The 137,136-nt window shown below is 46.2% G+C and overlaps 7 protein-coding genes and 3 long non-coding RNA genes across 23 annotated transcripts; 7 read left to right on the top strand and 3 right to left on the bottom strand.

Annotated features, from left to right (window-relative positions):
• Positions 1–2,937: 2,937 nt before the first annotated feature.
• Positions 2,938–7,659, bottom strand: CXCR5 (C-X-C motif chemokine receptor 5). Its single transcript, XM_058041396.1, has 2 exons — positions 7,621–7,659; positions 2,938–4,014 (listed from the first exon to the last, which is right to left on the bottom strand). Exons 1-2 carry the CDS (start codon positions 7,657–7,659, stop codon positions 2,938–2,940), a joined length of 1,116 nt encoding a protein of 371 aa, XP_057897379.1.
• A 1,855-nt stretch (positions 7,660–9,514) lies between these two features.
• On the top strand, positions 9,515–25,511 carry DDX6 (DEAD-box helicase 6). The gene is made up of 14 exons (XM_058041278.1): positions 9,515–9,629; positions 11,565–12,028; positions 13,478–13,541; positions 14,004–14,108; positions 15,351–15,480; positions 15,963–16,109; positions 16,410–16,508; positions 17,035–17,153; positions 17,637–17,765; positions 18,087–18,203; positions 19,700–19,763; positions 20,633–20,734; positions 21,462–21,645; positions 23,118–25,511. Exons 2-13 carry the CDS (start codon positions 11,829–11,831, stop codon positions 21,635–21,637), a joined length of 1,452 nt encoding a protein of 483 aa, XP_057897261.1. The 5' UTR covers positions 9,515–9,629; positions 11,565–11,828; the 3' UTR covers positions 21,638–21,645; positions 23,118–25,511.
• A 3,404-nt stretch (positions 25,512–28,915) lies between these two features.
• VPS11 (VPS11 core subunit of CORVET and HOPS complexes) lies at positions 28,916–39,136 on the top strand. The gene is made up of 16 exons (XM_058041314.1): positions 28,916–29,086; positions 29,430–29,578; positions 29,770–29,905; positions 30,950–31,113; positions 31,214–31,461; positions 31,862–32,063; positions 32,338–32,489; positions 33,442–33,628; positions 34,029–34,172; positions 34,653–34,841; positions 35,755–35,916; positions 36,390–36,529; positions 36,840–37,042; positions 37,635–37,806; positions 37,921–38,143; positions 38,862–39,136. Exons 1-16 carry the CDS (start codon positions 28,933–28,935, stop codon positions 39,024–39,026), a joined length of 2,790 nt encoding a protein of 929 aa, XP_057897297.1. The 5' UTR covers positions 28,916–28,932; the 3' UTR covers positions 39,027–39,136.
• Positions 39,137–39,337: 201 nt separating this feature from the next.
• HMBS (hydroxymethylbilane synthase) lies at positions 39,338–49,103 on the top strand. Of its 2 annotated transcripts, XM_058041270.1 has the most exons (13): positions 39,338–39,489; positions 41,055–41,127; positions 41,791–41,840; positions 41,934–41,989; positions 43,106–43,183; positions 43,488–43,565; positions 45,029–45,104; positions 45,793–45,906; positions 46,433–46,471; positions 47,340–47,459; positions 47,689–47,742; positions 48,347–48,433; positions 48,646–49,103. In XM_058041270.1, exons 1-13 carry the CDS (start codon positions 39,343–39,345, stop codon positions 48,817–48,819), a joined length of 1,146 nt encoding a protein of 381 aa, XP_057897253.1. In that variant the 5' UTR covers positions 39,338–39,342; the 3' UTR covers positions 48,820–49,103. The 2 variants fall into 2 exon arrangements, with proteins under 2 accessions (XP_057897253.1, XP_057897254.1); XM_058041271.1 differs by lacking the exon at positions 43,488–43,565.
• Positions 49,104–49,798: 695 nt separating this feature from the next.
• On the bottom strand, positions 49,799–50,428 carry LOC131093950 (histone H2A). The gene has a single exon (XM_058041383.1). The coding sequence runs from the start codon at positions 50,315–50,317 to the stop codon at positions 49,916–49,918; it is 402 nt and encodes a 133-aa protein (XP_057897366.1). The 5' UTR covers positions 50,318–50,428; the 3' UTR covers positions 49,799–49,915.
• A 1,877-nt stretch (positions 50,429–52,305) lies between these two features.
• Positions 52,306–57,831, bottom strand: DPAGT1 (dolichyl-phosphate N-acetylglucosaminephosphotransferase 1). 3 transcript variants are annotated; one of them, XM_058041382.1, is made up of 9 exons: positions 57,253–57,473; positions 57,055–57,175; positions 56,756–56,969; positions 56,095–56,241; positions 55,878–55,962; positions 55,239–55,427; positions 54,541–54,628; positions 54,049–54,204; positions 52,306–52,870 (listed from the first exon to the last, which is right to left on the bottom strand). In XM_058041382.1, the coding sequence occupies exons 1-9, from the start codon at positions 57,405–57,407 to the stop codon at positions 52,805–52,807; spliced, it is 1,221 nt and encodes a 406-aa protein (XP_057897365.1). In that variant the 5' UTR covers positions 57,408–57,473; the 3' UTR covers positions 52,306–52,804. The 3 variants fall into 3 exon arrangements, with proteins under 3 accessions (XP_057897365.1, XP_057897363.1, XP_057897364.1); XM_058041380.1 differs by having other exon boundaries at positions 57,055–57,831; XM_058041381.1 differs by lacking the exon at positions 54,049–54,204 and having other exon boundaries at positions 57,055–57,831.
• Positions 54,113–77,068, top strand: C2CD2L (C2CD2 like). Of its 7 annotated transcripts, none has more exons than XM_058041379.1 (14): positions 54,113–54,238; positions 60,584–60,679; positions 61,053–61,172; positions 63,095–63,205; positions 64,052–64,168; positions 64,794–64,911; positions 65,075–65,198; positions 65,703–65,767; positions 66,356–66,483; positions 66,788–66,959; positions 68,308–68,406; positions 69,053–69,186; positions 69,709–69,991; positions 71,416–77,068. In XM_058041379.1, the coding sequence occupies exons 2-14, from the start codon at positions 60,677–60,679 to the stop codon at positions 71,634–71,636; spliced, it is 1,695 nt and encodes a 564-aa protein (XP_057897362.1). In that variant the 5' UTR covers positions 54,113–54,238; positions 60,584–60,676; the 3' UTR covers positions 71,637–77,068. The 7 variants fall into 7 exon arrangements, with proteins under 7 accessions (XP_057897362.1, XP_057897361.1, XP_057897360.1 ...); XM_058041378.1 differs by lacking the exon at positions 54,113–54,238 and adding an exon at positions 57,868–58,042; XM_058041377.1 differs by lacking the exon at positions 54,113–54,238 and adding an exon at positions 57,868–57,936.
• A 15,433-nt stretch (positions 77,069–92,501) lies between these two features.
• On the top strand, positions 92,502–106,531 carry LOC131093858 (uncharacterized). Of its 3 annotated transcripts, XR_009115623.1 has the most exons (7): positions 92,502–92,555; positions 101,814–101,878; positions 102,469–102,532; positions 103,223–103,277; positions 103,420–103,729; positions 104,070–104,187; positions 105,333–106,531. It is a non-coding gene; the product is annotated as an uncharacterized LOC131093858 (long non-coding RNA). The 3 variants fall into 3 exon arrangements; XR_009115622.1 differs by lacking the exon at positions 92,502–92,555 and having other exon boundaries at positions 101,636–101,878; XR_009115624.1 differs by lacking the exons at positions 92,502–92,555; positions 101,814–101,878 and adding an exon at positions 102,287–102,380.
• A 3,232-nt stretch (positions 106,532–109,763) lies between these two features.
• On the top strand, positions 109,764–112,322 carry LOC131093922 (uncharacterized). Of its 2 annotated transcripts, none has more exons than XR_009115633.1 (4): positions 109,764–110,028; positions 110,817–110,881; positions 111,492–111,555; positions 112,247–112,322. It is a non-coding gene; the product is annotated as an uncharacterized LOC131093922 (long non-coding RNA). The 2 variants fall into 2 exon arrangements; XR_009115634.1 differs by lacking the exon at positions 112,247–112,322 and adding an exon at positions 111,848–111,907.
• Positions 112,323–112,418: 96 nt separating this feature from the next.
• On the top strand, positions 112,419–114,236 carry LOC131093897 (uncharacterized). Of its 2 annotated transcripts, none has more exons than XR_009115626.1 (3): positions 112,419–112,755; positions 113,096–113,213; positions 113,808–114,236. It is a non-coding gene; the product is annotated as an uncharacterized LOC131093897 (long non-coding RNA). The 2 variants fall into 2 exon arrangements; XR_009115627.1 differs by having other exon boundaries at positions 112,423–112,755; positions 113,874–114,236.
• The last annotated feature ends 22,900 nt before the right edge of the window (positions 114,237–137,136 follow it).

The following is a 137,136-nucleotide window of genomic DNA, read 5'->3' on the forward strand; positions in this document are numbered from 1 at the left end:
AGAGCACAGTCCGGGACTGGAGGTGCAGCAGCTGTGCTGTGGATGGTGGTGACATCGCCTTCCCACGCATCATCTCCCTGCTTTCTGCAGAAGCCACCTTGAAGCTCCCCTTGGCTCAATCCCCCTTCCTGGTAGCCTGGGTGGGCAGGGTGCATCTGCCTCACTTGGCTGCCATGGCATAGGGGCTGAGCAGAGCTCCACTGGGGAAGATGAAGGTCTGTCCGAGGGCTGCAGTGGTGGCTTTGGCAGTGTGAGTACTTAGCAGGGAAGCCCACTCTGGGGCAAGGTGTCGTGACAGCCATGACAAGCCCACTCTGGGGCAAGGTGTTGTGACAACCTTTGAGGAGACAGTAAGGATTTTGCTGAGTGGAAAGCAGAGCTTCCTATGCAGTGAAGGAAAGTTCCTCTTGCTTTCTTCTTACCCACATTCAGCAGGCTGGCTGCAGGCAGCTATGGGAGGAACAATGGCAACTCTTTGGGGAAGGTCTGCCAGCTCTGAGCCAAGCCATTCCCAGGCTGTGTGGGCCAAATATAGGTGTAAGGGCAGTTTTCCAGTCAGGTTAGCAGCTGCTGTAAAACTGAGGCAGAAGGTGCTGCGGTTAGTGGAAGAGGCTCTGTAAAGCAGAGAGGTAATGCAAGTCTGGACGGACTCTGAACACAGCAGAGCCTTCTGCAGCATTGGTGAAGGGGAATCTGAGCAAGGTGCTCCTCTAAGCTCTTCGAGCAGAGCTTGTCAGAAAGGTGCCATCTGCCCACTTAGTCCTTTCTGATGCGTCTCCCTTGAATAGAGTGACACAGTTACAGACAAATGCTTACAAGCACTACACATGAGAAGACTGATGTTTTATTCACCTGTTTATTACAGCTTACCTCAAAACTTCCTAAAGGTTTGTACATACCAGTGCAAAAAGCTATAGTAACAAGCTGTGTAGTCTGTTCACTCTCATTTGAGTGCAGATTTTCTTTTTACTTTGTGACCACTGTAAATATTTTTATCATTATTGAATACTTTGTTATTTTTTTCAATAACATTTTCATATAGAAACACAGTTGTCACCATAACCTACTGGGGAGGTGTTTACAATGCTTCTGCAATGGGTTTTCTCACTGGTACAAGCGTGGAGAACACCTTTGCAGGCTTAAGAGACTTGCCCTTCTCTGCTGCATGTATGTGCCTGAACAACCACAGCTGCCATTACTTGAAAGTTTCATCTTTGAAGATGTGGTACTGCAGGAAATGGAGGACTGCCTTATACTAGATGAGTTTTCTCCTCAAGTCACAATGTGAGATCAAGCTATTGAGATCTCTGCCTGAGTCAGGCTGAGGTAATGTGGCCCCTTCCATACTGGCTGGTCTTTTTAGCAGGGCCCTTGAGTGAGTACTGTGAAGTTCACCTGGGACTGAGCTGTCTGCTACTGGGATGAACTTCAGAAGTGAGGTTAGCATAAAATTCCTGTTGCCACAGGAGAACTAATATTGTTTCGACATTGCTTAAAATGTGAGGTGAAGGGTAGAGGAGATTTTAAAGTGTGCATGTGAGGAGGGTGACATTGGTATGTATGGCTCTCCTACAGTTCAGGCCACAGTACTCTTTAGAAACAGAAACGTCATGGAGTAGTATTGTGGGCCCGCTGCCATGTTAAACTGTGACAAGACCTCCTAGGCAGCAGCAAGCTGTTTTGAGTCCGCTGGGGCTTCCCCACACACCAGCTTGTGGTGCAAGAATTAATGATGGGGAAAGCTGCAGCTCTTACTTTGAAGCAAATTATCATCAAGCTGCCCTGATCTGAGCAGTTTCTGCATACTTGCAGTTCAGGGCAAGATGACCACCCAGGTCTGTCCCTCTGTACATCTGGATGCAGTTAATCTCTGAAAGCCCTGTAGGTGCAGGTGGAGGAAAACTAACAGAAAGCATAGTGCAAAGCAAAATGTCACATTTCCTCTAGCCTTGCTAGAAACAAAGGAGACTTTCCCTTACTCTGGGGCAGTGGGTCTCCTTGCTCTCAGAACCCATAAATAGCCATACAACTAGCTGCCAAAAAAAAAAATGTTATACTATCAGCTTTACAAGGCTGTGTGGTTTCTCTCCCCTGTGTGCGCTCACAAGACAGAAGCCATCTCCTCAGACAGTGTTCCTCCTTAAAGGAAAACTTTTGCATAGTCAGGCATTTAGTTCAGCAGCCGCTCACAGAAGATCATAACAGCAGTAAAACAGATCAAATGAGTGGGGAAGGATGCAACTGGTGTCAGGAAAGGAGTCTGTGACAGTCAAATCTTTCAGTCTGTGGGAGGACCTCCTGGCATGAGCTGTGTTGGGAAGATGAGGGTGTTGTGGCGGGCTGGGGGGATGTTATGCAGCAGGAGGTCAATGTTGCAGTCAAAGAGTGTCCAGCACTGTACACCCATGCTATTGGATTGAGCTTTGCAGCCCCCATCAGTCCTACCTGCATCTCTCCAGTTGCGATGGCCACTGAGTCCCACGGCTTCCCTTGAGCACATGTGTACCAACCTTAGCTAGTGAAATGGAGACCTGTTTACTGACATGACTCATTTACTTGGCTGCACATTTTTCCTTAACCCTGGCACCCCAGTCCTGTGCCTGGCTTTGTGCACAAGATGCCTGCAGTCCATTTTTCAAGGGAGAGGTGAGAATGTCAGCTTCAACCCACTTGAGTGATCATCTTCATCCAGCTCCACAAGAGTGACCATCAGACATCCAGCATTCACCAACAGTTGCCAGATGGGTCTCTACAAGTTTGAGAATCAGGAAGAGCCAAGCAAGGTGTCTGATGAGATTTGGGTGTATTGGACCTGTTTCCTGAGGAGTGAAGAAAGTTGTGGGGATGCTTGTGAAACTTGCAATTGAGACCACAGCAAGTGTGCCACTGGGAAGGAAAGACCCAGGCCAGTTCTTCCCCGCAGGCAGCCTTTCCCAGCTAGAAAGTGGAGATGGAGGTGATGTTGTCAGACTCTATCCCACTACCCTTCCTTGTCACCTCCAGGATCTCTTGCAGAGTCTCCTGGCTTATGCAGCCAAGCTCCTGCAGGATCCGGAAGAAGTCATTACGGAACTTGACCCCAATAAAAGCGTAGAGGATGGGGTTGAGGCAGCAGTGTGTGAAGCCAATGGCCTCTGTCACCATGATGGCTGTGTCCAGTTGGTCTTCCAGGAGGCAGTTCTTGGTGAAGGCTTCTAGCTTGGTAAGTGTGTTCAGGAAGATGACAATGTGGTATGGGCTCCAGCACAGGAGGAAGATGCCTGTGACCAGGATGGCCACACGGACAGCTTTTTGCCTCTGCAGGCGCTGGGACTGACACAGTGCCCGGATGATGGCCATGTAGCAGTAACACATGACCAGCAGAGGCACAAAGAAGCCCACGGTGTGGTAGAGGAAGCGAGTTGCCAGCCATGCATTGTTTCCATCAATCCCAACTTCTGGAAAATAGCAAATGCTGCGGTTGCTGTCATCCGTCCAGACTTCCATGAAGACGAGATCAGGTAAAGTCAGAAGCAATGAGCAGAGCCAGACAGCCATGCAGGTGAGGTGGATGGAGCGAGCTCTGCGTTTGCGGTAGGTGTGGATCGCATAGACGATGGCCAGGTAACGGTCCACTGCGATGCACCCCAGCAGCATGCTACTGCAGTAGAAATTGATCTTGTGGACAGCACTGAGTATCTTACAGAGGAGCCTCCCAAATACCCACCCAGCCAGGCTCTCCACCACACTGAATGGGAAGGTGAGCAACAGTGCTAGGTTGGCGAGGGTGAGGTGGAAAAGGAAGTTTTCTGTGGTGGTACGAGACCGCTTGAACCTCTCTAAAATGACCAGGACCAGAGCATTGCCCAGAGTCCCCAACACAAACATCAGCAGATAGATGAGGGGCATGAAGACCTTTCTGAAGGGGTCTCCCTGGTTGCCAACCACAGATGAGGCTGGGTTGAAGCAGAAGTAGCCCTCCAAAGAAGGGGTGGTGTTCTCAGCTTCATAGTAACCACTCAGCTCCACCTGGCTCTGGGGAACAGAGAGAGTCTTGTTAATGGAGGGGAGTTTCTCAACACAAGAACCCAGTCTCCCAGCTGCACCTGGCAGACCTAGAGCACAGCGCCCCCATGTCCTGCAGCCCACCTGCATCAGGAGGAGATGCTGTCTGCAGTGTGATGAGGCCCCTCTTGTGTTGGAGACTCCTCTACTGCCAAGAGGTGCAGCAGCAGGTTGAGAGGGTTTTCTCCATCTGTGACAGTGAGGGCTGCTCAGTCTATAATCTTTAACTGGAGTATTTGGGGATGTTTTGGTGTCCAATCAGATGATCAGTTTCATCTTCTGGTTCTTGCCAAGTTAGCTGCTGGCGAATTTTGCTTTCTCACATAGAATGGAACCCTCCTCTACCAGCTTTCCTCATTTTGCCCACCCACTTCTTATATGGACCACTCCTGTCCTGCCTGCCTGCTGTCAGGTATGAAGGTGGTAGGATTCACCACACAGCACATCTGTACCTCAAATTCTGTGCAGTGAACCTGTCCCCTTCTTCTCATCCTCAGAGGCCTGAGAGCTGCCTATAAAAGAGCAAGGTGAGGTGGGGTCAGCAGCAGCTGGCCTTTGAGATCACTTCCCACACACTTGGAGGAAGGTGTGCGGCAAGTGCTCAACACAATGGGAGGAAAGCCTCTGAGGTGCTGTGGTGCCATAGCTACAGGAATAGATGATGGAGAGAGGGGTCTGTTGATAAAGCTTTCAGTTCTGAATTAATTGCAGTCAGAGCAGGAAAGGGAAGGGAAAACACCACTCAGACCCCAGACTGATATCCAGTAAGGGAAGTGCAGTGTGTCTGCTGCAGATGTGACTTGCCCTTGGTTTGCTGTATCTTCTTGACCAGCCTAAATTCAAGCTGAAGCTGAGGGCAAGTCTTGAGTTGTTGTTGGGCTCCCTGGATGGTGGTCATGCTTCAGCTGGCCTTGCACAACAGAGAGCAGTGGAGGAGGCTTGTGGCAATATGAATATTAGTGACAACTGGGAAGAGCTCAGCAGCAGTCACCCTGAGGTCCCCCACCCACACCCTCTCTGGAGACCTATGTTGAGACTTCAGTGTTGACCACAGCGGAAGTCTCTGCTAATGCTTTCATACCTTTCACTGCCAACTGCAGCAGTTTGCACCTGCTGCTCCTTCCCTCATCAGCTAAAGTTCCTGTCTAAAAATACCAGCCCTGCTTTACACAGTTTTAGACCTGATTTTGGGGGTTTTTGCTCACCCAAGGGGCTACAAAGCTACAAAGCTGTGACCAGCCTGGAGTGGTACCTAACTAAGGAAGGGTGATTTATGTTTCTTCTCTCTCAGGCAGCTTTCCCTGGGTAATGCACTGGGTGAATCTCACATGACTGTGGGGGCTTATCTAAACTCCTCTGCTACTGAAACTACCTGCATGCTTCCAGAAGAAGCCTGGGCATGCTGATGGGGCATAAGTCTATGGGGAATTACCAAACTTGTAGAGCAGACAGCAGACACAGGCAGTCTCCAAGCAGTGGATGGTAGGAGGGTCCACTCCCCAGGAGCACTCCAGTTTCCCAAGGGAATGAGTCCTTGGGAAAAGTGTGGAATAACCCTGCCCAGCTCTTGCTAATCTAACTGTGGGGCTGCAAGCCTTTGGTGAGAAGCATTTTGTATTACTAAAGAACTTTTTATTTTTCTGATTTAGGGTATGATTTTGGGCCTTAAGAAATCCCTCCCAGTTATTTTCCTACCCAGCTTGAAAGTACTTCCTGCCTAATCTGGACCTGGACCTTTCAAGAGGAGTTAACAACACACACAGAAATCTGTGATGTGTTGGTCAAGGCCAGATCCTTGAACCTCTCTGATTAAAAGCAAAACAACCTAAAAACCTTTGCATTTTGGTGTAGTGACCAAACCAGGCTGCTCAGGCAGTGCAGGTGACTGTGCTGAAAACCCCAAACAGATGGTATGTTGGAATGGGAAATTTCACTGGGGAGAGGTTGGACTTTGAAGGGAAAAATGAAATTATGGAAAATAGCAGGGTTTGCTGGCTGGAGTGTCAGTCCTCCCTTGGAGCCATGCCAGCACCATTGATGGCAGTGGATGGGCAGCTTGGCTGGTGTTCAAGTTTCCAGCATCACCTGGTATTTGGAGCCGGAAGTGCAGAGGCTGAGTGCCACTATCAGACACCATCTGATTGCTGATGGGGAGCAGGTAAAGAGGGCTCTTACTGTAAACCACTCGTTGTGGGTAGGGGAAGCTTATGTGGAGCTGTGTTTGAATCGTTCTTGCCTGCACCTCTAAGCAGAGCAACACAGAGGAGTAGGAGTGGACAGAGATGAGTTGAAGACAAATAAAAGAGGATGAAAAATCAGAGTCTGGGCTGAGACAGGAAGGGCAGGGACCAGAGCTGCAGGAGATGCACTGAATATGTCAAGCTGAGGGTTCTGGGAACTCTGCTGCAATTCTAGGACTGGAAGTGGGTGGCTGCCTGATCAGGGATGGGATAAGTCAACAGTGAGCATGCAGAGGGACCTTTGTACAGGTCTTCTGCATGAAGGGTAGGGCTTGCTCTTCCCCGTGTGTAGGAAAAAAGGAGGAACAGAACATTTGGTAACAATTGAATCCAACATTTCTCTTTTTTGGAATAACTAATCCTGAGGTCTGCTGCAGGGAGCCACTGTAGTAAAAAAATAAATTCTGAGATGCAATATTTGAAAACCAGGGTAATGATAATGCCGCTGTGTCCTTGCCATTGGATAGCACAGCATACTCTATAAGGTGCAGCTTCTCTTTTTCACTTGTAAAGGCTGGGAAGAGAACTATGAAGTAGAATACCTAGTGTCATCACTCCCTCTTAGAAGTAGTACTTGCAATTTATCTTTCAGTCTTTAAAAGTCCTCTCTTGTAAATATACTGCATGTTCCCCTTTCAGCAGAGTGTATGTGGAGCCTGTACGTATGTGGAGCCATATGTATGGAAGCTGGTACATGGAGCAAGCAAGCAGGGTGGTCATACCAAGGGTTTTCCCACATGGAGAGAGAAGACTGGGTTTGCTTGGGTATTCCAGTTGTCAAAGGAGACCAAATAAGGTGTACAGGGCTTTGCACACTGTGTGCACAGTCATTTGTACCACTGAAGCCTGGTGCAAAAGGTGCCTGGCTCAGAATAAGTGTTTCATGCCCATATCGGTCTAATGGCTGTGCAGACAGCAGGGCAGCAGGCAGTAGAAGCTGGGAGAGGCTGGCAGCACAGGATAGGACTGCTGGAGCCTCACTGTCCAGGTGAGTCACCTGGCCCTTTGCAGAGCCTCTGGTTTGTGTCCTCATGCAAGGACAGTACTTGGGTTTAGTGCTTGCCAGTACAGGTCCTGGTAGCTTTCCCCAGCAGAATACCCACCATCCCTGGATCCCAGTTGGCTGTAGCCACACTATGCCAGCTCTCTGCAAGCAACAGCTTGTGATCAAGTCTGGACTTAAGGGATGGAAGGACTGATTACACTGGCATAAGAAACGGCTCAAGCTCTGCCTCTGCCAACAGGAGGGTTAGAAGATGGATGGCCAGAAACCTGGCCTTTCAGCCCGCCCCAGCTCTGCCATCCCTGTTATCAAGCAAAGCCAGGCCCAACTCACCAAGTCATAGGTCTCTGAGGAGTAGCTGACAGGCCCCATGGTTTGAGGGGCACGATCCTTCTCTCCTCCGGATATTGCAACAAAGTTCTTTTCTGGGGTGGAGTTAATCATTTAAGTGAGCGGAGAGGGGCACAGAATGTAACAATAGAGTATTTGCAAGGCAAATGAGCTCCAGGCATAGAGTGACCTGATTGATGTAAAGATTAACATCTAGCTTTATCATCTTTTTACTAGTGCTGTAAGTTGACCTTTAAAGTATAGTTTTAAGAGTCCATATTCCTTTGGTCTATACTGCAGAAGATCCAGAACATCTTTAGGTCTTCCCTGGAAACCTTCTTGCCCACAGCTGTCCTTGTTACAGGTGGTCTGAAAGGCTTTGAAAAGGTCTGTGCTAAGGACCACCCTTACCAGAAACCTCCTGGATCCAGGCACTGCTCTGGAGCTGTGCAGGACTTTGAAGCATGGGTATGGTCTGTATGATCATCACCCTCTGCCTTGGGGTCCTCCTGGCTGCTTTAACCCCATTGACTTGTAGTTGTCTTCTGCTCCTTCTGCTGCTTCACCCTTTGTCTGGGCTTGGGGAAGTGTGAGGTGGCTTGCACAGGAAAGCAAGGCCTTGGCAGCCACACTGCAAGTCTAGAGCAGGGCTAGCAGGGGCTGGGCAGCTTGACTTCACAAGGGTAACAAAGGAGAATCAGGATGTAAAATCAAGATTTTCTCTGCTCAGGGAAACGGGCATTTTGTTCAGTGATGTCACAGCAACAGACTCACAGTGAGAATGCCCCGGTCTGAGTCAGCATTGCAGCTGGCGTTTTGGCAGAAAGCTTTTTCTGTGCAAGCAGCTGAGGTGGTTTGACAAGCAGAGTTCTTGTCCTCCTCTTGTCTAGATACAGCTGCATTAAGGCCTCTCTACTAGCAAGGACTCTGGTGGGACTTTGGACTGGTGAAGGAGGAGGTGGTGTTATTCTTGTGAGCACTGCTGGATTACAATCACTCGTGTTTCTTAGATCCCGACTTGTTGGGCACCTGCTGCCCCGAGGATGTCGCTGTCCTCCCCTGCCGTGAGGACTTCTGTGTCCACCTGCACGTGCTCATCAGCTTCTGGGCAGTTTCACCTGAGAGGATGGAGAGCAGCAAAACCGGAGGGAGGCCGTAGGGAGCTCCCACTGTGCCTCACTGACAGGGAGAACACAGATTGAGCAAGCCCTGTGCTGCAAGAGCTGAGGGGTAAGGGGAGTGGGAGATCACTGGGCCCGGGAGACAGAGAGGTCAGGAAGGATGTTCTCAAACAGCTACAACTGGAGGGCGGAGCTTGTGCTTTTGCTGCTGAGGGTGGAAAAACAACCACCTAGAGACAGATGTAGATGTGAGGAACTAGATAAAACCGGGAATGTTCTTGTCCTTTTGCATCATTTTGAAGTCTAAAAAGACATCTTTAAAGATAAAAGCATGAGCACGGCCAGAATAGAGAACCCTGTATTTTGGAAAAAAACATTTGAAGAAAAAATTGTCTGCAAAGCAGTAACTACTAAGATTACACTCCCATTGTGTCTCGCTTTGTCAAAATCCACGTCTAAGTAACACCGGTCTAAAAACAAATGCCAATCCCCAGCCTGCCACGATCGGCGGTTACGACTCCTACAGCTGTGGCTCCGTCCCTCATTCTTACGTTTGTGTTGTTTTAATGGGCACATAGCGAAGCCCCGTTACGTTTCCAGGTTCAAAGGGGAGGGGCAGGTCTGAGGGAGCAGCGCGAGCGGCCAGCGCGATCACGCGGGTACCGCACGCTGGGCGGGACGTGACGCGACGCGACGCGTGGCGCACGCCGAACGTACGTACGTACGTGCGTACGTGTGCGTGTGGGGCGGGCCAGTGCCGCCCGCCGGGAGGGGGAGGGCGCACAGGAGGAAGGAGGAAGCCGCCATCTTGGAGCGTCGAGTCGCCATAACAAGGCACCGGGGGAGCGAGAGGATTTTGTACCTGGGCGAGGGGGAGCGCGGCTGGTGGCGGTGAGGACGGGCCAGGGCGGGCATGGCTCCGTGGGAGCAGGGCGAGGGGGCCGCTGCTGGCGGGCCGCGCCTCGCGGCCTGCGGCGAGAGCGCGGGCCTGAGCGGGGCCTGGCGGCGCCGCGGGCGGGGCGGGGACGGCTGGATCGGGCCTGGGCTCCCCGGGAGCGGCGGGACCGAGGGACCCGCGGGGGCGGGGCGGGCTCCGAGCAGCTCTCGCTCCCCGCCGGCTCAGGCGGCAAACTGCGGCCGCGCCATTGTTCGCGGGCGGGCGGTGTTGGTGTGGCGCAGCTGCGATCGGCGGGCGGCGCCGGGCCCACCGCTCTGCCCCGGGGCTCCACACTGCGGCCCGGGCTCACCGGGCACACTGAGCACCTCGAGGGCTCCCTTTGTGCCGGGCCCAGCCGATGGAAAGGAAGAGGTCCGGAGCTGATGCCCCGGCCGCCCGCCCGCGCCCGGAGAGCAGAGATATGCGATGGAGGCCTTTTTTTTTTTTTCAGTCCGCTGGTTTGCGAAATGGTGGCGTCTCTTTTGTCGGAACAGGGAGATTTTTTTCGGTTCCGTGAGACTTGCGGTTTTTTTTTAAACTTGTGTTCTTCTAAAGGATAATTACGAGCGTGTGGGCATAAGGGACAGAGGTTTCATTTCCTACGCTGTTGGAGAACTTCTCGGCGTTAGCAGTCGGGTCTCATTGGCGTCTCTGGCTACCTTCGTAACTTCTCTGGTTTTTACGAAGTTAATGGGCAAGAGAAATACCTTTTCGAAGATGCCTTGAAAGTTAACTAGCAGAAAATCCTAGTATCGCAAACTTTAAAATTTTGCTGAAAGCCAGCACTGACACACCTTAAAACAGCTGAGAAGTCTGAATTCCTTTTCCACTCTCTTGAAATGCTCTCTTCAATGTGCCTTTTTATTCACTGGGACAACATGCATTTTGTTGTGAATGCCGGGGTTAGGAAGCAGTAGTCTTCTGGTCTTCCCTTTGTGTTTTCCCAAGATGCGGATGCTCAAGGCGAGCCAAAAGGTTTTGTTTCAACAGATTTTGGACTAGGGACATTTTGTCTCCCTGGTACCATTGTAAGGAGTCTTTAGCTTTGATCCATGTTTGCTTTATGTAAGGGGCAGACTTTGTATTGTCTTTCCACAGTTTTGCAACCTTTTTGTTACATACAGAGTCAATATTAAGTCATGTGTATGAAATGTTATCTTCCAAGAACCACATAAGTTATCGCTGACAGCAGGAAGGTAAGATCACAAGCAGGAAGCTGCCTGACCAGCAGTGTTACTGCCTCAGTTCAAGCTCAGTCACTCCGACTCAAAGAGGCAGCTGCTCTCAATTCAGCATAATGGTGTTTCATCCCTCTTCTGAATAGCCTTAAATCAATACCCGGTTGAAAACTGGGGGTAAGCTGGTTGAGCTAGCATTTTGGGTTGGAGGAGTGTAAGCTGTTGTTTTGGGTTTACATAATCTATATTTCCCATTCAAACTGAACAGGGCAATCAGTGTAATGTAAGGGTTTTGTCAGTTCTAACTGGAATGTCCACTCCCTGTGATAGTCTTGCTTCTTGTCACAAACTTATGCATAATATTTTTCATGTTTTTGGGCTGGTTGGCTGCATCCTGGAAGTGGGGGAATTGAAGAGTCGTCAAAGCAATTGATACACTTAATGGTTACTTTATGTGAGGGGATAGATAGTGGAAGTACAACTATTCAGGGAAGTTTCCTTTGGTGTCTAAAGATGTTAGGCAACACTTTCTAGAAAGGCAAAAAAAAGTTTGATGCATGTCTTTATAATTATCACTGAGGAAACAAAAAAGCAAGTGCTGTTGTTGCACACTGCCTGGGAAGAAATTTTTCTAAAATACAAGAGTACACTGATGTGATTTGCATAGACAAAAATCCACATACTAATTGTTATTGTCTGCTTCTCTTTCAGATTGAAGCAAGTGAATTGTGATATAACTGAACTTCAGTAGAGGGCTTTTTTTAAAAAAAAGTTGTTCCACAGTGCATCAGAGCAAGTTACTGCTTTACTTTTGAGTGACTTACAGGTGCTTGCCTGCATTGCAATAAAGGACTCATATATTGAGCAAGACTTATTTATCTCTTCATTTTGGAGAGTCTAATAAACTGTTATTACAGTTTCTGTACTGACTTTCAAAGTTTTGAAGTCTAAAAAGACATCTTTAAAGATAAAAGCATGAGCACGGCCAGAACAGAGAACCCTGTTATAATGGGTCTATCCAGTCAGAATGGGCAGTTGAGAGGCCCTGTAAAACCCAGCGGGGGCCCAGGAGGTGGAGGCACACAAACTCAGCAACAGATGAACCAGCTGAAAAATGCCAACACAATCAATAATGGCACTCAACAGCAAGCACAGAGTATGACCACCGCTATTAAGTAAGTATTTGTATCGGCTGCCGTGAAAGGAATGTTTAAAAGTTATGTATGGGAAAGCATTCTTGGATTCCCCCTTGGAAAATGCTGTCTTCTGTTATTTTGTCGCATGGGTGGTTAGAAGTGTCCTGTCGTGTACATTACGAAAAAGCTGTATTTCCATGTGCAAGCTTCTCTCCAACAGTTACTATTGTGAAAATCCAATTTGATGCTGTGCTTTTCTGAGTGTGAGCCACTGTCAGAGGTAGCCTAGCTTTAGAATCCTGTGTTTTTTGCTTGTTGGAAGTGGTGCAAGAGGGAAGTATAGGAGTGAAATGGAACTGAACTGACATTTAAGACTGAGGAGGAAATGCCACCTGGTCTCAGTCTAATTGTTTATGCCTTTCAGTTTGTTGCAGTTCTTTCCCGTGGTGAGAAATGCTTTAAAGTCATTTATCTTTTGTCACTGATCTGAAATAGTAGTACCTGATCTTCTCATTGTAATGCTCTGGCTTTAATTTATCAAAGGCTGAGCTGAGAGGATACAGTCCCACTGTGATATCCTGCTCCCCATCCAGCTAGTTTTGGAAGTGTGCTGGTTGGAATTTCTAAAAGGTGTGAAATACTTGGATGGTATGGTGATGTGTTCCTTTCCTTTTCTGTGTTTTTTTGTTTTTTTTTTTTCCCCCCCATGGATCCTCCCCCTCCTGAACAGCACTGGTTTTTATTTTATTTTGTTAATTATTTGTGAAGGAAGTGCTAGCTCTCCTCAGAGAAAGTGTGATGGAACACTCAGGTTCTTAAAATCTGCCTAACCTCCTCCCTCCTCCTCTTTTTTAAAAACGTATTATGTGGTTACTCTAATGAATGTTGCGAATTAAACTCATCACAATTCACGCATAACTTCCTGGGGCTGGTAACAAGAAAGACTTTCTCTCACTCTACAGTGACTTTCAAGAGAGGATGGGTATCTAAATCTCACGGAGAGAAAACGAAGTTTGGTCAACAAGTGGAGTGATTGCTTACTAAGTTTTTTCACCAGAAGCGTTTTTTACCTTTTCACCTTACTTGAGGGTTAAGAATGGATCTTCCTTGGGCAAGAGATTTTTTCTTTTTAAGTCATGAAATATTGTTGTGTGGGTTTATTATAGCCAGTTTCTGTTATGTGACTAAGTAAGTGTTCAGTTTTATATGTGTTCTGTTGTTTGATTCAGTGCCGTAAAAATGGGACCTGAATCATGACTGGACAAAGATTTCTCAGACTTATTTGGCAGACAGGTGATTTTGTCTGTTTACAGTTTTTTGCCTGTTACATCCTGCTTAGCTCAGAGAAGACGTGAGCTCATATGTGTAGGCGCTTTTAGCTTTGAGGAGGTGAAAATATTATATGTTCATCACTATATCTAAGAAAAAAAAAGTGCAAAATCAAAGTATTCGTATTTAAAAATTTGTTTTCATTTTATTTTGCTATAGACCTGGTGATGACTGGAAGAAGACTTTAAAACTCCCTCCAAAGGATTTGAGAATCAAAACTTCGGTAAGGATAATTGAATTGTAGGTATAAATATTAAATAAAACTGGTGGGAGAGATTGCAGTGGTAAAATACTGTCCTGAGTGAAGGCTGAAAAGTAGTTCAGCTCCTGCTGTTTTAAATAAGGAATTAATTTGTTCTCTCAACTGCTTGTGAGTGATGCTGTGCTGTTCTTGGAAAGCTCAGAAATGGTGTTCACTGTGGATTTCTTACTTTATTAGTATTATAACATGACACAGGCAGCCTCTGCTTCATGTGAGGCAGATGGGAAGGTGTCACTGTATACACTCAGAAGCTGTGTTTGGCTCTGAGAAAGCCAATGTTTCCTTTGCCGCTCTAGGGTGTTGCATGACTTAATGGGAACTCTTGTGTAGTAATTTGTGGTCTTCCTGTACAGATCAAATTAACAGCTGTAGGTTGTATGACCTGATCTTATGGATGTGCTTTTTTTTTTTTTTATTATTCAGGACGTGACCTCCACAAAAGGAAATGAGTTTGAAGATTACTGTTTGAAACGGGAGTTGCTGATGGGAATTTTTGAAATGGGCTGGGAAAAACCATCTCCTATTCAGGTTGTTTTCAAACTGACTACTTAGATGCTGCTTTTAACTTCTGTAGATGTTAACTTCTGTAGATGTTCTTATGCCTAAATGTCCAATACTTATGCCACCATTGGGGAAAATTGAAGCTGTGAATGAAAGAACTTGGTCTCCCTTGGGAAAAGCAAGAATTTCTAACCCCCAACTAAATCACTAAGTCAATCTTTGAGTGACTTAGTGATGGGACTGCCTTTACACTTTTGAGACATTTTACTTGGATTTTCCTTTTCATGCTGGAGTTGTTAATTTGATAATTCTCTGTTCAGTAACAGTGCTTTCACATAAGTAGTTCCAGAGATCTGTTCTATACATTTTCCAAAACTGAGTTACCGTTGGCTGTGTACCTTTAGTTGTTAAAAATACGATTATGGCTTTATCGCAGTGTTGGCTCTTTTTATTGTAATCTTGTGGAAGAAGAGTTATGAAGTTTGTCGGAGAGAGAATAATATCTTAGCAAGTTTACTTTTCTGTACCTCCATCTTTCTTATACTTCTAAGGCTTGTCCTATTAAGAACTGTTCATGTGTAAACTTCAGGGGGTGGAAGGTTGAAATACCTTTTAAAGGGTCTCTCAAGGTTTATCACTGACACAGCTCTACCACCTCGTCTCTTTAAGGCATGAGAAAACTATGGCTTGCTTTGTTTATAAAGAGATTCTAATTATGGCACTTTTCCAAAAGGCTGAAATTTCTTTAGATGTTGCTGAAAAAGGGAGTGAAACTAAAAATACATGGGGCCTGTGTTTGGGTGGCTGAAGATTTTGAGAAGTATATCACAGGAATACAGAGGCTGGAATCACATGGGCTGAGGTGGTTCTAATGCTCAGATTAAGGGGGGAATCTTTTTCCTTAGGAGGAGTTTGCTAGTGACTGTCACTGTCTCTTCACTATTTGTTTTCTCAACTTTTCACTTTTTTCCTAATGTGTTAGTATGGGTTTACCTGTGGTACCTGATCCCTTTCTTATGATCAGGCAAGATAGGGACTTCTAGGTGGGAAGTGCTGGGGAGCTCTTTACTGATGGGTTTAACTTCTTCCTGTTCTGAGTCTGTCATGCTTGTAGTTCCAGGATAGTAATAATAATAATAACAATAATGGTCATGAAACAGTCAGCTTTCATGTGGTATTGTTAGTGAGGGGAGTCAAATTTGGTCAGCCTCTTCAGTGAAACATGACTTATGATTAATTGCTCATGCACTTTCTGTCCTTGCATTTCAGGAGGAGAGCATCCCCATTGCTTTATCTGGTAGGGATATCTTGGCTAGAGCAAAAAATGGAACAGGCAAGAGTGGAGCCTACCTCATTCCTTTACTTGAACGGCTAGACTTAAAGAAGGACAATATACAAGGTCAGTTGAGGTGGATCACACTTAGCTGTTGCCCGGTAATGGTGTCAGTCACTACATTAGAGACTTGAATCTAAAACTGGTTAATGAAATTGGGCAGTGTATGTTACCTGCTTGTACTTCCAGAGAAAGCTAATGAGTGATGATGGGGAGGTGTAATTTGCAAAGTCCCACAGTTGTTTTCAAAAGGTTCAAACAGAAGAAGGCTTGCAGACTTTTCTGTCTTGCCCTGGAAAGTGAATGTGGAATAATAAGCAAGCATGCTGGCTGGGATGCTTGTGCAATGGGTGCATCAAGGACTGGAGAACCCTTGCATGGAATTTGCCTTGTCAAAAGCAGTTCCTAGGTCATGTTCAGGATACCTGGACTGGAATTCCTAGACTGTGCTTTTCATTGTTTTACATGAAGTCTCTGTCTCCTCTGAGGACGAGTTTTTAAGATACAGGGTGTTACTAATAACTCACAGTGATGTTTTTAACTTCTAGCAATGGTGATTGTTCCCACCCGTGAACTAGCCCTGCAGGTCAGTCAAATCTGTATCCAAGTCAGCAAGCACATGGGAGGTGCCAAAGTGATGGCAACAACGGGAGGAACCAATTTGCGAGATGACATAATGAGACTTGATGATACAGGTCAGAGCATTTTAGCTATGCTAAGGTTGCTGTTTCTTTGTGGCTTTTGCAATGGGGTCGTGGAATTTCTGCTTGTTACTATTTGCCTGTTTACAGAACAGACTACAGGGTCTTGTTTGGTGTTCGTATACTGTTGTCATTCTTCCGAAGTGTTCATGTGAAACATGGCCATGAATACTGGAAGGAAAGACAGTTTTAATAATCTTAACATTGTGGTTTTTTTTTTTTTTTTTTTTTTTTTTTTTTTTTTTTTTTGTTTCTCTCTTTTTTTTTTTTCCTCTCTCTCTTCTAACCTTACAGTGCATGTGGTGATAGCTACCCCTGGGAGAATTCTCGATCTCATCAAGAAAGGAGTAGCAAAAGTTGAGCATGTCCAGATGATAGTATTGGATGAGGCAAGTTGCTTATGTTAAATGTTCTGGGATTTTAACACCAAGTTAAAGAAATGATGTGTCTCAGTTAGTGTCCTTTTGGTGCACAGCAGTGATTCAAACTTGCTTAGAGACATTGTAAGGTCTCCTCCATTTCTGAGTATTTTTGAGAAACTCTTTTGACAGTAGGAATTTTTTGCATGTAAATCTTCTAAGAAAACAGCCTAGGAAGATTTGCCTTTCCTGTCTTTGCTGATGCTGAAGAATAGAGTAAGTCTATTCTGCAACAAAGGAATGCATTTCCTTTGGTTTCTGTTTGAGTCAGCTGTGCTTACCATGTATATAAATGTATATAAAATTGACTTATGAACATCTAATAGCATAAGCATAAGCTTCTGAGTGAAAATATAGTAGTTTGAAAGCTCTTGGATGGCTCTGGTAGGAGCCTTGGTAACTGGTTTTTTTTCCTTCCCCCAAATGTGTAGCTACCAAAAGGCTAAAATCTTATGCCATTGTTTTAACTTGCTGTTTATTACTTCTGTTGTTACAGGCAGATAAGTTGCTGTCTCAAGATTTTGTTCAAATAATGGAAGACATAATCCTCACACTACCTAAAAACAGACAGATTTTGCTCTACTCAGCCACTTTTCCTTTGAGTGTGCAGAAGTTCATGGTGAGTGGAGATGTGTCCCTGTAGGTACGATGATGGTGGTGACATTGTGCAGGAGGGGTGTGAATGAGTGGTGCATAGCTGTTAGTGTTTGGTATTTTAAATACATCTAAACTTCACAGGTTTAATCTAAATCAGCCTAGGCCTAAGTCTAGGACAGAAGTTTGAAAGCAGTTTTTGACCTGCAGTTGAATTATTGGGAAGCTAGGTGTATGCCTATAAGGTGCTATTTTCCACTTTGTATATTAGTTACATCATCTGTGTGGATTTGCTTGTGGAGAGTGCTCCTGTTTGGCCTGCTTAGTCACCTTGGATATATAAGTAATTGTGAAAATTTACCCACCCTGTTTTCAGCATAGCATGAAGAGTGAGTGGCTAAGTAGTACATCCTTGCCTTGGAGGAAGTTATGTGTGGTGTAGAGTGGGAACTGCATACATTGTTTTGCACGTAGATCTGCCTGCTTTATGAATATCTTTATTTTTCAGAATTCCCATTTGCAGAAACCGTATGAGATAAATCTGATGGAGGAGCTGACCTTGAAGGGAGTTACTCAGTACTATGCCTATGTCACTGAGCGTCAGAAAGTGCACTGCCTCAATACACTCTTTTCCAGGGTAAGGAGCAGGGCTGTGTTGGGAACATACCAGAAGCTTTTTCTCTCTTGGGATCATGAATAAGGCTGAGTATTTTAAAAGCAGCCTAATGAAAGTTCTTTGTCAAAATGTGCTATGTATCTAAGGCTAAAAATGCATGCTTCCAGCATCTCTGTGTTACAGAACTTTCTTAATTGTTTCCCTTCCTATACAGAAATATATCTGACGTAAAATACCAGCAGCATACTTGCTGTGCTTTCTTTCTACACGGAATTTAGACGTGTCTGGGATCCTCTGTTAGTAAAATGCTGCATTTACTGAGAATACTGTTTATATGTTCAGCTCCAGATTAACCAGTCGATCATTTTCTGCAACTCCTCTCAACGGGTTGAATTGCTAGCCAAGAAGATCTCCCAGCTGGGCTATTCCTGCTTTTATATCCATGCTAAAATGAGGCAGGTGAGTATGAAGTCTTTTCCACCCCACCTCAGGCTTTACTGAACAGCTGAACTAAGTCTCATGCTTGCTTTAAATTTGCATGTTCTTCATAAACTGAGACATGTATTGCTTTGCTATAGCTTTGGTTTTAGATACTCACTGCCAACCTTCCCCCATCCCAGCTCTCTTTCTGGACTATTCAGTGTATGTGTCCAGTTGGTATTTTACTACTTCATGTCGGGGTAATTAGTCCCAGTGTAAGCACAAACTGCAGCCAGAAGGCACAGTTTTTAGTGCTGCTGCCTTGCTTTGGCAGCATGGGGAGCCAGGATAGAGCACACAGTGTAACTAACTCAGATGAAAACGGGCCTGAATTAAATTACAAAAACCACAGTACGTAGCCCATTGAGTGCCCTCTGTGGCTTTGCAAACAGTAATCTTGCACTGTGACTGCAGGGGAATCTGAGAAGTTGAGGTGATGGATTGAATCAAACCTCTTGGTGAAAGCTGTGGCTAGTGTATGGTAACCATACATTTGTGGCTGTGGTGTTGCTGGTAAAAAATTCCATTGCAGCTCTGCTGGTGTGGAGGTTTCTGTTAATTGTACAGTAGCTCCTGTACAATACTTCCTCTAGCTTCACGCTATTAAAAGATGTCAGAAGGCTGAAGTGATGCATGTAGAACAGGCTTACTTTGAAATATTTTTTTAAAATTTTATATGTAAACTAGGATAACTTGCTGCTCATGCAACTGACAGGTAGTGCCAATGTTTGCTGGGGCAGATGCAGAGCAATAATAGGGCAACAACAGAAGTGGTGGTGTTATTGAGAACAGAGAGATACGGAAGTGGGTTTCTTGATGTTTGATTTTGGTATGCTTTTGATCAGTCAGTAGATGATCTTTTTGGATGAGTGCAGCTAAGTTTCCAGAATGCTTCAGCTTGTTCATTCCCTCTCTAAATTTCACTCAACAGTGATAGTACTTAATCTTAGTGTAGCCCAAAGTGAGGTGTTTGTGAGAGGAGAGTCTTCACAGATAACTGATTCATCCCACCCCTAATTGTGTTAAAGGAAAGGAAAGTTACTACCAGCTTCAGTTTTTGGGGGAGTGAGGCAAGCATTTGAAATTTGGCAAGGGGGAGCTGGAGAAAGAGAACAGTCAAAATATCAGTTTAACTTCCTTGATGTGATTTTAGGTGATTTTTTCTTTAGATAGTCCTTTTCTTAGATGGTTTTGATGCCACCATAGGAGGTTTTAAAACACAGTAAGTTAATTGCCTTTGTTGAGAAATGGGATCAAAACTCTGTAGAGTTAGTTCTTTAGAATGTATGGTAAGAAGTGCTACAAAATTTGTACTGGCATCTTGTTTCAACTCAGCTGTTCTCTAACGACAAGGGGAAGAAATGTATGCGATTTAAGTTGGGTGTTAGTTACTGGAATATACCTAAAAGTAACAGCTGATTGGTTTGTGGGTTTTGGTTTTTTGTTTCTCTTTGTTTATATGTATGTATTTCCAGGAGCACCGCAATCGTGTATTCCATGATTTCCGAAATGGCTTGTGCCGCAATCTCGTTTGCACTGGTGAGAGTTCCTAAACATTTTCCTGTTTCTAAAGTTTATGATAGAAAGTGCATTATCCCAGTATTGTAGATCAGTTAGCTGTAATAAACCAAAACAAGATGTTTTAGTAAGATGTGTCTTTGTCAAGCCTGCATGTTAGCAGGGTGCAGCACTCCTTTAGGCATGAGGAATTTTGTCTTTTGTGAAGGTGCAGCCAACAAATAATTTTACTGCAATAGTGTTTTTACTTTCACGTGTGAGGGTTCCCTGAGTTGTTGGGTCGTAAACTGTGTGATATATCTGTACAGCTGTGACTATGGTCATATGACGTTTTGGTGATTCTTTTAAGTGTTTATAGCTCACTTTTTCTAAATTCTTCTGTAGTTTTGACTGGCCTGTGTATGATCTGAGTTCTTTGTTGTATGGCCTATTTATGGCAATATCGGCAGTGTCTGCTATCACTACATATGTCTGGGCCATCTTAACAAAAATCGCTAGAAGCAGAATAGAAGTAGTTGAGGTGATGGAATGTAGTTCAGGTCTCAAGTCTGTTGTGACACTGGCAGTGCACAATTCTGTGTGAAGAGATGCTTGAGAAGAACTGCTCTGAAATAGTGTAATGTGGAAAAAATAGCTTTGTGGTTATTTTTTCTGTGTAGATGTGCAGATCTGGTGGTTTTTTCTTCTTACATTATTCATGTTTACAAGGTATACAGAGCAAGAGGAAGCTGTAACACGATTGTATGTAAACTCCCTTTGATACAAGGAAAGCTTATATTTGGAAACTAGTGTGAAGCAATGTTAATCACTGTTAATCTTTACACCCTAAACACTGTCAGCGTTTGAGCTCATTGAAATTAACTTCCTTTGTGATCTGGATTGTCTTTCAGATCTGTTTACCCGAGGTATTGATATCCAGGCTGTGAATGTGGTGATAAATTTTGATTTCCCAAAGCTGGCAGAAACTTATCTTCATCGCATTGGCAGATCAGGTGAGAGGAAAAACCTGTTTTAGGTACAACGTTGCTGATGACTGTGATGCTTTTTAGCCTTGAATTGGCTTTTGGTTTTTTATTACTATATTTGAGAATTACCTTAGGTAGCTTTGATTTTTCTGACAAATTTATTTTTGGGTATCATTTCAGATGGCTGTCCTCTCTGAGGATATTATCTGAATAAAAGGTTTTTCTCTTGAAACTGGCCTGAACAATCTAATGGGGGAAAAAAAGAGGCATATCTTGCTTTTATATCAGGAGACTTACTATTGCCCCTGTTTGCAGTTGGGGAAAATTCTATACTAAAATCTCAGCTTCAGAGTGTCTCAAGCCTAGAGATGTATGTGTCTTTCTTCTGCATGTGTTTTGAGATATGTTTCTACTGTCTGGGAATCAGCGGAATAGGCCCTGAAGAAAGGCAAAAAACAAAGGAACTTGGTGTAGTTGAACTTTATAGTTGAGGCTTGTTCAAGAGCTCTGGAAGACTTTTTGCTGGTGATTATCCTGGAGCTTTGGTCAGAGCATTTTGAACCTCCTGAGTTTTACTCCTACAGCACTACAAAATTCCTTACCAAAAACTGATGTGAAAGGTGTAGACACCTGTGGCTGGATTGTTTTTAACATCACAGAATGATACTAACTTCACTGTCTGCAGATTTTTTTTCTGTCCGCCCCTGTGTTAACTCTGTTCAGTTTAGGCGTATGTTTTTGTTTTTTTGTCAAGGTCGCTTTGGTCATCTTGGCCTGGCCATCAACTTAATCACCTATGATGACCGATTCAACCTGAAAAGTATTGAGGAACAGTTGGGAACTGAAATTAAACCCATACCAAGCAACATCGACAAGAGCTTGTATGTGGCAGAATACCACAGTGAACCTGTAGAAGATGAGAAACAGTAAACATGCAGGTATGTAAATGCCTTGCTGAATAGTGATGTGTTGAATGAAGGGATGTTGTTGATGTGTCAGTGTCACCTCAGGGGAAGAGGGAAACTGATGTGATGAAAAAGCTCTGAATATGAAAACATGGGTTTGAAATAGAATGTCAGTGCAAGGAATTCCATGGATGTGCTGAAGGTGGGAGGGGAGGGATGAGTATTTTTCAGTTGCTCTAATTGAAATGCTAACCATGTGCTAAGGAGATAAAAAATGGGGAAAAGAGGGAGTGGGGAATGGTTGATGGAGTACTAGTAGCCTAATGAACTCTTTCTGTATTGGTAAGCTGAAATGAGAAATTGATGAGGGGCAGAGAGGAAAGTAGTCCTCAAAAAGGTGAGGAGATAAAATGGATAGCTGTGAGAACAGAGCATCAACCAAAGAGTAAGCACCTCACCAACCAGAAGGACCAGGTTCAAGCAGGGAGTGAAGCTGTAATTCATCTTTGCTGCCACTTGAGGTCGTCTACGTAGTTTCAACAGAAAATGAGGTTTCGCTGTTGGAGACTCATCTAAGTGCTCCCTCTCTGATCAGTGTCTCAGGAAAAGCTGCTGAGTGAAGTCCTTTTATAGGAAGATGACTCGCCCTGGACTGCAGTCAAGCTAAATTGGCTGCAGGATGATGATCTGACCTGAGTTAAGATGTCATGCAAGATCATCACCATACAGTCTGGACTGAAAATCATTCTTGTGTGTACTCTTCTCAGAGGTCAGGAATTAGAAAGATAATACCAGTGAAGCTGCTGAAATTCTTTTCAGATGACCAAAGATGATAAAGTGGCTATAGAAGCAGACTGCTTGATAGCGTTAAAATGAACCTCTGGTTCCTTCTTTGAAGTCATCCAAGGATAGCCCTAGATAGTCATACCAAGCTGACTTGAAAGCTTCTGCTTTGATGATTGAACCTTCTCCATGTCTATAAATAAACAGAATACAAAACAGGTAATGAATGTGGAACAGGCTCTTGGATGGTAACAGTTAACGAATGTGGACAGCTTCCTAAGGGGAATGCTGGGACCTTGCCCACGAGCAGTTTGCTGCTTCCTAAAATACAAAAAACCAGGAGGTAGTCATGTTCCATAGGTACAGAAGGGCTTTAGCATCACCTCTTTCTACAAAGCTGAAACTGGTATTGAGCTGTTCAATATGCCCTTTGCCTTTTGAGAGCTGTTGCATAGTTATTGTATGTGATTCATCACTTTGTGTTCTGGTTTTGTATAGAACCGATTTAACTGAGGGTGTTGTGGTTGTTTGTTTTATTGGGTTTTTTCTGCCTTTTTTCTGTTTTTGGATTGTTTGTTTGTGGGGTTTCTTTGGTTGATTGTTTTGGGTTTTTTTCTTTTCTTTTTTTTTTTTTTTGGTTGATGGGTTTTGGGGGGGTTGTTTTGTTTGTTTGGTTTGATTTTGGTGGTTTTGTTGTTGTTTTGTTTCATTTTTTTTTTTAGGCTTTGATTACACATGCCAGAAGGTGAAGCCCTATGATCCAGATCTGTGACACATCGTTTCTTTGGGGATACCCTTCTCTTTGTGGGTTTTTCTTCATCTTTTTATTTCGGAACTATGAAGACTAAAAGAACTCGGCCTTTTTTTCTCTTTACATTTGGCAGCAATGAAGAAAGAAGATAAAAGGAGGAATGTCTTTTTGTTTTTCCACTTGTTTGCACTGTGTGCTGATTGAACATTAGTTGCACTAACTGCTGGTTTTAAATTTTGTTTTCTTTGGGCGGGAGGGTCAGCAAGGGAAGAAGAGAAACCCTGAAAAGAGAAGAATCTTGATGAACACGAGCTTGTCTGCTATTTCAAATTCTTTAACCATTGACTGAGTGCATTTCAACTTCTCCCTGGTTACTCATCTGTTTTTTAAGCTAAAGAGCTTCTTACTTATTCGTGCAAAGTGCCTTATGCTATGAGACCATTCAGAATATCACCTTTCCAACACAGCCCAAGGAATCGACATCTGTTTTTGGTTTCAGGTCAAAGTTCCCCTCTCTTCCCCTTCTCCTCCTTCCCATGTAGTCAAGCCCAGGGCTGGGAGGTGAAATGTATTGGTTACTGGTAATACTCCTTTTTTTTTTTCCAACTTTTTAAAATTTTTTTAATTTTTTTTTTTATTGGAGGAGTTGATATGCATCTACAGTTCACCCAAACTGTAAATATCTGTATTTAAAATGAAACCAACCTAAAATCTGGGCTGATTAGGTGCAGCATCATAGCTCCAGAAGGAAAGAGTAGCCTGTGATCCTTTGCAGGAGCCATAAGAAAAGCCCTGTGCTCTAGCAGAACACTAAAGACTGGTTTCCATGAGTCTTCATTAGTAGTTACAGCACTTGATAGGTAGACTTGTTTCAGAGCCATGGCCCTCTTTCTTCTGGTGCAGTGTGTCCCATAGAAAATCAGATGTGTATATTGTACAAACTTTGTAAATATGATTTTTTTTTTCTGTTTGGGTTCATATATAACTTTTTCTTTTATGATGAAGGTTGCTGAGGTTAAAGGGATTAGACTGATTATGGGAGCAGCTAAAGATGAGAGGGGCTCAGTTTTCTGCAACACTAAACAATGAGATGTTCTCTGACCTCTGTGAACTGCAGGCCACCACAAGTGTCCCTTGTCAGGGTGGATTTACTCTGGTGCTAGCAACAGTCCTGTACTGCTCCTATGGAAGAGATCACTTGTGGGGCACCAAGACTTCCAAACCCATAGCTCAGCCTTTTGGGAGATGCTCTTTGATTTTCCCCTTTAGAAACTTCAGGAACTTGACAAGCTCTGAAGGAGTCCATGACCTGTGTTCCACCGTGGTGTGAGGGAAATCCAGTGGGTGTCACTGAGCAGTATACACGTAAGGTGTGGATTTGGGTTTGAGAGACCATAAAAAAACCAGTTTGCGTGCATAAACTGATAGTTCTGGAGCTTTGTGGAATTGATTCACTTCCTGCAGTGCTGCATTTTCTGCCCAGAGTGGCCTCTGTGCAGAACTGTGAGCAGGTAAGGGCAAACCCCTGTTAATGTCAGAAGCTGCAGGAAGCTGCTTGCCAACTGCTCTTGTTTGCCATGAGTTGCTGTCTGCCATTTTACATTGTATATTGCTGAAAAGTGCTTTCTGGTCAAATAGTGTTGCTTTAAATTGTGCCCCTCCCAACATGCTTGATGTTTGGCCTGATCTACAGGCAAAAGGAGTGAGACAAATCAAAAAATTACTCTTTTTAAAATCCCTTTTAGCCTGTTAACCACCACTGTCAGGAGGCACCTGGGTGAATGCAATCCCTTTTGCTCAGTCATTTATTGCATATACAGATGCTGCACTCACACCATGCTTGCTTACTTCTGAGACAGGATTTAATTGTCTTAATTTCTCCCCATTTTGACCCTTTTTTTGAATTGGAGTAAAATAGTTTGGAATTGCAAGGTGGATTAGCCATTCCTTTCCCTGATGATCATAAATAGAAGCCAGGTGCCTCCTGACAACAACTTTACAAGATTGAAAGGTCTTTGTGTTCGGGATGTTTTTCTTCTTTTTGTCAGCAGTGACTCCTTAATTGTAGCAAATGCTGCACTAGAATACAAACTCAAGAGCTTGGTCTCTGTGAGCCACATAGCTTATATCTGACTGGCAGGTACTAAATGTAAACAGTTTTGGGGTGCTTTTTGGGGGTGGGGGGTGGGAGCTTCTGGGTGGTAACTTTGACCAAAAGTAAAATCTTGCTCCTGTACTGCAGCCAGCTTATGATTTTCCAGACAGAAGAGGGATCATTTTAATGCAACAAAGACAGGAAAATGTAAATAAATTTTGTATCTCACCAGGGCATGCACATGTAACAAGAGCAGGATAGCAATGTCAAGTTGGGTGTGTGTGCTCTGCATGGATTTGTGGTAGGTTAGCCTGGTGCCATGCATTGATGGTCCCTCTTGAAGCACAGAACTTTTGAAAGTATTACGTTAAAATTGGCCTCTCATTGAGGAATGGCACTTACCTAAACTATCGGGGGCACCATTTTTAGGTGGCTTCTTGTCAAGGAAGAAGCAGCCTATTTTTGGTGCTAGTAGGCTATCTCAAACAGATGCGATCTTGCAAATGGAAAGATGCTCCAGAAGACTAGGATAATCCTAGTTTTGATTTTTTTGTTTTTGTTTTGTTTTGTTTTTATTTTGTGTGGGGGGATTTTTTTTGTTGGTTTTTTTTTTTTTTTTTGGTGTTTTTTTTTTTATTGTTTTTCCTTCCCCTTTTTGTTTGTTTGGGGCTTTTGTTTGTTTTCGATTATTTTGGTTTGGGGTTTTCTTGGTTGTTTAGTTTCCCTACCAAAGAGTAAGGAGTGTGTATAAATCTTGACTTCCTGAGATTTCTTGTGAGCTCCAGTTTTTGCTGGTTATCAGCCTTTACAGATGGATTAGTCAGAACCTTCAGTGATGAGCCCTAGGTCAAATACTTCCTCTGACAAAATTGATGAGAATGAGGGCCTGATGTGTTCTGCATTCCTTTTTTGTTGGAAGTCTGAAAGTGTCACTCTGAGTCTCTGAAATGGAGTTTCACAACTGGATGAGATGGCTGTGAAGAAGGAATCTTCAGCCCCTTGAGAGAACCTATAGGCCTGTCTCTGAGTGTCCACTGTCAGGTGGGCACTGTAACTGCTGGAGGCCTTTTCCCAAAGGGAGGGGGGTGGGTTGGTCTCAAATACATGTTTCAATTTCCAGAATGAGATGGGAGCATCTTTCCTTGCCCTCTGTGACTGTTTCTGTGGGTAAGAACAGGGAAGCTCAACATGAATTCATGTTGTGTTATATGGTGGTATCAAATCATCTCATTCTGATCTTCTGTTTATTTTTATTTGGGATGGGGGGGGGAGGGTGTCTGCTCCAAGGATTTAAAAATGCTTCAAACACTTTTTTCTTTACAAATGACTGATAGGACACAAACCTGAGCAGATGGCTGTCTTGCCTCAGTTTCTGTAAGAGGTTACAGAGCTGTCATGCCACATCTCTTGAGCTGCTGTTGTGGTGGTTCTTGCCCTGATGCTGAACTTCATAATGCTGCTGTGGCTGCTGGTCATTACTTCCTGAGAACAAAGTGAATTTTGTTCCCAGAGACTCCAGCAGTTCAGCTACCATGGTAGAGGTTGGGCAACTGTAGTCCCTTCAGGGAGTTTTCTGCTTGCTGTGAACTTCTGGTTTTCGAATCACAGTTTATCTTTGTAATCAACCAGGTCTGTGGACCAAAGAGCATGCATCTGAACATCACAAGAAGGCTTTGGCAGATTATCCTGTAGGCTTTGCTCAGTTCATCACTGCATTGCTAAAATGCCTCTGCGTGGAAGCATTGTTAAATTCTGCTGTAGACAAGTTAGGGAGGAGTGGAGGGGGGGTGGGGGGATGGGAGTAGGGATGTCTTTATTAAGATACAGCCTTGCTGTATTTTAACCAGTAATTTTGGGGAAGGGGTGTCAGGAGAAGAAAATAGTCACTGTTCCCCTTATTGAAAGAAACTGGAACTTTTATTTCAAGAAAAAAAATATTTGCAATTTAAGTGGAGTGTCATAATCCAGTAGACCCTAGACAAGGGGTTGCTATTCTAACTGTAAACCAGCAAACAATATGGTCTAGTCCTTCAAAACAGTCAAGGGAGGGAGGGGAAAATTGGCTTTCTGTTAAATTGGCAATTGGCAAACTCTCCAGTGGAGCTCAGATTTTGTTGAGAATGTGTTTTCTCTGGCTTTGTATGTGTTGCAGCACTGACTTGTGAAGAGCTTCATGAGTTGTGAGTGCAGAAAAGATGAATGGAAAAATCCTGATTTTGTTAATTAAACTCAATAAAAGCTCCCTGGAACTCCCATTTGTTCTGTTTTTTTCATTTAACTGCTGAGTGGAAAACATGCTGGTGTCCTTATAGAGACTCATGGTCTGCATTGGATGCAACAACCTTTGGAGAGAAGCCTCAAGAAAAGGAGGCTCACAATGAAATGAGCTATGTCCACGAGAGGACATCCTTTTTCTGCACAGACCCTCCACATGGCAGCTGTTTTTTCCAGGGTTGAATGCTCCACAGTCTTGTCTCCTCAAGACTAGAAGACTCCGCATGGCATCTGGTTGCAGTGCCAAGTTAGCTGCTTCTTTGACAATGAGAATTTCTGCAAGGGACCAGAGGACCACTGCAGATCCTGCTGGGGCTGTGTCCTCATGTCTTTCATTGAGTCATCCTGACTTCTGCCTTGCTGGCTGTTTGTGCTGCAGAAGACATTGTGTGTGCTGTGGTTCTGGTGGTTGGAAAGAGTCTTTTAAAGATGCTTTAAAAATCACCAGCAAAGGAGTTGGCAAAAGCAGGTTTAATGTAAAAGTGAAAGCAGGGCAAAGTTCAAAGCACACAGGGTAAAAGCAGGCTACACCCAATCTAAAACCAAAATCACCCCAAAATTATCTGCATGGATGCTGGGGGAGAAGGGCCAGAAAAGTAAGGATAGGAATGGATAAGTGGGAAGTTGAGTCAACTTCCCCCCTGCTCAGCTAGGCCCTGGACTTCACCAGTGGTTTATGCATAAAGGTTTACCAGCAAACCTAACAGCACTTAATTGATAGCTTAAGTTAAACAATTTAACAAAAGATTCGTACGGAATTTACCATAATGGTAACTAAGTATTTCAGATTGCAAACAAGGTCCCACTTTGAGCAGTGCCTGGGGCACTGGAGCAGTAAATACACACAGTTGCAATGAAATGAAATACTGCGTAAGTACATAAATGCCGAATGTGTTCTGATTTGCTGGGATTACATTACACATGTATTCAGCTAACTTACACATGTATTCAAAGGTATAGCTTTATTTTTAATATATTTACTGTATTGCTTTTGTTAAGCCAAGAAGTTTAATCTGTGATAACACAGATAATTAATCATATTGCTGAGCTCACAGCAAATATCCAGATTTCATTAGTTTTTGTCCACATTTAAAGGTCAAGCCTTTTTGTATATACTATTAATTGTATAAACAGTTATTTTGTATATACTATTATTTATTTCCCGTTGGAGAGAGGCAAATTGTAAAGATTATATATTCTATACTGTAATGCAAAAATATTACTGTAAAATGACTCATTTAAGGTTTCTGACACCGTTCTGACTTTTAAATTCCTCTGGGATTTTTTTCCAGTATGTATGTCCAAAATTCAGTCTTTAAAATGTCTTGGCACGGCAGCTGCCCCGCCCGCGCGTGCGCCACCCGAGGGGCGGAGACTCAGGTCACGTGAGGGGCGGGCGCGCGGGGCCGGCCCCAACATGGCTGCCTACCTGCAGTGGCGCCGGTTCGTCTTTTTCGACAGAGAGACGGTGAGGGAGCCCTCGGGGCCGGATGGAGCCGGTGCGAAGCCTTTCGCGCTGCCCCCGGGCATCGCGGTCTGCGACTCGGGCCGGGGAAGCCTCGTGTTCGGAGATATCCTTTGCGGGGCCGAGGCTGTGGCCTGCGCGGCGCTCGGTGTAGCCGAGGCTGCGTGGCAGGCGAGTCCTGGGCGCTGTCTACCGCGGGCCGGAGGGTGCTCCGGCCTTGGGAATGCGGCAGCTTTCCGCTGTCGGCTGTGCTTTGTTTAAACAAAAACCCCAAAGCGCCGCTGGATGTGTTGGTGCTCCGGGGTTGCTCTGCAGAAGTATTTGCTGTAACTCTACCAGGAGTCCGCAAAAGGCATGCAGATTCTTGTACGATTGGAGGTGTGGGGCTTTCTTTTTTTTTTTTTTTTTTTTTTTTTTTGGTCCCCTTATATGCCTTAACTGTGATCTAAATATGGAAGGTCAGATTTGGTTTTTGCCTCGCTCCCTTCAACTCAGCAGTTTCCAAGCTTACAAGCTAAGGGTGACACATCTGTACCAGCTGAAGCAGCACAGTATCCTGGTTTCTATTGGTGAGGATGAGGAGGGTATAAATCCTTTGGTAAGTTAAATGACGAAGAGAGGAAATCGCATTTGTAATACGGTTCTTTCTTAAAGACTATTGTGATCATCTCAGTAGCCCTTTCTCACCCTGAGTAGCTTCTTCATTCTGGGTCCTATAACGTTTTGATGCCAGGTCATGGCCTACTAACACCCCATGTTTTGCTTATGCCAGATCATCGTTGTTTGTAGGTGAAAGTCTGGAACCTGGAGAAACGAGATGGTGGTAACCCTCTTTGCACACGAATTTTTCCAGCAATACCAGGTAACAAGCCCACGGTTGTATCCTGCCTAACTGTCCACGAGAATCTTAATTTCATGGCTATCGGTAAGTAAAGCTGAACTATAATAGCTTAGGGAAAATATTACAGTCCTTACTGAGAGGTAGTGAGCATGAATAGAAAATACAAAAACCACCATAGAAGATCCTGATGATCTTTTTTCTCACTCCATTGTTACATTATCCTCACAGAGATACTGTGTATCTTGTGCTACCCTAGAGCTCAAGAGCTAAATGCATAAATTTAGCCTAAGTGTATATTTTAAACTAATAACTTTGATACTTAGAAGCATGTGTTTTTAGTTGATGTCCTCTTTTCCCTGCCAGTTGGTAAGGCTACGTATTTATTGAACTTAGTACTAAATTTAGCTTCTGTTGGTACAGGAAAAAATGCAAGTCTTGTGATACCTAATGTTACAGAGATACTTTTTCAAGCTTGTTATACAAACCTTTTTTCAAAGAAAAAAAGCAAATTTCCCTTTTTGGATTTGACTGTTCCTTGCTAAGGTTTCTTGCTTAACTCTTCTGACAGAATAACAGCAGTAATGTTGTGAGATTACAAGTGCTCTCAGCTGACTTGGTCCCTACAGTGAAATCAAAAAAGCTTTCCCTGTGTGTACGGTGGCTTTCAAGCCTGGAAAAACTTACAAGACTGGGGCTGTTGGCAAGCGATGAAAACTGTGTGTTTTACTCTAGAAAAATCTCCCTCTGGTCCTTTTTACAGTGTGTAGGATATTTTGAATAAGCAAGGAACTTGAAATTATAGCTGTAGTTGCAGTATGGGAAGGCCATTTGTAAAACAAAATACAGACAAACAAAATTAATCTGCATGTGAAGTTTATGTGTGGAAAGCAAGTTAACCCTTGCTGATCAGTGCTATCCTATGTGCAGTTGTGTGGCAGCTCTGAACTGTAACTGGAGCAGTGGGAAGTGATTTGGCAAAGACTGACTTGACATGAGAACCTGTGGCAATTCCATTGCTTTATACCATGCTAGTGAGCATGGTGTTGTTGCTGACTGAAGCTTCCCTAACTTATGCTGGATAAAATTTCAGGTGTGTTGTATAATAGTTTAGTCTGTCTGCTTCACCAGGTTTTGCAGATGGGAGTGTTGTACTTACTAAAGGAGACATCACTCGAGATCGTCATAGTAAGACCCAGATCCTACATGAAGGCAGTTACCCCGTTACCGGCCTCGCTTTTCGACAGTCTGGCAAAACAACACATCTGTTTGTGGTGACCACAGAGAATATCCAGGTGAGAAGCTAGTTGAAAAAATGTTATTCTGACTGGCAAATTCTCTTGGTTTCAGAGTCTAGTTCAGAGTGATCTCCAAACCCTCGAGTTTCCTCTGTAGTCTTATATGCTTTCAGTGAAAGACTATCCTCACCTGGAGCTGGACACTCATGGTTGTGGATTGCGCTGTTCATCTCTCAGTGACCCCTCCCAGGATCTCCAGTTCATTGTGGCAGGAAATGAATGTGTGTACCTTTACCAACCAGACGAACGTGGCCCCTGCTTTGCCTTCGAGGGACAAAAGCTGATTGTTCACTGGTATCGGGGGTACCTCATCATTGTCTCCAAGGACCGAAAGACTTCCCCAAAGTAGGGCTCCTTGAAACAGATAAGTTCTTTTTGCTCATGCAGCTTCATGCTTTTTCTCCTTCTCCTTCTTCCCTGTGAAGCTTTGCTCTTGGGGGCAGATTGCCACTCTGTTGGATGTTGAGGTTCATCCTGACCCATATATTGATTAATTTCCATTATGAGAGTAGCACAGTTAAATGTGCTGAATGAGGGGAATTTTTTCCAGTCCTATGAATTTCTCAGTGTAACAGGATGATGGAATTTGTGTATAAATACATGGTGGTTTCCCTCAGGATCCACTTAGTTTAATTGCTCTAATGAACTCTGTTTGTCTTGCTTTCTATACATCCCTAGTTTGAAAAGGTATCAAGATTTCAGGTTATGTTCTTCTTTTTTTCTAAAAGTTTATTCCGCTCTCCAGGTCAGAATTTGCTGGGAATGAGGCACAGAATTCAGACAAACAAGTCCTGAATATCTATGACTTGTGCAACAAATTCATTGCATACAGCTCAATCTTTGATGACATAGTGGATGTCTTGGCAGAGTGGGGATCTCTCTATGTACTGACCAGAGATGGGAAGATCCATGTACTTCAGGAGAAGGATACACAAACCAAACTCGAGGCATGTAAATTTGTTTTCTTGTTAGTCTCTGCCTTATGTCTGTAAGATTGTACTGGCTCTGTAGACTGAAAAATTGAACCATTCAGGTAAGTGAATTACATAACAAGTGACCGAATAGCTTTTCAGTATAGCCAGTGTTATAACACAATTGGTATGTAAAGGCCCAAGCGCACGTATGCACTAAGATGAAGAAACAACTTGTTTTCCACGTGTGTTTGAACTTGTTTGATGGGGTGGTATTTCTCTTGTACTGCTCTTACCATGTATTTAACAGATGCTGTTCAGAAAGAACTTATTTGAAATGGCCATTAACCTGGCCAAGAGCCACCACTTGGACAGCGATGGTTTGTCAGAGATTTTCCGTCAGTATGGTGATCATCTCTATAACAAGGGAAACCATGATGGAGCCATTCAGCAGTATATTCGGTAGGTGGGGATCCTATGGAGCTGTGATGTTGTAGTACGGGTAGCAGCATCATAGGCCTTGATTTCTGTTTCAGCACAGGAATTAAAACAGTCCAAAACAAAAAAAAGTATGACTTGAGGAGAAAATTCTACCCATACAGAGAAAGATGTCAGTGAGACTAAAAGTCTTTGAACAAGTTGCTTGAAAATCTCTTTGTACAACTTAGGATAAAGTTCTTCCCTTTGATCATATTTTAACATGAATAATGTAGGCCTACTGGGATGGAGTGGGGCCTAGTGGGGCCTATCATTATAAAGAAGGGATCACTGTGCAAGATAGATGATGGAATTTGACCATTTTTGGCAGTCTTCTTGGAAAGTACTCAAATAGTTTAATGTCAGTTTTAAAACATCTTGGGTTTTTTAAAACTAGAACTCAGAGCAGCCTTGTTTTGGGGCTTACTGAAAACTTAATGTTCAGTTTTTAAAATGCCACAAAGTGGTAAATTATTGTAGAGCTGATGCTCCGGGGTCCCTGACATCCAGTGAGAGTCAGCACATCTTTTTACCTTGACTTGCTTTAACTGTCACAGTAACTGTGACTAAACTGCTCTATGTTTAGAGCATGAGCATTTAAAGCTGACTTTGAGTTATGTGACTGAAATGAAGGAAAATGTAGCTTTTGTTCCAGTTTGCTGTGCTCAGAGCCTAATCTGTCTTCTCACTGCCACCTTTAAGGGAAGATTAACTCCTTGTATGCTGTCATGGTTGTCCCGATCAAGGCCTTTGTATCAGTGTGTGTGCAGTTGGGTGGTCTTACACCATAACTAGTTGTTGCTTCTGATGCATAGCTGAGTAGTCCCAAGAGGGTTAGTACCTGCTGAAGTTAAGGTTTCTCTGTGTTCTGTTGTTAATTTCTCCATTTATTTTGATTTCATGAGTATACAATATCTTGTAACTCTTCCCCTCACAGAACTATAGGGAAGCTAGAACCATCTTATGTTATTCGGAAATTCCTGGATGCTCAGCGTATCCACAACCTTACTGCTTATCTACAGATGCTCCATCTGCAGTCCCTGGCCAATGCAGACCACACTACACTTCTGCTGAATTGCTATACCAAACTCAAAGACAGCTCCAAACTGGAAGAGTTCATTAAGGTATTGGGTAGACATGGAATCATGCTACATTTTTATGTCATCATAATAATTAAAAAGGAGTTGTGGTGAAATTGTAAATTTCCTCCTCTGTGACTGTTAAGAGAGAGAATAATGAATTTACCACTCAGTACCCTGGTCTTTGCTCCTTTATTTCCAAGCTCTTGCTTACTTTCTCAGTTTGGTTGGTTTGCCATCTGCCTTCTGTCAGTGCAACTGGCAAGCAAATGAGAAGTGGTTAAACTCCTTCCTTTCTGCATGGGGGATTTTTCTCTTGCATGAGAGGTACAATCTCTTGCATGATTGTCCCTGCTCATGTTTTCCTCCTCTGACATAAATGATTACTGCTTCTGGACTGTTAGAATTTTTCTGAGGGACCATCTCTTTGCTTTTGTTCTTGGAGACGAGTGAGAGTGAGGTCCACTTTGATGTGGAAACGGCTATCAAGGTACTTCGCCAAGCTGGCTACTATTCCCATGCTGTGTACCTGGCAGAGAAGCATGAGCATCATGAATGGTACCTCAAAATCCAGTTAGAGGACATCAAGGTGAGGAGACATAACTGCGCATGTGTTCTTACTGGGGAGAATACCAATTCCCTAGCCTCCTCTTTAGTGAGAATATAATTTCACTGACCTCTTTGCTGAGGATAACACGCTGATGAGAACAGCAGCAACAATACTTGTTGCTGTTGGTGTGTTGCCTTTCTGCTTTTGCTTGTGTGTTAGACTAGATGGGGAAATCAGAAGACCTTGTTTTCTTTCTAATGTGGCTTTTTACAGTGCCCTTTAAGAAGAGAACTGTAAGAAGAGTACTTAGTTGGGGATTCATCTAAATGTTTCCCCCAGGCTGTATCCAGTCTTTCTCCCTGAGGAGGAAAATGAGCAGGAATGGTGAACTAGGTGATAATTCAGAGCAAATGGGATTTGTGGCATACTCACAGCATGTCTTCAATGCTTTCTGTCCTAAGATCAAAGTAGAGAGCAGAGGCCAGTGTCCTGTGATTGTTTTGTTGTCTGTCTTCACAGAACTACCAAGAGGCTTTGCACTACATTGGAAAACTGCCCTTTGAACAGGCAGAGAGTAACATGAAGCGATATGGTAAAATCCTGATGCACCATGTTCCTAAGAAGACCACTGAATTGCTGAAGATCCTTTGCACTGATTACCGTCCCTCGGGAGGTAATGAAGGCCCTGGGATGCTAGAAGGAAAAAAGGTAGGGTTTGTGTTGACTGAGAGTTGTTGCTCTCCAGTAGTAACTTTGCAGTGAGTGCTTCTGCATACCTTGTGTTGCCATCCTGATGTTTTAAGTATAATTATACTTAATAAACTCTGAAGAATTATAACTTAATAATAACTTAATAAACTCTGAGAATTATAACTTAATAAACTCTGCTCAGATGAGACCCCACCCGGAATATTGTGTCTAGCTCTGGAACCCTTAGCACAGAAGAGACATGGACCTTTTGGAGTGGGTCCAGAGGAGGGCTATAAAAATGGTCAGAGGGATGGAACACACCTGCTCTGAAGAAAGGCTGAGTGAGCTGGGGTTGCCCAGTCTGGATAAGGGAAGGCTTCAGGGAGACCTCATTGCAGCCTTTCAGTACTCAATTTATAGGAAAGATGAGGACAAACTTTTTTACAGGGCCTGTTCTGATGCTACGAGAGGTAATAATTTTAAAGTAAAAGAGAGCAGATTTAGACTAGATAGTAGGAAGGAATTTTTTATAAAGAGGTTGGTGAAACAGGTTGCCCAGAGAATTGGTAGATGGCCCCATCCCTGGAAACACTCAGATCAGGTTGGATGTGGACCTGAGCAACTTGGTGAAATGGAAGATGTCTCAGCTCTTTGCAGGGGTATTGGACTAGATGACCTTTAAAGTTCCCTTCACACTGAAACTATTCAATGATTGCATGAGAAGCCCCATTCTGATGTACTGGTAGTCCTAGAGGCAGAGGACCTCTTAAAGTTATTGCTCAGGATTGATCCTTGGTGTTGTCAGCATCCTGTATTGTGCTGTATCTGTCCTGTCTGAGACTCTGGAAACAAACATTTCTCATGGAAGGAAGGAAGCACCAGTGTGGCTTAGACTGATGTGGGTGCTTGTCTTTTTCTGACTGTTTTACAGGCTAATTCAGAGGAGTTCATCCCAGTCTTTGCAAACAATTCCCGAGAACTGAAAGCTTTTCTGGAGCACATGACTGAGGTGCAGGCTGACTCTCCACAGGGTGTCTATGACACTTTACTGGAACTTCGACTGCAGAACTGGGCACATGAGCAAGATGAGCAGGTTTGAGCTCCCTCCAGCATTGTGTTTTGAGGGGAAAGATTTGGTGTCTGTGAGTCATATTTGCATTCCTGCAATGCCCTTTCCAGCTGGGCATTGACAACATGAGGCAATACATATGCTGTGCTGGACAAATAGCACAGAAATGGGAAAGCAGCCTTGTATCTGGGAGACTATTCCCTTCAGGACGGCTGAACTTGTTTTGTTTGTATGTCATTTAAGGACAGATTCCAGACAATACAGCCTCTAAGCAGCTGGCTTGCCCACAAAAGTATCTTTACTTGCTTGCCTGGATCTGTGAGGATGTTGGCTGTTTGGGCAAAGAAAATCATGTCCTGCTTGCTTAAAAGGTTTAAAGAGCAAGTGCCAAAACTGACCTGCATGAAAGAGCTCCAAATTGTCAGGTCATAGTGCAAAATAGTGTGTATGTGGGTGTGCCTGGGTTCCTCTTCTTGACCTCTCCCCCTTCTTTGTAGATCAAGGAGAAGTTGCACAATGAAGCCCTCACCCTCCTGAAGAGCGGAAGGTTCAAAACAGTCTTTGATAAGGCCTTGGTCTTATGTCAGATGCACAATTTCAAGGATGGTGTTCTCTACCTCTATGAGCAAGGCAAACTGTGAGTGTTACTCTTGTCTTTAGAGTCTTGTCCTTCCCCTCTTGCCCCCACTGCAGCGATTTCTGAACCATAAATGTCTGTACCATTAATGGTAGTGACCTCTTTAGCATCTCAAGATGGGCATGGTAGATGATTACTCTGCAGAAATACCTCACTGTTGAAGCAAGGCAGTTACATTGAGTGAAAAAAAGACTTGTCTTTGGCTTCTGTGTGAGTCTGGGGATTGCGTGGCTGGATGAAAAGCTGAGGTCCCTGTAAAACCTCAAAGGGCAAGATGGATTGTTGCAGCTGATGAGTCTTTCTCCCATAGTTTCCAACAGATCATGCACTACCACATGCAGAATGAGCAGTACAAGAAGGTGATTGAGGTGTGCGAGTTGTATGGCGACCAAGAGGCTTGTCTCTGGGAACAGGCTCTTAGCTACTTTGCACGGAAGGAGGAGAACTGCAAAGAGTATATTGCTGCAGTGCTGAAACACATAGAGAACAAGAATCTTATGCCTCCGCTGCTTGGTAATGACATATGACATTCAACCCTCAGCCTCCTCTGCCATATAACCCCAACCCAAGCAAAAACCAGAAAAACAAACCACGAAAGACTCCAAACCAGACTTGTTTGTAGTGCTTTCTGTAGATCAGACATTAGAAGAATCAATTAAATTGGAGCCTACCATTTGAAGTAATAAGCTCCATAGGGAAAAACAATGTCAGTCACAGCTCCTTAGTTAGGGAGAAAGATCTACAGTGTCAGTGAGATGTCTCATACATGATTTCTGTCTGTCAGTGTGGGGCAGTGCAGGGTGTGCACCTGTTGAGTGCAGGGTGTGCTCCTGTTGAGCCTTGGTGGAGAACTAAAATCCAATCCACTACTATATCCTTCCTTTGTCCCTTTTGGTCTGAGTTATCCCGACATGCTCCCAGTCACCCATTTCTGGAAGAGATCAAATTGAAAGAGAATCTTTAAGTGAGCTCTTCCAATTCCATGAGAATGCCAGCTGTCTTTGCCTGTAAGTGGCCTGTCCCAGGAAAGCAGTCTGCCCTGGCAGTACAAGCATAGCTGCAGTTTTTGTGCTTGTGTTTAAACTAACATCTCAGTTGCTCTCAGTTGTGCAGACGCTGGCTCATAACTCCACAGCCACCCTGTCTGTGATTAAGGATTATCTTGTCAACAAGCTGCAGAAGCAAAGCCGCCAGATAGAGCAGGATGAGCAGAGAATTCAGAAATACCGAGAAGAAACTATGAGGATCCGTCTGGAAATTGAAGAGCTAAAAGCAAGGTGCAGGAATGTGTGCTGTCTTGTCTAGTCCTATTCAAGGACAGAACTGCTGTTTTCTTTTAGTAAGGTGAAGTGTAGTTTGTCTTTCTCACACTTCTCCATCTTGTCACTCAGTCCCAAGATTTTTCAGAAGACCAAGTGTAGCATTTGCACCAGTGCATTGGAGCTCCCTTCAGTCCACTTCCTGTGCGGTCATTCCTTTCACCAGCACTGCTTTGAAAGCTACTCTGAGAGTGATTCAGAATGTCCTACTTGCATGCCAGAAAATCGCAAAGTGATGGACATGATCCGAGCCCAGGAGCAGAAGAGAGATCTGCATGACCAGTTTCAGCATCAGGTAGGCTAACTTATATTGTCTATCTTACCAAGTTGAAATAAATAGAGTTTAGATTCATTTATGGACCTGTAAATGGAGGCTGGTAGAGACAGGTAAGGCTTGAGAGTATTTTGTAAACAAGGTTATGTTAACTGGATAATGAGGCATTAGACCCTAGGGTGACTGCATTGTGTAAAGGGCACAAAGAGTCATTGTTGGCTCTGTGAAGGTGAAAGAGAGAATCTGTCCTCACCTGACCCTCGAGACCTATTGGTCAGTGTGACAGCTGGTCAACAAGTTGTATAGAACTAATTAGGGAGAAAGAAAGAAAGAAGAACAGTGTGAATTGGAATGGGGACAGCACCAAACTGTGGCATCTACCTTGTGTTCCCCAAGGATTAATTAAGTGTTGAGTGTAAGAATGGGACATTAGCTGGAAAATGTTAACACACGTGGGAGCTAGAGCAGTTGAGGCACTCACCTTCCTGCTTAATTCAGTTGCTTATTACCTCGGTGCATGGCTCAGAAGTGGCACTGAAACAGGAGCTGGAATGGCCAGCATCAGAAAATCTAGCAGGTTCTTGTGCTACACCCAGCCCTTGCATGGACTGAGCAAAGAGCTGCCCTGTCCAACAGTCCACTAAATCAGAGGCTTCTAAATGCAGAGGGAGAAAGGAAGGAGGCTAGAAGCAAGATGCTCTGAAGGCTTTTGCTGATGCTGCTGCTTTCTGTCTGGCAGCTCAAGTGTTCAAATGATGGCTTCTCAGTCGTTGCTGACTACTTTGGTCGCGGCGTCTTCAATAAGCTCACCCTGATCACGGACTTGCCCTCGGGAAAGACTGCTACAACGATCGAGGCTGGCCTGCAGCGGGAGCTGCTTATCCACACCAAGCGCAGTACCTGACTCCAGGCCCTGTCCGCACGCCCTCTCGTGTTGTACGGGGTCCCCCCTGTGTCCTCGGGCCCCTGTATTTGGCTTCCCCCCTTGGCTCCCAATAAAGCAGCGTGGCCGGACAGTGCCGCAGCGCGGCCCTCAGTGACCGGCCCGGCCGGGCGGCGCTCCGGGCGCGCGGGGAGAGGGGCGGGGCCTCTGGGCGGGCGGGGGCGGGGCCTCTGGGCGGGCGGGGGCGGGGCTGTTCACGTGGTAGGGCTGCGGGGGCGAGGCCACCGGTCACGTGGGGGGAGGGGGCGGGGCTGCGCGGCGCCGAGGGCCGGAGGTCATGGCGGAGCCAGGGGCGGCCGCCTTGGGCCTGGGGCGAGCGGAGTCTGGCGGGGGGGCCGACGGAGCGGGCGCCGGCGCGTTGCTGCCGCGGGAAGAGAACGGCGTGGATGGTAGAGCGATCCGCGTGGGCACCCGCCGGAGCCAGGTAGGCAGCGGCAGGATTGCGGTGCGGGGAGTGCCCGCCGCCGGGGCGCCCTGCGGGCGTCGCGGGGTCTGCGTGCTTCTCGGGGCTGAGGAGCAGCCTCAGCTTCCTGAGTTCGCGTGTTTCCACTCCTGCTGTGGAATTCCGGGAAGAAGTTTGGAAAGCCCTTCCTTCCGAACTTAGAGACGATCAGCTCTGTTAGCACTGTCGTGGTGCACAGGCCGGGGGCGACGGCGCGGGTCTCTCCCGGATCTGGCTGGGACCAACTTGCAAAGTCTGTGCAGCTCTTGTAGGGAAAACACCCCAATAACTGATGCTTGCAGCCCGCTCAAAGGCCAGGGAAGGGACGTGTCCAGAGATAGAGAAGGTATCTGTTGCCAGCGGGCTACAGTAGGGAGGAGCAGCCTCGCAAAGAGATAAGCGACCCTCAGGCCTTTGCACTGAGATAATCTCGTTCCTTTTGGTAGCACGTTCTAGGAAGAATTCTGTGCTGTCACAAAGGCATTTTACGTAGACATCAGGACAAGAGAGATAGCCGTATATATATACTATCTCGTGTAATAACCTGAGGCTTTTGGGGCACTTTACAAAGGGAAGCAGCTACACACATTCATTGCACTTGTAGGGAACTGCAGTCCTGAGAAGGACGTTAATGACCACAGGGTCTTGAGCACTTCGGTGGGAGAAAAGCTGAAACTCATCTGTAGTTGATTGAGTCAGCTGCCGCTTGCATGTGCAGAAACATGATACACTAATGATTGTATTTTACTTGCTCCTGGTTTTCTTGTGCAATGGAATGTTCTTCATGCAGTTTACTGCTTTGAGATTTGTTTCTTGCTGTACATGATGATGTAAGCTGTTAATTTTGTGTGTGTGTGTGTGTGTGTTTGTAGAAACTCTAACTAGGTCTTTGTTCTTATAGAGGATAAGTAACTTATATTTGACACTAACTGTGGATTTTTCCGCCAGCTCAGTGAAATCCTACTGGCTTCTCCCAAAGCTTGCAGTATTGGTAAAATTCATACTCTTAGAGAAAGCGGGAGGCTTTAACCCTAACCTCAACCACAGTCCAGTGTGCAATATGACTTGTTCTCTCATTGCGGAGCAACAGAATAATGGTTTTGTATACATTTTCTGCCCACCTGTTGATGAGCGGTCATCATTTAGCAGTTGTGTTCCACACAGGTGAAACCAAGAAGTGAAAGCATGAGAATTGTGATCTGTAAGTTTCTGTTGTAATCACTCTCACTAACTCGATACATTTATTGCAGTGTTTCATCAGTGGTTGCACCACAGTAATGCTGGAGATGGGGAGATGTTGTTGTGGCACTGTAGTCAATAAAATAAGTTCTTCAGTGAAGTGTTCTGGTCATGATAGGAGTTCACACAGTTCAAGGAGTTTGTACCTATGAGCGATTTAACTTGAGGCAACCTATTTCTAATGCTTTTGATTTAGAGAGAATGCACTGGTCATGCATGCCTGGCTGTGGGAGAGTGGCAAAACCTCCTTAGCTACTGTATGGACAATGTGCTCTTTCTTTAGGACTTTGTTTTCTGCTTCCTTGTAGCTGGCCCGGATTCAGACAGATAGTGTAGTTACGATGCTCCGTGAGCTATACCCTGACCTCCACTTTGAGATTGGTAAGTTTTTTTTTGGATGTTGCCCTGTGGTAGATGGCAAGGAGCAGGAGCCAGCGGGTTATCTTTGTGTGCAAGAGTCAGGAGGAGGAGGTCTGTCTAAATTTATCTGAGAGTGCCATCTGAATTCAGTTCAGTTGTGTGGCTGGGCAACTGCTGCTGCTTGTTTCTTCTAGGGGAGATAGCTGGATTTCATAAGTCCTTGATGATTTAAGTGCAGAGTATGCGATGGATATGGTGTTGTGTTGCTACATTTGCAAACTTTGTATTGTTTTGGCTGCGCCCTCCTGAGCATTAGGGGCGTTTTCTGGTCTGGGGTTCAAGGCTTTCAGCAGTAATAACAGGAGCTCAGCCATGCACTGAAGGGAGCTGCATTACATGTGTTCACTGGCACTCCAGAGACAGACCATGGCAGTTTCCACTGGGTCAGCTCTTCCCCAAACCTGCCCTCTTTCACCTTGCTTCTGTTTTTGAGAACAGTGAAAGTCTCAATTTCACTTGTCTTAAGTGCAATATACTTATAGAAGTGAGCTGCTCTTGTATTGAGCTTGAGTCAGTGTTCACACTGTAGTGTGTGACTGCCCGTGGCATTCTGCATAGATATTTTCAGCCTAAGCCCAGTGCTTTTATCAAGCCTCACATTTTACCTGTACTGTCTCTGAGCAGTGGCCATGTCAACAACTGGGGACAAGATCTTGGATACAGCACTTTCCAAGGTAAAGGATTTTCCTTTATTCAAGAACTAATTGTATTTATGTTATATTGGCTGTTGCTTCTTTTGTGATTTATGTTTTCCCATTTATGTGTAGATTGGAGAGAAGAGCCTCTTCACTAAGGAGTTGGAAAATGCACTTGAAAGAAATGAGTAAGGACTTACTGTTTTGTCTTTCTCCTTAGCATTTGGTGCTCTTTGGAAATATTTGGCTTGCTGCATAGGTGATCTACTTTCCTTCAGTCCTGGTACCTCTCAGGCTGAAAAAAGTAATTCTTTGATAAGTCAAAAGGATTTTTCCCTGCCTCTTTTTCTCTCTACGCTGGGCTCAGGCCATGTATTTTGAAGTGGAGCTATTGTGTCACTTGGTCTGCCCCAGTTAGGTTTTCTTCTGTTATTTGTGTATTACATGCTGTAATACACAGGGAGGATGTGATCTCATATGATTAATACTTATGAATATATTTTTTAAAAAATACTTTTCTTACTGGTGATAATGTATTGCAAAACAGATTTATTGTCATCCTATAAATGTTAAAATTTATTAACTTATGCAAGCTAAATGGGCAGGAGAATTTGACATGGGCAAATTGTGCTGTGTTCTGTGCACCTTGTCTCTACAAAAAACCTTGCTTCTGATGCCTGAGCAAAGAGAGACTAGTGCTGGTTTCATGAGTTTGAAGTGTTGGGGGAGTTTTATTGTTATTTAATCTCTCTTTCTTTTCAATATTCTGAGGAGGGTTTCAGTGGTGCCTTAGTTAAAGCATGTTTAAAAACAAAGGTATTCTTCTGCATCTCTGCCACATAGTTACATCATACTGCATTTTCAGTGAAGTTGGTGAAAAGCTATTGGAGACTCAAGTGTTTACAATTGTGCTCGGTTCCTGTGTGACAAAACAGGTTGCCTGTAGTTTGGCTTGTTGTTACTTAAAGTTTGACACATGATGCCAAGCCACATACTGATGCATTTTGGTACAGTGTCTCTGTGTAAACATCTCCAGCGTCTTCCCCTCATTCAATTGGATTGTTTAGGTGTCTTTTGTCACTGGCTAAGGGGAAAAGAGAGACAGAGAAAGGTGAAGTAGCCTTTTAGGAGTAACACAAAAACTGTATAGTAATCCTGGCTATGGAATCCTGAAATTCTTTTCCCTTCTCCAAATTAATTCCCAGAGTAGGTTCAAACTTTTCTGTAGGTGACCTGAAGGCCACTGGTAGATCCCCACATGAGTTCCACCATCTGTTCTCTGATTACTATCATCTGATTTTTAGGGTTGACCTTGTGGTTCACTCCCTGAAGGACCTGCCAACTTCTCTTCCTCCTGGCTTTACGATCGGTGCTGTCTGCAAGTAAGTGTGGACATGAGACTTCATTCTCTTGAGAGTCTTGCATTTTATAGTGTTGGTAAAGGAGAGCAAAGGCAGTGTAGGTCCTGTGGTTGGTCTCCAAACCGGTGGAAGCTCTAGTGGAACTCTAGGGCTGCCCTAGTGTTCCTTAGCTGGCAGGTGTGCTGAAAATTCTTGCTTGTACAGTGATGATGAAGTATTTTGGAGCCAGAGGTAGTTCTTCCAGGAAATGATAGCAGAACGGTTGACCTTACCAGCCTTCCCTTAAATGATGTGTCAGGCATTCTGCACTTGCATTATTTTGCAGAAGGGAAAATCCACTTGACGCTGTTGTCTTTCATCCCAAAAACTGCGGAAAAACACTGAGCCTCCTTCCTGAAAAGAGGTGAGTGGGAGAAGAAGGGGAACACAGGTGTAAAAATAGAAGGGGTCAGTTGGTTGATATTTTCCATTGGCAAGTCAGTCAGCTCATTGCTTTATCCTGTAGTGGTTTTTACACTGCCTTTTGTGAGCATTCCACAGACATTAACTTGGACCCACTTGCTAGAAAAAGTAACACTGTCTCACAGGAGTGAGGTTCATCTCTCAAGCCACCCTTTAGTGGCAATGCTTTCTCAAGTTAGCACCTTTCTTGCCATGATCTCTCGAGTGAATTCCTGCTCCTTGGTGTTCCGCTTACTGCTAGGGAATGCATACAAGGCAGACAGGCTGTCTGGTGCAGAATTTTGGCTTTCATGGACCTGAACTGTGCTTCAGTTCTCACTCAGCCTCTTCTGATTTCTTCGTTGTTTTTGGCATCACTTTCTTGTGGTTTCTCCATTTTTAATGACCTGTCTTTCAGTAGAGATTATTGGAATCCTTTGTCTGAGACAGATAAGTGAAATTACTCAGATTAAGGTATCTATTAGAAAGATACTTTTTTATATATGAAAGTGAAAGAAATAAACTAGCCATGACACAAAGACTTGTGTTTCTGTGCATTTGGATAGCAGGAAAATCACATCTGGCTTAGGTTTCAGGTTTCCAGAAGGAAGAAGCAGAAGGGCACATACTGATTTCTTCAGTCTCATGACCAGAGACAGGACTCAAAGAAACTGCATGAAGCTGAATCAGGGGAGGTTTAGGTTGAATATTGAGAAAAGGTTCATCACCCAGAGAATGGTTCAACACTGGGACAGGTTCCTCAGGGAAGTGGTCACAGCGCCAAGCCTGACAGAGGTCACAGAGTATTTGGACAACTCTCTTGGGCACATGGTGGGATTCTTGGGGTGTGCTGCACAGGGCTAGGAGTGGGAACTCAGTGATCCTGATGGATTCCTTCCAAATCAGCATATAATATGATTCTATGAAAAGAAGTGAACAGCATATATCTCGAGAAAGAAAATGCCCACACTTGCAGTTTTCTGTGGTTTCCAGTTATATACTCAAAGGTCCTCTGCTTAATGCATTTCTCTCTTTGATGAAGTTCCTCTATTTTAGTCACTTCGTCACTTAGTTGTCTGGCTTTGTCTAGTTCATTTTGGAGCAGTGGAGTCTTTTTTCTGTGAAAAATATTGTCTTTTAATGATGTTTCATCAGTCCTTGACAGTGGCTAGGGACTGCTCATCAGAAGCATATCCTGTAAATTGCCTCCTTGGGAGTTGCTTCAGACGTGCTTTGTGCTAAACTTCACAGAGTGGTTTTCTTTCTTCTAAGGAGATACAAATCATTGACTGTTTTTTTGATCTTCATTTCAACTACAAAAAAAAAAAGGTTACCATTTGTTTCCTTGAATCTTCTGTCATATATGTGGCTGGAGGTAACTGTTAGGAGTGTTCTGGATTTCAATGAGTATATTTTTCCCTGCAGTGTGATTGGAACCAGTTCACTTCGGAGAGCAGCTCAGCTCAAGAAGAAGTTCCCTCATTTAGAATTCAGGGATATTGTATCCTTTTCTGGAAAGCCGCGGGAGCTGGGTAAAGCTGCAAACAGGAAAGTACAACTTTGTGTAAAATCCAGATTCGAGGCTGATTTGTGCGACTTGACTTCGAAGAACAAACTCCTTCTTCAAAGGCTGTTCTCCACTACCCTGTTCTGAGGGGGATGTAGCTCTGTAGCCATTCTGTCCTCTGCTTCTCATGAGGCTGTGAAGAAGCAGCCAGCCTTGATCTAGCTGGGGGTTCAGCACAGAGATGAATTGTATGTTTTGCAGTGTTTGAAAAACTGCATGATGATGCCTTCCATGTGTTTGTCACAGGCACGTGACCAAATGTTGCTGGGTTTCCAGTAACCCTGGATGCTGTTTGGACTACTCATTCTGTTAAGGGTGGCTGACCTGCTAAGAAAAGGCATTGTTACTTCAGTCCTAGGAGCAGAGTTCTTTGCAGTGCAGAAGGAGTTGGGTGCTAATAGTGTACTTCAATGGTGTACGTATCTTTGTAGAATCAGCGCTTGAATTAATATTCCATAATACTTGGCAGAATTCTATTTTAAGAAACAATTGTGCATATTTAACACTTTCAGGATGTACTGACATTCTCATTTGGAGACTGTTGGATTCTGTACAGTCTGTAAAGACTCGGTTGTAGGACTGTTTTCTGGCTGTTTCTATGCTTGCTTAATCACTTCTACAGAGAGGAAACTTAAATACCCGTTTAAAGAAGCTAGATGAGAAGGAAGACTTCAGTGCCATCATCCTGGCTGCTGCTGGGCTGAAGAGAATGGGCTGGGAAAATCGCATTGGCCAGGTGAGGTGCAGCAAAGCAGAAAATACCATTCTCTGATGAAATACCAACTGTTTGCCTTTCAGACCTTGTGATTGTCCTATCCAAGATAGGCATGCAATCTCCTGACTCCGTTGCCATGTTAGCTTTGATTTGAGGCACTTTTGGAAGGAGTGGTTGGGTTTTTTGGTTGGTTGCTCTTTTTTTCATGTGGAAATTTTTCCTGTTCAACTTTGCACGGTTCGGTAACAGTTTGTAATCTAGTTGTCTCATAGCACTTCACAGCACTTGTGTCTAGCAACGCAGCAGTGTGCAGGGTTGAGATTTTAGTGATTAGCTAATTCACAAAGTGTTCTACTTCAGTTGATGGAAAGTGCGTTATCTCACTTTTGTGGTGGAAACACTGAGGCATGGGAAGGGAGAGGTGATATTTCTTTGGTCTGACATGAAATCAGTTCATATTAGAGACAGGAATCTGGCTATCTGGCTCTTGTTTTCTATATTGTGAATAGTGCAACTTGAATTAACTCTTGATTTTACTTTCTTCCAGCTCCTAGGCCCTGAAGATTGTCTGTATGCTGTTGGACAGGTACTTTACAACTTTTGTTTCTTAAAGGGCACTGAAAGCCAGCAGCAGTATGATATGAGTAGTTAACTGTGATGAAGACTTCTCGCGTCTTGGTTGTCAGAAAAGTACTTTGATCTCTTTTCTTGGCTGTTAAACTGTTTGAGGCACAACTTGATAGGAGACTGGAAGTCTGCTCTTCTACCCAGTGTGTTAGGGGCTGGTTCCTATCAGTAATAGAAAAAACAGTAAATGGGAAAGGTAAATCCATGCGGGATTTGCACATTACTACAGCGGGGCACCACGGCAGATATGGGGCAGGTTCTGGCAGGGTCAGTATGACGCTCCATCAGGATAACTGTGCAAAGCCACTGCAGTGTCTTTGGTCTGTGATGCTCCCTCCTTTGTGCATGATGTCCTGACTCCTGCAGGGTGGAGCTGAAACACCTGTCTTGGAGCACATTCTTAGTGCTCCTGTTTTTGGGTGGGCGGACTGTTCTAGTGCATGCTGGCTGCACGGCTGAGATTATGCAGCTAGTATCAAACTTGCTAAACTGCAGCTGGTGATCTGTTAGTGATTGTAAGTGACAAATCTGCACATTCAGTCTGAAAAAGTGATTTTGATCATGCATTTGTCAAGTACCTGCAGAGTTCTAGAATGGTTTGAGGTGGCAGCATGGTCTTTTAACACTTGCCTGAATAAGTCCTGATCCTCTGTTTATAGCAGCTACTGTAGGATGACCCTGCACCCAGCGGAGTGTATCATAATTCATTTCTGTGAACATTGTTTTTCCCTTAGTGAAAAGGGTCTGAGCCTCTGAGTTCTGTTTCATGATCAATGCTGATGTATGTAGTTGAAGAATTATATTTTGTTGTGTGTTTCTTCTTCTAGGGTGCCTTAGCAGTGGAAGTTCGTGCCAAAGACCAAGAGATACTGAATATGGTATCTGCCCTACATGATGCAGACACTCTGTTGTGCTGCATTGCGGAGAGAGCCTTTATGAAGCATTTGGTAGGTCTGGCACCATTCCTCTGCCTGCAGCAGTAAATACTGATCTGCTAGTTGACTTGATGCCATAATATGGGAAATCTGTTACACTTCTCTAAAACTGCAGAGTACTTCTGAATCGAAAAGGGCCAGAAGAGTGATGGGCAGGGTTGTGTGCAGCCTAAACTTTTCAGAGGCCTCTGCTTTGAATGTGTTGGGTAGGAGCCTCAGTGTCAGCTGCTTTGTGTTTTAGGAGGGTGGATGTAGCGTCCCTGTTGCTGTCAACACCCTGCTGAAGGATGGCCAGGTGAGGAGTACATTGTATTTTTCATTGATTATTTCTGAAAAGCGCCAAGTGTGTGCATGTTTCTGTATCTTTTCCTGAAGCTAATTTCAGCAGGTAGATACCTTTTATACTATATATACTGGTATACTGTATAGCCAGTTTGGGCAGACAGTCTCCTGACTTGACCCTTCTGTATTTGTGTCCAAAGCAGGAGTACAACCATGGGTCTGGCTACTGAAGCTGTCTTTCAGAAAATTCCCTTATAATATATACCAGATTCCCCCCTCCACCCCTCTGCTTATTTCCTACTGTCCTGAGGTCTGAAAGTATTGCTTTTGACCCTACCAAACCTATTTTTATACAGTGGAATGTGATTAAGGAGGTGGGAAACTAGAAAAAAACTTCAGCCTTTTCCTTGAGAAGTCACATTTTCCCTAACAGGGATTACTTTTCTTTATATTTGTATTGTACTGCTATTCATGCTGATCCCACTGCATGACAAAAGCCCTTCCCAATGATGACGGACTTAGCTTTGTATATTGGGTGGGTTTTTTTAAAGAGGGGGTAGTTGGCTGCCTGTTTGTTTGTTAATGTGGTAATAATCCATTCTATATATTTTTCCAAGTTGTATTTGACAGGAGCAGTCTACAGCTTGGACGGATCTGATAGCCTGAAGGAGACCATGCAGACTGGTGTTAGTTATCCCCATCAGGTACATGAATCATGTGGCTTCAAAATTCAAACCTGAAGCTAAATGACAAAAACTGGGCCTTTAGAAATAGATTATATTTGGTCTGGTTTCTTGTAACCTGTAACAGGACACTGTTACTGACTCTTCAAACAGTTTTACCCTGTTTCATGGGTGTCTTAATTCCTTGCCCACTGTTCTCCTGCTGCCTTACTTTGAGGCGTTTATATTTGCAGAATGAAGACGGACCGAATGACGACGTGCAGCATGTTGGCATCACAGCCAAGAACGTTCCTGGTCGGGCCCAGGAAGCTGCAGAGAACCTGGGTGTTGAACTAGCTAGTTTACTTCTGAGCAAGGGAGCAAAGCATATCCTTAGCGTGGCAAGGCAGCTCAATGATGCCCGCTGAACCTGCGGTGTTGCCAACAGGAGTGCTACAACTCTGCAGCTACATCGTGATCCTCTGGAGGGATTTATTTCAACATTCACACCAGTCTTACCTGATGTTTGGGTGCAAAAAACCTGAAATATGAAGTTAACTTGAGTAGTTTCTGCTCTTCAGAGTTTTCACCCCTCTCCACATTTCTCTAAATTGTTAAGCATCTCCATGAAGTATTGTCAACAACTTTTGTAGCTAGAGAGCCGAAAGAAAAAATTAAAAATAAAATAAAAGCCTTTAAGTGTTCAGTTCCATTTAGGAGCAAAGTGACCATTGGGTTATAATCGGATACACAACTGTGCTGGTACTAAAATGCTGTACTGTGCTGAGTGCTTTTGGGAGGCATTATTTGGGCCTTTTCACTCACTGGATCACTGAAGGCTCCCATTAGGTTCCTGACACCATGTTCCTTATAGTAAAGTAGCAGATATGCTACATTCATCCTTGGCCTTAGTGAAGGTAAATTGAGTTATTGGGTAGATGCACCTGATACACTAGGCAATTGGCTAGTATTAGATACTATGTGTATGTATATTAGCTATACATTAGCTGGATTGGCTAGTATTAAATGAGGGGGCGGACAGCCATTTTGATTTCCCTTGTATGTTTGTGCACAAGTCATGAGAGCCAGTTAGCTAGACTTGCCGGTGAAGGGGGAGCTGGAGCAGAAGCCCGAATTCCAGATACTGTCGCTTCCTGCGCTTGGCTACTAGGTCCGCACCCTCTGAGCAGGGTTTGATTATTACAGTGCCTTGCAGAAACACTGTAACGGCACCGTCTTGGGGTGCTGTTTCGTAAATAATGCAGTTTTATAGTTTTATTTTCTAGGCAACGTCCACTGAATGTACCAGAGGTAGGTAAGAGTTAAAATAACGGGTCCTTACGGAGCAGCTCTCACGCTCAGTTTTTGACGGGTCCCGGGCCGCTTCTCTCCTCCCCGCCCCCCGCTGCCACAGCCGGCCACGCCTCTCGTCCCCTTCCCTCCTCCGCGGATCGCAGCTCTCCCGGTGAGCAATGGGGTGGCCCTGAAAAGGGCCTTTGAGTTGGGCCGGGAGGGCCGGCCTGCCTAGTACTCCTGCGACTGCTGCCCACTGCCCCTCTTGCTGGTCTTCTTGGGCAGCAGAACGGCCTGAATATTGGGCAAGACGCCGCCCTGCGCGATGGTAACGCCGCCCAACAGCTTGTTGAGCTCCTCGTCGTTGCGCACCGCTAGTTGCAGGTGACGGGGGATGATGCGCGTCTTCTTGTTGTCGCGTGCCGCGTTGCCCGCGAGCTCCAGGATCTCAGCGGTCAGGTACTCGAGCACGGCCGCCAGATAGACGGGCGCACCAGCTCCCACCCGCTCCGCGTAGTGCCCGCGCCGCAGCAGTCGGTGAACGCGCCCTACCGGAAACTGCAGCCCAGCCCGGGACGAGCGAGACTTGGCCTTAGCACGGGCCTTACCGCCGCTCTTGCCACGGCCAGACATGGCGTCTCACTCCGCTGCTGAACCGATACGACTGGAGGTGGCGCGCCCGGCATTTTTATAACCTCCCGCCAAGTAGAGTCCAGCTCATTGGACAGCGCCACCGCCCCTAGCTATTGGTGCGTTTGCCGAAAGAAGCTTTTTGCTGACTGGTCACTTGTGTGATACCAGCGCGTTTGCTCTGAATGTGTTGGGCGGGGCCCGACCAATCAGCCAGCGAGGCGCCAAATTTAAACCACGCCCAGGTTATCGGTGGGGCCCTTTCGCCGGCCCAGCGAGATGCGCGGTGCCGGCCCGCCCACTGCGGGGGGACGCCAATCCCAGAGAGCCCTTCGTGCCGCCTGGCCAGGCGCACAGTGCTTTATGAGGGCTGGAGTCAGTCCCTGGGCCTGGTCCCTTGTCTGGGCCTGGCTTTCACCCAGAGCGAGGTAGAGGGGCTCCCGGGGTGCCTACAGACTGAGAGGCATCCCTGTCTGTAGGGCCATTTGCGTTAGGGCAGCACATTGGGGGAAGAGCAGTTAGGGATGTGAAAAAGCCTACCATGAGATCCTTTTCAGGGAATTCTGGGAATGTGTGCGATATGAGTTCCTAATATGGGTATATTAAGAGAAGCACCAAAGGAGAGTGAGGAGTCAAAGTGAATGAGGAGGAAAAAAACCCATGGAAACACTGAAGGAAAAATAAAAGTGAAGGAAGTGGTAATGTTTTAAAATGTTGCTGATCAGTAAGAATTATCTCTGCAGTCTGTGCTGTCTTACTTAACCCATATGTTATGTATGGTTTTTTTTCCCCAGAGTGAGCAGACTGTCTATGCTGTGTGCCTCTGGAGGTCTAAGTGCCAGCAACTGATGTTAGGACACAGATCAGAGCAGCCAGTGGTTCCAGCAAATGGAAAGACTTCAGCACATGCAAGGAGGGTCCAGGGCTAGGTGGAATGCAAGCGCGTGTGATCCCTAGCGAAGGAGCCAGACTACAGAGCAAGTAGGAGAATGGGCTTTGGAGCCCACGACCAGGTACGGGAGAGATCAGGGTCAGCAGGATGCTTACTGGAGGTAGGGCTGAGCCAGTTTACTGAGAAAAATGGAGTGGCTGCCTGAGAAATACCTATTGGAAGGCCACATTCCTAGATGAGCTAGCAGGGAGATTAATTTCTCTGTTCATACGCCCTGATGCCAGGAAATCCAGCAACTGGTTACTGGACAGACTGTTTAAGGCCAGGTACTGAATGACTTCATGATGTTTGTGTGTATGTGTTAATGAATGTACTGTATTAGCAGACTTACAAACTGATTGGCTGGAGAGGAGGAAGAGGATTCAGGCACTCATACCATTCGTACTTGAATGCTGTGTGTTTTCTGTGTTGAACAGTGCTGCTGGACACAGGCATTTTTGCCTTCTGGTAATATATTCCAATGTTACTAGCTGGACTTGGGTGTGGGGAGGTCCGTTGCCCTTGCATCTATTGGTGTACTGGGCCTGGCAATTTCTTCTCTTAGCCACCTCAGCATCCCTGTTTCTGCTGTTGCATTATTTCACTTTCACTACCACTGCACTTGCAAAGACTATAACCTGGTACTCCAATGCCTGTGCTATGTTTTTCTGTCAGGTAGGTAGCAATTCTGTGTTGAACTATGGTGCTAAATACTGCTCTATAAATAATTGTTTGTATTTGAAGAAAAGGGATTGGCAGTCAGCAGTTATAGTTCCGCATTAATAAAAGGACCTTACTGATGCCCTGTTAAAACAAGGACATAGTGATCCTTACTCTGCTAGTCTGTTTCAGGCATGTCCTCTTCCAGGGAGGAAGGCAGACTATAAAGGTATTCAGAATTAAAAGCTTATCAGCAGGAACATTCCCAGTAGCCATAAAAAAAGAGGGAGTGTCCACTGCAGAAATGATCAGCTGCCTAACAGGGTAGAAAGCTAGAGATGTATCACACAACCTAGTTTCACTGCATGTCAATGTTGTCAAGGCAAACCACTGCAGGGGAAAGGGTACCATGAATTATTTTATTCTTGGAGTACTCTTAGTTTTGAGTACGGGTTATAACATGTCATTCTGTGTCCATGGACCAAAAACAGGATTGGAGAAGCCAGGAATGGAGTCTGGTTTACTTATTCTGCTCACAGAAATTAAAGTTGCTGTTTTCTCTCTTGGTGAACAGTAGTCTTTGTTAGACGTATAGAGATTCCACCTTTCCCACTTTCCCTAAGTGCTGTCATTTGCTTCCCTTCTAAAAGGTATTCCTAGTAACAATGATGTCCGAGTAGTAGTGAATCTTTTCTGTCACAGAATTGGACAAAAGCCTTTGGTGCACAAAGAACATCCCGGTTCAAAACTAGCCCACGCAAAGCAGTTGCTTGTGTTTTGACAGGTATTCTGAGGTTCCCAGAGGGTGGGAGCAACATCAGTTGAATCATCAGTTGGTCAAGCAACTGGATAAAATGGACTGCCAGGTAGAACTCTTTCCCTCACTCCTGACAGTCCAGTCAGACATCATAAAACAAGCGCACTAGTTGGTACCGGATCGAAAATGCAATCGTGCTGCCAAGGACCTAGGTAAAAATCAGACACATAACAGAAACATACTGTCAAATGGTTTACAGGCTGTCAGATTCCTCCTTTCCAAATGGATTTACTAAGCTTTCCAGCATGCCTCATTTCATAAAATAGCAACTAAAGACTACTTTTTTTGGTATAGGAAGTCGCAGAAGTCTATCCAAAGACATTGTTTCTTTCTCTAATGATTTTAGGTATCAGTGGGAGATTTTTCATTGTGCCTGCGCACAGTCACATTCTAAGAATATGTGCATGAGATAAGAGTTTGAGAATAACTCCTTCCCCCTTAAGGAATTTTAACATAAATTTTATGTTATTTTAACATAAACCCCGTGGTTTGTAATGGAAAATACCTTATGTCAAAGCTGAAATTCAGTATCCTTACAATAAGGTGCTATCAGGACTTCTCTGCTGTGACTGGGATCAAGATAAGTGCTATCTACTTCCTGTCTTCTCCCATCTCCAATGTCATCTGCCTAAGCCCTCAACAGGCTTTCGTTGCAAGCTCTCCCTCTCAAATTGGACTCTGGCTAAGTGTCTCTTTCCTAGTAAGAATCCCTTATCTTAAATCTGAAGATGAACAGAAGGATTTTATTGTGGGCAGTTAACCAATGCAAGCCTTTCAAAAAGCAGTGTTTTCACTACACTATGCTCGAGAATTCACATGCTGAATAGAGGTAGTGGCAGGATCTGTGAAGCATATCCTTATACTTCAAGTGGCTTCAAAATGCTCCCGCATGCCCCTCAGACTGAGAGACTGCTGAGCCACATGCCATCCTTATGCAAGTCCACTTGCTGGTGACAACTGTGAGACTGTTATTTTGTATTACTGAAAAACAGGAACGTACCAAAAGGCTGTCTTGAGTCAATGATACGGCAAGGCACTCTGCTGTGCTCACGTTTTTCTTGCAACCAATGATTCGTGCCTTGGGAATCTTCTTAAGCTAAGCTTCTGACTTTTTTTATAAGCTCTCAATTGAACAGGGAGGTGTGTGTGGATTTCTTCCCCCCTTGAAGTGTGTAAACCTCTTATTCTCCTCAAGCTCCACAGCTCGACTGCACTTTGTGTGAAGAGCACGATATTTTAGTTTCCCCTTAAAGCTCTCTTGATACTGACTTGGATCTGTTTCTATTGCAGAGTAAATCTTTCTACTGGCGGAACCCTTTGTCTGACCTGAATGAGTAGCAACAGAAGAGTGAGATTTCGCTCGTGGGTGGGTCCGATCAGCTTTATGACAAAATTAATAAGTGTCATATTATTGCATTCAGTGTATTCGCCATCTTCATCTGTTCCACTCCTCACATCTACTACGTGCAAGATCTTGACTACCTGAGGAAAGAAATATTGGACGCTATTTCACCAGGTATGTTTGGTGTTCACTGGCTAATCTTGCTCAAGACCCCTTTTGCTGCACCAGCCCTGATATCCTGGTTGTGGTCTTACCGAAAAGGGAGGACAGACTTATGATGGTCCTGGGGTACTTCTATGTGTGGTTATTCTGAAAGACTGATTTTTAACACAATCAAGTGACTGGGAGGGATGGTAACAGACTTTCTTCAGTAACTATTGAACCCTGAAGTTCTGCATTTTCTCCCACCCTGTTTCTCTTTCACTTGATGACTGCCTCAAAATGCACCTGAATTTTGAATGTTTTCCACAAATTACCTTCAGAATGCTTGTTCCCAGGGCAGAGAGGCTCTTAGTTTTGAATTTGGAGTAGCTCATCTCCAACCTGCCTGTACTAGGATTAAGCCTAAAAGAAACATTTAAAATTAGTCCAGATGCAACAAGGAGATAGATCACTTTGTAAGCAGACTTCGATCCACAGCTGAGAAAGAAATCCAGTGGTGGAAGAAACAGGAATAACCTGATGCACTTAAAACCAGCTGCTAGTATCTAGCCCCTCAAGTGGGGCAGAGAAGACTCCTTCCTATTGCACCCCCAATATATGCTGTGTAGTTTAAAGAATAAAACAGAAGAATCTAACATCTGCAGAGAGAACTGCTGATGTGGCATAGTGCTACAGAATGCTTGTTACTATGAAATCTTAGCAGATTCCACTACCGCAGTATTAAAAGCAGCCTGTGTCAATTTCTCTCGATCTTGTAGGTTGGAATCATTATGTTCTAACCTTGTTAAAAATCATTCTGTATCTGAGGGGTGGGCTGGTCAGAGAAGTGCACTTCTTTGAGAAACCTCTACTGTATGATCTGACTGTAGCTAGCAGAGTGAGCTGCTGTCTTTTAAAGAAAAAGCATACTTGGACGGCTTTTAAAAAGAGCACCTTCCACCACCTTTCTCAGCTGGTGTTGGAGGTAAAAGACACAACCTGTAGTACCACTATAGGTCACTTGGTACATTACCTCGGTAGCCGGTGACGGGGACAAGGAATGACGTGGAAGAGTTGAGGCAATGAATAGAGGAAGTTGAGTACTTGTGGGATGAAAAAAAGCAGCATTGTTTTGCTGAAGTGTCCCAAGATCCCCACCACAGCAAAGGTCATGCCAGCAAAGTAGCAGAAGGTATCCCCAACAAACACTCGAGATGGGTACCTGTAATCCATGGAGCAGAAAAGCAAAGGTCTGACATGACTGCTATTGCCTCAAAAATGACTATTTATAACCACTGAACGTGTGCCCACATTGCAGGTCAGGGGCCAATGGAGATCTGCAGCAGATCTACGCAGTAAAAACAATTGTAGGTATTTATTCTAAGAATTGCAGGACTGGGACCCACCACCTGACTTGTGGAGAATATTGTATGAAAAGCCAGCCAGTGAGGCACAGGAGACAGTGTATTCTGCATGTCTGGGTGAGCTGGTGTGACCACAATTGTTTTAATACAAAACAATCCATGCTTTGTGTTCTTGGATCTGGCAAGAAACCTCTCTACACTCCAGCGTTCCACACCTGGAGGTGGTTAAGTGGTTTTGTTCATTCAAAAAGGGAGAAACTAGAGGGAAAGGATGCTTCCAAACAAATTCTGAATGTCTGTCCTCTTACCAGTTGTAGTAAAATAGGCCCAGTGTGGTAAAAAAAAAGGGAATCATGAAGTAGAGAGAAAAAATGTGATCATCTTGATAATCCCCTATAGAAAAAAGAAAAACATGTGTTTGTGATAAGACAAGACTGGTTCATTTTTAGTAATACCAGCTACCGAAATCTAAAATTCAATCACCCTTTGCTTTTTGTGCTCACAAAGGTTTGTTATTTTCCTTACCGTTTAGCTCTACAATATTGAATATGATAATGGAAGCAGCTATCACCAGCGACTGTCCTGCTTCAATTCCATTAATTCCAGCAAGAATGTTGATGGCGTTAGTGCAGAACACTGCTAGCATACCCATGTACACATAGTAGAGGATACCTGCAGAGCAGAGCAAGCCAAATGCATCAGTATTTGGAGGCAAAGCAGGCCCTAGACCAATTCACTGAAGCTCTCACTTCTTGCTTTATACAACAACCTATTACCTAACAATCTCAGTGAGTTTTGATAGTGGTAGCTTACAAATAAGATTGCTTCCTCTCTTACAAGCTGGCTGTCATGTCTACATGTACTGTGACAAACTGCAGTGACATGGTGGCCAACTGTAGTGCTGTTTCTGTCTCTCTAACATTCTGATGTTATCAGCCATGTGCTGTGTGCCCCACTACTCAGCTGTATTGCCAGGATCATGGGAAAATGACTGGCGTCTGTCTATGCACACCTGAATGTGCACTGGGTTTCTGGATGTTCTTTTCAGCCTAATGTTTAGTGGGTGGACTGCCACTCTCTTACTGATTACTTAAGCAAATCCTTAGTCTGCTCCCTCTGCAGTAAGAAGTGCTCCATGTGATCCCTTGCCACATGGATGACAGCTTCTGGTGATTCATAAACTTACCCAGGTCCAAGTGCATGCCCAGCAGCACCCGGAAGGGCTTAGGCACCACAATGGTCGTGTTCCCAAAGTTGGTGAAGTAAACCATGAGCAGTGGGAGGGAAGCCATGGTAGGAAGAAGCAACTTGTGGCGCCAGCGCAGGTTCAGAACATCATCTGCAAAGCCCAGGAAAATCATGCAGCAGATGGCAAGGAGCGAACCGATGAGCTCCACGAACTGCAGGACAGAGAACAAGACCCCGGTCACCAGTGGCCACTCCCTGCCCCTGCCTGCCACGCTTGCAGCACTAGACGAACCTCACCTCGTCGTGAGGAAAGGCCGCGCACTGCTCCTCCACAAAACATCTCAGGAAGGGCACGGGGATGAAGCAGAAGAGGATGATCAGGAACACGGCACCGCTGATCACGCCCTGTGCTTCGGGGCTGGAAGGTAGAGCGGGGGGAGTCAGCCGTGCCTGGGCCGGCCCCGCGGGGCACCTCCCTGGGGCAGCGCTACTCACACGGGCCGCCTTGAGGTCTTGTTGAGGTCCTCCCCGAAGAGCCGCGCGGCGAGGAAGTGGTCCGTGAAGGCCGGAATCAGCGTGAGCGTGGCCGCGAAGCCCAGCAGCGACCCGCCGAGGTTGATGAGGAGGGGCACAGTGGGCCAGGCCGCCATGGCCGCGGCGGGCGCTGCCCCTGCCAAGGGCACGGAGCGAGGCCGGGCGGGGGCGCTGCCCACCGCCTTCCCGGCCGGGCGTTACGCGGGCGGCGCCGGATGCGCGGGGCCGTCGCGGCCTATCGGGGGCGGGGGCGCCATCTTTGGCCCTGGCATGAGCCTCCTGCCGGCACGGAGCTCTGCTCGCAGGACGGCCGGGATCGGTAGCGGTTTCCGCTGCGCTGAGGGTGTATGGGAGGGGTTTGTCCCCGGTGCTCAGGTTCGCGGTGCTTCTCCTCCTCCGCGAGGTTCCTCCGAAACTCTGCGCCGGGAGCAGCACTCGCCCAGGGACGGCCCACGGACTCCGCCCCGCAATGCCCACAACCGCCATGGCCACCCTGCCCCCCCCCCTCCCGTTCTTTATTGGTACGTCACTTCCTCCCATGCGGGATGCGAGTGAGTCCCAGAGGAGGGCGGGCGGCCGGGACCGCGGCCGCGCTGAATGAGCGACGGCTCCGCCGCCTCCCAGCCGGAACCGCCTTTTGCCCAGGTCTGGGGATCCGCGCTTGCGGGCGAGTCCCGGCCAGCGCAGTCACCGCCGGCAGGCGGGGTGGCGAGGCGTGTTACCCGGGTGCCGAATGCGCGAGATCAGAAAAGTGAGCGGCCGTTGGGTTCGTTTCCCCACGTGTTTCCTCAGATGTCGGGAAAATTCAGTAAAATACCTTACTGGAGATTTTTGATTGTCAGGAAATCTGTAACTGGTGATGGGCCCTCGGGGCATTTTTGGGGGGTGGGGAGGGGAAGGCAGGATAGGCTCAGTGTCCATTCACTGTTCTGTTCGTTCAGGTGTCAGTCGATGAGCGGAGGGGGAGACGTAGCAGAAATTCCGGTAGCAGTAAGAAGAACTTTTACGTGCCCTGCAGCTGTATGGCAACCTGAAATGGTTTCTGATGGCTTTGTCTGATTTTTCTGATGGCTTTATGGCCACCTAAGGAGCTGCTGCTGTGTTGAGAGGCCACCTCTGCTCTGCTGTCTGTTGCTCATATACAAAAGTGATTTTGTAAACTTTATAACAACTTTGAGGCGGGCACACGGTACCGCCGGGGACGAAAGCACAGCACAGAGGTGCAGGGGAGCATATCTGGCCAGAGCCGCTGCTACTTTGGGTTAGGCTGTCGGGAGGTGATTAAAACTCGTGTTACTTGCCCACCACGGCGAGAGTGGCACAATCGCGAGCAGGCGAACGGAAAGGATATGCTGTGTCCTGCGTGCCTGGTGGGAACGGGGCAGTGACTCCCATCAGAAAAAAGCGTGACGTGAAGGAGAAAAGCGTCGTTAATCGAAGCTCGGAAAGCCGGTGGGGACTTGGGCTTTCAGATTGCGGCTGTGCTCCTATTTCATTCCCCCAGAAGAGAAGACCCGCGGCAGCAGCCGTGAGGTTTCCGGGCCGTTCAGACCGGGTACCACGGCCTGCACGCAGGCCCGGGGCGGAGCAGCGGGCAGGGTGTGCGCCGCGGCTCGGGCGGCGCCGCCGGGCCGCGGGGGGCGCGCGCGCTCCGCCGCGCCGGAAGGAAAGAGGCGGCGGCGGGTGCGCGTGCGGTGCCGCGGGGCTGCGGCGGGGCCACGTGCACCCGGTGCCGCGAGCGGGGCAACGCCGCGGCCCGCCCGCCATGCCCGCCGCGCTGCCGTGAGCCCCGCGCTCTGTGCCATGGGGCCAGACCTGGGCTGGGCCGCGCTAGTGCTGCTCTTTGCCGCCTCGCTGCTCACCGTGGCGGCCTGGCTGCTCCAGTACTGGCGGTCCACGGCCCTGCGAGCACTACGGCGTCGCGGAGCGGCGGGGGAGGAGGCCGGGGCCCGGGCGCTGCTCGCGGCCCTTCTCGCCCTGAGGTCCCTACGGGAGCAGTGGCAGCGAGCTTGGGTGCGAGCTCTCAACAGCCAGGCGCGCCGGCACGGGGTACGGCAGGGCACGAGCCGGGGAGCGCGGGGAGCGGCAGCGAGGTGAGGCGGGCCGACCCGCCTGCTCTTTGTTCGCGGGTGCCGGGACAGCCGTTGCCCTCACGGCGCTCCGGCCGGAGGAGCCGGTAGGCACCTTGCGGACGGCTCAGTTCGGCCTGCGTGGGAGCAGTGCGAGCACGGAAAGGGCGGAGCGCGTTACCACGCATCGTTTAACGCGGGTTGGGGCAATACTGTAGTCACTCTGATTTTCCGCAGCAATCTCTTCGGAATTTTCTGGTATTTATTTTCTTTATTCTCCCATTATTGCCATTGTATTATCTGCAGTTTTGAAGTTCGTGAAGGAGAGTACGCCTTGATGATTCCATATGGAAATAATTCCATTATAGCTTGTGTTGCCTGCAAGGCAGGGACTTAATACCTACAGAAACTGTGGTCCAAAGAAGTTCAAAGTTTATTGCAATATCCCCTTTTTTTTTCAGTCGTATAAGTGGGAAAGAGTTTCCTTTCTGTTAAGTTGTGTAGGTAGTTAAAGTCCTGAAAAACATAATGCAAACTTGTTTTTGAGTTTTCCAGCAAGATAGGAAAAGTATCTCCCTTTTTGAATGAGTGACAAATTCTAGGCTGGATTCAACGTGAAGTGCCTTCCCCCACTGGGCATAGTGCTCCTTCTGTAGAAACTCACCCTCTGCTTCCATGCCCCTCTTATCACAATGCAATAGTCAGAGTGTCACCAGTTTCCCATATCTGATATGCTGTGCTTTTCTGTCATGTGTTGAATTACTCACATTATCACAAAATGACCTGAATGTATAAGTTCTAGAATTTAGGACTCCTGTAAAGGGAAGATTAGCTGGTGGCTGAATTGGCATGGAGGCCCCAGAAGGCCCCACTTCAGTTCCTGCTGCAGCTGCTCCTTGTGTGGAGTAGCATTGCCTCAGTGAGTTGCTGGGTCTAAAAGCTGTTTTCTGAAGTGAGGTCTGGGAGTTATCCTGGAGGACTTTGCTTGTGTGAGATTCTGGATGAGATTTGGGCTTTCCTGGAGGTGCTTCGTATCTGAATTTAAGCTTCAGCTGGACACCTTGTTTCCTTTCTCTGTATAGACAAGTCGAGGCGGGTAGAATTATAGTGTGCGGTAGTTCTGGATGCTGGCTGGAGTGTCTCTGGGACCCCACATCATTCATCCTCTTTGGAACTATCAGGTTGGCTCTGATTACTGAGAACTAACAGTTTTCTCTTTGCAGAGTTCAGTGCAGATCACATTTGAAGAGGGTCCTCAGTTACCACAAGCTGCCAATATAAGTTGTGTGACATGCAAGGGACAGTCGGACCACAGCATGGTAAGGCTTTGCTGTTCTAAACTGTGCAGTTTGGTGTGATGGTGTGTTCTGCAGACGCTGCTGAAGCCTTTCTGATGGAGATGGTGGAACCAGGGAAGTTTTGTGTGAGGTCTCTTTGGAGGAATTTGGAGGCCTGTCTCCTGTTTGGAGGCTCTGGAGCTTGCAAAAGTAAGCTCTGTGAGAGAAGATATGTTGGTGGAGCCGGGATGTGTGAAGGCTGAACCCAAACATCAGGGTTCTACTGTGGAGAGCAGAGGAGTGCTCTTGTCACAGCACAGGGTCTGAAGTTGCAGGTTTGCAGCTTTGAACTTGGTGAGAACAACACAGCAGCCTCTTGCCGGGATATAAACTCATCTTTTCCTTTTCTTTTTAGGTGCTGTGGTGCCATCTGTCAGCTGAAGCTGTGAAATTCCCTGTCTCTGTTACGCAGCAGTCCCCAGTTGCTGTTTCTGTGGACACGTATCATGTCACTTTGGCTGTGCTGCAGGCTCAGGTAAGGATTACAAAAAGTTAAACATTGACCTCCCTCCTCCATTTAGTCCCACGCTGATCGAGGAAGGAGGACCTGATTCAAAGTGCAAATAAAGGCCTCATTGGGCTGGGAGAAGCGGTGTGCTGTCACTAACATTTGGTGAGGTAGCAAATATTCCCCATCTGCATGCCGAGTCTTGTTTTCTGAGTCTTCATATGCAGATTTTGGCTATGAAACATAGCTGTAAGAAATTTCAGAAAGTTTTGAGACATGGCTTCATTCTATATACTGCTTTCAAGTGGGTATTTAAGAAGTGAGAAGTTCAGAGAATTCAATTCCCCTTGTGGCATAGTGGAAGGGGAAAGGTATGGGAGGGGAAAGGCTATGTAAAAGTATGGTGTCCTGGTAGTGGGTGAGAAAAAGAAATCTATGGTGAGGAGTAGTTTGCTTGTCAGTTCCCCTCATTAAGTTCACAAGAGCACAGTGCAGCTTTTCCTGTGTGTTGGATATCGGAGATGCTTATTCCAGCAAAGAAGCTCTGAAATCACAACAGGTGGTAACTCCATAGTTACTTTCTGGCTGGATTTGATTCTTTGGAATATGGTTTTCCATCATGATGAAGGACATGATGCTGGAGATGGTATCTTGCTTGGAGGTAGTGTGCTCATATGTGCACAAAAAAAAAAAAAAAAAAAAAAGAAAAGATAGACATGGCAAAATTAGAAGTAACTCAGTGGTAGCAGAAGCTAATCCCATGCTGTTGCAGACAGTTTCAAGCTTGTTCTTGAACTTTTTGCTCTCAGAAGCTTTATTACAATTTTCAGCATACTTTTATCAGGTTATTCCAGTTTGATTTTGTACCACTGTTCTGTGGTCATCTCCAGAAATCCAGAGCTCCAGAGAGCTCCTCTCTCTCTTTAGCATGTAGTGTGCCTGCTGCCAGTCTAGTTATGGGCAGCAACTGCAATTGCTTTTAATTTCTGAAAAGTCCCCTTTTTCACATCTCATCCAATTGCTCCCCTACTCATTGGCATTTTCTAGGTCTCCTTGTCTGCATCTGGTGAAGTTTTGGGTTGATTGTTCGTGTAAAGGAGTTGCATATAGTATTCTAATTGAGGTCTTGCTGCTGCTGTTTTATGAAATGCAGGTTAGATTACCACATGCCTGCCTGTTTTTTGGAATACTTCAAGTACTGTGTTCCCAATTGTGCCCTGTGCCCTGTCCATTCTGGCACACCTCTTGTTGGTTACTTATATGGCCACTGTGTCTCATATATGTTGCTTTTGTCTGATGACCTTCTGTGTTGTCAGTAAATGTCAACCTGGTAATTGAGAACTGTACTGAATTCTATTACCCAGTTTTTAGTAGAGCTCTCAGGTCAGTTCAGTTCCGTTCGTGTGTGGTTCTGCCTCTGTCTGTCACATTAGTGATGCTTTTATGGGTACATGGGTGTGCAAATTCTTAACTTCAGCTAAACTACAGGATATTGTATATTCTAGTTTGTTGTTGCAGACTGTTGGTGACCCAGGTGGGTCTTCAACCTGAGGATCATCTTGTAGAGATGTGCTGCTAACTTATAAATGGTTGCGTTTACATTTGGCAATGCCTAAGTGATGTAACTCAGTAAATATCCTATGTGTTGGTGCCCAGTTGGGCACTTGTGGATTGTACTCTGCAGGCTTTTTCTTCAGTGAAAGAAAAAATGGATAATTTTTCCCTCTGGTGGTGCCTGGGCATCCAGTCGCAGTGTGGGAGCCAGATCTCGCCATGGAGCTTCTACAGCTGCTTCATCCTGTAGGCCTGGGAGCACTTGCGTTCCTATGTTCTGTTTTTTACTGTTGCCCTGGTGTGAGGGCCTTTCAATTGCTGAATTTGGAATGGGGCAAAAATCACCTAATGTAAGCAGAAACTGTTTCCAACTATGGATATTTGTTCTGGGCCAGGTGGAGATCCACTTGGAGGAGATACAGAATGAGGGTCTCCTGGTGTCATGGACATTCAAAGACAGACCAGACTTGGACCTTTTTGTTCTTCCACGACTTGGGCTTCCTGAGGTGAGTGGCTAACAGTGGGAGGCTGACTGTGAGTGGAGAAAGGAGCAGAAACAGCTAGAAAGTGGGCTGCTGTGGAGGAGAAGGGTTGGCAGCTCACTGCCATGGCCCTTTAGGGCAGTGGAGAGGATTCTTTCATCCTGGAATCAGTACTAGCTCAACTGTGTCAAAGCGGCATCCTCAAGAGGGCTGAAGTGGCACCAGTATCTGTTGAAGGCTTTCTGTCTATGTTGGTTCCTCCTGCTGTTGTCACATGTAGAGCTGCAAAACGAGCTGGGTTGCCGCTCTTTCTTTGTGTGAGGTGTTTGTTTGTTGTTGTTGTTGTTGTGTTGGTTAAGTTTGATTGGGTTTTTTTGAAGGGATTAATTAAAAGTAGGAGATTAATGTGGGGAATCCCTGGGTTAGAGGTTTAATGAACAGAATGTGGGTGTGCTTGCACTTCTGTGATCCAGATAGGTTGGTTGATTTGTTGTTCTATTGACACCTTTGTTACTTTATACTGAGTAGTTCTAGGAATTCGACTGTTTTCCCAAAAGTGTGGTGGCACCATTTCCTGAGGTGGTAAGCATGTGACAAACTATAAAATCTGTATTGTAAAAATTTACACCAGCTAAACTACAGAAGTAGAGACTTAGTTTGTCTCATTTAGAAAGCTTGCATTTGCCTGCAGCTGCTACACAGAAGCTTTAAGCTCTGAGGAGAGCTAGTATGGAATATGGGAAGAGTGTTTGGGAGGTTATTACTGGGAGAATGACTGTGTAGTATATTAGAGGCATGAGAGGCAGGTGGAGCTGTAAATGTGTCCATTTTTTAATGACATTCCTGCATTTCCCCTTGATTTACGGAGAGAAGGATGAAGGGAGAGCAGATTTGTCCACTATAAAGGATCTGGTCGAGGATACCATTGTCAGCACGAAGCCAGCCATGATGGTGAATTTGGTGGCCTGTACTGCTGGAGCCAGTGAAGTAAGTCACTCTTCTTGTGTCATTCTTGTGCCCCAAACACAGGCACAACCCTAACCCAAGACACTTCTGAGGGCTGAGACTCAGGCAGGATCCAGGGCTTGAGTTTCACTTCTGGGTGACAGCCGAGTTCTGGTCTGCACTATCATAGGGGTTTGGGTACTGCAATGTGGTGCTTAGGGATAATTAGAAATTGCTCCCAAGGGCAACTCCTTCCACCTTTTTTCTTGAATGCTGGTTGTTGGTCACATCCTTGTGGAGCTGGACTGCCTGAGATACATCTGTTTTTGGCGGTTGGTCTTGCTCTGAACACGAGGGCTCTCTCCAAGGCAGCATTTGCAGACATGGAATGTCCCATGGTTTGTCATCATCAGTTGACTGTCTAGTAGCCAGCAAGCTTCTTCTTGCCTGTCGCCTTCTCTGTCTGCCTTAAACTTCCCATCTGAAATAACATTAGGGTCCACTGGAGGTCAATGGCCTGGGAAACCTGCAGCATCCCTTGATGGCCTTGCAGGTATTCCCCTGTGTTGGTGTGAGGAGCTACTTAATAGATACAAGGACGATGCCTCTTGATGCTGTCTCCTGGTGAGTGAATGATAAAGGTAATGGTCTCGCTCTCATTCCTCAGGTACCCAGCAATAAGTTGACTCAAGAGTGCCCGTCCAGAGTAGCAGCAGCCCCTCTGGGTTCTAAGCTGTTGCTCCGGAATCTTCGAGTGCTGAACTTGGGCTGCCAGGGAAAGGGAGGTAAGCATGAAAACATTGCTGATCCACGGGGGCAAGCATGCAGGTGGTGAGATTGGAGCAAGTGGATGTTTTGGGTGGGTTTGAATGGAAAAGAGGGGTGTGTGTGTGACAAACCACTGCCTCTTGTTGATGAGTGCACGTGTGCCCTCTGTCTCTCTTGTAGGAGTTGGGGAGATACGCTGTGTGGCAGAGCTAGACAGCCCCCCACAGCAGAAGTGGACGAGGCCAGTGATAAGTGGCAGTGTCGGTGCTGATGGAGAGATGGAGTGGAATGACGAGTTCTTTCTGTAAGTGTTTGTTCTCTTTCTGGCTGGAGCAGTGTAGGCAGACCGGCACGATGTCTGGGTATCATTACCATGCTGCAGTAAGTGATGTGCACGGTGCAGAGATGAAGTCTGTGCCAGAGGGCAATGTCTGTTTATGCTGCCCCTGTGCCAGACTGCTGATTGGGGCATTTGGCCCCAGCTTGCATACATCTTTCTCGCTTCCCTGGGTGGGCAGAAGTGCTAAATGTAGGTGCAGCAGGTGCAATAGGATGTAGCATAAACAGCCTTTCAGAGGCACTGCCCTCTCAACTTCCACTGTCAACCTACACAGCTGTGCAGGGCACGCAAACCAGAATTCTCCTTTTTGTCATTTGGTACTCTAGTCATGTCCTCCATGGTAGTGCATGCTACTGAAACTTTAGAAAGGGTGAGATTTGAGGGAGGGAAGATACAGAATGAGGTTGTGTGCTCCATGGCCACTTAAAAAAAGATTGCCTAACACCAGCCCCTCTTCGGTTTCAACAGGGAGTTGGGACCTAGAAGCAAAGAACTGAAACTACAGGTGCTGAGGAGCAGCGATGGAGGGGGAAGTGAGTACGAACAACCCTAAGATGGGTTTTAAGACTGGGAGGCAAAAATGCCTAAGGGACTCCCTGTGCTTTAAGCTCATGGTAGTTCTCTGTTGGTATGTGTGATGAGTTCTGCAAAGGATTTTTCATATTTAGCTTTATGTGAGCTTCTGTGACTCTGTGAAGTAACTCATTTTGTTCTTCTGCCAAAATGGTCTGGGTCTGACCTTGAATCAGGAGGTTCCTGTGGCCTGCCTGTCTGCATTCTGAAGCAGGCAGAAGCATGCAGGATTTTGCCTCTTGTATTAGGAGAGCTTTGCATAAGGCTCTTAACTGTTCTTTTGTACTCAGTTGGGGACTTAACTACAGCATCTATTTTTGATGGAGGCCACACAGTGGTCGTCTTTTTAAGGGAGTTGAATCCTGAATTGTTAAAGAGGAGCGGAAGAGCATTGCTTGCCCCTTCTCCCTCTCTTGGGAGTTAATGGAGTTGTGGCACTGTGCTGTGTTGACCTATTGTGCTGCTTCCCAAAAGCGGGGATTACATTGGAGATGTCTGAGGTGCTGAGGTCATGTGAAGTGTTTTATTTTTGCTCTTCCTTCTTGCAGATGTGCTGCTGGCATATGCCACACTTTTGATAGATTCTTTGGACAAGCAGCCATCTGGGAGACAGGTCTGCTCACTGGCCCCGGGAGCTGGACAGTCACTGACATCTGAAGCTACCATTACAGTGGAGGTGAGCTCATGATCCCACAAGCTGTGCATACATGCATGCTCTGGAAGAGTTCATAATGTGAGCCTCTAGCTGGAGACACGCGTGTTTGGGCCTGAGCTCGGCACAGAGGGCTAGCAGACCCTTGTGCCATGGAGGGGGGTGGATGTCACCTGCCCCTTGGTCCCTGAGCCTCTCGCTGTTGAACTTATACTGTACTGGGAATGGCTCCTTGGTACACAGAGCTGCAGCTTTTGTTGCCCAAACATGCCTGCCTTTCCATCTGGGAAGAAGAGTGCCTCTCTGATCAGTGCTTTACTGCTTTTAGCTGCTGTTCCAGGAGTCTCCTGCATCTCTGAATGCTCCACATGCCACATCTCTGAGAACCAGCATCACCCCCACTAAGAAGGTGGAGATGGACCGGACCATCATGCCTGACGGCACCATTGTGACTACTGTCACCACAATTCAGTCCCGGCCCAAGGCAGACTGCAAACTGGGTGAGGCTGCACAGCAGCAGGTTTATTGTACAGGTGGCTCCTATGGCAGCACAGACTTAGCTGCAATATTTCCATGGCTGCTCATGAAGGCAGTAGCAAAACTGTTTAGCCATCACACCTGGATATGGCAGGCTCACGCTTGATGTATTGCTTTATGTGTGTGGGTCAGAACACAGGCATCCATGCTATTCCCCTAGAACCTTCGTTGGAAACTCTTGTGTAGCCCTAGGGTAGAGAATTGCAGTTGTGTGTCTGGAGGAGGTGAGGGAGGGATGAGCCTTTCACACACCCTTTTGGTGGTGGGATGTCTAATGCGTATGCTGCCAAATAACCTGTGCGTGATGTCAGGCTAAGTGTTTAGCCAAGCTTTCTCTAGTTTCTTCACTGCTAAAAAAGTTAGGCTGAACATACCGATTGTGGAGCCAAAAGCATGTTGATCTGGCTTCCTAGGGGTTGTTGCTGCTTGTGGTCTGGCATCCTGGTGAATGTGGTGCTGGATATTCCAAGAGGCAGGGCTGGGAAATTACAAGAATGAAGTATTGCTGTGCGTCAGCTTCACAGGACTTGCAGCCCAGAAGGGCAACCATATCCTGGGCTACATCAAAGAAGGTGTGGCCAGCAGGCCGAGAGAGGTGATTCTCCCCCTCTGCTCTGCTCTTGTGAGACTCTGCCTTGAGTACTGTGTCCAGCCTTGAGGCCCCCCAGCACATGAAAGATATGGACCTGTTGGAGTGAGTCCAGAGGAGGACCGCTAAGTTGGTCACATACCTGGAACACCTCCCTGTGAAGAAAGGCTGAGAGAGTTTGAAGCTGTTTAGGCCAGAGAGGAGAAGGCTCTGGGGAAACATTACAGCAAGCAGCCTTCCAGTACCTAAAAGGGGGCTTGTAGGAAGGCTGAAGAGTGGTTTTTTTACAAGGGCATGCAGTGATAAGGCAAGGGGAATGGCTTTAAGCTGAAGGAGGGTAGATTTATATTAGCCATTAGGAAGAAATTTTTCCCTCTGAGGGTGCTGAATTACTGGCACAGGTTGCCCAGGAAAGCTGTAGCTGCCCTGTCTCTGGAAGTGTTCAAGAGCAGGCTGAATGGGGCTTGGAGCAACCTGGTCTAATGGCAGTCTGGTTGGAACTAGGTGGTTTTCAGGTCCCTTCCAACCCAAAACATTCAGTGATGCTGATTTTTTTCCCAGTGGGCTTCTTGCTGCCACAAAGCCTTACAGAGCTGCCTTGCAGGCTCTCCAAATGCTCACTTGAGGCTTTTGGGGGTTGTGTAGGGGGCACAATATGATAATGTAGTAGTGTAAGCTTCATCTCCATTTACTGGTATCTCGGTGTTTCTTTTGCTGTGAAGATTCACCATCGAGGTCGCCTTCCAAAGTGGAAGTGACTGAAAAGACAACAGTGCTCTTGGAGACTGGCCGTCCTCACGGCCACTTGCCCGGCAGTAGCCGTAAGTGCTTGGAAATTTGAGGCTCTTACTGAAATAACTGTGTTCCTTAGCCTGTTTTATAAAGTGGCAGTCTGAGTGCGGTTCCCTGAACTTGCTTGCATTTTCTGCTTCAGAGAATGTCCAAGTGCCTGAGTGAAGGTGGGGGCAGAAGGCTGGTGGTGGTGGTGTGTGGGCAGGTAAAAGACATTCCCCTTTGACCATCCAGTCAGGGACTATGAGTGTTTCCTTGCTTGACGAGAACTTTCCAGGCTATCCGGACCCAAACAACTTTGGTCACCCTGCACTTGGGGCTCTGATTGTGTCTAGAACGGAGCACTGCAGCTCTTTTGACAGTTTGCTGCCAAAGCAAACTATTGGGAGTCTTTGGAAGTCTTTGTTGAGTGGTGCGGGGAAGGGGAGGTGTATTTTAATTATATGCCTGGTGGGAAATGAAACCTTTCAGGTACCTGAAAAAGCCAAGGGCTACCTCTACAGAGCTTCCTTCATTTTGTTTATTTGGACAAGTCTATAATAGACTTTGGGTGGGGGAACTTACATGCATTCGTGTGCATGTAAGTTGCCTATTGCAAGCATTGCAGTCAGAAAGTGATGTTTTGCCTCTGCTGAAGGTTGGTACTCCAAGCATTGGTATTTTTCTTGTGCTCAGGGGATAGCCATTTGCCCAATGGCTTGGATCCAGTGGCTGAGACGGCAATCAGGCAGCTAACTGAGACGAATAACAAGACCACCAAGAAGACACCGACAAAACGTAGTACACTGATCATCTCAGGAGTGTCCAAGGTCTCTGGTAGTTAGGAGCTGCATTTCCAGTCTGGGTGGTTGCTTATAGGGATGTGTGTATGAAACTAACCTGTCCTGTAGGGACCGGTGTGGGAAGCATGGATGACTGGCTCATCAGAAACCTTTAGCTGCTTTCCAGTGAGCATTAAAAGGTTCCTTGCCAATAGGAGTTCACAACCTTTAGCTGCTTCCCAGTGAGCATTAAAGGGCAGCTGCCAGTGGGAGTTCACAATGAGCAGCTGCAGAAAGGGATGTGGTTGCCGTAACTGGTTTTGAACCTTGTGGAGAATATAAGGAGTTCTCCCTGAACTTTGCTGCGGGAGTAAAGGATGTGCAGCAGAATGCCTTGTAATCACATTCCAGTATATTTCAGCCAAAGAGTGGCAATTGTCCATTGGTGCCATCTGGCACTGATGATCTGAACTGGGCCACCCATATGTAGGTATAGATGGAAGTAGGCAGATGAGTGGAATTCTTTTGATCCTGTGTTCATGTCTGTCTGCCCCTCTAACCCCCCTTCAGGTACCTATTGCTCAAGACGAAATGGCACTTTCTCTGGGTTATGCTGCATCCCTGGAGGCCACAGCGTATGGGGACTCTGAGGCAGACAGCACAGCTGACCAGATGCACGATTTTACTGAATTGTCGCGGCCACTGGAAGCGTTGCCATTGGGTCAAAGGGACAGTCAGGAGCTGGATGAGACAACGCGATCAGATGTCTCTGAAAGACCATCCGTGGAAGATGTTGAGTCTGAAACTGGCTCCACAGGAGCCCTTGAGACAAGGAGCTTGAAAGATCACAAAGGTAAGCATGAACTGTTAGGTAGGGTAGCTAACATGACCCATAGCATTAGCTGTACATGAGGACAGAGTGACATCCAGGTTCCACACCCGAGCATGGGGTCTGCAGCCACCTTTTAGCATAGCAAAGAGCAGCTTCTGATTGAGCTGGGAAGAGCCTGCCTTTGTCTTGTGGTTTTTCCACTGAAGTGATTTGAACGGCCTTCATTTGCAGGTGTCTGATTCCTGTAGCCTTTCAAGTTTCTGTGCTCTCTTAGATGGGAACCCTGCACATTCTGTGTATTATAGAAAACCCCTTTTCTCTCCCTGGTCTCCAGGTCCACAAATCAGGCACATGCCCGTAAATAATGATTCATCCTCTGAATTTGGCCACCTGTGGTGTGGACATGGAGGCCGCCCAGCAATGTAGATTGTACGGGCCTTGATTGCCCTCCTTCTTTCCCTGTTAGTATCAAAGCAGCCAGTGCCTCTGACCTGTCGTAATGTAAGATGTTCACACAAACTCACTTCTTTTAAATGATGGAGTGGGCTGCCTCAACCTAGCTGCTGTCCTGGCCTTTCCACACATTTGTCAGGTGGATGGTGCACCTTGGATTTTTCTGCTACCAACTTATGTAAAGAAATGCAAATCAAAGTCTTGATTACTCAGACTATTAGAGTGGGACAAATTTTGGGGAGTTGTACCCTGTTACAACTAGGTATGATTTGGGCTGCGGAGGCCCCTTTTTTGAATGTCAGTGGGTAGAAGGGTGTGTGACCCAGATTCCCAAGAGAGCTGGTGGGGGGGGAACAGAGGGAAAATGGAAAGCAAACCCCATCTGTAGGAAATACCATTGTAGTGTTATATGGCCTGCAGGTTTTGTATCTTGTCTTTCTGATCCATTTGAGGTTGAAAGCAATTGGCATCTCCACCTTCTCCTGCTTGTGGGAGTCATAAGGAGCCGTTGGCATTATTTGCCTCTAGACTGGGCACGTCATGAAAATGCAGGCAGTTGTTCCGGGCGCAGGGGACAATGTTAATCCCTGTGCCCTTGAGACAGGCTGATCTGAGAGGCTTTTTCCATCTTGTATGTTCCTCTCAGGGTCTTCAGGTTCAGATGATCTCACTTGTTTTCCATTCATGTGAGTCTTGGTTGTCATTTGAAATGCTGCACGCTTCCACTGAGAGGAGGATATTGTGTAAAAGGAATTTTATGCAGAGGGGAGATGGGATGGAATGTTTAGTGAGGCAGCTTGTTGGTGTTGCAGTCTATCGTCAGCTGAGACTTTGCCTTGGGAAGCTGGGATTAGCCAACCTGCTGCGTACTTCTGCCTCTCAGTGTGGAAGAGGACTGCTGTATAGCTGAGAATGGCTGGGTGTGTTACTGTCCCTGAAACTTGGCAGTCCAAGACACTATCATGGTTTCTGTCTCCTTCCTGTCTCTGCAGTTAGCTTTCTTCGGAGCGGTACCAAGCTCATCTTCCGGAGAAGGAGCAAGCAGAAGGAAGCAGGCCTGAGCCAGTCACACGATGACTTGTCCAATGTCACTGCCAACTCCACCACCAGAAAGAAAACTGGTAGCTTCTCTCACCGCCTCATCAAACGCTTCTCCTTCAAGTCTAAATCCAAACCCAAAGGTAGTGACAACACAACAGCTGGTGAAAACTGAAGGAGGGAGAAGCCCATTGGAAAGACTTCTCAGAGATTGTTTTCTAGTCTCTTGTCTTCCCACTCCATGGTATCTGTGACTTGAAGTCCAGTTCTTTCCAACCTTGGCTGAGGGAAGACACCCCAGTGCTTTATGCCGTTTGGGGAGCGGAGGTGGCAAACCCAGGACTTAGGTTGTTTGGCTGCCTTGGCTTAGCCTTCTCTGCTTGTTGCACCCTACTGTGCTCTCCCAGAAAATCCAGGTGGCATGCTAATCCCCCTGGGGGTTCCAGGAACTGCAGAAATGACTCTGTGTGTGTCATCAGGTGCCTCATGGAAACGGGGGGCAGGTCTGTCAAGTGGCAACCTTCAGAGTTAAAATCAAGAAACTACTGGGTTAGCTATAGGACCAAGAAGTGTGACATGTAGCCTCATTCAGTCTTCTAGTGGCAGAGAATGACGCAGTCACTGATGATCTAAACACTATTATTGCTTGTGCTTGGTGCAGAGGCTGTAACTTGAGGTGTGCTGCAGGGTGATGTGTTCCTGAGCTGTGAGTTCTCAGAAGACAGCTGTCAGCTGTCGAAGTTGTGGTCCTCCACCTGGCTCTGCCATTGGAACAGTGTCTGGTTCAGACAGCTCTGAGGAACCCCTGTTTTCTGTGCTCTGTTGGTGAAGGAAGAAGTCTCTAAGAAGAAGGAAGTTTTAACTACTGTACAAGTTTTCACGGAAGCCTGAGCCTTCGCAAGAATGCCCGGTCAGTGCTGTCGGTTCTGCCACCCTGTGCAGCCACCCCGTGACACAACACTCCTTCCACATCTGTGTTCTTGAATAGGGAAGGGCCTGTACTGAGTGCACACACCAGCTATTCCCTTGCTCTTGGGGGTGGTTGGGGATGTTCCCAAAGGGCTGCCAGACTGTCTTCCAGACCTGCCGAGTGTCCAGTCTCGTGCTGTCATGGTTCTCATGCCAAGGACTGGCACCATGCTGGGGATGGATGGCAAGGAATAAGGCAAGCAATGTAGTGAAGGGCAGTCTAATGGGGAGACTGAAGGGGCTTGCACATGGCAGAAAGAGGCAAGAGTTTATATATTGTCACTGATAGGTTTCCTTTAGTAGAGGGAATCTTTCTGGATTGTATTTGGTATTTCCTTTCTTCTCGCAAACACGGACCCCTCTGTTCAAACAGAGGACATTTCTGCAGCAGGTACTTGCAGAGAGGGAGAAGTGGGCAGGGGGAGACATAAAATCCCTGTGCAGGAGGACACTGTCCTTCTGGGTAAACAGTTGTCCGGTCTCCTGGTCCATACACATTTTATCTATAATATCCCCAGAAGTTCCCTTCAGATAGCACATAACAATGCTCTTTGGAGAAACACTCATGTCCTGTCAACATGCCTGGTTTGAGAGAAACCTCCTGCTATCCTGTGGGTTGTTGAGCTAAGGAGGTAGGACTGAGGGGAGGAAATACCTCACGGAAGAGGTTTTCCTAGGCCTGACTCTATTCTCTAGTTCTGCTCTTCCATCAGAGTATCTCCTGTGGTAGTGTCTGCTGTCCTTCCTTGTACAGGATGCTGCCAACTGAAAAAGCAGTTCTCTTGATGGCACAGGTAAAATGTGTTTCTTGGAAGGACAAACCCTAGCTTGCTGATACTGCTGCCGTGTACCATTTCCAAGGACCAGAATGTGTTTGGTGTGCTGCTGCAAAAGGATTTACAGGTGGCTGTTTCTTCGAATTTGTACAGGTGGGGAAGGCCAGAGTTACCGAGGGTTGTAACTGAAAGTGCCTGTGTGTGCTAGCAGGAGGGACTCTTGGCTGTTTTTCCTGCTGATTCCTCACGTGATTGGGCATGTATGAATCTGAAAAATCATATTGGTTCAGCTGGCTGACCAGGAACCTCTACATCTGTTTTGGTCTGGGAGTCTTTGTTGTCCACAAACTCTGTCGGGTCTTTTATCCTTTGTTTCTTTGTTCCTTGTCCGCATGCACTGTGGCTTTGTTTGCACTTCCATGCACTATGGATGACAGAGAACTCGCTGTTTCTCGCCGAGAATGATTTTCCTTGATGTCAGTGACTGGTTTGCGCTACAGTGCCATTAGAACTTGACCATCTGTAGCTTGCCTATAGCAATCCAACCACAGATTTCACATCACACCTTCTTTTGCTGGGTTGGTGCAGTGCTGTCACATGCAGTCTGACACACCCTTGTTCTCAAAGTCTCGGAGTTCGGTTTCAATTTGGTACTCTCTCTCGCACCATCCCCTCTATGACTTGTAGCTATGACATACTTTATGTTCCATTTTTGGATTTTATTTATTCATTAGGACACCATCTCAAGGTACTAAACCATGAAGATTTGAGTCCAGACAGCACCACTTCTCTGGCACGAGACTGTGAAGCCTTGCACTAGAAATGCTGGTTTGAGCAGAAGAGCCTGTGGCATTTCAATTGTGGGTTAGTCAAGGACCTACCATGAGTCTCATTTGATAGTCCTGTGTTCTTTTCTTTAAACTGTAAGAGCTTGAGCTGTCTTGGTGTGGAGTGGCTGGAGGTGAACACCGTTCACCGTTCTTCGGAATCAGGGATCTGAGTCTCATGGACACAAGGAAGACTGTGAGGGCTAGCCAATGTTATCCTTGTCACTGTAGACTGGAGGCAGAAAAGGCAAGGTTTCTGTCTGACAAACACATACCTAGATTCTTGACCAGCATATTTTGGTCTGGCTTGTAGGAGGAGGTGATAGAAAAGGGAGTTAAGCAGAAGCTCAAGTTACTCACTGGCCTTGGGGACCCTTTCTAGCTATGTTAAATGGGCAGTTCCTGTCATACATCTGTGGCTTTCCTGTTTTGTTCCTGGTTTGTTGGCTCCAGGCTATGCCCGCCAGTGACTTGCAGTGGAGATACGGTTTTTGATTTTGAACTTGATGTGGCAGAAGACATCTGCACTGTGTTTGGCCAAGTGAATGGTATGTGGGAAGCATGCCAGTAGGGGCATATCTTCCCTTGAATTTTTAGCAGTGTTTTTTACCACTGGCAGTGAATTGTGCTGCAAATCAGTATCTGGTTAAACGGCTTGCAAAGGAAAGGGATGTTGTCGAGTGCTGGCAGAGCACATCTTCAAATATTAGGTCCTACATCTGGTTGTGTTTCCTAGAAGAGATGTATTTTCTGACATTTTGTTGCTTCTCCAAGTTGTACAGCATAGGAGTGCTATTGTAACCTTTTGTCTTCTTTTGAATATTCTCTATAAGTCCAGACTGGTTTTCAGGGTGTTTGTCAAAAGTACTGTTTGAAGAACAGAGGGATAGCAGGGTATGGGTCTGCTATGTGCATCGAAAATTTTTTGGTTCTGATACTCTCCTCATTAAACGTGTTGATCTTTCCTCTTCTTATCTGAGCAAGGCTTTCTTTCTGGCCCACAAAGATGTTTTCATCCCCCAGGCAGTAGGTGCCGTTTTTTTTTAATCCTGACTTTAAGAGCACAGGTTCCTGGTTCCTCAAAGGCATGAATGGTAATGAAATCGCCTCGTGGTGGAGGTGTGGTTATTGGTGTGAGAAATAATCTGTCTATCCTAATTTTCTCAGATGGAAAGAGAACGTCACACAGGGTTCTCCAGAAGCTGCAAAGATTAAGTCCCCAGGAATTTCCTCCCACAGAATAGCTGCTTTAAGAAACCTCTTTTGTATTTAATGTATTCTGTGTTTCTGGCTTGAGGACAGAAGAAATGCTATTTGAAATCTACTTTCCCAGTTTAACTTCTTCCAGATACCTGTGCCCTTGCCTTGGTGCTGCTGTGGGCTCTGTGGCATTTCATAATGCTTGGGACCACAGAGTAACCCCATGAATGGCACAGGCCACCATCAAAATTTTTAAGCTCGAGTGATCTGCAGTTGGCAGATTGTTGTCTCAGGGTAGGCTCGCTTTTTGCACCTTGTGAAATTGGTCCACCAAATATATGGTGGAAGAGGAACAGCAGAGCAGTGGGCTTGAATGCGTGGAGGCTTCAACCTGCATATGAGGGCCTGCTTTCCAGATGCTGTGTTTTCCTACTGGCTGCACAAGCAGAACACTGACTTGTACATGAAGCCAAAGTAGGCATTTTGTTGAGATCATTTTGGGTTTTTGTTTGTGTTGGTTTGCTTGGAGGGTTTTTTGGTTTGTTAGGGGTTTCATGTTTGTTGGTGGATTTTGTTTGTTAGTTTCCTATTTTGGCTGAACAGATTTACTAGAATTTACCTGTGTATTTTTACTTCTCTGAAGAAAATAGAGTTACGCTAGCTGAAAGCTGTAATCATGCTTGTAAGTATATTTCTGTCTAGATAAATCTCCCTGTGCTTAGGGGAAGGGTTTAGGAGTCTCATCATCCACAAAGACCTCGGTGTTGGCCCATGAGAGATATTCTCTTGAGTCAGTGGAAAACAGACACAGGAAAAATGAAGGGAACCTCAAAACCTCAGTGTTCTGAGGGTGCCATAGGATTTAACATGATTGATGTCTGAGGCCAGAGGAATTGGGTGCATGGATGTGTATTTGCACGTGCTTATAATAAGAGCATACTCTAATTATAGAGTATGCGGTGCAAAGTGACTGGGGACAACAATGCCAATAGATGGGACAGGAGAGTGGCCTTACCAGCTTCTGTGGCATTCATACCCATTTATGGCACAGACTTATTCAGGAGCAGACCTGAGCAAGCAAGTCCAATTCCTGGCCCTGCAAGCACCCTCATGCAGCTTATGCAGTTGAGGGTGGGGTTTTAGGCAGCTTGACTGAAATGGGGAAGAGCAAGGGGAGACTACTTACGTGGAGAGCAAGTTCAGTGAAGGGGAATGTAATGAAAGCTTCTTCCAACCGCAGGCAAGTGCTGTTTTTAGATTAGAACTGGGCATATGGCAAATGTTCTTGTTAAAGCAATGATGTAGTTTCTCTTGGGATATTGTTTGCTGAACCTACAGAGAAGTCATTTCTGAGTAGCCGTGGAGATGCTTGAGTGTTTGGAGGGTTGTAGTTTGTGGTCTTTTTGCATTGTTCTCTCCATCCCAACTCCCCTACTGCAAAGTCACGGTGAGTCTCGGGGTAGAGTAACAGTCCCAGCATTGGTCAAACTTGTGGCAAAGGTGTGCTTGTGATCTCACAGCTCCTTCTACAGGCATGACTGCTCCACATCACCTTTCCTTGCTTTGTAAGGTACTGGACCAAATACCCACACGGAATTTGAATTAACACCCTTCCTTGTGTGTGCTCTTTTGTACTTTGATGCTTTCTGTCTGGGTGGATTATTTTGACCCCACATTGTTCAGGTGGGAAAGAATTGGAACTGTGTAGCTAATAATGAAAATAAAACTACATATGACTAAATGAAGTTCTTGCACCTTTGTAAATCTCAAAGGAGAATTCTATTGCTGTGTAATGGCTGAATCTGTTAACTTATTAAACCACATGAAAATCAAAACCTGAGTCTGATTTCATACTTGGTGTAGTGCTGTGAATTTCCCTCCAACCTGTCCCTGAGTGGCCGGCTGGCTCCTGAAATTCCGCATTGTGCAGGATGCCTCCCAGATCCAAACTGGCACCAGTGCCAACTCGGGCTGGTTTGACAGCGCCAAGTGGCTCCTGCAGTCTGCCATCAGGAACCTGATCTGGTGAGTTTTGTTTGCCAGGGAAAAAGGCTGGAGTTGGTGTTCAGGTACCTGTGATGCTAAGTGGGTGGCCGTCTGCTGGGGTTCTGAAATCCAGGTTGCCCCCCTGCCCCATCTCTCACTTCCTCTGCCGCTCACAGCAGCATGTGGGAGGCCTAACACGGTCTTTGGGATGACACACAGACATTGCAGGCTGAGGGGCAAATATGGGGGGGGGGGTGTTGACAGGTGGAGAGCTGACATTGAGGGTTAGGGGTGCAAAGGACACAGGGTACCAGGTAGGGTTGGGGTACAGGTGGGACTGCCCCAGGACCCTCCCAGCAGGTGCAGGCAGTTACCCCAATTAGAAGGTAGAAATGATGTTTGGAGGCCACAGTTACAGGTAGGAGTTGAACAGTTTTTTAGGTTTTTTTTTCAGGGATTTTTAAGGATATTTTAGGGGATTTTTTTTTCAGGAGTTTTTTAGGAATTCTCTGGGAATGTTTTAGGATACCTTTAGGGCTTTTTTCAGGGCTTTTAAAAGAACTTTTTTGGGTGTTTTAAGGGCTGTCTTAGTACTAATTGGAATTGTTAGGGGTGTTTTTGGGTATCCTTGGGGCTTTTTTAGGACTAAAAAGTTTTTAGGGCTTTTTGAGGAGTATTGAGAGTATATGGAGGACTTTTTTAGGACTAGCGTATTTCTAAGGTTTTTGGGGGAATTTTTTAGGGTTTTTTTTAGTCTTACCAGGGCATTTTAAAGATTTAAGGTGTATTCTTAAAGCTCTTTTAGGATTATTTAAGGATTTTTTAAAGGTTCATTGGGGATTTTTAGGGGTGTTTTACGGGCTTTTTAAAAGTAGGGTATTTTGAGTGTATTCTGAGGCTATTTTTAGGGTTCTGTGGGGTGTTTAGGATACTTTGAAAACTAGGACTCCTTTAGGGAATTGATAGGGTTTTTTTAGGGTCCTGTCAAGCATGACAGGCTGGGGGCAGCTCGAGGGGTACTGTGGGGGCTTGAGGGTGGCAGAGGCTGGGAGCTGAGGGAGGAGCAGGGAGAGGGCACAGTGAGTGACACACAGAGATGCTGAGGGTGGCAGGGGCAGCTGGAGGGTGACACCGAGAAGCTGGGGGCTGAGGGGCAAAGTAGACGGGTTAAGGGTGACACACAGGAGCTGAGGCGCAGCTGAGAGGGGGCTTGAGGGGCATGGGGGGGGCTTGAGGGTGACAGACAGCCTGAGGGCTGGGGGGCAAAACAAAAAGGGCCGGCATAGGTATTCGGGGGTCTGTGGTACAGAGTGGCCAGCTGGCTCCTGAAATTCCGCAAGAGGCAAGGATGCCTCCCAGACCCAAGCTGGCACCAGTGCCAACTCGGGCTGGTTTGATGGTGCCAAGTGGCTCCTGCAATCTGCCATCAAGAAGCAGGACAGGTGAGTTTTGTTTGCCAGGGAAAAGGGCCCAGGTTGCTGTTCGGGGGCCTGTGGCCTGGAGTGGCCTGCTGCCTGCTGAAATTCTACTTTGCAAAATATGCCTCCCAGAGCCAAGCTGGCACCTGTGCCAACTCAAGGTACTTTGACAAGTGCTTCCTTCATACTGCCATCAGGAACCGGGGCCAGTTAGTTTTGTTTGCCAGGGAAAAGGGGCAGCACTGGTATTCAGGGGCCTGTGGCCCAGAGTGGCTGGGTGCATGCTGAAAATTGTGCATTGTGCCAGATGTCTCCCAGACCCAAACTGCCACCACCGCAAAGTCAGGCTGCTTTGTGAGTCTTAAGTGCCTCCTGCAAACCTTCCCCAGCTGTCCCTCGTTGTTAAGGGTTTTGATTGAGGAAAAATTTCTATTTTTTCATTGCTGGAGGGATTTAAATTGAGGAGAACCCTTCATTTCACAATAATTTTGGAGAATAAATTAAAGGGGAGAATTGGTTTATTTGCCATTTTATCAGTTACAGTGGAGCTAACTGCCCTGGTTTCTCATTTTTCAAGGGTCACTTGAAGGAAGCTCTGTCTTTTTCAGCATTTTAAAGATTAAAATACTCATTTCCAGGCACTTCTTTCTGTGCCTTTAGACCAGCTATCTAGAGAAGGGTGAGCCTGGCATGTACTTAACCCGTACACTGCCCAGGAAGTTTTTTTTCTTATTTTTGTTCATAATGTAGACAAGCCTAATTAGGAGTCCCAAGGAGACTTAGACTATTTACATCATTGGTATTCTTCTCCACCCTACTTAGTCACACTTGATGTTCTACTTAGTAATCACCAAAGAATAATTATGTCAGTTAACAGCAAATGACCCAATTTATCTACCTATGCTACTTAAACATAAAGCTTTATGTCTTACCAGTTGTCTGCTCTTCTGCTCCAAGTAGTTGTTGCAAAAAAGAAAGCACTGTTATATTTCTGAAGAGTTTTCTTCTATAACAAGCCCTTTAATGCACTTGAAGCTGAGTCAGAGGAGCCAAACAGCTGCAGCTGCTCTGAGGGCTTGGTGGGATTCGCCCCCTCCCTTTTCCCGGGTGCCATGGGAACGAGAGGCGGGCACAATCAGGGGTATATTAACCCCAGCCGTGGCTGAGGGGCTTCATTCCCTCTCTGGGATGTGCTGGGGTAAGAGCTCTCCTCTCATTTCAGCGAAGAGGCTCTTTCAGACTATCTCAGCTTGTTTTCAGCACGTGTTTCTGGGTATCTCAAGCATCAGAGGCTTGGAAGATACTGTGAAGAAAGCAGCATAGAATACAGGGGAGTATTTAAATTCATGACTTTGGGTTTTCTGTTTAGGGGTGGTAAAGCAGATTTGTAATTTCTGGTTTTGTTCTAATTTTGTTCTGTGTTTTTGTTTTTTTTTTCCTTGGGAGGAGTGCAGCTTCCAGAGATTCCAGGCTGTGTTAATTACAACACTTTTTTCAGCAGATTCGTCATGTCACAAGAGGCATATGCCCAGTGTCAAGGATGATGTTTGAGATTGAGGCTTCAGGTGAGTTGAGGATTGTGACTGGGAGAGGGAGGGTGAGCAGATATCCAGTTTAGGAGTTATTGGGAGGGGGTTTGCAGGCAGCAGGGTGAGAAAGGGTGTTTATTTGTTTATTTGAGGACCCCCCACCCAAGGCTGTTCAGAAGCCTAGCAGGGGCATTCCCATGTCTTTCTCACACAAGGTCATCCACTGCACTCACAGCAATGCCATTTAACTTTGCCTTTCTCTAACCCAGGTGCCACGCCTAATAAAGGCCACAGCCTTGGAATCAGGATGAAGCTGGAGCCTGAAGGAGCCAGGCACACTCAGGGGAGGGCAAGTAGCTGACTTGCAGGGATTTGGCCCACGTAACTCTGGACTCATACTTTGGTTTTGGTTTTCTTTATTGTAGCTGACCAGAGACTAACAGATGATCATGGGGACCTCCGAGGCAGACTCATTTCAGGTGCAGTGTGGATTCCCATCACCGACCATCCAAAAGATAAGTTGGGAGCCTGGAGATGGGAGAGTAGCAGGTTGGGAATCCCTGGGACAGATTTAAAAATTGGCAGCAGGAAAAGCAATCTTCTCCAAGGGCCTCTTAGGACAGCTAAAGGGAGAGGCTCTGCTTTTGATGGCAGCTTTCAGGCGGGCAGTGCAGAACAGCTCTGGTCTGTGTCGTGTTGTCCGGTGTGCCGTGTTCCCTAGTGTGTCTTTGGGGTCCCTTTTGCCTTCTCCCCTCGAGGCCCTCACCTCAAGCATGATGTGTCGTGTTTCATGTTCCCCTGTTTGTCACGTTCTGTGTCACGGGTGTCTGCACATATTTGTGCCAGAGCTGTTCTGCCCTGCCGCATGGCCAGCTGCAATAGGACAAGCCTGGGGAGTTGAAATTTGTAATGGCTGTACTTGGGCTCTAGATGCTATTCCTAGGTTGACATAAGGTGTTTGCAGCTTGTGAGTTACCCTGGTGGTGTTTGACATATGTTCTAACTTTCTTTCAGGTGCAGATGCATTCCATGTGTGGCAGAGGGTCAGGGTTAGGAGATGCCGGGCCTTCTTAGGAGCGCGGTGAGTAGCAGAGTGGTGGGGTTGTGGCCGATGCGGTGCCAAGATCAGGCAATGATGTTTGGTTCTCTTTAATACAGCTGTCTGAGAGACAACAGCCCGGTGCCAGCAGGACCTTCCCAGCCGGCAAGGTGGCCTTTCTTTGCACCTGACACAGACTGGGATCCCCAGATGTCTGAGAGATAAGTAGAGGGCTGTGACCCACCGTGGGGATGAAGGCAGGTGCTGGTTTGGGAATTACTGGGAGGGGTTTTTGAGTCCAATTTGGAGGGGGGGTGTTTTTCATGAAGTGGCCCCTTAGGCCCCATAAAAGCAAAGTCTCACTTTTGATCACAGTGCTGAGGTGTGCAGGGCAGAGCAGTCCCGGTGTGTCTCGGGTCATTTGTCTGTTGTGCCTTGTGTGTTGTTTGTGTATCTCATGTCTTTTACCTTAGCTCTTTGAGGGGCCTATCAGAAACCTTGGCATCATTGTTAGCATCTGTGATCTCTGCATTCCTTGGCCTGGCACCCGGGCCATAGATGTGATTCTGATACCTGTCTGAGCTCCCCAGTCAAAAGTTCTCTCTTTGGATGCATCCTGTCAGATGTCTTGTCAGGTCTTGTTCTGAGCTGTATGGACAGCTATGCCCCACCTGGATCCATTGTGGTGGACTAGGACTTGGATACATGTCATGACAGGTAGAGGATTCTGACCATAGGATTCTCCAGCATCCATCTTTGCAGTTTTTGGAATAAATCATTCAGTTTGCATCTTCTTCCTCCAGGGTTCTCTGAGCCTCATCAGCTCACTATCGGTCTCAGCTTGGTCATCTCCTTTTGCATTCTCTCAGTCCTTGCAGCCATTTTCCTTGCCAAGAGTTTTCTGTTCCTGTTGTGTCCCTGTTGTCTGTCCTGTCCTGTCCTGTCCTGTGTCACGGGTGTCAGCACACATTTGAGACGGGGCTGCTCTGCCCTGCTGCACAGCCTGGTGCAATAGGAGAAGTCCCAGGGACTTGGAATGTGTAATGTGGGGTGTAGTTGGACTCTAGATGGGATTTGTAGTTGGACATAGGATATCTGGAGCTCTTAAATTATCCTGCAACAGTGTGACTCTTGTCCTAACTTTCTTTTCAGATTCAGATGGATTAAATCTGTGCCAGAGGGCCCCATCCCGGGTGAGGGGATTGCCCCGAGCAGGTGAGGCCCCATTTGTCTCTGCAGCAGAAGTGTGTATGGTGACTGTGTTACAGCACTGTTCTTTCTCTTTCTTTTTAGGAAGTAAATCTGGATGCCAGCAGCCAAGGTGAGCAGTGGAGAGAAGTGGTTGTTATTGCTCAGCTCTCAAGCACAACATATTTTCAGCAGATTCATCATGATGCAAGAGTGATCTGCCTAGTGTCAAGGATGATGTTTGAGATTGAGGCTTCAGGTGAGTTGGGGATTGTGACTGGGAGAGGGAGGGTGAGCAGGTGTCCATTTAGGAGTTCTTGGGAGGGGGTTTGCAGGCAGCAGGGTGAGAAAGGGTGTTTATTTGAGGGCCCCCCCACACAAGGCTGTTCAGAAGCCTAGCAGAGGCATTCCCGTGCCTTACAGCACACTAGGTCATCCACTGCACTCACAGGAATGCCATTTAACTTTGCCTTTCTCTAACCCAGGTGCCACTCCTAATGAAGGCCACAGCCTTGGAATCAGGATGAAGCTGGAGCCTGAGGGAGCCAGGCACACTCAGGAAAGGGCAAGTAGCTGCCTTGCTGGGATTTGGCCCACATAACTCTGGACTCACACTTTGGTTTTGGTTTTCTTTATTGCAGCTGACCAGAGACTAACAGGTGATCATGGGGACCTCCGAGGCAGACTCATTTCAGGTGCAGCGTGGATTCCCATCACCGATCATCCAAAAGATAAGTCGGGGGCCACGGCCTGGAGATGGGAGAGTAGCGGGTTGGGAATCCCTGGGACAGATTTAAAAATTGGCAGCGGGAAAAGCAATCTTCTCCAAGGGCCTCTTAGGACAGCTAAAGGGAGAGGCTCTGCTTTTGATGGCAGCTTTCAGGCAGGCAGTGCAGAACAGCTCTGGTCTGTGTCGTGTTGTCCGGTGTGCCGTGTTCCCTAGTGTGTCTTTGGGGTCCCTTTTGCCTTCCCACCTCAATCCCCTCACCACAAGCATGATGTGTTGTGTTTCATGTCCCCCTGTTTGTCACGTTCTGTGTCACGGGTGTGTGCTCACATTTGTGCCAGAGCTGTTCTGCCCTGCTGCATGGCCTGCTGCAGTAGGACAAACCATAGGGAGTTGGAATTTGTAATGTGGGCTGTACTTGGGCTCTAGATGCTGTTCCTAGATTGACATAGGGTGTTTGAGGCTTGTGAGTTACCCTGGTGGTGTTTGACATATGTTCTAACTTTCTTTCAGGTGAGATGCATTCCATGTGTGGCAGAGGGTCAGGATTAGGAGATGCCGGGCCTTCTTAGGAGCGCGGTGAGTAGCAGAGTGGTGGGGTTTTGGCCGATGTGGTGCCAAGATCAGGCACTGATGTTTGGTTCTCTTTAATCTAGCTGTCTGAGAGACACCAGCCCGGTGCCAGCAGGACCTTCCCAGGTGACGAGGTGGCCTTTCTTTGCACCTGACAGGGACCAGCATCCCCAGATGTCTGAGAGATAAGTAGAGGGCTGTGACCCACAGAGGGGATGAACGTGGGGTGCTGGGTCAGGACTCCCTGAGTTGGGGGTCTGAGTTGGCTCTGGCAATGAGGGTAGCCAAGATGTTGCCCCTTAGGCCCCATAAAAGCAAAGTCTCCCTTTTGATCACAGTGCTGTGGTGCGCAGCAGGGCAGAGCAGTCCCGGTGTGTCTTGTGTCACTTGTCTTTTGTGTATTGTGTGTTGTATGGATGTCTCATGTCTCTTATCTTAGCCCTGTGAGGGGCCTCTCAGAAACCTTTCCTAGCATCCGTGATCTCAGCGTTCCTCGCCCTGGCACCCATGCCATAGATCTTTTGACTTGGGGGTCTCACAGGCATCAGAAATGCATCTCGCTTTAGAAGCATCCAGTCAGATGTCTTGCCAGGTCTTGTTCTGAGCTGTACGGACAGCCATGCTGCGCAATGATCCATTATAGCAGACTGGGACTTGTAAGGATGTGAGGTTAGGGAGAGGATATCCATCTTTGCAGTTTTTGGAATAAATCATTCAGTTTGCATCTTCTTCCTCCAGGGTTCTCTGAGCCTCATCAGCTCGCCATCATCTTCAACTCTTCTTCTTTTGCCTTCTCTCAGTCCTTGCAGCCATTTTCCTTGCTAAGAGATTTCTGTGCCTGGTGTGTCCCCAGTGTTTGTCATGTCTTGTCTGTCCTGTGTCACGGGTGTCAGCACACATTTGGGACGGGGCTGCTCTGCCCTGCTGCACAGCCTGGTGCAATAGGAGAAGTCCCAGGGACTTGGGATTTGTCATGTGGGGTGTAGTTGGTCTCTAGATGGGATTTGTAGAGGGACACAGGATATCTGGAGCTCTTAAATTATCCTGCCACAGTTTGGCTCTTGTCCTACCTTTTTTTTCAGATTGAGATGGATTAAATCTGTGCCAGAGGGCCCCATCCCGGGTGAGGGGATTGCCCCGAGCAGGTGAGGCCCCATTTGTCTCTGCAGCAGAAGTGTGTATGGTGACTGTGTTACAGCACTGTTCTTTCTCTTTCTTTTTAGGAAGTAAATCTGGATGCCAGCAGCCAAGGTGAGCAGTGGAGAGAAGTGGTTGTTATTGCTCAGCTCTCAAGCACAACATATTTTCAGCAGATTCATCATGATGCAAGAGTGATCTGCCTAGTGTCAAGGATGATGTTTGAGATTGAGGCTTCAGGTGAGTTGGGGATTGTGACTGGGAGAGGGAGGGTGAGCAGGTGTCCATTTAGGAGTTCTTGGGAGGGGGTTTGCAGGCAGCAGGGTGAGAAAGGGTGTTTATTTGAGGGCCCCCCCACACAAGGCTGTTCAGAAGCCTAGCAGAGGCATTCCCGTGCCTTACAGCACACTAGGTCATCCACTGCACTCACAGGAATGCCATTTAACTTTGCCTTTCTCTAACCCAGGTGCCACTCCTAATGAAGGCCACAGCCTTGGAATCAGGATGAAGCTGGAGCCTGAGGGAGCCAGGCACACTCAGGAAAGGGCAAGTAGCTGCCTTGCTGGGATTTGGCCCACATAACTCTGGACTCACACTTTGGTTTTGGTTTTCTTTATTGCAGCTGACCAGAGACTAACAGGTGATCATGGGGACCTCCGAGGCAGACTCATTTCAGGTGCAGCGTGGATTCCCATCACCGATCATCCAAAAGATAAGTCGGGGGCCACGGCCTGGAGATGGGAGAGTAGCGGGTTGGGAATCCCTGGGACAGATTTAAAAATTGGCAGCGGGAAAAGCAATCTTCTCCAAGGGCCTCTTAGGACAGCTAAAGGGAGAGGCTCTGCTTTTGATGGCAGCTTTCAGGCAGGCAGTGCAGAACAGCTCTGGTCTGTGTCGTGTTGTCCGGTGTGCCGTGTTCCCTAGTGTGTCTTTGGGGTCCCTTTTGCCTTCCCACCTCAATCCCCTCACCACAAGCATGATGTGTTGTGTTTCATGTCCCCCTGTTTGTCACGTTCTGTGTCACGGGTGTGTGCTCACATTTGTGCCAGAGCTGTTCTGCCCTGCTGCATGGCCTGCTGCAGTAGGACAAACCATAGGGAGTTGGAATTTGTAATGTGGGCTGTACTTGGGCTCTAGATGCTGTTCCTAGATTGACATAGGGTGTTTGAGGCTTGTGAGTTACCCTGGTGGTGTTTGACATATGTTCTAACTTTCTTTCAGGTGAGATGCATTCCATGTGTGGCAGAGGGTCAGGATTAGGAGATGCCGGGCCTTCTTAGGAGCGCGGTGAGTAGCAGAGTGGTGGGGTTTTGGCCGATGTGGTGCCAAGATCAGGCACTGATGTTTGGTTCTCTTTAATCTAGCTGTCTGAGAGACACCAGCCCGGTGCCAGCAGGACCTTCCCAGGTGACGAGGTGGCCTTTCTTTGCACCTGACAGGGACCAGCATCCCCAGATGTCTGAGAGATAAGTAGAGGGCTGTGACCCACAGAGGGGATGAACGTGGGGTGCTGGGTCAGGACTCCCTGAGTTGGGGGTCTGAGTTGGCTCTGGCAATGAGGGTAGCCAAGATGTTGCCCCTTAGGCCCCATAAAAGCAAAGTCTCCCTTTTGATCACAGTGCTGTGGTGCGCAGCAGGGCAGAGCAGTCCCGGTGTGTCTTGTGTCACTTGTCTTTTGTGTATTGTGTGTTGTATGGATGTCTCATGTCTCTTATCTTAGCCCTGTGAGGGGCCTCTCAGAAACCTTTCCTAGCATCCGTGATCTCAGCGTTCCTCGCCCTGGCACCCATGCCATAGATCTTTTGACTTGGGGGTCTCACAGGCATCAGAAATGCATCTCGCTTTAGAAGCATCCAGTCAGATGTCTTGCCAGGTCTTGTTCTGAGCTGTACGGACAGCCATGCTGCGCAATGATCCATTATAGCAGACTGGGACTTGTAAGGATGTGAGGTTAGGGAGAGGATATCCATCATTGCAGTTTTTGGAATAAATCATTCAGTTTGCATCTTCTTCCTCCAGGGTTCTCTGAGCCTCATCAGCTCGCCATCATCTTCAACTCTTCTTCTTTTGCCTTCTCTCAGTCCTTGCAGCCATTTTCCTTGCTAAGAGATTTCTGTGCCTGGTGTGTCCCCAGTGTTTGTCATGTCTTGTCTGTCCTGTGTCACGGGTGTCAGCACACATTTGGGACGGGGCTGCTCTGCCCTGCTGCACAGCCTGGTGCAATAGGAGAAGTCCCAGGGACTTGGGATTTGTCATGTGGGGTGTAGTTGGTCTCTAGATGGGATTTGTAGAGGGACACAGGATATCTGGAGCTCTTAAATTATCCTGCCACAGTTTGGCTCTTGTCCTACCTTTTTTTTCAGATTGAGATGGATTAAATCTGTGCCAGAGGGCCCCATCCCGGGTGAGGGGATTGCCCCGAGCAGGTGAGGCCCCATTTGTCTCTGCAGCAGAAGTGTGTATGGTGACTGTGTTACAGCACTGTTCTTTGTCTTTCTTTTTAGGAAGTCAATCTGGATGCCAGCAGCCAAGGTGAGCAGTGGAGAGAAGTGATTGTTATTGCTCAGCTCTCAAGCACAACAATTTTTCAGCAGATTCATCATGTCACAAGAGGGATCTGCCCAGTGTGAAGGATGATGTTTGAGATTGAGGCTTCAGGTGAGTTGGGGATTGTGACTGGGAGAGGGAGGGTGAGCAGGTATCCATTTAGGAGTTATTGGGGGGGTGGGGGTTGCAGGCAGCAGGGTGAGAAAGGGTGTTTATTTGAGGGCCCCCCCACACAAGGCTGTTCAGAAGCCTAGCAGAGGCATTGCCATGCCTTACAGCACACTAGGTCATCCACTGCACTCACAGCAATGCCATTTAACTTTGCCTTTCTCTAACCCAGGTGCCATGCCTAATAAAGGCCACAGCCTTGGAATCAGGATGAAGCTGGAGCCTGAGGGAGCCAGGCACACTCAGGGGAGGGCAAGTAGCTGACTTGCAGGGATTTGGCCCACGTAACTCTGGACTCACACTTTGGTTTTGGTTTTCTTTATTGTAGCTGACCGAGAGGTTCACAGGCCATCACGGGGCCATCTGAGGCAGACTCATTTCAAGTGCAACATGGATTCCCATCACTATTCATCCAAAAGATAAGTCGGGGGTCACAGCCTGGAGATGGGTGAGTAGCGGGTTGGTAGTTCTTGGGGCAGATTTAAAAATGAGTAGTGGGAAAAGCAATCTTCTCCAAGGGCCTCTTAGGACAGCTAAAGGGAGAGGCTCTACTTTTGATGGCAGCTTTCAGGCAGGCAGTGCAGAACAGCTCTGGTCTGTGTCGTGTTGTCCGGTGTGCCGTGTTCCCTAGTGTGTCTTTGGGGTCCCTTTTGCCTTCTCCCCTCGAGGCCCTCATCTCAAGCATGATGTGTCGTGTTTCATGTCCCCCTGTTTGTCACGTTCTGTGTCACGGGTGTCTGCACATATTTGTGCCAGAGCTGTTCTGCCCTGCCGCATGGCCAGCTGCAATAGGACAAGCCTGGGGAGTTGAAATTTGTAATGGCTGTACTTGGGCTCTAGATGCTATTCCTAGGTTGACATAAGGTGTTTGCAGCTTGTGAGTTATTGTGGAGGTGTTTGACATATGTTCTAACTTTCTTTCAGGTGCCGATGCATTCCATGTGTGGCAGAGGGTCAGGGTTAGGAGATGCCGGGCCTTCTTAGGAGCGCGGTGAGTAGCAGAGTGGTGGGGTTGTGGCCGATGCGGTGCCAAGATCAGGCAATGATGTTTGGTTCTCTTTAATACAGCTGTCTGAGAGACAACAGCCCGGTGCCAGCAGGACCTTCCCAGCCGGCAAGGTGGCCTTTCTTTGCACCTGACACAGACTGGGATCCCCAGATGTCTGAGAGATAAGTAGAGGGCTGCGACCCACCGTGGGGATGAAGGCAGGTGCTGGTTTGGGAATTACTGGGAGGGGTTTTTGAGTCCAATTTGGAGGGGGGGGTGTTTTTCATGAAGTGGCCCCTTAGGCCCCATAAAAGCAAAGTCTCACTTTTGATCACAGTGCTGAGGTGTGCAGCAGGGCAGAGCAATCCCGGTGTGTCTCGGGTCATTTGTCTGTTGTGCCTTGTGTGTTGTTTGTGTATCTCATGTCTTTTACCTTAGCTCTTTGAGGGGCCTATCAGAAACCTTGGCATCATTGTTAGCATCTGTGATCTCTGCATTCCTTGGCCTGGCACCCGGGCCATAGATGTGATTCTGATACCTGTCTGAGCTCCCCAGTCAAAAGTTCTCTCTTTGGATGCATCCTGTCAGATGTCTTGTCAGGTCTTGTTCTGAGCTGTATGGACAGCTATGCCCCACCTGGATCCATTGTGGTGGACTAGGACTTGGATACATGTCATGACAGGTAGAGGATTCTGACCATAGGATTCTCCAGCATCCATCTTTGCAGTTTTTGGAATAAATCATTCAGTTTGCATCTTCTTCCTCCAGGGTTCTCTGAGCCTCATCAGCTCGCCATCATCTTCAACTCTTCTTCTTTTGCCTTCTCTCAGTCCTTGCAGCCATTTTCCTTGCTAAGAGATTTCTGTGCCTGGTGTGTCCCCAGTGTTTGTCATGTCTTGTCTGTCCTGTGTCACGGGTGTCAGCACACATTTGGGACGGGGCTGCTCTGCCCTGCTGCACAGCCTGGTGCAATAGGAGAAGTCCCAGGGACTTGGGATTTGTCATGTGGGGTGTAGTTGGTCTCTAGATGGGATTTGTAGAGGGACACAGGATATCTGGAGCTCTTAAATTATCCTGCCACAGTTTGGCTCTTGTCCTACCTTTTTTTTCAGATTGAGATGGATTAAATCTGTGCCAGAGGGCCCCATCCCGGGTGAGGGGATTGCCCCGAGCAGGTGAGGCCCCATTTGTCTCTGCAGCAGAAGTGTGTATGGTGACTGTGTTACAGCACTGTTCTTTGTCTTTCTTTTTAGGAAGTCAATCTGGATGCCAGCAGCCAAGGTGAGCAGTGGAGAGAAGTGGTTGTTATTGCTCAGCTCTCAAGCACAACAATTTTTCAGCAGATTCATCATGTCACAAGAGGGATCTGCCCAGTGTGAAGGATGATGTTTGAGATTGAGGCTTCAGGTGAGTTGGGGATTGTGACTGGGAGAGGGAGGGTGAGCAGATATCCTGTTTAGGAGTTCTTGGGAGGGGGTTTGCAGGCAGCAGGGTGAGAAAGGGTGTTTATTTGTTTGAGGCCCCCCCCCGCCACAAGGCTGTTCAGAAGCCTAGCAGAGACATTGCCATGTCTTAGAGCACACAAGGTCATCCACTGCACTCACAGCAATGCCATTTAACTTTGCCTTTCTCTTACCCTGGTACCACCCCTAATGAAGGCCACAGCCTTGGAGTCAGGATGAAGCTGGAGCCTGAGGGAGCCAGGCACACTCAGGAAAGGGCAAGTAGCTGCCTTGCTGGGATTTGGCCCACATAACTCCGGACTCACACTTTGGTTTTGGTTTTCTTTATTGCAGGTGACCGAGAGGCTCACAGGCCATCACAGAGCCCTCCGAGGCAGACTCATTTCTGGTGCAGTGTGGATTCCCATCACCGATCATCCAAAAGATAAGTCGGGAGCCACGGCCTGGAAATGGGAGAGTAGCGGGTTGGGAATCCCTGGGACAGATTTAAAAATTGGCAGCAGGAAAAGCAATCTTCTCCAAGGGCCTCTTAGGACAGCTAAAGGGCGAGGCTCTGCTTTTGATGGCAGCTTTCAGGCAGGCAGTGCAGAACAGCTCTGGTCTGTGTCGTGTTGTCCGGTGTGCCGTGTTCCCTAGTGTGTCTTTGGGGTCCCTTTTGCCTTCCCACCTCAATCCCCTCACCACAAGCATGATGTGTCGTGTTTCATGTTCCCCTGTTTGTCACGTTCTGTGTCACGGGTGTGTGCTCACATTTGTGCCGGAGCTGTTCTGCCCTGCCGCATAGCCTGCTGCCGTAGTTAAAATTCCAGAAGTAAAGATCTTGACGCAGAAATATTTAATCAAATATAAAAAATTATGAATAAAAAGATATAAAAAATATGAGGAACTACTCGCATCAGATCTAATATAGAATATAAATTTAGTTTTAAATTGACATTGGTAAAGATAAATGTGTAAGTAAGTAATATACATTAATATAAATTATAAATACAAATATGAATATAAAAATTGAACATTAGGATAAAACCTATTTAAATTTGGTTTAAAATTAAGGGTTGAGGTTTTTTTTATTCTTATTTTGTTAGAGGCAGGGTTTTTTTTAAATAATATGAATGTAGATATTATTGTCATATATTTCTAAATATTGAGATATACAAACAAGATATAAATATATATAAACACAAAATACAAAGAAACACAAATAATAAGAAGAGATGTGATGAAGAATACAAATAACAGTATACATAAGTATACATTTTAAATGTACATGTGAATATGAACCTGAAAAATAGAATTTTAAAAAATATTTAAATACACTTTAGAAAAAAGGGGTTCTTTTTGGCTTTAATTTGGATGGAGGTAAAGGTTTTATTTTAAATCATCCAAGTGTTACAGAAGTAAAAATCGTAACAGAAATATATACTTACTATCTAAAAACATGTATAAAAATGCACGAATAAATTTAAGTTTTAGGGATATATGCAATATGGAATAGAAATGTATTTATAAAAAGGAATGTATAAATGGACAGTGTACATCAATATACATTGTAAATAGAAATGTGAATATTAATATGAAAAAATACTTTAAAGAATATTTAAATATTTTTAAATTAAATTGATGTCTTTTTGGGTTTTTTTTGTTTTTCTTTTTGTGTAGTGTTTTTTTTGTCTTTTATCCTATTAGATTAGAGGCAGACGGGTTTTTTTTCCCTCTTCCCGGTTGTTTTGGGGCATTTATTTCAGAGCAGTTTTCGGCGGGGATCGCCCCTGTTCTTTTTTGCCACCTTCGCTGCCGCAGCCCTGAGGCGCGCTGCGCCCCCGGCTGGGGCGGGCGGCAGTGCTGGCGCCTTGTGGGCAGAGCGTGGTACTGTAGCCCTGCACCGAGAGGCCGCCACCTTGGGAGTGGCGCGTGGCCGATGTCACGGGCTTTTGGTTGACCTTCTCAACAGGGCGGCGAAAAGGGCGGGGAAGTGGAGGACCGGGTGGGTGTAACTGGACTGCCTGCACGGAATACCGACGTCATGGCAGCCCCGACGGATTTTTCTGTGGCGTTTCATGTGTACTCGAGACATGCTGTGGGCTCAGGGGCGCCGCGGGCAAGCGCATTTTGGCGGGTTTGTGACAGGCATCTGGGTAAACGCCTCGCTGTGCCAGGGTCCTCTTGCGTCCACTTTCCCGCCCTGAGGGAGCCGAGCCGGGCCGAATTATTCCGAAGAGCCAAGTGTGGCCGAAAACAGCCGAGTTTCACCGAAGAGCCGAGTGTGGCCGGAAACAGCCAACTTGAACCAAAGAGCCCAGTGCGGCGGAAAATAGCCGAGTTTACACCAAGAGCCGATGATAGCCGACTGGAACCGATAGCCGAGTGTAGCCGACTTGAGCCGCATTTAGACAACGTGCCGAATGCGACCGAGTTTAGCCGAAGAGCCGAACTGAAACGAGTTTAGACCAAGAGCCGAACCAAGCCGAATTCAGCTGAGTTTAATTAAACAGAACCGAACGACGCCGCAGCGCTCTGCATGCAGTGCGCCTGTGCAGACGGCAGGGGCCGCTGTATAAAGTATAAAATATCAACTATATATAAGAAGGAATAAAAAGCTCTGTGTCATGTGCAGCAGTAGAAAATTTCAGGCTCCCAGGGAAATAAATACTTTTCTTTCAATCATTATAGTTTTGGGGGTTTTTTTACTCCCAGGTAGCCTGAAAGTTACTACTGCTGCTTTTTTATTCTAAAGCTAGAAAGGAAAACCAAGATTAGAAATGCAGGGAAAGAAAGAAAGAAAAAGAAAAAAAGAAAATAAGGAAAGGAAATGAAAGGAAGAAAGAAGGAAGGAAAGGAAGAAAGGGAGGAAGGAAGGAAGGAAGGAAGACAGACAAAAAAACCCAAAAAACAGGAGGGCAAGGAGAAACCTAGGGAAGAAAAAAAAAAAGAGAGAAAAGAAAAAAAAACCCCAAAAAAACAAAAAAAAAACCCCCCACAGAAAAAAACCTCGGGATGGGCGAGAAACCCCCCCCTCCCTGAAAAATCCAAGATGGGCAAGAAAAGTCCCAGAAATACCACAGAAAAAAAACCAGGAAAAAAACAAAACAAAGACAAAACCAAAAATACCCATAAAACAACAATAAGGGCAAGAAAAAAACGCAGAAGAAAACCCCAAGATGGGCATGAAAAAGCCCAGAAAAAAACCCCACAAAAACTCCAGAAAAATATGTAAGAAAGGCAGAGGGGAAAAAAAACACAGAAAAAAACCCAAGATGGGCAGGAAAAAAAATCACAACAAAAAACCAAGACGGGGAAGAAAAAATCCAGAAAAGAAAAACCCAGGAAAAAAAAAAAAAAAAAACCTGGACAAAAACCCCCAAGGGGGGCAAGGAAAAACCAGAAAAAACACCAAGATAGGCAAGAAGAATCCCAGAAAAAAAATGCTAGATGGACCAGAAAAAACCCCGGAAATCCAGGAAGAAAAAAAACAGGGGAAAAAAAAAGGAAAAAAATCCCAAGATGGGCAAGAAAAAACCCAGAAAACACCCACAGAAAACCAAGGAAAAAACCCCAAGATGGACGAGAAAACTCCCAGGAAAAAAAACAGGGATGGACCAGAGAAGAACCTTAAAAAACCAAGGAAAAAAAAAAAAAAACCACGAAAAAAAACCGGAAAAAAACCCGAGGATGGGCCAGGACAATCCAGAAAAAAAACTCAGAAAAAATCCCCGAAGATGGGCAAGAAAAAACTGTCGTAAAAGGCGCCGTAAAGCGCGACTGTCGTAAAAGGTGCCGTAAAGCTAGACTGTCGTAAAAGCTGCCGTAAAGCGAGACTGTCGTAAAAGGTGCCGTAAAGCGCGACTGTCGTAAAAGGTGCCGTAAAGCGCGACTGTCGTAAAAGGTGTCGTAAAGCGCGACTGTCGTAAAGACTGCCGTAAAGCGCGACTGTCGTAAAAGGTGCCGTAAAGCACGACTGTCGTAAAAGGTGCCGTAAAGCGCGACTGTCGTAAAAGGTGCCGTAAAGCGCGACTGTCGTAAAAGACGTCGTAAAGCGCGACTGTCGTAAAAGGTGCCGTAAAGTGCGACTGTCGTAAAAGGTGCCGTAAAGCGCGACTGTCGTAAAAGGTGCCGTAAAGCGCGACTGTCGTAAAAGACGTCGTAAAGCACGACTGTCGTAAAAGACGTCGTAAAGCGCGACTGTCGTAAAAGGTGCCGTAAAGCGCGACTGTCGTAAAAGGTGCCGTAAAGCGCGACTGTCGTAAAAGACGTCGTAAAGCACGACTGTCGTAAAAGACGCCGTAAAGCACGACTGTCGTAAAAGTCGTCGTAAAGCACGACTGTCGTAAAAGACGCCGTAAAGCGCGACTGTCGTAAAAGGTGCCGTAAAGCGCGACTGTCGTAAAAGACGTCGTAAAGCGCGACTGTCGTAAAAGGTGCCGTAAAGCGCGACTGTCGTAAAAGGTGCCGTAAAGCGCGACTGTCGTAAAAGACGTCGTAAAGCGCGACTGTCGTAAAAGACGTCGTAAAGCGCGACTGTCGTAAAGACTGCCGTAAAGCGCGACTGTCGTAAAAGGTGCCGTAAAGCGCGACTGTCGTAAAGACGTCGTAAAGCGCGACTGTCGTAAAGACGTCGTAAAGCGCGACTGTCGTAAAAGACGTCGTAAAGCGCGACTGTCGTAAATACGGCCGTAAAGCGCGACTGTCGTAAAGACGTCGTAAAGCACGACTGTCGTAAAAGGTGCCGTAAAGCGCGACTGTCGTAAAGACTGCCGTAAAGCGCGACTGTCGTAAAAAGTGCCGTAAAGCGCGACTGTCGTAAAAGACGTCGTAAAGCGCGAATGTCGTAAAGACTGCCGTAAAGCGCGACTGTCGTAAAGACTGCCGTAAAGCGCGACTGTCGTAAAAGGTGCCGTAAAGCGCGACTGTCGTAAAAGGTGCCGTAAAACGCGACTGTCGTAAAAGACGTCGTAAAGCGCGACTGTCGTAAAAGGTGCCGTAAAGCGCGACTGTCGTAAAAGACGTCGTAAAGCGCGACTGTCGTAAAAAGTGCCGTAAAGCACGACTGTCGTAAAGACGTCGTAAAGCGCGACTGTCGTAAAAGGTGCCGTAAAGCACGACTGTCGTAAAAGGTGTCGTAAAGCACGACTGTCGTAAAAGACGTCGTAAAGCACGACTGTCGTAAAAGGTGCCGTAAAGCGCGACTTTCGTAAAAGACGTCGTAAAGCGCGAATGTCGTAAAGACGTCGTAAAGCGCGACTGTCGTAAAGACGTCGTAAAGCACGACTGTCGTAAAAGGTGCCGTAAAGCGCGACTGTCGTAAAAGACGTCGTAAAGCGCGAATGTCGTAAAGACGTCGTAAAGCACGACTGTCGTAAAGACGTCGTAAAGCACGACTGTCGTAAAAGACGTCGTAAAGCACGACTGTCGTAAAAGGTGCCGTAAAGCACGACTGTCGTAAAGACGTCGTGAAGCACGACTGTCGTAAAAGGTGCCGTAAAGCGCGACTGTCGTAAAGACTGTCGTAAAGCGCGACTGTCGTAGAGACTACCGTGAAGCACGACTGTCGTAAAGACTGCCGTAAAGCACGGCTGTCGTAAAACCGGTCGTAAAGCGCGACTGTCGTAAATGGTGCCTTAAAGCGCGACTGTCCGAATTGTTCCGAAGAGCCGAGTGTGGCCGAAAACAGCCAAGTTTCAGCGAAGAGCCGAGTGTGGCTGGAAATAGCCTACTTTACACCAAGAGCCGATGATAGCCGACTGGAACCGATAGCCGAGTGTAGCCGACTTGATCCGCATTTAGACAATGTGCCGAATATGACCGAGTTTAGCTGATCCGTGCCGAGTTCAGCTGAGGAGCTGAACTTAAATGAATTTAGACCAAGAGCCGAACCAAGCCGAACCAAGCCAAGTTTCATTAAACAGAACCGAACGACACCGCAGCCCTGTGCCTGCAGTGCACCTGTGCAGACGGCAGGGGGCGCTGTGCCTGCAGTGCGCCGGTGCAGACGGCAGGGAGCGCTGTATAAAGTAAGTATAAAATATCAACTATCTATAAGAAGGAATAAAAGCTCTGTGTCACGTGCAGCAGTAGAAAATTTCAGGCTCCCAGGGAATAAATAGTTTTCTTTAAATCATTTTCGTTTTGGAGTTTTTTGTTACTCCCAGGTAGCCTAAAGATTACTACTGCTGCTTTTTTATTCTAAAGCTAGAAAGGAAAACCAAGATTAGAAATACAGGGAAAGAAAGAAAGAAAGGAAGAAAAAGAAAAAAAGAAAATAAGGAAAGGAACTGAAAGGAAGAAAGAAGGAAGACTGACAAAAAAAAACAAAAATCAGGAGGGCAAGGAGAAACCTAGGGGGAAAAAAAAGAAAAAGAAAAGAAAAAAAACCCAACAAAAAACAAACCCACAGAAAAAAACCTCGAGATGGGCGAGAAAACTGCCCCCCTCCAAAAAAAAACCCGCAAGATGGGTAAGAAAAATCCCAGAAATACACAGAAAAAAAAAAAAAACCAGGAAAAAAAAAAAAACCAAAACCAAACAAACAAAAAAACCCAAACAACAACAACAAGATCGGCAGGAAAAAATGCAGAAGAAAACCCCAAGATGGGCAAGAAAAAGCCCAGAATAGAACCCCAAGATGGGCGAGAAAAATCCCAGAAAAAAAAAAAAACGGAAAAAAACCCTAAGAAAAACCCAGAAAAAAAAAAACAGAAAAAAAAAATCCCAAGGGGGCAAGGAAAAACCAGAAAAAAAAACCCAAAATGGGCAAGAAGAAACGAAGAAAAAACCTCAAGAAATGCCAGAAAAAAATCAAGGAAAAAGGGAGTAAAAGCCCCAAGAAACAAGGCAAGAAAGAGAGGCAATAAAGGCCACAAAAACTCAAGACAAAAAAAAACAAAAACAAGACATGCCAGAAAAAGGTACGAAAATGGTTCTGCCAGGTGCGATCAAGGTGAGCGGGTTCAGATTCAGGTCCAGGAGATGAACAAGTGTCAGATTAGCTTGGGGCACTGCTGTGCAATGCAGCTGTGACAGGATTTATGTTTAAATATAGTTTAAATAAAATGGGGATTGTTTGGCTTTTATTGGGGTATAGGCTGGAGATTTCATAAAAAATATAAAACTAGAAATCCAAATATATCATATATATGTCGATATCAATAAATATTTAATATATATTTATATAAGTAAAAGAAATATATTGTGTCAAAAGAATGTATCTATTATTATATAAAAAGGTATTCTCTCCAATATATATAGTATCTATAAATATAATAAATGAAAATTACAAATATAGATGTGAATAGAATTATGACAAACAAGATTATTTTTAAAATTTTAAATGTGTTTTAAAGAAAGGGGTGTCTTTGCTTTTTATTTCATTAGAGGCAGGGGTTTTATTTTAAATAATATAAGTACTATAGAAATGTAAATCGACATACAGAAATATATAATAAATATATAGAGATATAAAGATATAATACCAAACTATGAATAGAAATAGAAATAGAAATCTATGTAAGTAACATGAAGAGATGCAATATATAATATAATTTTTGTTATACAGTAATATAAATTCTAAATATAAATGCGAATATAAATATGAAAAATATATGATGGGGGCTCGGAGCAGCCCAGGTGTGAGCTGTGAGGATGATGGGGGCTCAGATCAGCACCAGGTGTGAGTGTGAGGATGATGAGGGGGCGGCTCCTGCCGGGGCGAGGCTGTTTTAGGGGAAGGCTTTGCCTCAGCTCCCTTTTGCATGGAGCTGCTGAGTGGAGGGGTTTATGGGGTGCTCCCGGCGCTGTCTCATGGAAGGACTGCAAGAGCTTCTCACAGGGTCGGGGGGACACTTGGAGCCGTGCTTGGATACGTGGAGCATCGCTTAAAGGAGGTGCCGAGGGACGAATCTTTGTGCCGGGGAGCAGCGGCCGAACAGGTGAGCCCGTGTGGGTTTAGAGCGGGGAATTTTCTCCTTCCCCTTTGCAATTTCATCTTGCCAGTCCCTCCCCAGATCCCCAGGAACAAAAATGGAGCTTATGAGGACAAAAGGAATTAAGGAGAAGGAAGCAGCTCCTCTTCTTTTATTGTCTGCGTTTGACCTGAGGGGATCCCTCTTGACTTGTGGTTTTAAGGGTGTTGATTGCAGGAAAAGCTGCCTTTTCCAGGCTGTTAGGGGTATCCCGGGGGTGACAGGGAATCCCTGCGTTCTATTCTAAGGGGAATGGGAAAAGTATTCTTGTGGTATTATGGGTTTGATTTGAAGGCAGCCACCCCATTTTCATCACCCTCGGGTTTAAATGGAGGGGGCAGCCCTGGTGTCCCTCCTTTTCAAGGGTTTGAATGGAGGTCGAAATCGCCCTTTCCCATCAGTCGAAGGCTTTCATTTGAGGAGCGCCCCTTCTTTTCTGCTCTCCTAGGGGGTGAAATTGGAGGGGAGAACACATTTCTTTGCCCTTGTTGAAGTGAGGTGCGCCCCATCTGCGGTTTCGGGGTTGGCTTGCGGGAAGCCGCAGCTCCGGCAGCGTTTGCAGGGCTGCAATGGGGCTGTGCCGCTGCATTGGAGGGCGCTCCCCGTGCCCGCGGCCCGGCCCGGAACGTTCCCGCTCGGGAGCGCTGCTGGCACGGCCCGGGCAACTGCCGGGGCGCACGGGGGATTCGGCGCGGCCGGGCCGGCCGAGGGCGGCAGGGGCGGAGCCGCGCCGGTGCGAGCCGAGCGGAGCCGGGCCGGGCCGGCCAAGGGCGGCAGAGGCGGCGCGGGCGCTGCTGCGCCGGCCCGGGCGGTGCCGGCCGCTCCGTCCGCTCCGGGCGAGGGGCTCGGGCGCCGCCGGTAGCCCCGGGCCCGGTGCCGGCCCCGCCGGGCAGGGGCAGCGGGCGGGGCTCCCCGGGACGGCGCCGGCCCCGCGCGCCGGAGCGGCCGCCGCAGGAGCCGCTTTCCTGCCGGGAGCCGCGCTCCGTCCGGGGCCGGCAGCGAGCGCGGGGTTCGGCCGCTCCAAGTTCGGCGGTGCCGTGGCTCGGAGGCGCTTTGGAGGCGTTGATGGCATCGCCGGGTTCGGTTTGCAGCGGGTGTCCGCTAAGGGGTACGGTGTTCTTCCTGAGCGGTACGGTTCTCGGTGCCGGTAGGGATGATAAAGGTTCGTTTCGGATTGGGTTTTGTAGTCGGATATATTTTTTGTTTGCCGGGGTATTATGTTTAGAAGGGCGCGCAATGTTTTTTACGGGTCGTAGCGTGAAGCAGCGGTTCAGATTTTAATTCTGTTGCGGTGGCTTTTATTAGCGTGAGTGTGTAGTGTTTGTTTTGGTGGGCTTGAGGTAGCGTCCTGTCGTTCATAGCAGCGGGTTTTTAATCTCGATAATTGCATGTGTGTTTATCGTCTTCCAGGGCTTTTGTTTGGTTTGTTTGATTGTAGTGTATGTTTTATGGTTACGGGTAATTTGGGGGACATTGTTTATGGTTACGTTTGTCTTTAGTCTTTGTGTTTGTTTCTAGGTGGTATTTTTATTTTGATAGCTTGAGGCACTATGGGTTTATTCAGTTGGGAATAATTTTTTTGTTGCAGATTTAAGTTTATTTGGTTTTTGGTATTATTCTTGTTGTTGCTTTCTTTATTTTCTTTTTTTTTTTTTTGTGTTGTTGTTGTTGTCTTTTAATGTATTTGAATATTGTTTATCAGGGTTTATTTTGGGATCATGGGCATTTATATGGTGGGTTTTTAAAGTATTTATTTATTTGGGTAGTTATTTTCTTAGTTTTTAGTGGTTGAGATGTTTTTCCATTTTGTTAATTAGTTCAGGTTTTAAAGTTATTTTTACAGAGGATTGTTTATTCTTTGAGTTAGTGTAGAGGTAGAATTTTCTTGGTTTTTTTTTTTAGTAACGTCGTCCAGGGTGAGTGGCACTGGTTTGAGTTTAGTACATTGGTTTGACTTTTTTTAGTACTTTTTGTAATTTGCTGTGTGTGTTTCTATAGGATTTTCTTTTATTTTGGTTCCATTTTTCTGTCGTGATGAGAATTGTTATTGAAAAGAGTGTTCTTTATTTTTTCGCTGACACTTGTTTGGCTGTTGGAGGTATCTTGATGTTTTGGGAAGATATTGGTGGGAATTTGATGCTGTTTGTTCTGTCATTTCATTTAGGAATTGGATTTTAAATATGCAATTATGACTCTAACTATATTGAAACAAAAGAAATAGATGTGTAGCAATGGGAATGAGCCAATTTTATTTTTATATATTCGGTCAATTTTTAAAATTTAACATGTAACATAAGTCATTATATGTTACAATAAGTTATTCTAATGTTAATAGAGTAGTGTGTGTGTTTTTAGATATATGAATAAAGAATATAAATGTAAATACAACCCAAACAAAAATACAAATATATAAATGTATTGCAACTATTTGCAGATATATAAAAAATTAATAATAAATTGTAAATGTAAAATAACATAAATTGATACAATATATAATACAAGTAATACTGTATATATTTTATTAAAAATATTATAGGAAATGGCTATAAAATAGATTTAAATATGGATGTGATATATCTATCTATCTATATATATCTATCATTTGTTGTATATTATGATAAATATAAATATAAAAAAAAAATTAGGTAGTTTAAAATAATGGATGGTTTTGTTTTTTCTTTGCCAAAGCAGGGGTTTTAGTGTAAAAATTACAAATACAAATAATATAAAGGTAGAAATATAAGTATAGAAATATATCATAAACACATTAAAGATTTATATAAAAATTAGAAATATAAGGAAAAATAAGTTGTAGCAGTAGATATGGTAAATAATTTAAAAAATAATTCCCGTATATTTTTTGAATAAGGTGCATATTATATATAGTTATTAATATAATGCATCAATATAAACTATAAATATAAATAAATATAAATAAAATATCAACTACCTATAAGAAGGAATAAGAGCTCTATGTCACGTGCAGCAGTAGAAAATTTCAGGCTCCCACGGAATAAATAGTTTTCTTTAAATCATTTTCGTATAATTTTCGTTTTGGATTTTTTTTTTTACTCCCGGCTAGCCTGAAAGTTTCTACTGCTGCTTTTTTATTCTAAAGGTGGAAAGGTAAACCAAGATCAGAAATACAGGGAAGGGGAAGGGGAAGGGGAAGGGGAAGGGGAAGGGGAAGGGGAAAGGAAAGGAAAGGAAAGGAAAGGAAAGGAAAGGAAAGGAAAGGAAAGGAAAGGAAAGGAAAGGAAAGGAAAGGAAAGGAAAGGAAAGGAAAGGAAAGGAAAGGAAAGGAAAGGAAAGGAAAGGAAAGGAAAGGAAAGGAAAGGAAAGGAAAGGAAAGGAAGCAGGAGGGCAAGAGGGAAGGGAAGTGGAGAAAAACAGGGTGAAAAAAGTAAAAAGAGTTGGAGGGAAAAAGAGAGGGTATCCGGGAGGAGCGGTGCTGCCTCAGGTCCTTCCCCGCCCTGGGGCGAAGGACCCGTTTGATGCCCGGCAGGGACTGCACATCCCGGTGGCTCCCGGGGGACGGAGCCGTGGCTGTCAGCCCGAGACTACATCTCCCGGCAGGCCGTGCTGCCGGCGCGGCGTGTGACGCAACGGGCGACGCGGCACATGAGTGGCTGTCAGCCCGAGACTCCAACTCCCGGCAGGCCGTGCTGCCGGCGCGGCGTGTGACGTAACGGCCGACGCGGCCCGGCATTTTTCTCTAAATCGGCAGTAAATACAGCTGAGTAAAATTAGCTTGGTTTTCTTCCTTCTTTTGTAACTGAACTGTTTTTATTAAAAATCCTATTTGAATATGTAGAAAAAGTGGGGATGTCCTGTAGCATATCGTAGCTTTTCTTGTTTACAGGGTGCTCAGAAAGCATGCGTCCCTTAGAGTCCCACGGAAAGGTTCTCAGTGCGCTCTCTATCAAGGTATGTATTTACAAATAAGTGATCCCTTTAGATATTTGCCTGTGTACCTTTTCCTGTAATTCAGAGCTTGCGTTCTGTGGGTTGTATGATAAACCTGTAAAACATGTAAAAATGGTTTTGCAAGTCTGAATCGTTGAAGGCAGCAATAAGTGGATTTAGAGCCTGTTGTTGACCAGACAAAGGGGAAAAGTGTGACTTTGATGCTGAACTTGTCATTTTTCATTTGACTTGTCTTGAATGATTTAGGAATAGAGAGAACTAGAAAAAGAGAGAAATAGAATTGATTATTGAGCACTCCTCAGATGCTCACCATGGTTCAGTGTAGAGCCAAAGGGAAGGGTGATGGAACAGAGAACCTGATCTCCGCACAGAGTCTCACTAACTTCTTTTGTTTTAAAATACAAAATACGTTTAATAAGTGTTGGAAGTTAGTATTTTGGGAAAGAAATGGCAGTTCCACAGAACATTCCATTGAACAGAGGCTCTGGGAACAATTCATGTTGTAACTGCTGTCACTGCAATCAGTTGGTGGTTCAGCCTTGAAACGTGCACTTGGCCTTCTATAAAGCACTGTTTTGTTTGCCTTTCAGTGCTATGAGTCTTGATAAATTGGAGAAGAGCCCAAGAGAAATTTTTCATCCCTTGATATAAAAGGTAGGAAGTGACTTTTTTTGGTTTGGTTCTTTTTCTTTATTATTTCCTGGAAATAAAAGTAATTAAGTATAGGTACTACTGGTTTGTTTCTTCCAGTATCAGGTGGTAACAATAGCAGTAGTAATAGTAAAAATAATAATAGAAATAATAATAATAGTAATGTAATACTACTTAAACTGTCTTTATCCATTGGACTGGCCATATCAAATCAAAACTTCTAAACACAAATCAAACCATCATCCTTGTAGAATCTTTCACAGCAGCGGGCTAAAGATCCTGGTTTTGTTGACAGGATTTATTGGTTCTGGAAGAACAAGAGGGAAGTACAAGCCTAACTTCTTCTAGCTCACAGACCCGTCCAGTGAACCCAGCTTTGTGTTTTGGTGGGCTTGTGATGACTTTGAAATCAATTGCTCATTCCAGTAAAAAAAAAACATGTTTTTTTGAACGTGACAGCAGAAATAACTTTAGGCACCAACTGAATAATAATAGATCACCAGTTTAAGTTAAAAATTCATGCTATACTATCAAAATTTAAAGGTAAATTATTATGTATTAGGTGATGGTATAAAGTGTATGTTCTCATGTGTAATGCAAAGATGCATACATACCTGAAAGTGCTTAGAGGAAACAAATTTTTGTGTCTGCTGTTTGATTGTTTACCATACGATATTTGGCTTTATTTCCCAGGGATCGGTGAATTTTAACTTTGGAGTCCTCTATGCTAAGGATGCTCAGCTTACAGGTGAGATGAAATGTTCAGTAATGGTGAGTTTTTCACCTTCTCTTTAATTGCTATGCTGATCTGAATAAGGAAAACAAACAAAAGCAAGAGAAAAAAAAAGGATGGTTTATTATTTTTTACGCTGTTATGTTTGTTTCCTCAGTATTTGCTGCAGCTCTGCTTACCCAAGCTTTGGGTTCCTTCTGTCCCACTGGGAGTTGCCCAATTTGGTTGCATCTGGTGAAATTCACCCTGAGACCTTACAGAACCAGCTCCAACTACGTGAGAGCCATTTGCAGTTCTCTCCAGACACCTGGAGAAGGGGCGATGTTTCTGAGGATCCGGCGAGCGTGCTTCTATCAAAACTCAGTCTGTGAAATTCCTGGGGAAAACCCTTCTGTGTCCTGAAGGGTTCAAACTCTGGTGAGGATCCAGTTATCAGGTGCTCACCTGGATGGTTCCAGCTCCCAAAGGTAACACTTGTACTCTTGCCCTGTAGTTTACATCTATTGTATGTTTGTTATTTTGCAAGATTTTTTGTCTTTGCAAAATATTGTGCATTTCACTCTTTGGAATTTCTCAGATCGTTCTTTGGTGCAGCACCACCCCATGGGACACTTGGCTGCTGTCCTGAAGGGGTTGGTCGCTAGAATTGTAAATCCTGGAGAGTTTATAAGTCTTCTGTCCCCAGGGAGGTGTCATGCTTCGTTTACTTTTGTTCTGTTGGTTAGGCGCTGCTTCTCGTTGCAAGTATGAATTTCAAACTGCCCTGTTCTTTTTTTAACTGTTTTCCTGGTTCTCTCCCTATGGCAGGGAAAGACTCTCGTATCCTTGTCGTCGGGCTTGGTGCTGTCCAAGAAGATACAGAGACTAAAAAAATCATAAGAAGCAAAATATGACTGCAGGGAAAAGAAGCTGGAGAGAACAGAAGGTGATATTGTTATCCTTACCCTGTATTAGAGACATCCGCTGTGCTTTGATGCTGGTAGCTGCCAGGGGCTTGTTAGCTCTTTGTAGGCAGGTGTAGGTGTTCACTTGTAGGTTTTTTCTCTGTTCAAGTCAATTCAAACTTTGCTAAGCTGATATTTGCAGATTACTCTCTAGCACAGTCCAGCATGACATTTTTGAATGTTGTAAAAATACCATGTTACTTGGAAATTGCTAATGAAGAGAAGCTTTAGGGGAAAATAAGATTTTAGGGTTGGAAGATGTGAGAAGAATTGTGTGAGGATGTTAGACTGAAGTAAAGCACACTTGAAGCTGGACTGGCACGCTGGCAGGTCCCCTATTAAACAGTAGTGCTGAGATTAGCCTGGGGGTTGCCCATTGTTTCTGTAGAAATCAATGTTTCCTGGTCTTCAGAGGTAAGCTGCTTTGAAAAGCTGGAAGGTGCAGCATGCTGACAATCCCCGTGCTTTGGATTAAAAGTAGATTTCAGAAGGGTCCTAAGCTTTTGTCTTTTCCTAGAAGTCGATGTAATCCTGTCGAGGAGTTTTTAATTCTGTGTTGCCATGTCATCCATCAGAGCCCTGTTGTACTAATCATCATACAAGTACAAAACAAAAAATCAGACCCTGTCCCAACCACTTAGAGCCCAGAACACGATTTCCTCGGGCTGCCATTTGTGTGCCATCGGTACTCGCCACGAATTGAGCCCTCTGGCTCTGACACAGCACCTGGATGCTGACGGAAGGGGGCTGGTCACAGACCCTGGAGGTGCCTGTCCCACAGGGAGGGAGAGGACGAGGCAGTGTGGCCTGCAGGGAGGGTGTCGTCCCCAGAGAGCAGCCGGCGACTCCATCCCTGCCCGGGGCTGCGGGTGCCCCCTCGGGGTGGACGCCTGCCCTCAGGTTTCCCTCTGGGCACCCGGGGAGGGAACCAGGTCCATCCGTGTGGCAGCTGCAGGGCCTGCAGGCTCTGGGCCCTGGAGCCGAGTGAGCCTGAGCTGCTGCACGCTTGCTGTGAGCGTTGGGGTGAGCGTGCATCACTGCAGGCCTGGGATGGATTGAAATGCGCTGAGGAAAGCAGAGGGAGGGAGGGAAATGCTCTGTTAACATGTGCCAATTCTTCTGTCAGACTCATCACGGCGGGACAGCGTGAGGACTGAAAGTGTAAGAAGATGTGGAGGGAAACAGAGAATCTGACAGGAGCAGCGAACGCACGAGTGCACGAATTTTGCTTTTTGCTTGGATGTAAACTCAGGAGTTGAGAGGAATTTGGGAGTGAGAAGGGACATTTTAGAAGGAGAAGAAGAAAAAGAAGTTGTTGCTACAGTCCTGGCAAAAGATTTTGTTCTAGCTAATAAAAGAAGTTAGCTTAAAAAACAAAAAGGAAAAAATGTAGTGGTTTTTTTTTTTTCCTTCACTCTTATATTCATTGGTGGTATATGGTGTGTTGTTTTATTTCTTGGTATTATTAAGTCTGTGTAAATTGTTTTTTGAGTGAAGCTGACTTTCTGGATGGGTTGGTTTGTATTTGAGGCAGGATTAATTTCAATAGGGTTCTTTCATAGATTTCTGATGGGTAATACTGGGATTTTGGTTTTGTTTACTGTATGTATAAACATAGAGCTTTGGTAGGGCCAGCTGGGCTGCTGGAGATTTGGGTGTGAATTTATTAGATGGCTTTTGTTAAATGCAGTTTTTAATTTTTGAAATGTTTTTCAATGTAGTGGTTTTAAGGTGGTTTTTAAGAATTCATTGTATTGTTTTATCTTGTTTGTAGTTGGTGTATGATAAGGGATGTGGTGTGACTTTTTGAACATTATGATTTTGGTGTTCCTAAGTTCTGATTTCTTTGTGGTTCAATAGTTTTTTTTATTTTTATTTTTTGGGACAGGGGCATTTATATGGTGGGTTTTTATAGGCAATATGTTTTTTAATTTAGGTAGTGATATTTTTTAGTATTTTAATGGTTTAGGTTTTTTATTTTCATGGTTTTTATTTTTTGTTTTAATTTTTTCAAATAACTTTGATAGATTATAGGTTATTATTTGTGCATTAGCCTAAAGGTAGAGCTTTGGGGACTTTTTTTAGTAATGTTTAGGATCAGTTGTACAGTTTTGAGTCTAGTGAGTTGCTTTGCTTGAATTTTTATTGTGTGTTTGTTTTTATTAGCAGTTGTGTCATTTTCAAGGTGTGTTTGAGTTTTTTGGGGTTTTTGAGATACTGGTTTAGGAGGAAGTTTATGATGAGCATGTGCGGAGGTTTCGGGCTACTTTATAGTGGGATTTAAAATTTATTTACAGTTAGGTTTATTTGAGTTTTTATTAGGGTTCAATGACGTTGTGGGATGTTTGTTCCGTTAGTAATAGAAATAGGTTTTGTTTTGATGTGCTGCGATGGGATGGGCGTGTGCTGCGTGCCGGTGCTGACAAAGGTACAGTATTGTTGTGGCTCTGGTGTGTCGGGTTAATGAACTGATATGGTTTAATATAGAGATGAAAATAGAAATAAATATACATTTAAAAATAAATCTAACATTAGAGTGGTAAACATAAATATAGATAGCAGATACATACATAGAACTATAATATATGGTATATAATTGTAACATATCATACAGATAAATGATAGTCTATTTTATATATATATATACAAAAAGATATATAAATATAGATTGTAAATATAAAAATATTTAAATAGAGTTAAAGTAAATTGGGGGGTGTTATTAGGTTATAGGCTGTGGTTTTTAAATGATAGAAATAAAATATAAATTCAGATATACAAATATATATAGAAATACAAATATCTATACATATTTAATTTAAATAAATATGAGTAAGAAAATATATATAATACAGAAAATATATATCTATGATTATATTAGAAAGTATTCTCTCTAATATATATAATATCTATGAATAAAATAAACAAAAATATCCATATAAATATCATTATAATTTTGAAAAATAAATTTACTTCCTGCATTTTAAATCTGGTTCAAATAAAGGGGTGTCCTTGGTTTTTATTTGGTTAGAGGCAGGAGTTTTATTTTAAATAATATAAGGAATATAGAAATGTGGATCTTAAGATAGAAATATATAATAAATATATAAAGAGAAATTGCTAAAGCATGAATATAAATTTATATATAAATATATGTAAGTAATATGAAGAGTTGTAGTATAGCATATAAATAACATTATACGAGAATATAAATATAAAAATATGTAAATATAGTTTAAAAGAAAGGGAATGTTTTGGCTTTTATTTAAGTAGAGGCAGGGGTTTTATTTTGAATATTATAAGTGTTAGAGAAGTAAAAATCTTGACGCAGAAATATTTAATCAATGTATAAAAATATGTATAAAAATATATAAATAACTACTCGCATCAGATGTAATATAGAATGTAAATTTATTCATAACTTGACATTGCTAAAGATAAATGTATAAGTAAGCAATAGACATTAACATACATTATTATAAATACAAATAGGAATATAAAAATCAGACATAAGGATAAAAGCTATTTAAATATTTTTTAAAAGAAAGGGTTTGGGTCTTTTTTATTATTGGGTTAGAGGCAGGGTTTTTATTTTAAATAATATGAATGTAGATATTATTGTTATATATTTCTAAATATTGAGATATAAAATCAAGATATAAATATATATATAAACACAAAATATAAGTAAATATAAATAATAGGAAGAGATGGAATGGAGAATACAAATAAGAGTATACATTAGTATACATTTTAAATGTAAAAGTGAATATGAACCTGGAAAATAGAATTTTAAAAAATATTTAAATACAGTTGAGAAGACTGAGGTTCTTTTTGTCTTTAATGTGGGTAGAGGCAGGGGATTTATTTTAAATAATGTGTTACAGATGTAAAAATCCTAACACAGAAAGATATAATAAATATATAGAGATATGAGTAAAAGTATATAAAAATATAAGTAATAGGAACACATGTAACATAGAATATAAATTTATAAATAAATCGCTAAATATAAATGCAAAATCGATCATACATCAGTAAACATTTTAAATATAAATTTGAAAAATATTTTTTAAAAAAATTTAAATACAGTTGAAATGAAAGGGGGTTTTATTTGCCATGTATGGGGTAGAGGCAGGGGTTTTATTTTAAATAATGTGTTACAGATGTAAAAATCCTAACACAGAAAGATATAATAAATATATAAAGATATGAGTAAAAGTATATAAAAATATAAGTAATAGGAACACATGTAACATAGAATATAAATTTATAAATAAATCGCTAAATATAAATGCAAAATCGATCATACATCAGTAAACATTTTAAATATAAATTTGAAAAATATTTTTAAAAAAAATTTAAATACAGTTGAAATGAAAGGGGGTTTTATTTGCCATGTATGGGGTAGAGGCAGGGGTTTTATTTTGAGTACTGTGAGTGTTAGAGAAGTAAAAATCCTAACAGAAATATATACTTACTATGTAAAAATATGTATAAAAATATAAAAATAAATTTAAGTTTTAGGGATATATGCAATATGGAATAGAAATGTATTCATAAAAACAAATGTATAAATGGACAGTGTAGATCAATATACATTATTAAATAGAAATGTGAATATGAATATGAAAAAAATATTTTATAAAATATTTAATTTTGTTTTTTAAAGAAATTGTTGGGGTTTTGTTTTGTTTTATCCTATTAGATTAGAGGCAGAAGTTTATTTTTCCTCTTCCCGGTTGTTTTGGGGCATTTATTTCAGAGCAGTTTTCGGCGGGGATCGCCCCTGTTCTTTTTTGCCGCCTTCGCTGCCCGCAGCCCCGAGGCGCGCTGCGCCCCCGGCCGGGGCGGGCGGCAGTGCTGCCATCTCGTGGGCAGAGCGCGGTACTGCAGCCCTGCACCGAGAGGCCGCCACCTTGGGAGTGGCGCGTCGCGGATGTCGCGGACTTTTAATTGACCTTCTCAGCAGGGCGGCGAAAAGGGCGGGGAAGTGGAGGACCGGGGTTGGGTGTAACTGGACTGCCTGCATGGAATACCGACCCCGGCGCGGCCCCGGTGGTATTTTCTATGGCGTTTCAAGTGTACCCGACACATGCTGTGGTCTCAGCGGCGCCGCGGGCGGGCGTGTTTCGGCGGGTTTGTGAGAGGCATCTGGGTAAACGCCTCGCTGTGCCGGGGTCCTCTCACGGCCGCCTTCCCGCCCCGAGGGAGCCGAGCCGGGCCGAATTGTTCCGCAGAGCCGAAGAGCCGAGTGTGGCCGGAAACAGCCGAGTTTCCCGAAGAGCCGAGTGTGGCCGGAAACAGCCGAGTTTAACCGAAGAGCCCAGTGCAGCCGAAAATAGCCGAGTTGAGCCGAAGAGACGAGTTTAGCCGACAACAGCCGAGTTTAACCGAAGAGCCCAGTGCAGCCGAAAATAGCCGAGTTGAGCCGAAGAGACGAGTGTGGCCGACAACAGCCGACTTGAGACGAAGAGCCGAGTGTAGCCGAACACAGCCGACTTGAGACGAAGAACCGACTGTAGCCGAACACGGCCGACTTGAGACGAAGAGCCGATGATAGCCGAGTGTAACCGGTACCGAGTGTAGCCGACATTGGCCGCATTTAGGCAAAGAGCCGAATATGACCGACTTTAGCCCAACCGGGCCGAAGTTCTGCCGAAGAGCCGGAAAAGCCGAATTTAGACGAAAAGCCGAACCGAAACGATTTTAGACCTAAGCCGAACCAAGCCTAATTTAGCCGAGTTTATTTAAACAGAACCGAACGACGCCGCAGCGCTCTGCCTGCAGAGCGCCGGTGCAGACGGCAGGGGGCGGTGTATAAAGTGAGTATAAAATATCAACTATATATAAGAAGGAATAAAAAGCTCTGTGTCATGTGCAGCAGTAGAAAATTTCAGGCTCCCAGGGAATAAATAATTTTCTTTCAGTCATTATAGTTTTGGGATTTTTTTTACTCCCAGGTAGCCTGAAAGTTACTACTGCTGCTTTTTTATTCTAAAGCTAGAAAGGAAAACCAAGATTAGAAATACAAGAAAAAGAAAGGGAAAGGGAAAGGGAAAAAAAAGGGGAAAAAAAAAAAAAAGGAAAGGAAAGGAAAGAAAGCAGGAGAGCAGAAGGGAAGGGAAGGGAAAGGGGTGAAAAACAGAGTTAAAAAAAGAAAAAGAGTTGGAGGGGAAAAGAGAGGGCATTCGGGAGGAGCGGTGCTGCCTCAGGTCCTTCCCTGCCCTGGGGCGAAGGATCCATTTGATGCCCGGGAAGGACTGCAACTCCCGGTGGCGGGGGACGGAGCCGTGGCTGTCAGCCCGAGACTACAGCTCCCGGCAGGCCGTGCTGCCGGCGCGGCGTGTGACGCAACGGGCGACGCGGCACATGAGTGGCTGTCAGCCCGAGACTCCAGCTCCCGCCAGGCCCTGCTGCCGGCGCGGCGTGTGACGCAACGGGCGACGCGGCCCGGCATTTTTCTCTAAATCGGCAGTAAATACAGCTGAGTAAAATTAGCTTGGCTTTCTTCCTTCTTTTGTAACTGAACTGTTTTTATTAAAAATCCTATTTGAATATGTGGAAAAAGTGGGGATGTCCTGTAGCATATCGTAGCTTTTCTTGTTTACAGGGTGCTCAGAAAGCATGCGTCCCTTAGAGTCCCACGGAAAGGTTCTCAGTGCGCTCTCTATCAAGGTATGTATTTAAAATTAAGTGATCCCTTTAGATATTTGCCTGTGTACCTTTTCCTGTAATTCAGAGCTTGCGTTCTGTGGGTTTTATGATAAACCTGTAAAACATGTAAGAATGGTTTTGCAAGTCTGAATCGTTGAAGGCAGCAATAAGTGGATTTAGAGCCTGTTCTTGACCAGACAAAGGGAAAAAGTGTGACTCTGATGCTGAACTTGTCATTTTTCATTTGACTTGCCTTGAATTATTGAAGAAGAGAGAGAACTAGAAAAAGAGAGAAATAGAATTGATTATTGAGCCCTCCTAAAAAGCTCACCATGATTCTGTGTAGAGCCAAAGTGAAGGGTGATGGAACAGAGCTCTGTGCGTTAGAAGGAAATAAACCTGACCTCCACACAGAGTCTTACTAATTTCTATTTTTAAAATGCAAAATACGTTTAGGAAGTGTTGGAAGTTAGTGTTTTGGGAAAGAAATGGCAGTTCCACAGAACATTCCATTTAAGAGAGGCCCTTGGAAGGATTCATTTTATAACTGCTGTCACTGCAATCAGTTGGTGGTTCAGCCTTGAAACGTGCACTTGACCTTCTATAAAGCACTGTTTTGTTTGCCTTTCAGTGCTATGAGTCTTGATAAATTGGAGAAGAGCCCAAGAGAAATTTTTCATCCCTTGATATAAAAGGTAGGAAGTGACTTTTTTTGGTTTGGTTCTTTTTCTTTATTATTTCCTGGAAATAAAAGTAATTAAGTATAGGTACTACTGGTTTGTTTCTTCCAGTAGCAGGTGATAATAATAGTAGTAGTACTAGCAAAAATAATAATAGAAATAATAATAATAGTAATGTAATACTACTTAAACTGTCTTTATCCATTGGACTGGCCATTTCAAATCAAAACTTCTAAACACAAATCAAACCATCATCCTTGTAGAATCTTTCACAGCAGCGGGCTAAAGATCCTGGTTTTGTTGACAGGATTTATTGGTTCTGGAAGAACAAGAGGGAAGTACAAGCCTAACTTCTTCTAGCTCACAGACCCGTCCGGTGAACCCAGCTTTGTATTTTGATGGGCTTGTGATGACTTCGAAATCAATTGCTCATTACAGTTTAAAAAAATTAATGTTTTTTTGAACGTGAGAGCAGAAATAACTTTATGCACCAACTTAATAATAATAGATCACCAGTTTAAGTTAAAAATTCATGCTATACTATCAAAATTTAAAGGTAAATTATTATGTATTAGGTGATGGTATAAAGTGTATGTTCTAATGTGTAATGCAAAGATACATACATACCTGAAAGTCCTGAGAGGAAACAAATTTTTATGTCTGCTGTTTGATTGTTTACGATACGATATTTGGCTTTATTTCCCAGGGATCGGTGAATTTTAACTTTGGTGTCCTCTGTGCTAAGGATGCTCAGCTTACCGATGATGAAATGTTCAGTAATGGTGAGTTTTTCACCTTCTCTTTAATTGCTATGCTGATCTGAATAAGAAAAGAAAAAACAAAAGCAAGAGAAAAAAAAAAAGGATGGTTTATTATTTTTTACGCTGTTATGTTTGTTTCCTCAGTATTTGCTGCAGCTCTGCTTACCCAAGCTTTGGGTTCCTTCTGTCCCACTGGGAGTGGCCCAATTTGGTTGCATCTGGTGAAATTCACCCTGAGACCTTACAGAACTAGCTCAAACTACGTGAGAGCCATTTGCAGTTCTCTCCAGACACCTGGAGAAGGGGTGACGTTTCTGAGGATCCGGCGAGCGTGCTTCTATCAAAACTCAGTCTGTGAAATTTCTGGGGAAAACCCTTCTGTGTCCTGAAGGGTTCAAACTCTGGTGAGGATCCAGTTATCAGGTGCTCACCTGGATGGTTCCAGCTCCCAAAGGTAACACTTGTACTCTTGCCCTGTAGTTTACATCTATTGTATGTTTGTTATTTTGCAAGATTTTTTGTCTTTGCAAAATATTGTGCATTTCACTCTTTGGAATTTCTCAGATCGTTCTTTGGTGCAGCACCACCCCATGGGACACTTGGCTGCTGTCCTGAAGGGGTTGGTCGCTAGAATTGTAAATCCTGGAGTGTTTATAAGTCTTCTGTCCCCAGGGAGGTGTCGTGCTTTGTTTACTTTTGTTCTGTTAGTTAGGCGCTGCTTCTCGTTGCAAGTATGAATTTCAAACTGCCCTGTTCCTATTTTAACTGTTTTCCTGGTTCTCTCCGTCCGGCAGGGAAAGACTCTCGTATCCTTGTCGTCAGGCTCGGTGCTGTCCAAGAAGATACGGGGACTAAAAAAATCATAAGAAGCAAAATATGACTGCAGGGAAAAGAAGCTGGAGAGAACAGAAGGTGATATTGTTATCCTTACCCTGTATTAGAAACATCCGCTGTGCTTTGATGCTGGCAGCTGCCGGGGGCTTGTTAGCTCTTTGTAGGCAGGTGTAGGTGTTCACTTGTAGGTTTTTTCTCTGGACAAGGCAATTCAAACTTTGCTAAGCTTATATTTGCAGATTACTCTCTAGCACAGTCCAGCATGACATTTTTGAATGTTGTAAAAATACCATGTTACTTGGAAATGGCTAATGAAGAGAAGCTTTAGGGGAAAATAAGATTTTAGGGTTGGGAGATGTGAGAAGAATTGTGTGGGGATGTTAGACTGAAGTAAAGCACACTTGAAGCTGGACTGGCACGCTGGCAGGTCCCCTATTAAACAGTAGTGCTGAGATTAGCCTGGGGGTTGCCCATTGTTTCTGTAGAAATCAATGTTTCCTGGTCTTCAGAGGTAAGCTGCTTTGAAAAGCTGGAAGGTGCAGCATGCTGACAATCCCCGTGCTTTGGATTAAAAGTAGATTTCAGAAGGGTCCTAAGCTTTTGTCTTTGCCTAGAAGTCGATGTAATCCTGTCGAGGAGTTTTTAATTCTGTGTTGCCATGTCATCCATCAGAGCCCTGCTGTACTAATCATCATACAAGTACAAAACAAAAAATCAGACCCTGTCCCAAGCACTTAGAGCCCAGAACACGATTTCCTCGGGCTGCCATTTGTGTGCCATCGGTACTCACCACGGAAGGGAGCTGGGGATTGTTGCAGCTGTTGGGAACAAACCGCTTCTCGTCACACAGCAATGGAATTGGGACAACGCCTCGGCCAGCCCCTCTCTGCCATCGTCTCCTGAATCTGCAGCAGAGCAGTTCCAGTCCATCCGGGCACGTGTAATCCAGTTCCTGATGATCTGAGCACACGGAGCAGCGCTCAGCTGCTGTGGGGGGCTCACGGAAGGCAGAGTGTGCATTGTCATCTTCCTGAACCTACAGACGAATCAAAGTGAGAAGCAACAGCGTGGAAATCAGTCGCATATATGCTAAATAAAACTTGCAGATTTTTTTAAGAATTGTTGTTTCTTGTTCTTTGTTGTGCCTCAGTGCTTAGAAAACCTCCCTTTAAAATCAGTTAAATTCATCAGTTGAACCTTTGTTTGCAGACCCTCACTGAGCAGAATTCATTGCAGACTCAGTGCACGCTGTGCTGGCCTCCCGGGAGTGTGAGGAGCTCATGTGTGCTACTTTTTGCTTTAGGACACTCTGAGGTATTTATTCCTTTTGGGATACGTGATGAGAATTCCCAAGAGAGGTAGTTATAAGGTATGACATCGGGAAAAAGCCTGTGTAGTTAGAATGTTGTTGCTGTCAAAAGTTAATTTTTTCTTAGCCAGTAGTTAGCTTTTTGCTTTATTTTTGTGGTATCAGTATTTTATTGTTTAAAAAATTCCTTCAAAATAACTTCAGTGGCTGGCCATCAGTACCTTGTTCAGATTTGCCTATTTGCTTGTAGCTAAAATGTTCACATCTTGTTTATCATTATATTTAAGAAACTGCTGCCCAGCCAACTAATAACTGAATATCCATCTGTCTGGGACACGGGGAGAGGATTTAGGTAATGTCTTTGTTTCCAGAAAAAAGTTGTAGTGTAGTTTCTAAATAGAGGAGAAGGGGGTGAAGACTCGGGGCTCTGATGCCGTTGGGGCACCCCAAGGTCCCAAGGAGAAGGAGCCCCACTGGGGTGCAGGAGCAGGTGTGTTCTCATCTAATAATGAACAAATTATAAATATAAATATGACAATTATAAGCATGAAAATATTTTTAAAATACTTAAATAAAGCGGGTTTTCTTTATTGGTCAATAGGCAGGGTTTTGATAGTAAAAATTATAAATACAAATAATATAAAGGTAGAAATCTAAGTTTAGAAATATATAATAAATACATACAGATAAATATAAAAATTAAAAATATAAGAAAAAATTAGTTGTAGCAGTAGATATTATACATAATTTAAATAATAATTTAAATCTATTTTAAAATTTTATATATATAATATATCATTATTAATGTAATACATCCAAAGAAACGATAAATTAAAATATGAATGTATAATTATACAAAGTATAAATAAAAAATATTTCAATATCCTTTAAAAGAAGGGTTTTTTTTATTTATTTGGTTAGAGACGGGGTTTTTATTTGAAATAATGGAAGTATTATAGAAGTATAAAACTAAATATAGAAATATACAGTCAATATGGAAAGATATTTGTAAAAAACACGAGCGAACGACGCCTCCTCCGGCCTAATGGAACGAGCTCAGCCGAACCAAGGCGAGACCGGCGGAGTCTGACGGCCTCGAGCGAACCGAGGCCAGGCTTGCGAGGCTGCCTGAACCGAGCCGAGCTCAGCCGAACCGAGCCCGCTGCTCTCGTGCGCGCTAATTAGCGCGAGTGCGGTCACAGCCCAATGAGCTCCTGTGCAACGCCGCGCTCCCGATCGTGTCCGTGCGATGGCCGGGCCGCCCGCGGGACGCGGCAGCAGGAGAGCCCCGAGCCGGGCGAGTTTAACGTGAGGCGGCGCCGCTTGCCCGCCGTCAGGGAGCCGAGCCGAGCCGAGCCGCGCCGAACGTACAGAGCGGCTCCGAGTTGGGCCGAAGGGAGCCGAGCCGCGCCGAACGTACAGAGCGGCTCCGAGTTGGGCCGAAGGGAGCCGGGCCGCGCCGAGCGCAGAGAGCGGCTCCGAGTTCGGCCGAATGAAGCCTCGCCTCGCCGAGCGCAGAGAGCGGCTCCGAGTTCGGCCGAATGAAGCCGAGCCGCGCCGAGCGCACTGAGCGGCTCCGAGTTCGGCCGAAGCGAGGCGAGCCGAGCCGCGCGCACTGAGCGGCTCCGAGTTCGGCCGAAGCGAGGCGAGCCGAGCCGCGCCGAGCGCACAGAGCGGCTCCGAGTTCGGCCGAATGAAGCCGAGCCGCCCCGAGCGCACTGAGCGGCTCCGAGTTCGGCCGAAGCGAGGCGAGCCGAGCCGCGCCGATCGTACAGAGCGGCTCCGAGTTCGGCCGAAGCGAGGCGAGCCGCGCCGAGCGCACAGAGCGGCTCCGAGTTCTGCCGAAGTGAGCCGAGGCGCCCCGAGCGCAGAGAGCGGCTCCGAGTTCGGCCGAAGCGAGGCGAGCCGCGCCGAGCGCACAGAGCGGCTCCGAGTTCTGCCGAAGCGAGCCGAGCCGCGCTGAGCGCACTGATCGGCTCCGAGTTCGGCCGAAGCGAGCCGAGCCGCGCTGAGCGCACTGATCGGCTCCGAGTTCTGCCGAAGCGAGCCGAGGCGCCCCGAGCGCACAGAACAGCTCCGAGTTCGGCCGAAGGGAGCCGAGCCGTGCCGAAGGGTCGAGTCCAGCCGAATGCAGATGACAATGGCCGAGTTTAGCCGACTAGAGCCGAGTTTAGCCGAGCAGCTGTGAGCCTTGAGGTGAGCGTGCATCGTTGCCGGCTTGGGATTGATTGAAATGCGCTAAGGAAACCAGCTCTGGGGAGGGAGGCAGGGAAATCCTCTCTTAACGTTTACCAATTCTTCCGTCAAACTCATCACGGCAGGACAGCGTGAAGACTGAAAGTGTAAGAAGATGTGGAGGGAAACAGAGAATCTGACAGGAGCATCGAATGCACAAGTGCACGAATTTTGCTTTTTGCTTGGATGTAAATTCAGAAGTTGTAAGGAATTTGGGAAGAAGAAGGGACATTTCAGAAGGAGAAGAAGTTGTTGTTACAGTCCTGGCAAAATCTTTTGTTCTAGCTAATAAAAGAAGTTAGTTTAAAAAACAAAAAAAAAAGTGTTTTTTTTTCTTCACTGTTATATTCATTGGTGATATATGGTGTGTTGTTTTATTTCTTGGTATTATTAACTCTGTGTAAATTGTTTTTTGAGTGAAGCTAACTTTGGATGGGTTGTTTTGTATTTGAGGTAGGATCAATTTCAATAGGTTTCTTTCACAGAGTTCTCATAGGTATTACTGGGATTTTGGTTTTGTTTACTGTATGCATAAACATAGAGATTTGGTAGGGCCAGCTGGGCTGCTGGAGTTTTGGGTGTGAATTTATTAGATGGCTTTTGTTAAACACAGAATAATTATGTAAGGTAACAGCAAATTACCCAATCACCCAATTTATCCAGCTATGTAACCTTACCACAAAGTTTTATATCTTGCCAGTTTTCTGTTCTTCTGCTCCAAGTAGTTGTTGCAAAAAAGAAAGCACGGTTACTTTTCTGAAGAGTTTTCTTCTATAACAAGCCCTTTACTGCCCTTGAATGTGAGTCAGAGGAGCTAAACAGCTGCAGCTGCTCTGAGGGCTTGGTGGGATTAGCCCCCTCCCTTTTCCCGGGTGCCATGGGAACGAGAGGCGGGCACCATCAGGGGTATATTAACCCCAGCCGTGGCTGAGGGGCTTCATTCCCTCTCTGGGATGTGTTGGGGTAAGAGCTCTCCTCCCATTTCAGCGAAGAGGCTCTTTCAGCTCGTCTCAGCTTATTTTCAGCAGGTGTTTCTGGGCATCTAAAGCACAGAGGCTTGGAAGATTCTGTGAAGAAAACAGCATAGAACACAGGGAATATTTAGGTTTGTGATTTTGGGTTTTGTGTTTAGGGGTGGTAAAGTGCCTTTGAAATTTTTGGTTTTGCACTGTTTTTTTTTTTTTTTGGTTGAATTTTTTTTTGGTGGAATTTTTTGTTTCTTAGGTTTTCTTTTTGGGGTTCTTGGTTGGTTTTCATTGCTTTCTTTGATTTTTTGGTAGTTTCTGTATTTTTTTTTTTTTTTGTGGGGATTTAGGTGTTTTGGGTTTTTTTATTTTTGTTTTCTGGTTTAGTTTTTTTTTTTTGTTGTTGTTGTTGTTATTGGTTTTTTTTTTGTTTTTTTTTTTTTCTTTAATGGAGGAGTGAGACTCCCTGAAATTCCAAGCTGTGTCAAGCACAACAGATTCTCAGCAGATTCATCATGTCTTCAGAGGGATCTGCCCAGTGTCCAAGATGATGTTTGAGAATCAGGCTTCTGATGAGTTGAGGATTGTGACTGGGAGAGGGAGAGTGTTCAGGTATCCAGTTTAGGAGTTATTGGGAGGGGGTTTGCAGGCAGCAGGGTGAGAAAGGGTGTTTATTTGTTTATTTGAGGCCCCCCCCCGACAAGGCTGTTCAGAAGCCTAGCAGAGGCATTCCCATGTCTTGCAGCACACAAGGTCATCCACTGTACTCACAGCAATGCCATTTAACTTTGCCTTTCTCTAACCCAGGCACCACCCCTAATGAAGGCCACAGCCTTGGAATCAGGATGAAGCTGGAGCCTGAGGGAGCCAGGCACGCTCAGGAAAGGGCAAGTAGCTGCCTTGCTGGGATTTGGCCCACATAACTCTGGACTCACACTTTGGTTTTGGTTTTCTTTATTGTAGCTGACCAAGAGGCTCACAGGCCATCACAGAGCCCTCTGAGGCAGACTCATTTCAGGTGCAACGTGGATCCACATCGCCGATCATCCAAAAGATAAGTTGGGGGCCAGGGCCTGGAGATGAGAGAATAGTGGGTTGGTAGTTCTTGGGGCAGATTTAGAAATTAGCAAAGAGAAGAGCATTCTTCTCCAAGGGCCTCTTAGGACAGCTAAAGGGAGAGGCTCTACTTTTGATGGCAGATGTCAGGTGGGCAGTGCAGAACAGCTCCGGTGTGTGCCGTGTTCCCTAGTGTGTCTTTGGGGTCCCTTTTGCCCTCTTCCCTCGAGGCCCTCACCACAAGCATGATGTGTCGTGTTTCATGTCCCCCTGTTTGTCACGTTCTGTGTCACGGGTGTGTGCACACATTTGTGCCGGAACTGTTCTGCCCTGCCCATGGCCTGCTGCAGTAGGACAAGCCTTGGGGAGTTGAAATTTGTCATGTGGGCTGTACTTGGGGTCTAGATGCTGTTCCTAGATTGACATAAGGTGTTTGCAGCTTGTGAGTTACCCTGGTGGTGTTTGACATAAGTTCTAACTTTCTTTCAGGTGCAGATGCATTCCACGTGTGGCAGAGGGTCAGGGTTAGGAGGTGCCGGGCCTTCTTAGGAGCGCGGTGAGTAGCAGAGTGGTGGGGTTTTGGCCGATGCGGTGCCAAGGTCAGGCACTGATGTTTGGTTCTCTTCAATCTAGCTGTCTGAGAGACACCAGCCCGGTGGCAGCAGGACCTTCCCAGGTGACGAGGTGGCCTTTCTATGCACGTGACAGGGACCGGCATCCCCAGATGTCTGAGAGATAAGTAGAGGGCTGTGACCCACAGTGGGGATGCAGGCATTGTGCTGGTTTGGGAATTACTGGGAGGGGTTTTTGAGTCCAATTTGGAGGTGGGGGGTGTTCATGAGGTGGCCCCTTAAGCCCCATAAAAGCCACGTCTCACTTTTGATCGCAGTGCTGAGGTGTGCAGGGCAGAGCAGTCCCGGGGTGTCTCGTGTCACTTGTCTGTTGTGCATTATGTGTTGTTTGTGTATCCCATATCTTTATCTTAGGGGGGCCTGTAAGAAACCTTGGCATCCTTGTTAGCATCTGTGATCTCTGCATTCCTTGGCCTGGCACCCGGGCCACAGAACTTTTGACTGGGGAGCTCAGACATGCATCAGACTCTCTTCTGTCTTTGGAAGCATCCAGTCAGGTGTCTTGTCAGGTCTTGTTCTGAGCTGTACGGACAGCTATGCCCCAGCTGGATCCATTATGGTGGATTAGGACTTGTAAAAAATGTGAGGGCAGGCAGAGGATTCTGACCATAGGATTCCTAGGCATTGATCTTTGCAGTTTTTGGAATAAATCCTTCAGTTAGCATCTTCTTCCTCCAGGGTTCTCTGAGCCTCATCAGCTCACCATTGGTCTCAGCTCGGTCATCTCCTTTTGCGTTCTCTCAGTCCTTGCAGCCATTTTCCTTGCCAAGAGATTTCTGTTCCCGTTGTGTCCCCGTTGTCTGTCCTGTCCTGTCTGTCCTGTGTCACGGGTGTCTGCACACATTTGGGACGGGGCTGCTCTGCCCTGCGGCATAGCCAGCTGCGATAGGAGAAGTCCTGGGGACTTGGAATGTGTAATGCGGGGTGTAGTTGGACTGTAGGTGGGATTTGTAGATGGACACAGGATATCTGGAGCTCCTCAGTTATCCTGCAACAGTTTGACTCTTGTCCTACCTTTTTTTTCAGATTCAGATGGATTAAATCTGTGCCAGAGGGCCCCGTCCCGTTGAGGGGATTCCCCTGAGCAGGTGAGGCCCCATTTGTCTCTGCAGCAGAAGTGTGTATGGTGACTGTGTTACAGCTCTGTTCTTTGTCTTTCTTTTTAGGAAGTAACTCTGGATACCAGCAGCCAAGGTGAGCAGCAGAGAGAAGTGGTTGTTATTGCTCAGCTCTGAAGCACAACAATTTTTCAGCAGATTCATTGTGTCACAAGAGGGATCTGCCCAGTGTCAAGGATGATGTTTGGGATTGAGGCTTCAGGTGAGTTGAGGATGGTGACTGGGAGAGGGAGGGTGATCAGGTATCCAGAAAGGAGTTCTTGGGAGGGGGTTTGCAGGCAGCAGGGTGAGAAAGGGTCTTTATTTGAGGGCTCCCCCCCCACAAGGCTGTTCAGAAGCCTAGCAGAGGCATTCCCATGTCTTGCAGCACACAAGGTCATCCACTGCACTCACAGCAATGCCATTTAACTTTGCCTTTCTCTAACCCAGGTGCCACCCCTAATGAAGGCCACAGCCTTGGAATCAGGATGAAGCTGGAGCCTGAAGGAGCCAGGCACACTCAGGAAAGGGCAAGTAGCTGCCTTGCTGGGATTTGGCCCACATAAGTCTGAACTCATACTTTGGTTTTGGTTTTCTTTATTGTAGCTGACTGGGAGGCTAACAGGCCATCACAGAGCCCTCCGAGGCAGACTCATTTCAGGTGCAGCGTGGATTCCCCTCACCAATCATCCAAAAGATAAGTTGGGGGCCAGGGCCTGGAGATGGGAGTGTAGCAGGTTGGGAGTTCTTGGGGCATAGTTAAAAAGCAGCAGAGGGAAAAGCATTCTTCTCCAAGGGCCTCTTAGGACAGCTAAAGGGAGAGGCTCTTCTTTTGATGGCAGCTTTCAGGCGGGCAGTGCAGAACAGCTCCGGTCTGTATCCTGTTGTCTGGTGTGCTGTGTTCCCTAGTGTGTCTTTGGGGTCCCTTTTGCCCTCTTCCCTCGAGGCCCTCACCACAAGCATGATGTGTTGTGTTTGGTGTCCCCCTGTTTGTCACGTTCTGTGTCACGGGTGTCTGCGGGTATTTGTGCCGGAACTGTTCTGCCCTGCCCATGGCCTGCTGCAGTAGGACAAGCCTGGGGAGTTGAAATTTGAATGTGGGCTCTACTTGGGCACTAGGTGCTATTCCTAGGTTTACATAAGGTGTTTGCAGCTTGAAAATTAAAGTTATTGTGGAGCTGTGTGACATATGTTCTAACTTTCTTTCAGGTGTGGATGCATTGCATCCATGGCAGAGGGTCAGGGTTAGGAGGTGCTGGGCATTCCTAGGAGCATGGTGAGTAGCAGAGTGGTGGGGTTTTGGCCGATGCGGTGCCAAGGTCAGGCACTGATGTTTGGTTCTCTTTAATCTAGCTGTCTGAGAGACACCAGCCCGGTGCCAGCAGGACCTTACCAGGTGACGAGGTGGCCTTTCTTTGCACCTGACAGGGACCGGCATCCCCAGATGTCTGAGAGATAAGTAGAGGGCTGTGACCCACAGTGGGGATGCAGGCATGGTGCTGGTTTGGGAATTACCGGGAGGGGTTTTTGAGTCCAATTTGGAGGTGGGTGGTGTTCATGAAGTGGCCCCTTAAGCCCCATAAAAGCCACGTCTCACTTTTGATCGCAGTGCTGAGGTGTGCAGGGCAGAGCAGTCCCGGGGTGTCTCGTGTCACTTGTCTGTTGTGCATTATGTGTTGTTTGTGTATGCCATGTCTTTTACCTTAGGGGGGCCTGTCAGAAACCTTGGCATCCTTGTTAGCATCTGTGATCTCTGCATTCCTTGGCCTGGCACCCGGGCCATTGAACTTTTGACTAGGGAACTCAGACAGGCATCAGACTCTCTTCTGTCTTTGGAAGCATCCAGTCAGGTGTCTTGTCAGGTCTTGTTCTGAGCTGTCCGGACAGCTATGCCCCACCTGGATCCATTATGGTGGATTAGGACTTGTAAGAATGTGAGGGCAGGCAGAGGATTCTGACCATAGGATTCCTAGGCATCGATCTTTGCAGTTATTGGAATAAATCCTTCAGTTAGCATCTTCTTCCTCCAGGGTTCTCTGAGCCTCATCAGCTGACCGTCAGTTTGAACTCAGTCATCTCCTTTTGCGTTCTCTCAGTCCTTGCAGCCATTTTCCTTGCCAAGAGATGTCTGTTCCTGTTGTGTCCCCGTTGTCTGTCCTGTCCTGTCCTGCCTGTCCTGTGTCACGGGTGTCATCACACATTTGTGCCGGGGCTGCTCTGCCCTGCCGCACAGCCTGGTGCAATAGGAGAAGTCCTGGGGACTTGGCATTTGTAATGTGGGGTGTAGTTGGTCTCTAGATGGGATTTGTAGATGGACACATCATATCTGGAGCTCATCAGTTATCCTGCAACAGTGTGACTCTTGTCCTAACTTTTTTTCCAGAATCAGATGGATTAAATCTGTGCCAGAGGGCCCCGTCCCGGGTGAGGGGATTGCCCCGAGCAGGTGAGGCCCCATTTGTCTCTGCAGCAGAAGTGTATGTGGTGACTGTGTTACAGCACTGTTCTTTGTCTTTCTTTTTAGGAAATCAATCTGGATACCAGCAGCCAAGGTGAGCAGCGGAGAGAAGTCGTTGTTATTGCTCAGCTCTCAAGCACAACAATTTTTCAGCAGATTCATCGTGTCACAAGAGGGATCTGCCCAGTGTCAAGGATGATGTTTGGGATTGAGGCTTCAGGTGAGTTGAGGATGGTGACTGGGAGAGGGAGGGTGAGTAGGTATCCAGTTAGGAGTTCTTGGGAGGGAGTTTGAAGGCAGCAGGGTGAGAAAGGGTGTTTATTTGTTTATTTGAGGGCCCCCCCACACAAGGCTGTTCAGAAGACTAGCAGAGGCATTCCCGTGTCTTTCAGCACACTAGGTCATCCACTGCACTCACAGCAATGGCATTTAACTTTGCCTTTCTCTAACCCAGGTGCCACCCCTAATGAAGGCCACAGCCTTGGAATCAGGATGAAGCTGGAGCCTGAGGGAGCCAGGCACACTCAGGAAAGGGCAAGTAGCTGCCTTGCAGGGATTTGGCCCACATAACTCTGGACTCACACTTTGGTTTCGGTTTACTTTATTGTAGCTGACCAAGAGGCTCACAGGCCATCACAGAGCCCTCTGAGGCAGACTCATTTCAGGTGCAACGTGGATCCACATCGCCGATCATCCAAAAGATAAGTTGGGGGCCAGGGCCTGGAGATGAGAGAATAGTGGGTTGGTAGTTCTTGGGGCAGATTTAGAAATTAGCAAAGAGAAGAGCATTCTTCTCCAAGGGCCTCTTAGGACAGGTAAAGGGAGAGGCTCTACTTTTGATGGCAGCTTTCAGGTGGGCAGTGCAGAACAGCTCCGGTGTGTGCCGTGTTCCCTAGTGTGTCTTTGGGATCCCTTTTGCCCTCTTCCCTCGAGGCCCTCACCACAAGCATGATGTGTCGTGTTTCATGTCCCCCTGTTTGTCACGTTCTGTGTCACGGGTGTGTGCACACATTTGTGCCGGAGCTGTTCTGCCCTGCCATGGCCTGCTGCAGTAGGACAAGCCTTGGGGAGTTGAAATTTGTCATGTGGGCTGTACTTGGGGTCTAGATGCTGTTCCTAGATTGACATAAGGTGTTTGCAGCTTGTGAGTTACCCTGGTGGTGTTTGACATATGTTCTAACTTTCTTTCAGGTGCAGATGCATTCCATGTGTGGCAGAGGGTCAGGGTTAGGAGGTGCCGGGCCTTCTTAGGAGCGCGGTGAGTAGCAGAGTGGTGGGGTTTTGGCCGATGCGTTGCCAAGATCAGGCACTGATGTTTGGTTCTCTTTAATCTAGCTGTCTGAGAGACACCAGCCCGGTGCCAGCAGGACCTTACCAGGTGACGAGGTGGCCTTTCTTTGCACCTGACAGGGACCAGCATCCCCAGATGTCTGAGAGATAAGTAGAGGGCTGTGACCCACAGTGGGGATGAAGGCATGGTGCTGGTTTGGGAATGACCGGGAGGGGTTTTTGAGTCCAATTTGGAGGTGGGTGGTGTTCATGAAGTGGCCCCTTAGGCCCCATAAAAGCCACGTCTCACTTTTGATCGCAGTGCTGAGGTGTGCAGGGCAGAGCAGTCCCGGGGTGTCTCGTGTCACTTGTCTGTTGTGCATTATGTGTTGTTTGTGTATCCCATATCTTTTACCTTAGGGGGACCTGTCAGAAACCTTGGCATCCTTGTTAGCATCTGTGATCTCTGCATTCCTTGGCCTGGCACCCGGGCCACAGAACTTTTGACTCGGGAGCTCAGACATGCATCAGACTCTCTTCTCTCTTTGGAAGCATCCAGTCAGGTGTCTTGTCAGGTCTTGTTCTGAGCTGTACGGACAGCTATGCCCCACCTGGATCCAATATGGTGGATTAGGACTTGTAATATTACGAGGTTAGGTAGAGGGTTTTGACTGTAGGTTTCCTAGGCATCCATCTTTGATTTATTCCAATAACTGCATTCAATTAGCATCTTCTTCCTCCAGGGTTTTCTGAGCCTCATCAGCTCACCATCGGTCTCAGCTCGGTCATCTCCCTTTGCATTCTCTCAGTCCTTGCAGCCATTTTCCTTGCCAAGAGATGTCTGTTCCTGTTGTGTCCCCGTTGTCTGTCCTGTCCTGTCTGTCCTGTGTCACGGGTGTCTGCACACATTTTGCCGGGGCTGCTCTGCCCTGCCGCACAGCCTGGTGCAATAGGAGAAGTCCTGGGGACTTGGAATTTGTAATGTGGGGTGTAGTTGGTCTCTAGATGGGATTTGTAGATGGACACATCATATCTGGAGCTCTTCAGTTATCCTGCAACAGTGTGACTCTTGTCCTAACTTTTTTTTGCAGAATCAGATGGATTAAATCTGTGCCAGGGGGCCCCATCCCGGGTGAGGGGATTGCCCCGAGCAGGTGAGGCCCCATTTGTCTCTGCAGCAGAAGTGTGTATGGTGACTGTGTTACAGCTCTGTTCTTTGTCTTTCTTTTTAGGAAATAAATCTGGATTCCAGCAGCCAAGGTGGGCAGCGGAGAGAAGTGGTTGTTATTGCTCAGCTCTCAAGCACAACAATTTTTCAGCCGATTCATCGTGTCACAAGAGGGATCTGCCCAGTGTCAAGGATGATGTTTGAGATTGAGGCTTCAGGTGAGTTGAGGATGGTGACTGGGAGAGGGAGGGTGTTCAGGTATCCAGTTAGGAGTTCTTGGGAGGGGGTTTGCAGGCAGCAGGGTGAGAAAGGGTGTTTATTTGTTTATTTGAGGGCTCCCCCCCCCACAAGGCTGTTCAGAAGCCTAGCAGAGGCATTGCCATATCTTACAGCACACAAGGTCATCCACTGCACTCACAGCAATGCCATTTAACTTTGCCTTTCTCTAACCCAGGTGCCACCCCTAATGAAGGCCACCGCCTTGGAATCAGGATGAAGCTGGAGCCTGAAGGAGCCAGGCACGCTCAGGAAAGGGCAAGTAGCTGCCTTGCTGGGATTTGGCCCACATAAGTCTGAACTCATACTTTGGTTTTGGTTTTCTTTATTGCAGCTGACCGAGAGGCTCACAGGCCATCACAGAGCCCTCCGAGGCAGACTCATTTCAGGTGCAACGTGGATCCACATCGCCGATCATCCAAAAGATAAGTCGGGGGCCACGGCCTGGAGATGGGAGTGTATCAGGTTGGGAGTTCTTGCGCCAGATTTAAAAATTGGCTGTGGGAAAAGCAGTCTTCTCCAAGGGCCTCTTAGGACAGGTAAAGGGAGAGGCTCTACTTTTGATGGCAGATGTCAGGCGGGCAGTGCAGAACAGCTCTGGTCTGTCTGGTGTTGTCTTGTGTGCCGTGTTACCTGGTGTGTCTTTGGGGTCCCTTTTGCCTTCTCCCCTCAAGACCCTCACCACAAGCATGATGTGTCGTGTTTCTTGTCCCCCCTGTTTGTCACGTTCTGTTTCACGGGTGTGTACACACGTTTGTGCCGGAGCTGTTCTGCCCTGCCCATGGCCTGCTGCAGTAGGACAAGCCTTGGGGAGTTGAAATTTGTAATGTGGGGTGTACTTGGGCTCTAGATGCTGTTCCTAGATTGACATAAGGTGTTTGCAGCTTGTGAGTTACCCTGGTTTTGTTTGACATAAGTTCTAACTTTCTTTCAGGTGCAGATGCATTCCCTGTGTGGCAGAGGGTCAGGGTTAGGAGGTGCCGGGCCTTCTTAGGAGCGCAGTGAGTAGCAGAGTGGTGGGGTTTTGGCCGATGCGGTGCCAAGGTCAGGCACTGATGTTTGGTTCTCTTTAATCTAGCTGTCTGAGAGACACCAGCCCGGTGGCAGCAGGACCTTCCCAGGTGACGAGGTGGCCTTTCTTTGCACCTGACAGGGACCGGCATCCCCAGATGTCTGAGAGATAAGTAGAGGGCTGTGACCCACAGAGGGGATGAAGGCATGGTGCTGGTTTGGGAATTACCGGGAGGGGTTTTTGAGTCCAATTTGGAGGGGGGGGTGTTCATGAGGTGGCCCCTTAAGCCCCATAAAAGCCACGTCTCACTTTTGATCACAGTGCTGAGGAGCGCAGGGCAGAGCAGTCCCGGTGTGTCTCGTGTCCTTTGTCTCTTGTGCATTATGTGTTGTTTGTGTATGCCATGTCTTTTACCTTAGGGGGGCCTGTCAGAAACCTTGGCATCCTTGTTAGCATCTGTGATCTCTGCATTCCTTGGCTTGGCACCCGGGCCATTGAACTTTTGACTGGGGAGCTCAGACAGGCATCAGACTCTCTTCTCTCTTTGGAAGCATCCAGTCAGGTGTCTTGTCAGGTCTTGTTCTGAGCTGTCCGGACAGCTATGCCCCACCTGGATCCATTATGGTGGATTAGGACTTGTAATATTACGAGGTTAGGTAGAGGGTTCTGACTGTAGGATTCCTAGGCATCCATCTTTGCAGTTATTGGAATAAATCCTTCAGTTAGCATCTTCTTCCTCCAGGGTTCTCTGAGCCTCATCAGCTGACCATCGGTCTCAGCTCGGTCATCTCCTTTTGCATTCTCTCAGTCCTTGCAGCCATTTTCCTTGCCAAGAGATTTCTGTTCCTGTTGTGTCCCCGTTGTCTGTCCTGTCCTGTCCTGTCTGTCCTGTGTCACGGGTGTCATCACACATTTGTGCCGGGGCTGCTCTGCCCGGCCGCACAGCCTGGTGCAATAGGAGAAGTCCTGGGGACTTGGCATTTGTAATGTGGGGTGTAGTTGGACTCTAGATGGGATTTGTAGATGGACACATCATATCTGGAGCTCATCAGTTATCCTGCAACAGTTTGACTCTTGTCCTAACTTTTTTTTCAGATTGAGATGGATTAAATCTGTGCCAGAGGGCCCCGTCCCAGGTGAGGGGATTCCCCTGAGCAGGTGAGGCCCCGTTTGTCTCTGCAGCAGAAGTGTATATGGTGACTGTGTTACAGCACTCTTCTTTGTCTTTCTTTTTCGGAAATCAATCTGGATACCAGCAGCCAAGGTGAGCAGCGGAGAGAAGTGGTTGTTATTGCTCAGCTCTCAAGCACAACAATTTTTCAGCCGATTCATCGTGTCACAAGAGGGATCTGCCCAGTGTCAAGGATGATGTTTGAGATTGAGGCTTCAGGTGAGTTGAGGATTGTGACTGGGAGAGGGAGGGTGAGTAGGTATCCAGTTAGGAGTTCTTGGGAGGGGGTTTGAAGGCAGCAGGGTGAGAAAGGGTGTTTATTTGTTTATTTGAGGGCTCCCCCACACAAGGCTGTTCAGAAGCCTAGCAGAGGCATTCCCATGTCTTGCAGCACACAAGGTCATCCACTGCACTCACAGCAATGCCATTTAACTTTGCCTTTCTCTAACCCAGGTGCCACCCCTAATGAAGGCCACAGCCTTGGAATCAGGATGAAGCTGGAGCCTGAGGGAGCCAGGCACGCTCAGGAAAGGGCAAGTAGCTGACTTGCAGGGATTTGGCCCGCATAACTCTGGACTCACACTTTGGTTTTGGTTTTCTTTATTGCAGCTGACCGAGAGGCTCACAGGCCATCACAGAGCCCTCCGAGGCAGACGCATTTCAGGTGCAGCGTGGATTCCCATCACCAATCATCCAAAAGATAAGTTGGGGGCCAGGGCCTGGAGATGAGAGAATAATGGGTTGGTAGTTCTTGGGGCAGATTTAGAAATTAGCAAAGAGAAGAGCATTCTTCTCCAAGGGCCTCTTAGGACAGGTAAAGGGAGAGGCTCTACTTTTGATGGCAGCTTTCAGGTGGGCAGTGCAGAACAGCTCCGGTGTGTGCCGTGTTCCCTAGTGTGTCTTTGGGATCCCTTTTGCCCTCTTCCCTCGAGGCCCTCACCACAAGCATGATGTGTCGTGTTTCATGTCCCCCTGTTTGTCACGTTCTGTGTCACGGGTGTCTGCGGGTATTTGTGCCGGAACTGTTCTGCCCTGCCCATGGCCTGCTGCAGTAGGACAAGCCTTGGGGAGTTGAAATTTGTCATGTGGGCTGTACTTGGGGTCTAGATGCTGTTCCTAGATTGACATAAGGTGTTTGCAGCTTGTGAGTTACCCTGGTTTTGTTTGACATAAGTTCTAACTTTCTTTCAGGTGCAGATGCATTCCATGTGTGGCAGAGGGTCAGGGTTAGGAGGTGCCGGGCCTTCTTAGGAGCGCGGTGAGTAGCAGAGTGGTGGGGTTTTGGCCGATGCGGTGCCAAGGTCAGGCACTGATGTTTGGTTCTCTTTAATCTAGCTGTCTGAGAGACACCAGCCCGGTGGCAGCAGGACCTTCCCAGGTGACGAGGTGGCCTTTCTATGCACGTGACAGGGACCGGCATCCCCAGATGTCTGAGAGATAAGTAGAGGGCTGTGACCCACAGAGGGGATGAAGGCATGGTGCTGGTTTGGGAATGACCGGGAGGCGTTTTTGAGTCCAATTTGGAGGTGGGTGGTGTTCATGAAGTGGCCCCTTAGGCCCCATAAAAGCAAAGTCTCACTTTTGATCGCAGTGCTGAGGTGTGCAGGGCAGAGCAGTCCCGGGGTGTCTCGTGTCACTTGTCTGTTGTGCATTATGTGTTGTTTGTGTATGCCATGTCTTTTACCTTAGGGGGGCCTGTCAGAAACCTTGGCATCCTTGTTAGCATCTGTGATCTCTGCATTCCTTGGCCTGGCACCCGGGCCATTGAACTTTTGACTGGGGAGCTCAGACATGCATCAGACTCTCTTCTGTCTTTGGAAGCATCCAGTCAGGTGTCTTGTCAGGTCTTGTTCTGAGCTGTCCGGACAGCTATGCCCCACCTGGATCCATTATGGTGGATTAGGACTTGTAAGAATGTGAGGGCAGGCAGAGGATTCTGACCATAGGATTCCTAGGCATCGATCTTTGCAGTTATTGGAATAAATCCTTCAGTTAGCATCTTCTTCCTCCAGGGTTCTCTGAGCCTCATCAGCTGACCGTCAGTTTGAACTCAGTCATCTCCTTTTGCATTCTCTCAGTCCTTGCAGCCATTTTCCTTGCCAAGAGATGTCTGTTCCTGTTGTGTCCCCGTTGTCTGTCCTGTCCTGCCTGTCCTGTGTCACGGGTGTCTGCACACATTTGTGCCGGGGCTGCTCTGCCCTGCCGCACAGCCTGGTGCAATAGGAGAAGTCCTGGGGACTTGGCATTTGTAATGTGGAGTGTAGTTGGTCTCTAGATGGGATTTGTAGATGGACACATCATATCTGGAGCTCTTCAGTTATCCTGCAACAGTGTGACTCTTGTCCTAACTTTTTTTTGCAGAATCAGATGGATTAAATCTGTGCCAGGGGGCCCCATCCCGGGTGAGGGGATTGCCCCGAGCAGGTGAGGCCCCATTTGTCTCTGCAGCAGAAGTGTGTATGGTGACTGTGTTACAGCACTGTTCTTTGTCTTTCTTTTTAGGAAATAAATCTGGATTCCAGCAGCCAAGGTGGGCAGCGGAGAGAAGTCGTTGTTATTGCTCAGCTCTCAAGCACAACAGTTTTGCAGCAGATTGATCGTGTCACAAGAGGGATCTGCCCAGTGTCAAGGATGATGTTTGAGATTGAGGCTTCAGGTGATTGAGGATTGTGACTGGGAGAGGGAGGGTGATCAGGTATCCAGTTAGGAGTTCTTGGGAGGGGGTTTGCAGGCAGCAGGGTGAGAAAGGGTGTTTATTTGTTTATTTGAGGGCTCCCCCCCACACAAGGCTGTTCAGAAGCCTAGCAGAGGCATTGCCATGTCTTGCAGCACACAAGGTCATCCACTGCACTCACAGCAATGCCATTTAACTTTGCCTTTCTCTAACCCAGGTGCCACCCCTAATGAAGGCCACAGCCTTGGAATCAGGATGAAGCTGGAGCCTGAAGGAGCCAGGCACACTCAGGAAAGGGCAAGTAGCTGCATTACTGGGATTTGGCCCACATAACTCTGGACGTATACTTTGGTTTTGGTTTTCTTTATTGCAGCTGACCGAGAGGCTCACAGGCCATCACAGAGCCCTCCGAGGCAGACGCATTTCAGGTGCAGCGTGGATTCCCATCACCAATCATCCAAAAGATAAGTCGGGTGCCACGGCCTGGAGATGGGAGTGTATCAGGTTGGGAGTTCTTGTGCCAGATTTAAAAATTGGCAGTGGGAAAAGCAATCTTCTCCAAGGGCCTCTTAGGACAGCTAAAGGGCGAGGCTCTACTTTTGATGGCAGCTTTCAGGCGGGCAGTGCAGAACAGCTCTGGTCTGTCTGGTGTTGTCCGGTGTGCCGTGTTCCCTAGTGTGTCTTTGGGGTCCCTTTTCCCTTCTCCCCTTGAGGCCCTCACCACAAGCATGATGTGTCGTGTTTCTTGTCCCCCCTGTTTGTCACGTTCTCTGTCACGGGTGTGTGCACACGTTTGTGCTGGAGCTGTTCTGCCCTGCCCATGGCCTGCTGCAGTAGGACAAGCCTTGGGGAGTTGAAATTTGTAATGTGGGCTGTACTTGGGCTCTAGATGCTGTTCCTAGATTGACATAAGGTGTTTGCAGCTTGTGAGTTACCCTGGTGGTGTTTGACATATGTTGTAACTTTCTTTCAGGTGCAGATGCATTCCGTGTGTGGCAGAGGGTGAGGGTTAGGAGGTGCTGGGCCTTCTTAGGAGCGCGGTGAGTAGCAGAGTGGTGGGGTTTTGGCCGATGCGGTGCCAAGGTCAGGCACTGATGTTTGGTTCTCTTTAATCTAGCTGTCTGAGAGACACCAGCCCGGTGGCAGCAGGACCTTCCCAGGTGACGAGGTGGCCTTTCTTTGCACCTGACAGGGACCAGCATCCCCAGATGTCTGAGAGATAAGTAGAGGGCTGTGACCCACAGAGGGGATGAAGGCATGGTGCTGGTTTGGGAATTACCGGGAGGGGTTTTTGAGTCCAATTTGGAGGTGGGGGGTGTTCATGAGGTGGCCCCTTAGGCCCCATAAAAGCCACGTCTCACTTTTGATCGCAGTGCTGCGGTGTGCAGGGCCGAGCAGTCCCGGTGTGTCTCGTGTCACTTGTCTGTTGTCCATTATGTGTTGTTTGTGTATGCCATGTCTTTTACCTTAGGGGGGCCTGTCAGAAACCTTGGCATCCTTGTTAGCATCTGTGATCTCTGCATTCCTTGGCCTGGCACCCGGGCCACAGAACTTTTGACTGGGGAGCTCAGACAGGCATCAGACTCTCTTTTCTCTTTGGAAGCATCCAGTCAGGTGTCTTGTCAGGTCTTGTTCTGAGCTGTCCGGACAGCTATGCCCCACCTGGATCCATTATGGTGGATTAGGACTTGTAAAAAATGTGAGGGCAGGCAGAGGATTCTGACCATAGGATTCCTAGGCATTGATCTTTGCAGTTATTGAAATAAATCCTTCAGTTAGCATCTTCTTCCTCCAGGGTTCTCTGAGCCTCATCAGCTGACCATCGGTCTCAGCTCGGTCATCTCCTTTTGCATTCTCTCAGTCCTTGCAGCCATTTTCCTTGCCAAGAGATTTCTGTTCCTGTTGTGTCCCCGTTGTCTGTCCTGTGTCACGGGTGTCATCACACATTTGTGCCGGGCTGCTCTGCCCTGCCGCACAGCCTGGTGCAATAGGAGAAGTTCTGGGGACTTGGCATTTGTAATGTGGGGTGTAGTTGGACTCTAGATGGGATTTGTAGATGGACACATCATATCTGGAGCTCATCAGTTATCCTGCAACAGTGTGACTCTTGTCCTAACTTTTTTTTCAGATTGAGATGGATTAAATCTGTGCCAGAGGGCCCCGTCCCAGGTGAGGGGATTGCCCCGAGCAGGTGAGGCCCCGTTTGTCCCTGCAGCAGAAATGTATGTGGTGACTGTGTTACAGCACTGTTCTTTGTCTTTCTTTTTAGGAAATCAATCTGGATACCAGCAGCCAAGGTGGGCAGCGGAGAGAAGTGGTTGTTATTGCTCAGCTCTCAAGCACAACAATTTTTCAGCCGATTCATCGTGTCACAAGAGGGATCTGCCCAGTGTCAAGGATGATGTTTGAGATTGAGGCTTCAGGTGATTGAGGATTGTGACTGGGAGAGGGAGGGTGAGTAGGTATCCAGTTAGGAGTTCTTGGGAGGGGGTTTGCAGGCAGCAGGGTGAGAAAGGGTGTTTGTTTATTTGAGGGCCCCCCCACACAAGGCTGTTCAGAAGCCTAGCAGAGGCATTCCCATGTCTTAGAGCACACAAGGTCATCCACTGCACTCACAGGAATGCCATTTAACTTTGCCTTTCTCTAACCCAGGTGCCACCCCTAATGAAGGCCACAGCCTTGGAATCAGGATGAAGCTGGAGCCTGAGGGAGCCAGGCACACTCAGGAAAGGGCAAGTAGCTGCCTTGCAGGGATTTGGCCCGCATAACTCTGGACTCACACTTTGGTTTTGGTTTTCTTTATTGTAGCTGACCAAGAGGCTCACAGGCCATCACAGAGCCCTCCGAGGCAGACTCATTTCAGGTGCAACGTGGATCCACATCGCCGATCATCCAAAAGATAAGTCGGGGGCCACGGCCTGGAGATGGGAGAGTATCAGGTTGGGAGTTCTTGCGCCAGATTTAAAAATTGGCAGTGGGAAAAGCAATCTTCTCTAAGGGCCTCTTAGGACAGGTAAAGGGAGAGGCTCTACTTTTGATGGCAGATGTCAGGCGGGCAGTGCAGAACAGCTCTGGTCTGTCTGGTATTGTCTCGTGTGCCGTGTTACCTGGTGTGTCTTTGGGGTCCCTTTTGCCCTCTTCCCTCGAGGCCCTCACCACAAGCATGATGTGTCGTGTTTCTTGTCCCCCCTGTTTGTCACGTTCTGTGTCACGGGTGTGTACACACGTTTGTGCCGGAGCTGCTCTGCCCTGCCTATGGCCTGCTGCAGTAGGACAAACCATAGGGAGTGGGAATTTGTAATGTGGGGTGTACTTGGGCTCTGGATGCTGTTCCTAGATTGACATAAGGTGTTTGCAGCTTGTGAGTTACCCTGGTTTTGTTTGACATATGTTCTAACTTTCTTTCAGGTGCAGCTGCATTCCATGTGTGGCAGAGGGTCAGGGTTAGGAGGTGCCGGGCCTTCTTAGGAGCGCGGTGAGTAGCAGAGTGGTGGGGTTTTGGCTGATGCGGTGCCAAGATCAGGCACTGATGTTTGGTTCTCTTTAATCTAGCTGTCTGAGAGATACCAGCCCGGTGCCAGCAGGACCTTCCCAGCTGACGAGGTGGCCTTTCTTTGCACCTAACAGGGACCAGCATCCCCAGATGTCTGAGAGATAAGTAGAGGGCTGTGACCCACAGAGGGGATGAAGGCATGGTGCTGGTTTGGGAATGACTGGGAGGGGTTTTTGAGTCCAATTTGGAGGGGGGGGTGTTCATGAGGTGGCCCCTTAGGCCCCATAATAGCCACGTCTCACTTTTGATCCCAGTGCTGAGGTGTGCAGGGCAGAGCAGTCCCGGGGTGTCTCGTGTCCTTTGTCTGTTGTGCATTATGTGTTGTTTGTGTATGCCATGTCTTTTACCTTAGGGGGGGCCTGTCAGAAACCTTGGCGTCCTTGTTAGCATCTGTGATCTCTGCATTCCTTGGCCTGGCACCCGGGCCATTGAACTTTTGACTGGGGAGCTCAGACAGGCATCAGACTCTCTTCTGTCTTTGGAAGCATCCAGTCAGGTGTCTTGTCAGGTCTTGTTCTGAGCTGTCCGGACAGCTATGCCCCACCTGGATCCATTATGGTGGATTAGGACTTGTAAGAATGTGAGGGCAGGCAGAGGATTCTGACCATAGGATTCCTAGGCATCGATCTTTGCTGTTCTTGGAATAAATCCTTCAGTTAGCATCTTCTTCCTCCAGGGTTCTCTGAGCCTCATAAGCTCACCATCGGTCTCAGCTCGGTCATCTCCTTTTGCGTTATCTCAGTCCTTGCAGCCATTTTCCTTGCCAAGAGATTTCTGTTCCTGTTGTGTCCCCGTTGTCTGTCCTGTCCTGTCCTGTCTGTCCTGTGTCACGGGTGTCTGCACACATTTGGGACGGGGCTGCTCTGCCCTGCGGCATAGCCAGCTGCAATAGTAGAAGTCCTGGGGACTTGGAATGTGTAATGCGGGGTGTAGTTGGACTGTAGGTGGGTTTTGTAGATGGACACAGGATATCTGGAGCTCCTCAGTTATCCTGCAACAGTGTGACTCTTGTCCTACCTTTTTTTTGAGATTCAGATGGATTAAATCTGTGCCAGAGGTCCCCGTCCCGTTGAGGGGATTCCCCTGAGCAGGTGAGGCCCCATTTGTCTCTGCAGCAGAAGTGTGTATGGTGACTGTGTTACAGCTCTGTTCTTTGTCTTTCTTTTTAGGAAGTAACTCTGGATACCAGCAGCCAAGGTGAGCAGCAGAGAGAAGTGGTTGTTATTGCTCAGCTCTGAAGCACAACCATTTTTCAGCATATTCATTGTGTCACAAGAGGGATCTGCCCAGTGTCAAGGATGATGTTTGAGATTGAGGCTTCAGGTGAGTTGAGGATGGTGACTGGGAGAGGGAGCGTGATCAGGTATCCAGTAAGGAGTTCTTGGGAGGGGGTTTGCAGGCAGCAGGGTGAGAAAGGGTGTTTATTTGTTTATTTGAGGGCCCCCCCAACACAAGGCTGTTCAGAAGCCTAGCAGAGGCATTGCCGTGTCTTACAGCACACAAGGTCATCCACTGCACTCACAGCAATGGCATTTAACTTTGCCTTTCTCTAACCCAGGTGCCACTCCTATGGAAGGCCACATCCTTGGAATCAGGATGAAGCTGGAGCCTGAGGGAGCCAGGCACGCTCAGGAAAGGGCAAGTAGCTGCCTGTGTGTGATTTGGCCCACATAAGTCTGAACTCATACTTTGGTTTTGGTTTTCTTTATTGTAGCTTACTGGGAGGCTAACAGGCCATCACAGAGCCCTCCGAGGCAGACTCATTTCAGGTGCAGCGTGGATTCCCCTCACCAATCATCGAAAAGATAAGTTGGGGGCCACGGCCTGGAGATGGGAGAGTATCAGGTTGGGAGTTCTTGGGGCAGAGTTAAAAAGCAGCAGAGGGAAAAGCATTCTTCTCCAAGGGCCTCTTAGGACAGCTAAAGGGAGAGGCTCTTCTTTTGATGGCAGCTGTCAGGTGGGCAGTGCAGAACAGCTCCGGTCTGTGTCCTGTTGTCTGGTGTGCTGTGTTCCCTAGTGTGTCTTTGGGGTCCCTTTTGCCCTCTTCCCTCGAGGCCCTCACCACAAGCATGATGTGTTGTGTTTGGTGTCCCCCTGTTTGTCACGTTCTGTGTCACGGGTGTCTGCAGGTATTTGTGCTGGAGCTGTTCTGCCCTGCCGCATGGCGTGCTGCAATGGGACAAGCCTGGGGAGTTGGAATTTGTAATGTGGGCTCTACTTGGGCACTAGGTGCTATTCCTAGGTTTACATAACGTGTTTCCAGCTTGAAATTTAAAGTTATTGTGGAGGTGTGTGACATATGTTCTAACTTTCTTTCAGGTGTGGATGCATTGCATCCATGGCAGAGGGTCAGGGTTAGGAGGTGCTGGGCATTCCTAGGAGCATGGTGAGTAGCAGACTGGTGGGGTTTTGGCCGATGCGGTGCCAAGGTCAGGCACTGATGTTTGGTTCTCTTTAATCTAGCTGTCTGAGAGACACCAGCCCGGTGCCAGCAGGACCTTACCAGGTGACGAGGTGGCCTTTCTTTGCACCTGACACAGGCATTCCCTGATGTCTGAGAGATAAGCAGAGGGCTGCAACCCTCAGAGGGGATGAACGTGGGGTGCTTTGTCCGGACTCCCTGAGGTGGGGGTCTGAGTTGGCTCTGGCAATGAGGTTAGCCAAGATGTTGCCCCTTAGGCCCCATAAAAGCAAAGTCTCCCTTTTGGCCACAGTGCTGAGGTGCGCAGCAGGGCAGAGCAGTCCTGGTGTGTCTTGTGTCACTTGTGTATTGTGTGTTTTCCTGGATATCTCATGTCTCTTATCTTAGCCCTGTGAGGGGCCTCTCAGAAACCTTTCCTAGCATCCGTGATCTCAGCGTTCCTCGCCCTGGCACCCATGCCATAGATCTTTTGACTGGGGAGCTCACACAGGCATCAGAAATGCATCTCTCTTTAGAAGCGTCCAGTCAAATGTCTTGTCATGTCTTGTTCTGAGCTGTACGGACAGCCATGCTGCGCAATGATCCATTATAGCAGAGTAGGACTTGTAAGGATGTGAGGTTAGGGAGAGGATTCTGACTGTAGGATTCTCGGGCATCCATCTTTGCAGTTTTTGGAATAAATCATTCAGTTTGCATCTTCTTCC

The sequence above is a fragment of the Melospiza georgiana genome, chromosome 27, assembly GCF_028018845.1.
Source record: "Melospiza georgiana isolate bMelGeo1 chromosome 27, bMelGeo1.pri, whole genome shotgun sequence".
Taxonomy (NCBI): Eukaryota; Metazoa; Chordata; class Aves; order Passeriformes; family Passerellidae; genus Melospiza; species Melospiza georgiana.

What these genes read in the sequence shown, in the direction of transcription:
- CXCR5 (XM_058041396.1), bottom strand. Translation starts at nt 7,659, where the DNA reads ATGGGGCCTGTCAGCTACTCCTCAGAGACCTATGACTTG. An exon ending in CCTCAGAGACCTATGACTTG is followed by an intron (nt 4,015 to 7,620) that starts GTGAGTTGGGCC and finishes TCTGTTCCCCAG; the next exon opens with AGCCAGGTGGAGCTGAGTGG.
- LOC131093950 (XM_058041383.1), bottom strand. Translation starts at nt 50,317, where the DNA reads ATGTCTGGCCGTGGCAAGAGCGGCGGTAAGGCCCGTGCTAAGGCCAAG.
- HMBS (XM_058041270.1), top strand. Translation starts at nt 39,343, where the DNA reads ATGGCGGAGCCAGGGGCGGCCGCCTTGGGCCTGGGGCGAGCGGAGTCT. An exon ending in TGGATACAGCACTTTCCAAG is followed by an intron (nt 41,841 to 41,933) that starts GTAAAGGATTTT and finishes ATTTATGTGTAG; the next exon opens with ATTGGAGAGAAGAGCCTCTT. An exon ending in AGCCTCCTTCCTGAAAAGAG is followed by an intron (nt 43,566 to 45,028) that starts GTGAGTGGGAGA and finishes TTTTCCCTGCAG; the next exon opens with TGTGATTGGAACCAGTTCAC.
- DDX6 (XM_058041278.1), top strand. Translation starts at nt 11,829, where the DNA reads ATGAGCACGGCCAGAACAGAGAACCCTGTTATAATGGGTCTATCCAGT. An exon ending in GATAGTATTGGATGAGGCAA is followed by an intron (nt 16,509 to 17,034) that starts GTTGCTTATGTT and finishes TGTTACAGGCAG; the next exon opens with ATAAGTTGCTGTCTCAAGAT. An exon ending in TGAGTGTGCAGAAGTTCATG is followed by an intron (nt 17,154 to 17,636) that starts GTGAGTGGAGAT and finishes TTTATTTTTCAG; the next exon opens with AATTCCCATTTGCAGAAACC.
- C2CD2L (XM_058041372.1), top strand. Translation starts at nt 59,095, where the DNA reads ATGGGGCCAGACCTGGGCTGGGCCGCGCTAGTGCTGCTCTTTGCCGCC. An exon ending in GTACTGCTGGAGCCAGTGAA is followed by an intron (nt 64,169 to 64,793) that starts GTAAGTCACTCT and finishes CTCATTCCTCAG; the next exon opens with GTACCCAGCAATAAGTTGAC. An exon ending in TCATCTCAGGAGTGTCCAAG is followed by an intron (nt 69,187 to 69,708) that starts GTCTCTGGTAGT and finishes ACCCCCCTTCAG; the next exon opens with GTACCTATTGCTCAAGACGA.
- VPS11 (XM_058041314.1), top strand. Translation starts at nt 28,933, where the DNA reads ATGGCTGCCTACCTGCAGTGGCGCCGGTTCGTCTTTTTCGACAGAGAG. An exon ending in TCTTAATTTCATGGCTATCG is followed by an intron (nt 29,906 to 30,949) that starts GTAAGTAAAGCT and finishes CTGCTTCACCAG; the next exon opens with GTTTTGCAGATGGGAGTGTT. An exon ending in TCCAGTTAGAGGACATCAAG is followed by an intron (nt 34,173 to 34,652) that starts GTGAGGAGACAT and finishes CTGTCTTCACAG; the next exon opens with AACTACCAAGAGGCTTTGCA.
- DPAGT1 (XM_058041380.1), bottom strand. Translation starts at nt 57,831, where the DNA reads ATGGGAGGAAGTGACGTACCAATAAAGAACGGGAGGGGGGGGGGCAGG. An exon ending in GGCCTATTTTACTACAACTG is followed by an intron (nt 55,428 to 55,877) that starts GTAAGAGGACAG and finishes CATGGATTACAG; the next exon opens with GTACCCATCTCGAGTGTTTG. An exon ending in CCCCGTCACCGGCTACCGAG is followed by an intron (nt 54,629 to 55,238) that starts GTAATGTACCAA and finishes TGTTTCTTTTAG; the next exon opens with GCTTAATCCTAGTACAGGCA.